At 42.4% G+C, this 128,135-nt stretch overlaps 14 protein-coding genes across 17 annotated transcripts; 7 read left to right on the top strand and 7 right to left on the bottom strand.

Annotated features, from left to right (window-relative positions):
• Window positions 1-1,931: 1,931 nt before the first annotated feature.
• LOC125136311 (histone H2B type 1-M) lies at window positions 1,932-2,398 on the bottom strand. Its single transcript, XM_047797034.1, has one exon. It carries the CDS (start codon window positions 2,363-2,365, stop codon window positions 1,985-1,987), a length of 381 nt encoding a protein of 126 aa, XP_047652990.1. The 5' UTR covers window positions 2,366-2,398; the 3' UTR covers window positions 1,932-1,984.
• A 12,644-nt stretch (window positions 2,399-15,042) lies between these two features.
• LOC125136308 (histone H2B type 1-M) lies at window positions 15,043-23,465 on the bottom strand. 2 transcript variants are annotated; one of them, XM_047797029.1, is made up of 2 exons: window positions 23,009-23,457; window positions 15,043-15,439 (listed from the first exon to the last, which is right to left on the bottom strand). In XM_047797029.1, exon 1 carries the CDS (start codon window positions 23,396-23,398, stop codon window positions 23,018-23,020), a length of 381 nt encoding a protein of 126 aa, XP_047652985.1. In that variant the 5' UTR covers window positions 23,399-23,457; the 3' UTR covers window positions 15,043-15,439; window positions 23,009-23,017. The 2 variants fall into 2 exon arrangements, with proteins under 2 accessions (XP_047652985.1, XP_047652986.1); XM_047797030.1 differs by lacking the exon at window positions 15,043-15,439 and adding an exon at window positions 21,313-22,695 and having other exon boundaries at window positions 23,009-23,465.
• Window positions 23,466-24,171: 706 nt separating this feature from the next.
• On the bottom strand, window positions 24,172-24,956 carry H1-4 (H1.4 linker histone, cluster member). The gene has a single exon (XM_047797022.1). The coding sequence runs from the start codon at window positions 24,894-24,896 to the stop codon at window positions 24,237-24,239; it is 660 nt and encodes a 219-aa protein (XP_047652978.1). The 5' UTR covers window positions 24,897-24,956; the 3' UTR covers window positions 24,172-24,236.
• A 20,114-nt stretch (window positions 24,957-45,070) lies between these two features.
• LOC125136303 (histone H2A type 1-C) lies at window positions 45,071-54,916 on the bottom strand. Its single transcript, XM_047797025.1, has 2 exons — window positions 54,322-54,916; window positions 45,071-45,229 (listed from the first exon to the last, which is right to left on the bottom strand). Exon 1 carries the CDS (start codon window positions 54,846-54,848, stop codon window positions 54,456-54,458), a length of 393 nt encoding a protein of 130 aa, XP_047652981.1. The 5' UTR covers window positions 54,849-54,916; the 3' UTR covers window positions 45,071-45,229; window positions 54,322-54,455.
• A 224-nt stretch (window positions 54,917-55,140) lies between these two features.
• Window positions 55,141-64,066, top strand: LOC125136309 (histone H2B type 1-C/E/F/G/I). Of its 2 annotated transcripts, XR_007137151.1 has the most exons (3): window positions 55,141-55,575; window positions 61,053-61,119; window positions 63,865-64,066. XR_007137151.1 is itself a non-coding variant. In XM_047797032.1 (2 exons), the coding sequence occupies exon 1, from the start codon at window positions 55,186-55,188 to the stop codon at window positions 55,564-55,566; it is 381 nt and encodes a 126-aa protein (XP_047652988.1). In that variant the 5' UTR covers window positions 55,141-55,185; the 3' UTR covers window positions 55,567-55,575; window positions 63,865-64,066. The 2 variants fall into 2 exon arrangements, 1 of the variants encoding a protein (XP_047652988.1); XM_047797032.1 differs by lacking the exon at window positions 61,053-61,119.
• A 3,563-nt stretch (window positions 64,067-67,629) lies between these two features.
• On the top strand, window positions 67,630-69,180 carry H1-6 (H1.6 linker histone, cluster member). Its single transcript, XM_047797024.1, has one exon. The coding sequence runs from the start codon at window positions 68,121-68,123 to the stop codon at window positions 68,757-68,759; it is 639 nt and encodes a 212-aa protein (XP_047652980.1). The 5' UTR covers window positions 67,630-68,120; the 3' UTR covers window positions 68,760-69,180.
• A 1,456-nt stretch (window positions 69,181-70,636) lies between these two features.
• LOC125136316 (uncharacterized) lies at window positions 70,637-123,354 on the bottom strand. The gene is made up of 5 exons (XM_047797039.1): window positions 123,051-123,354; window positions 109,312-109,330; window positions 108,055-108,069; window positions 106,767-107,134; window positions 70,637-71,037 (listed from the first exon to the last, which is right to left on the bottom strand). The coding sequence occupies exons 1-5, from the start codon at window positions 123,334-123,336 to the stop codon at window positions 70,700-70,702; spliced, it is 1,026 nt and encodes a 341-aa protein (XP_047652995.1). The 5' UTR covers window positions 123,337-123,354; the 3' UTR covers window positions 70,637-70,699.
• On the bottom strand, window positions 77,307-85,515 carry HFE (homeostatic iron regulator). 2 transcript variants are annotated; one of them, XM_047797018.1, is made up of 6 exons: window positions 85,273-85,515; window positions 81,245-81,508; window positions 80,775-81,074; window positions 79,437-79,712; window positions 79,202-79,312; window positions 77,307-78,219 (listed from the first exon to the last, which is right to left on the bottom strand). In XM_047797018.1, the coding sequence occupies exons 1-6, from the start codon at window positions 85,346-85,348 to the stop codon at window positions 78,179-78,181; spliced, it is 1,068 nt and encodes a 355-aa protein (XP_047652974.1). In that variant the 5' UTR covers window positions 85,349-85,515; the 3' UTR covers window positions 77,307-78,178. The 2 variants fall into 2 exon arrangements, with proteins under 2 accessions (XP_047652974.1, XP_047652975.1); XM_047797019.1 differs by lacking the exon at window positions 85,273-85,515 and adding an exon at window positions 83,100-85,089.
• Window positions 100,205-101,973, top strand: H1-2 (H1.2 linker histone, cluster member). Its single transcript, XM_047797023.1, has one exon. The coding sequence runs from the start codon at window positions 100,260-100,262 to the stop codon at window positions 100,899-100,901; it is 642 nt and encodes a 213-aa protein (XP_047652979.1). The 5' UTR covers window positions 100,205-100,259; the 3' UTR covers window positions 100,902-101,973.
• On the top strand, window positions 108,657-109,151 carry LOC125136313 (histone H2B type 1-B). The gene has a single exon (XM_047797035.1). It carries the CDS (start codon window positions 108,721-108,723, stop codon window positions 109,099-109,101), a length of 381 nt encoding a protein of 126 aa, XP_047652991.1. The 5' UTR covers window positions 108,657-108,720; the 3' UTR covers window positions 109,102-109,151.
• Window positions 114,334-114,814, top strand: LOC125136307 (histone H2A type 1-B). The gene has a single exon (XM_047797028.1). The coding sequence runs from the start codon at window positions 114,381-114,383 to the stop codon at window positions 114,771-114,773; it is 393 nt and encodes a 130-aa protein (XP_047652984.1). The 5' UTR covers window positions 114,334-114,380; the 3' UTR covers window positions 114,774-114,814.
• On the top strand, window positions 115,667-119,405 carry LOC125136317 (histone H3.1-like). The gene is made up of 3 exons (XM_047797040.1): window positions 115,667-116,027; window positions 116,186-116,191; window positions 119,046-119,405. Exons 1-3 carry the CDS (start codon window positions 115,699-115,701, stop codon window positions 119,365-119,367), a joined length of 657 nt encoding a protein of 218 aa, XP_047652996.1. The 5' UTR covers window positions 115,667-115,698; the 3' UTR covers window positions 119,368-119,405.
• A 680-nt stretch (window positions 123,355-124,034) lies between the features above and the next one.
• On the bottom strand, window positions 124,035-124,520 carry LOC125136283 (histone H3.1). The gene has a single exon (XM_047796992.1). It carries the CDS (start codon window positions 124,494-124,496, stop codon window positions 124,086-124,088), a length of 411 nt encoding a protein of 136 aa, XP_047652948.1. The 5' UTR covers window positions 124,497-124,520; the 3' UTR covers window positions 124,035-124,085.
• Window positions 124,521-126,913: 2,393 nt separating this feature from the next.
• On the top strand, window positions 126,914-127,653 carry H1-1 (H1.1 linker histone, cluster member). The gene has a single exon (XM_047796383.1). The coding sequence runs from the start codon at window positions 126,946-126,948 to the stop codon at window positions 127,600-127,602; it is 657 nt and encodes a 218-aa protein (XP_047652339.1). The 5' UTR covers window positions 126,914-126,945; the 3' UTR covers window positions 127,603-127,653.
• Window positions 127,654-128,135: the final 482 nt, after the last annotated feature.

The raw sequence follows: 128,135 nt of genomic DNA, 5'->3' as shown, positions 1-128,135 counted from the left end.
AAAGTTTTCAGATCTTCCCCCAGTCAATGAAACTGAAACTGGGAGTGGAACAAGTAATCTGTCCTTTGACAAGCTTTCTGGGTGCTTGTGATGCACACTCAAGTTTGCTTTATATCCTCAGTACATAATTTGATCTTGGCACTTAACTGAATGAACCTGATGGACACTCTTGGGTTTACCTGGAAGGCCCTCATATCAGGCAGTGTGGGTGCTTTCCCAAAGCCATTTCATAATGATTAAGCTGAAATCGGAGTTTTTGATCAATAAACTTATTTGTATGCTGGGCATGGATGTATTTCAGGCAGAGGAAAACTCCGAAGACCTGGAGGGTGGAGTAGCTCACAGTTTAAAACTGTTGGGGGAGGAGTTTCCACTGTAGCGCAACATGTTGGCGGCATCTTTAGACCGCTGGGGTGCAGGTTCCATTCTCTGCCAGGCACAGTGTGTTAAGAAACCCTCCTTGTCTCGTTGTGGCTTAGGTCATGTTTGTGGCTCTGATCCGATCCCTGGCCAGAGAACTCCATATGCCGCAGGACGGCCAAAATAAATAAAATAAAAAAAAATAAATAAAACCGTTGGGGAGAGGGACTTCCAAACCAGAAAGGAGAGTTAGGTGAGGGCCAGACCTTGCAGGGCTTGTAGCCACTGCAGATTTTTCTTTCTTTGCAGGGGAGGAGGGTGAGGGGCGGCGGAGGGCTTGGAAGGGAGGGAGGGCCGGGCATGGGGTGATTGAGGGCGGAGCTGAGGTGGAGGTGAGGGGGCGATTGGGGGAGGGTCGGGCATTGTCTTTTTAGTGTCGATGTCTTTTATTGATGTAGTGAGGTCTTTCTTTACGTTTGTCGTGTCTTCTTTTCTTTTCTGTCTTCTTTAATTCCTTATTCCGTCCTTCTTCATTTCCTTCCCCTCCTTCCTCCTTCTTCTCTCTCTCTCTCTCTCTTTCTTTCTTTCTTTCGCTTGCTTCTTAAACCTGTAACCACTGGCATAGTTCCCAGCCTCGGGTCGAATCGCAGCTGCTACAGATGCCGGCCTACACCAGGGCTCACCACAACGCTGGATCCTTAACCCACTGAGCAGGGCCAGGGATCAAACCCAAGTCCTCATGGATACTAATCAAGTTCATAACCCTGATAAGCCACAATATCAAAATCTCCACAAAATCTCCCTATAGCAGATTTCAGATTTTATCAAGTTTGGGGGGGGCGGGGAATCATCCAAAGGCTGTGAAGCACATAAAGAAACAGAACAGGAGAGCTGGAGGAAGAATAAGGCCCTGGTCTAGGAAGGGAGCTTGACAGTGATAGGGGCTAATAGGAGGCTGCAGATTATTTTATGTGACCACAATATTAAAACTGTTTATTCTGAACATAGAATTCTGTGAATTTTGCAGGTCCGCTTTGTAAAACGAGTCAGGGAAGTAGGGAGAAGATTGTATATTTAGAAAAAGTCCAATGATGAGAGCCTGTTAAAAATTTAGTTGACTTGAAAAACCTAGGTAAAAAAGGGCTTAAAAGAGTGAGAAAAGGAATTCCACCCAAAAGAACTTGGGCGCGGTCCTGCAGCATCACAGAGGATGTAGTTTTTAGAGAGCAGGATTTCAAAATCTAACTACGGCTTCTCAAATACTATAGGGAGGTGCTTTACATAAAACGGAAAACCAGACTTCACAAAGCGCCGCTATTTGCAGAGAGCACCTCTACAAATTTTAAAGGTAATCTAGAGTTCCAAAGGTTGGGGTTAAAACTAGGCAGTTATTAGCTCCCATTTGCTAAAGTTCCTAGAGTCCTGTACACAGGACGGTTGTCCATAACCACAACAGGTGTGCCACAAAAAGTTAACTCTCAAAGTGTTTCCTAAAGTACCACCTTTACACGAGTTAAACACAGTTTCTAGGAACTATAAAAAGTCCTAGTGAACAACTCAGATTGTGAAAACGTGAGGTGGCTCTGAAAAGAGCCTTTGGGTTTGACAGTGCCTAGAAATAAATTTACTTGGAGCTGGTGTACTTGGTGACGGCCTTGGTGCCCTCGGACACGGCGTGCTTGGCCAACTCCCCGGGCAGCAGCAGGCGCACGGCCGTCTGGATCTCCCGGGACGTGATGGTCGAGCGCTTGTTGTAATGCGCCAGCCGCGAGGCCTCGCCGGCGATGCGCTCGAAGATGTCGTTGACAAACGAGTTCATGATGCCCATGGCCTTAGACGAGATGCCGGTGTCTGGGTGGACCTGCTTCAGCACCTTGTACACGTACACCGAGTAGCTCTCCTTGCGGCTGCGCTTGCGCTTCTTGCCATCCTTCTTCTGCGCCTTGGTCACGGCTTTCTTGGAGCCCTTCTTCGGGGCTGGGGCGGATTTCGTTGGTTCAGGCATTTTACCTGCCCTTTCTCTGAAGAGAAAAAAAAATGGTGGTCGTGCTGCTGGATCCTGCCTATTTGTAGACAGATTTATGCAAATTAAGACTTGGTTTCCAAACTGCTGATTCGTTCGTTTGTCACAGGCTGCATGCAAACGAGCTACTCTCCCATTGGTCTCCTGAGACAATTTTCCACCAATCAAGCCAGCTTCTTTAATCTTATCACTGTTTTATAACAATTCCGTTTAGTTTGTCAGTTTTAAAAAATATGACTTTCCAGAGTTTTGTCTTGCAAAGGAAGCAAAGCTAGTTGCCCGAGTACCTCTCCGACTTCTAAACCCCCTTTTCAGGTCATGGAAAAGCTCTGTCTTTACATTTGAATCTAATAGGGAAAGGAAAAATAGAGAATAGGCGATCTGCGGTGGTACAGAAAATACCAAAGACAGCGTTTCCCACAGCACACAAAACACACAAATATAGCAAGAAATAAAATTACATAAATAAAATTACATCCCTTGAAGGGAGATAAGAATAGAATTTCATGACCCACATGTCCTTCATAATGGAGGATCAAATCACTCCGTTTAACTGCAAGTGAGGATAAGAAAGTTCTTCATTCTACCTACTGAAAAGAATTAAAAACATAAAAGAATAAAAGTTAGCAGGTTGGCCTTTAACACTTTTACTTTAATTTTATTATCACCACCATCATCTTTGGCTGAAACTGGCTTCTGAGCAGATAATTCTGCCATTACCATTGTTCTCCGGTGGCTGTTGGTGAGAATGTTGAACGCTAACCACCTGATGTAGGTCCTCAGATCTTTGTCCCTTTTGGAGAAAGAATTTGACAAAGAGACTGAAGGTAGTGAGGTAATTATTTAACGAGAGAAGAGAGAGAAGAAGGTGCATAGAAAATACAAAAACAGGCGGGGTGGGGTGGGGAGGGAGAAAGGGAGATATAAAGACACAGACAGAGAAAGAAGCAAGAGAGGAAGAGAGCAACATGTCCTTGCGAGGCCTTTTAAATCATTTAGGGTGGAGGTGGAGGGGATTTTCCGGTCCTGGCTCAGTGGAATCGAATCTGCTCAGCATCCCTGAGGACACAGGTTCCATCCCTCGCCTCAGTGGCTTAAGGATCTGGTGTTACCATGAGCTGAGGCCTTCTACTGGCCAATGATCTTGCTTCCTCTGGCTTTGGCAGGATGGATTTTAGCACAAGGTTCTCGGAGAAGTTGTCAGGAGGTACTGTGGTCTGGTCCCTCCTTTCTCAGACCCCTGAGGAACCTTTCTGCTAGTGTATCTTTGATCTCAAGAATGAGAAATAGTCTCTCTCTTTTATCCTAGCAGGATACATCTTTTATCTTGAAGTTATCTCCACAGGGAACAGATTACATTTGCTCAGCCTGGGATCCATCTATCTCCTGCGCAGCCATTTTTCCTTTCTGCAGAGAAGTGTCCTCCCTGAAGCTGACTTTATCCCTAACCCTTCCCAGGCTTCCCGCGTGTGCCGTAAATCCAGAGCAGGAAGCTGCATGTAGCAGGCAAACAACCAACAAGGGCACACTCCTGTGCTTACTCAATCTTATCTTTCTTTTTCACAAAATAGTTAATTGGTTTCTCTCACTTCCGTATTGAGGAGAATTCAACTTCTTGATTTCTTCCTCATTCCCAATTTAGCCAGTGTAGCAATGTGCTGAATAAAGCTAACATACTTTATATGCATTCATTTAATTAATCATAGACCCCTACCTGATTATTTCTTTTCTTTTTCCATTAAAAAAAAGAAAAGTAAACAAGAGTGTTAGGTTCACCTCAGGAAAAAAAGAAAGACGAAACCTGACTCCAAGCTCTCTCCCCGCTCCTGGAGAAACGTAATTAAGACAGGACTAAATCGTCCCCCAAATCATGTGACTCAATCTTAAAAACTACCTCACCCAGGAGAGTGTCTAAACCTCTGCTCATTGCCCACTAACAAGTCTCCCAAGCTGATTGGTCTGTTCCTCTTTTCACCCTATTTACATAGTTTATTGAAAGTACACAGATTGGTCTCTTCCTTTTCACCCTATTTTAACATAAGAAATGGCCAATCAGCTTCTGCACAGAAACCGCCTTTCTTGGCACTCACGTCTGATCTCCCTCCCCCAACAGGCTGACTGCTGACCTCCCTTTGTGAATCAGCCCGGTAGTATACCCTGCAAATAAAGTCTTTTATGCCTGATCTCGGGTCTCGTCCTTTCGGCCGGCCTTACAAAGAGAACCTGGGACAACGTGTCTTTCCCCAGATCCAATAATATGTAAATCATGGAGCTAAGGTAATGATTTAGGCAGTCTGGCTTGAATCTGAACCCTTCCTAAGAAGACTCCAGCTGCACTGGTGGACTGTTTTAGAGTTAAAAAAAAAAAAGTTTGTTGTGGTTTCTCCCAATTCTGGAAGCATGGGCAATAAAGCATTTCTTTAATAACTGAGATTATTAAAAGTAAAAACAAAGCTTTGATTCTACATATACCTAGCCCATGGAAAGAAAAATAAATAAAATTAAAACTGGATTGATGGAAAAGTGGCAAAGGTAGTAAGAAAAAAGACATGATGGTGGAGTTCCGGTCGTGGTGCAGTGGAAATGAATCCGACTAGGAACCATGAGGTTGTGGGTTCGATCCTTGGCCTCGCTCAGTGGGTTAAGGATCTGGTGTTGCCATGAGCTGTGGTGTAGGTCACAGACGCAGCTCAGATCTGACTTTGCTGTGGCTATGGTGTAGGGCAGCGGCTACAGCTCCAATTCGACCTCGAGCCTGGGAACCTCCATATGCAGTGGGTGCAAACCTAAAAAGACAAAAAAAAAAAAAAGAAAACACATGACAGAAGGAGAGGCAGAGGGGAGAGTAGGGTTAGAAAGAAAAATTTATTTAAAGAGGAAAGGATAGTATTTTGGAGAGACAAAAAGTGTATAAAGAAAGGAAACCATAGAGAGAGGGATCCAGTGATTGCCATTATTTTTTTAAGCTTATATTAGCATTACCATGCCACCTCCTTATTAATTCACTAGTTGAGAGTTTGATATATTTCCATTATAAGTAAAGTTGAAATCTTTATTTTCCTTTTTTTTTTATAAGGACTGCATCCGAGGCCTCTGGAGGTTCTCAGGCTTGGGCTGGAACAGGAGCTATAGATGCCAGCCGATACCACAGCCACAGAAACGCCAGATCTGAGCCACGTCTGTGACTGACGCCTCAGCACACAGCAATGCTGGATCCCGGACCCACTGAACAAAGGTCAGGGGTTGAACCTGCATCCTCATGGATACTAGTTGGATTCGTTTCCTCTGTGCCACGATGAAACTCCTGAAGTTGAAATCTTTAAAGGTAAATCAATATTCAATCATTTTAGATTTAGATGACTTATCTAAATTTACTCATATTTCAGCCTCTCTATGAGATTTCAACCTGAAAAGGATACCTTTTTGTCCAAATGTATGTGTTCATTCTGTGACTAAATCACATTGCCTACAACTACAAAACCTTTGTAGTCTGATATATTTCTAATTCAAGCCAAATACCGAAACCATATACAAACCCCTATGTTTGTGTCCTCTGAACTAAAAGGCTTTTGCTTTAGTCTCTTAGGCCTCCATTGGGTCTTAAAAGGCTGGTGCAAGAGTTAGTGATTAGGAAATGTGAAGATGTGGAAAGAAAGAATAGTTGTTTGGCTGGAAAACTGGTAAAATTTAGAGTATAAATACTCTATAGCAGAATTACAGAACACATCATTCCTTCAAAGATATAGACTAAGGTCCGACACACATTCCTAAGCTGTTTGAACAGGAAGCAGATTAAAAATTAGACCCCAGACCTATTGAAACCAGATGGTTGATGTTGCTTGAAACTTCACCTTGATGCCAAACAGAGAGGTTTACCCCTCACACTGCCTTTCAACCCCCTTCCCTGAAAGCCATCAAGAATTTTTCTCCTTTTATTATTATTTTTTTAATGGCTGCGCTTAGCATGTAAACATTCCTATGCTAGGGGCTGAATGGGAGCTGCAGCTGCCAGCCTATGCCACAGCCACAGCAATGCCAGATCCGACTGGCATCTGTGACCTATCCCATATCTCAAGGCAATGCCAGATCCTTAACCCACTAAGTGAGGCCAGGGATCAAAACCATAGCCTCACAGACACTATGTTGGGTTTTTAACCTGCCTAGCCACGAAGGGAACTCTTGTTTTGGATATTTTGAGCCCGAACTGGCCATTCTCCTTGCTTAGTTCCCTGCAATAATTGTACTTTCCTTCACCACAAACTTGCATCAGTGGATTGGGTCAGTGGGATTGGATTTACTGTGCACAGGGAAACATCCAAGTATGGCTCTGTAAAAATACGAATAATAGGAGCATCAAGTCAATAACATTTGACCATTTGGCCCACAAATGTAAAAAAAATGTAGTTATTGGGTTTATAGGATTTAAACCATGGGCCAAAGGGATCAAGCAACCAATTTAAATGTGTTAATCATGAACAGATGATCCAACATCTATATAGGTGAGATCTATATAATATAAGAGAGTGGTGGGGACTGAGCCAAACTTGAGTGTTCCTTCCATGCCTACGTGAATTTAATAGAAACCTACACGGGGGCGTACAGAGCAAATAGCATAAAAGTTATTTTAAAGGAAGAACAGATCCAGACTTGGTAAGGAGAGTTTTTTTTTTTTTTTCTTTTTTAAAAGGATTATTGATAGAAGGTGAAAGGGACTATTGCAACAGAGGGAGGGGGACTGTGGCATAAAATGTGTAAGCTTCTCAGGATTAAGCAAATGAGATTTTCTTCATGGGGAAGCAGTAAACAAGACTAGAAAGAATTGAGTACTAGAGGAAAGTTAGATAAAAAATTTGGCTTGATTGCATGGTAGTAAAACAGAGAATACCTGCTGTATAGCACAGGAATGAAATCCAATCACTTGTGATAGAACATGATAGAGGATAATATGGGTCATTTTGCTGTACAGCAGAAATTGATACAACATTGTAAATCAACTATAATAAAAAGAAAGAAGAAAAAAAAACCCAATATTTTCTCCCGAGGTCAGCTAACTATCAGAATCGACCCTTAAAAAGGGTTGTAAGGGGGTTCAGGCTGAGACTGGGTGAACGTTGAGAGGCCTGGAGATGGAGCAAATGTAACTAAATGGTGATTGACAAAAATGTTGTTCTGATTGATCAGTGGGGAACAAGCAGTTCAGCTAATCATTTTTGAAACAAAGAATGGGAATTTGGAGTATCTGTGTCTGCCCTTGTCACAGGTAAATAAGGAGCGGCCAATCATACATTTCCCTGTGCTCTACAGTAGGAGCCCGTTGCCCATCCATTCCAGATATGACAGTTTGCATCCCCAACACCCCCAAAATGCCCATCCCTCCCACAGCCTCACCTCCCCCCAATGCCGTCTGCTCTTCTTGGCCATGCTCTGTTTCTATTTTCTGTTTTTTGTTTTTTTTGTTTGTTTGTTTGTTTGTTTTTTTAACATAGGATCATCTGTTCCATATTTTAGATTCCATAAATAAGTGACATTATTTACTCGATAGGCATTCGAGTTCTTAACCCACTGAGCCACACAAGTGTACTAGTTGCATTCTTAATCCACTGAGTCACAATGGGAACTCCTGTCTAGGCAAAGATCTTGAATCGTAATTGCTCTATGCTTCTCTGAGGCTGTGAGCATTTGACAATGAGTTGAAAGATGTCACCTGGACCACAGAATTATAAATTTAAATGCTTTTAATTAATTAGATTTCCCCGTATAAATTCTCAACTGTCCACAAAACAGTGACTTTTTAAAGTTTTACATAAAACATAACTCCAAAATAAAAGTTGTTATTAAACAAAATATATTCTTATTTATTTTCCTGTGTGATTGCCATCACATGGAACTTTTCTAGATTTTCCTTGCCATTCTCTGAAAAGTGTTACCTAGAGTTCTGGAATGTGTAGAGTATTTTATCTCTTATCGTGTTTACTTTTTTAAATAAAATTTACTTTACAGCCACACCCACAGCATATGGAAATCCCTGGGTCAGGGATTGAATCCGAGCCCCACAGCTTCTGCAATGGCAGATCCTTTAACCCACAGTGTCAGGCTGGGGGATCGAACCCACACCTCTGCAGCCACCCAAGCCATGGCAGTCAGATTTTTAACCCATTGTACCATGGTGGGAACTCTGATATTTGCCTTTTATTTAATATATATAAAGCAAAAGAATATGTGTAATAAAAATGTACTTTAGAAAATGCTCCTCTTATTTGTGTTGAAAACAAATCATACATTGATTCAAATAATAACAATAGATGAAAAATAAGAATGAGGGTAATATGTGCCCGGGGAATATTTACAAGGAGAGAGAAATATAGCAGTATTAATATCAGACAAATGTTAAACTAAAAGTATTTGTAGGGATAAAGACGGACACTGTAAGAACTTTTGCTGTCAATACAGAAGACAAGACATTCTGGATGGAAAGCCCTTCTGAAGCAAAACACCTAAGGCCTGGGTAAACTACAGTACTAGGACAACATTCCCCACATAATAAGAAACCAAGAAAATTTCCCAAACTCTCCCCAAATAGCAAAACCTAGAAGCTGAAACTAGAGTGACAAATTCACTAGAATGGGCTCCCTGGGGCAAATATTATCATCAAAATTCTGAACTTCATCAATTAATATCTACTCCTTGGGGAAAAGGATTCTTGGCCCTTACATGGAACTGGAGACAGCATAAAGTCAGGATCTTTTGAAAGAGGGTAGGCTACAGAAAAGGTAACTCAGGGAAGATTCCCAAGAAGAAAACCTGTTTGTCTCTGCCAGGCTGTGTAGAGAAGGGGAGAAGAAACTGCCTCAGTGATTTAAATATTTGCATGGAGTCTGGGGTTTCAGTGAAAGCTTCTTGAAATTAGTGACGCAGGCTTATAGCGCCTCCTAGTGCCTTATGAAGGTAAACGTAAACCCTTTCAGGACGGAAGCATTTTGAACCAGCTTTCTAGATCCATAAAAATTATTTGTGATTTATTTATTCAGCAGTTATTTTTCAAGCACTCATTACATGCCAGTCACTCTACTAAGAACTTGGGGTGTCCAAATATAAGTTTATAATAAATGTTATCAAATGGAAGAGGAAAACAAACACTGTGGAGGATCAGGCTTCCAAATAAGAAAGAATTTCAGATATTGAAATTATCAGAGAATATAAAATAACTATTTACTGAACGTTTAGAGAAATAAAAGAGCCATAATACAATCAAGAAACACGGGACAGTCAAAACCAGACTAATTTAAAAAAATTAAAAAATAGAACTTCTAGGAGTTCTCTTGTGGCACAACTGGTTAAGGACCAAGTGTTGTCACTACTGGGGTCACCGCTATGCCACCAGTTTGATTCTTAGCCTGTGAACTTCCACATGCCATGGGCCCAGGCCAAAAACAAACAAACAAACAAAAAAAACCCCTCAAAAAACAAAAAACCCTGCATATATCAAATTTCTAGAAATAAAAAAAGAGCTATATACCATAATGATAAAGTAAAAATCTGCTTATAAGAGACAGCATTTGGGGTCTTGTATGTGCATGGCCACACAACCACTAACTACCTATTGCCATAATTTGTAGAATTAGGAGAATTTCATGTTTACAACTATAAGACAAGTTTTTGTTGTACTACTCTTAGAAATTCACATAAACAAAGAAAAATGTGTATGGTTATAGAAGGTTTGGACAGAACAATCCACAAAGTTGATCTACCTGTGATTCCTGCACTTAACATAGAATGTCCGATTTTTAAAAGCACACATTTAACAATTTAAAAATTCAACACTGATTTCAGAAAAAGTCACAATGGATACCAAAGAATCAATTTCATATATAAAGCACTCATTTATTGTAATCTAATTAAAAAGCTACAGAAAGACTTTTTTTTTTTAAATAGGTTGTAAAAATAAAACAATTTTCCCATACGCTTGGAAACTAAAAGCACACTTCTAAATACCATGGATTAGAATGAGTATCATAAGGAAAATTATGTAAAAATATAAATAAATATGAATGAGAATAATACATATGAAAAGTTGGATGTGTCTGAAGTAGTACTAAGAGGGAATTATATAACATTAAGTGCATTAATAGGAACAAGAAACACTAGAGATATGCAATCTAGGTATTCAACCAAAAAAAAGCTAGAAAAAGAACAAGGAACTAAAGTAGAACAAATTGGCTTTAGAATTCTTAGAATGGGTTGTACTGTTGTGAATGATGTCTGATTTTTCCATTTCAATTCCAGATAGTCCAGTGCTAATGCATAACATGAATTTTGATGTGGTGCTCATATATCTACAACCCTAATGAACTCTTATTAGATCTCATTATTTGTTTCTTGATTCTCATGGATTTGTACATTGACATGTTGTTCTAAATATGCCAACTTTGAAATTAAAACCAAAAAAAATTAAAGAGAAATAAATGAAGATGCTCCATAAACCACAAGCTAATTCTTTAAAAAGCCTAGTAACAATAGACAAACATCCGGAAAAATTAATTAGGAAAAAAAGTCTGTGTGTGTGAATAAATTGTAGGAATAAAAAAGGGAAAGTAGTTACCCCCAAAAGATATATAAAGAACCTGAAGATGAATTTTTTTCTGGTGCAGCAGGTTGGGGATCCAGTGTTGTCACTGCAGTGGCTAGTGTAGCTGCTGTGGCTTAGTAACTTCAACATGCCTTGGGAAGGCCAAAAACAAAAACAAAAACAACAAACAAACAAAAAAACCACCCCAAAATCAAAAAACAAAACAAAACAAAAAACAACACATAATTTACAACAGTACAACACAGTCTAATGATTCTGGGTGGAAGAAGAAATAGTCCAGATCTGTATGAATAAAACTGTAAAATACTATTGAAGGATACCAAACAAGATGCCTTTAAATTAAGAGGTAGATTGAAAAAAATTGAGGTAGATATACAAAATGCTATGTTAATGTTTTGTGATGACTCAATACGCTAACATGTTAATAAGCTCCAAAATAACCTAAATGTTATGCCACAAAACTCCACTCAATTTTTGGTAAAGTATTGCAAAATTCATGTTAATGAGCACAAATAGATTGAAGATGATTCTTCAAAACAAAATTAAAAAAATAAAAAAACAGAAAAGAAAGAAGAAAGAAAGGTTGGGTCTTGGTTTGGGGCAGGCAGCTTAAGAGGGGCTAAGGGGATCCTAATTCTTGAGTAGTCAGAAACCATAGTAAGTGTTTATTTAAATCTTTAAAGGCTAAGTCAAGAAGAGGTCTCAATGTAGCCTGGCTAGTTTATTCTAAATTTTACCTGCTGTGATTGATTCCAATTGCTTAGAGCTATCACAGATAATGTCTCTAGGTCAGCGGCTTAGAGCAGGGACCCTGGAGGTAAACTGCTGCAGTCAGAACCCCCTTTGTCATTTCCTAATTAGATAACATTGGATAAATCATTTTAAGCTATGGGTGACGATATATCTGGGTAAATTGGGAATAACAAATAACATTCGCAGATATGTAATGAAGATTAAAGAGGTTAAACAATCTGGAAAGCACTTGGAAATGTATCTGGGTGTACGCCAAAAAAAAAAAAAACAAACCCCACAAATTAAAAAAAACAAACACCCAAAACACTTTTTTTTAGGGGGGCCTCATCTGTGGCGTATGTAAGTTCCCAGGCTGGGGGACTAATCGCAGCTGCAGCTACGGGTCTACACCACAGCCACTGCAAGGCCATATCTGAGCCTCATCTGCAACCATTGCTGCAGCCCACGGCAATGCTGGATCCTTAACCCACTGAGCGGGGCCAGGGATCGAACTTGCATCCACATGGATACTTGTTGGTTTTGTTACCAGCTGAGCCACAATGGGAACTCCCAAATTTTTTTTTTTTTTGTAAATAAAATGCCTGAGGGTGGATGTGTACTCCCCGCATCCAAGGCTGCATTGTCTTTTCTGGGCTCTGTGCACTCTTGCCTTCCTGGGCCCTCTCCTACATAAAAATAATAACAGAAATAATAACATTGTTAAAGTGATATAAACATTAAAATGTTAATGTTATATATTCGAATGTCATTTTTATCCTGATTTTAAAAGAAATTAACTATTTTTGTGAGCCTCTAAGAGTACTGTGGGCTCCATGTCTTCTGTAGCCAAATGGACACAGGCCCTTGTGCACTGAAGATGAAATTTAAAGCATAAATAGCCAAGTAGGAAATAACAATAATTCACACACACACACACACACACACACACAGCCTCTAGTCCTCACACAAAGTGCCCTAGAAATGTACTGACAATAAATAGGGGTAGCGCAAGGACGGTGTCCTGGGGATGAGTTATGAGGGAAAGTGCCGGCTCCAAAAAGTCAGGAGAGGAGGAAAAAATGCACAGAGCCTTGTTGCTTTGCTTCTCGGTCTTCACAGGGCTCGGTTCTCCGTTTTTATAACTGTTGGGACTCTCCAGTGTCCAGGGGCAGCTTGAAGACAAAGACTGGAGCAGCGGAGTCTGAGTACCAGCAGGGGGCGGCCACGGGCGGCCACGGCGCAAGCAGTGGGTAGAAGTTTGCGGGGTAGGCTCAGCCTCAGCCGTAACGAACCCGACAAGTATCTCTGAGGATGTGGCCTCGCTCAGTGGGTTAAGAATCTGGTCTTGCCACGAGCTGTGGTGTAGGTCGCAGACGTGGTTCGGATCCAACGTGGCTGTGGCCGTGGCTGCGGCTGTGGTGTAGGCCGGCAGCTGTAGCTCCAATTCGACCCCTAGCCTGGGAAATTTCGTATGCCACAGGTGCGCCCCTAAACAAAACAAAAAGAAAAAAACATTTTTTTTTTTTTTTTTTGCAGTGTATCAGCTACCCCCATGGAGCAGAAGTGGCTTAAAATGGCGCATGCAAAAAGTGGGGTTTTGGAAAAAGAGGCTGACGCGAGGCTGGGGGCCACGACCCAATAAGAGACCCTACGTGAAGGGGCGTGGATGCCGGCAGAGGCGGGCATGGAGGGCCCTGGTTATTCTTTCCGCCCTTTAGTGGCTGAACCAAAAGGAGGTGCCAGGTTTCTGGACTCATCACTTCCGGTTTAAACCTCAATGTTATTTTTCGTTTTCACATTCGTTATTTGCAGCAACTTGGTAGTATCATTTCAGGGAAACTTCAAGTTGTAATTTCAAGCACAGTTCTCCAAGTGTGGTCCCCTGACCAGAAGCATCAGCATTTACTTGATAATTTAGAAATGCAAATGACTGGATCCTATTCCACATCTAGCGAATCAGAAACTGTGAGTTGGGGCCCAGCAATCTGTTTTTAAAACACTTTCAGGTGATTTTAGCATACATTTAACTTTGAGACTGCTTCAAAGTAAGTGCTCCTCTTAATTCAGATATTGAAGATGACCTCTCAGATGTCAGCTTAGCTAAACTGTTTTACCTTCAAGATAGTTACCAAAGCCAAAACAGTTCTTCTGCCTTACCCACCAGAACTTAATGCCAGAAAATAAACTGAAAAATAAAACATGAGTACAACATAAAACAACATATGTACAACATAAAACAAGAGTGTAAGTGCATGCAGAAGAGAAGACATTTAGAAACGAGTTTCCAACAGTCGGATCCATGCTGTACTTCCGAAGCGCAGCCACATGCATTTCTCCTCAGTGGACCAGCTTCACCAGGGACTCCATCAGCAACATCCTCACCATTAAAAAAAGAACAGCCCTTATTCACTCTACAGCAGGTTGGGATGATCTGTGAACGTTTGTTGAAAGAACGTGAAGAGAAAGTTCGGGAAAAGTATGAAATATTGAACACAAAACGTGCAGAACAGTATGATGCGTTTGTGAAGTTTACGCATGATCAAATATTGCAATGCTATGGAGAGCAGCCTGCTAGTTATGTTTCATGAATCACGTTTTCTGCATTTGTGGGCTGCCTTCTTCCTTGTTGAGTTGTTGCAAGAGGTCCCAATTATGACCATGCAGCAATGCCAATACCCCCTGTGAATACAGGTTATTTCAAGCTTTTGTCAGTGGCAACCACTCTTAGGCAGCAACAGGTTTTGGAAATTTCCGCGATGTCAATACCACCTGGATGTGGACATTTGCTACCTGTATTAATGCCAGTGGCCTCATTTGCTGTATCATGGCAATTTGGCTTCTTATATTAATATGTTTGAAAAGGATTAAAGCTGGTATTCTAAGAACAGGCCCTTCACTGGTTGTGTAAATAAAACTGTAGAATAACACTTCAGATGAAGTTAGTGTGATTTTAATTGTGCGCTAAAACCAAGATGTAACCAGTTATTAATAATTTAGAATGTAATCCCAGGACATTATTAAGCAAATAACCTACAGAGCTTCCTGTGAAATAGTGAAGAAGGAGGGCATTTCTGTATTCCAGGACTTTTCTTGGGGTTTCAGAATGGGTTTATATGATTTCCTTTTTTTTTTTTTGGTAGCTTTTATTTATTCTCTCAGTCTTTTAAACAAATGTTTACTGCTGCATTCCCCCCCCCCCCCAGTGTATCATTGTTTCACTACCCTTGTAGTACTGGAATTTAGTTGGAAGAATAAAACATTTACTTCTAAAAAAAAAAAAAAGTATGTCCAGAAAGCAGAAGTCTTAGGAGAAGGATTTGAATCAACACTGAAGGCGGAATTCTAATTATCCAAAGATTTTATTAACTGTACCATTTGATTTACAGATATTTTGCCATTCTCTCATTCAGATTTCTCCCAACAAAGGTAGTCCAGAGTAAATAATGTATTCCCGGTAAATAGACCTGTAACAGAAGTAAATTCTATTTTCATAATTTAAATAAAAATAAAATGAAAAAGTTAAAACACCTGTTTAGGCTCTTCCAGTCAGGTAATGAATGATCTCCTTTTTGATAAATCAATGTGCAGTAAATCATGATAAGTGGGATTTGAGTGTGATAGACACAATGATCAATCATCTCGGGCAGATCAGTTGTCATACTTCATAACTTCTATGACCAAATTCTCATTTTCAGTTACTGTTTGCATTCATTTCTTCTCTGCACTGGCATCTCCCCCTTGATGGAAGAAATGAAAAAGGTTTATATGTTAGGTGCCATTTTGCATTAATATTTGCTATACATAGAAGAAGGTTCTTTTTACATATGCTTGTATAATGTGCTATGAAGCATCTCTGGTCCAGTATTACCTACACTTTAGTCATTATTAGCATTAACAGGAAATGACTCAAATCATGCTTAATCAAGTGATATTCCTCAATAATATGATCTTTGTTCCAAATTCCACAACCACCTTTCTTGGGGTGGGATGCAAATCATCCAAAAGCTTATAATCTCTCTCTTTAGTTTTTGACCTGAAGAGAATTAGCCAGTCTGATTTTCATTTTAATTCAGTAACTAACAAAAATATAATAATGCCTAAGTGCTTACTAAATGTCTATAACTGTTTTAAAACCTTTGCATAAATTATCTTAATCTTCAAAAAACTCTAAGTAGTGTATTATTATTATTCTCCTTATATAGATGAAGAAAGAGAGACCCAGAAAGAATGAATCACTCATTCAGTTGAACCTTTTCAACAACCAGCTCTGGCCTCCATCCCTGTTGTTATAGATGTATTGTATTTTAATTAATTAATTATGTCATGCTGCACATACTTAGAAAGCCTACTCTGCGTCTGGCATAGCCAAAATATTAGGGAGTCAGAAGTAAAAAAGACTAACTCTGCCCCAATGGAGCTTATAGGCTTGAGAAGAGGAAGGGGGGAGAAACAAGCAATAAACACATGTATATCAGATAGTACTAAGTATAGTGAAGAAGAATGAATAAGGAAAGTTAAAAAATGGGATAGAGGAGTTCCCTCGTGGCACATTGGGTTAAGAACCTGTCATTGTCACAGCTGTGGTTCTGGTTAAAACTGTAGTGTGGGTTCAAGCCCTGGTCTGGGAACTTCTGCCTGCTACACCCACAGCCAAAAAAAAAAAAAAAAAAAAAAAAGATAAAGAGATAGCATTTTACAAGTGCTGGTTAGATAATAAAATCTCTCAGATATGATCCCATTTTAATCAATCCACTCAACCAAAACCTTGAGAAATGTGGAGAATGTATCACTTATGTAATGATTACATACATTACACGTCACTTATGTAATGCTATTATAACTAGCTGAAATACCAATTACATGACAAAGTCAATCCATCTCTATCTCCCCCCCCCCCATTCGTGTCATAGTCTAATACAGGCTTGTCTTTAGTCTCTAAGCCCTTTCTCTTCCTTTTGTTTTAGTGTTTGTTATTCCATTCTTTTTTTCCCAGGCTAGGGGTCTAATCTGAGCTGTAGACACCAGCCTACACCAGAGCCACAGCAACACCAGATCCAAGCCACACATGCGAACTGCACCACAGCCCACGGCAACGCCGGATCCTTAATCCACTGAGCAAGGCCAGGGATCGAACCCACAACCTCATGGTTCTTAGTCGGATCCGTTAACCACTGAGCCACAACGGGTACTCCTGTTATTCCATTCTTTTTCTGAGTCCTCCTCAATTTCTCCCACTTTTCTTCTTTTCCCCATGCTCCTCCTCCTTCTTTCCTAGAAAAATAGCCATGCATTGGCTGTCATATTTATGTTTTTTTTTTTTTCCCTTTTTGCTTTTAAGGCCTGCACCTGCAGCATATGGAAGTTCTCGGGCTGGGGGTCGAATCAGAGCTACAGCTGCTGGCCTATGCCACAGCCACAGCCACAGCGACAGCCACAACAGATCCAAGCGTACTCTGTAAACTACACCACAGCTCAAAGTAATTCTGGGTCCCTAACCCACTGAGCGAGGCCGGGGATTGAACCCGAGTCCTCATGGATTCTAGTCAGGTTCATTATTGCTGAGCCACCGCGGAAACTCCCTATATTGTTTTTTATTTATGAAATATAGATTAACATTCACTGTTAAGCTTTTAAACAAAATTCCAACGCATAACTCCTTTACTTTTGTACAATTCCTGTTCCCTGTGCATGGTGGCAAATTTCATGGTTTATGAAAGGAAATACCACTCAAAGTGCCATTGTTCATTCAAAGGAAGGGAGCCTTTTCTTCTATTTAGCATTCAATGCCCAAGGCACAACATGAAGTTCAAGAACTCTAAACTTTTCCCAGAGGTGACCTCTATCTCTCCTAAGTCTTCTTTTCTCACAGTTACGGTTTGGAATGCAGTTGGGACTATAAATCAAGGAGGCCACTACTGCAGTTTTTTATCTGAATAAAATACAAAAAATAAGTCTTCTCTAAGAAATCTCCTTATAATTTCTGTGTTCCCAGGTAATCTAAATATCCAAAACTGTGGGACAGAACAATCATAAAAAGCACATTGTCGTAGAACTCCAGTTATAGTCAATGATAGATATCTAATTCAAAATTGTAAAAAATATAGTTTTTCCTATGACTATGTGCAAAATTAATCTTATCCAAAGAGGTGTGGCCTTTGCCCTTTGCTGGAAGGTGATCTGCAGGCCTGTGGAATGTCCTGCATGATAAGAATATCTTTGTTTACCAGGAGGCCTTGAGCTACAATGGACAGTCTAATAGGATCATTTATGCTGGGGGTTTTGGGCCAGGCCATTATCTGCACTACCTCCAGATGAACTGGATACTAAAGATCAGCTCCTCAGGCAGTCATGCATATGTGATAAAGCCCTAATAAATAAAAGTCTGCACACCAAGGCTTGGGTGAAGTTCCCTAGTTGGCAATACATACTGTGCTGTCACACTGTTGCAGGAAGGTGTTAACACTCCATGACTCCACTCTGAAAGGACTACTGGAAGCTCAGAGTTTGGAACACTCCTAGACTCAGCTCCATGCATCTCTTCCCTTTGCTGATTTGGCTTTGTGTCTTTTTGCTATAATAAACCCTAGCCTTGGCTATAATAGCTTTTAGTGAGTTCTGTGAGTCTTTCAAATAAATGATCTAATCTGAGGGTGGTTTTAGAGAGGCCTCTAGTCCTGCAGTTGGTGTCAGATGTGAATGCAGTCTTATGGACAATTACTTAGCTTTGCACTATGTCACCAAGGTATTAATCTTACTCTATTTTTATTACTCAAAAATTGGGATGAATTTTTTTTCCTTGTATTTTAATGGTTTTGGTAGTTCCCACATGAGTCCAGGTCTATTCACCTGCTTGCAGATTTCCAAAGAGTAATAAATAATAAACACTTGTTTGGGCTTTAGTGAAAGATAAAGGGAAATGAAAGCAGTTAACTGTAAGCGTGTGTGTGTGTGTGTGCGTGTGCGTGCGCGTGTGCGCGCGCGCGCTTTTTAGGACCGCACCCATTGCATGTGGAAGTTCCCAGGCTAGGGGTCAAATCAGAGCTGCAGCTGCTGTCCTATGCCACAGACAGAACCATCCCAGATCTGAGCCATGTCTGCAACCTACAGCTCATGGCAACGCCAGATCCTTAACCCACTGCATGAGGCCGGGATTGAACCCGCTCCTCATGGATGCTAGTCAGATTCATTACCACTGAGCCACAACGGCAACTCCACTGTAAGCTTTCTTGATGGTCTTCCAAAACTGAGGGCTCCTGGAGGTCAAGGACCTTTCTCTTTGTATCCCCAGTGTCTGTGTGAGTGACTAGCCCAGAGATATTCAATGACTATCTCTTAAATAAATTGATTTATAAATAAATACTCTATTAATAAATAAAAGAGTATTTATAATAAATACCAACCCCCCCCCCCCATTGCCATGGTACAATTTATTATGGCATTTGAACACATGTCAAGAATCCTCATAAATCTTAATGATGGAATCTGATGAAGGTAAACTCAAAACAGAAAATCACAAAATGATTTCATGTGTGACTAGTAGAGATTAAAAAAAAAAATCCATGCAAAATATTAAACCTTATCCAGTCATTGTTTAAGATAATAATAAACATGACCAAATAACATTTGGCCTAGGATTGGAAGTACAAATTAACATGTAAGAATTTACATATACTTCATTGTAACAAGTTAAAGGAGAAAAAGATAAGCTTTCATCAGAGGCCCCAAATTGGTAAATCATTCGTAATAAAAACATTTAACATAGAATTAAAAGGAAACGACATCACACAATAAAGACTACGCACACACACAAAGTGTTATTATAAATCATGAACTATCAAAGCTATTTGCACATAAAAGAGGAAAAAGATGGTGACACCTACTATCATGTCTAATACGGAACAGTCTGTGATTTTATCTGACATAATAACATGATAAAAGATGTTAAGAAAAATAGTTATTGCTGAAGATATCAAACTTTTTTATTTGCTAATGATAGTATAATATGCAATGAAAATCATGGCAGCCCATTAAATATTGATTAGCATTAATAGAATTTAGTAATTAGCTAGATACAAAAAACATGTAAATAATCACTCAGTTATCTTCACTCCCCCCCCCCCCCACCCCACTCCCGCCAATTTCATAGTGCTTCAGCCTGATACGATGTGTTCACATAGATTAGAAGTTACAACCACATGAAAAGCAGCATTACCTTTGTTGTAAGGACATATAGGGCTAGGTTCAGTGTTACACAGTAACCCCTTATGTTGTATCATTTTTCACTCATTTATTTCTTTTCTTTTCTGTTTTTTTAGGGCTGCACCTGTGGCATATGGAAGTTCCCAGGCTAGGGGTTGAATCGGAGCTGGAGCTACAGCTGCCGGCCGTACACCACAGCCACAGCAACTTGGGATCCAAGCTGTGTATGTGACCTACACTGCAGCTCACAGCAACACAGGATCCCATTGTGCCAAGTCAGGAATCAAACCCACATCCTTATGGATACTACTCAGATTCATTTCCACTGTACCACAACAGGAACTCCCTCATTTATTTCTAATTATATTTTTCACTCATTTATTTCAAATTATATGAAATAATCCATTAATTCTAAGAAGTTATCAGCCACAATTCTTTAAATCTCACCTCTACATCATTTTCGGTTTGTCCTGTTACTATGACTAGATGCATGCCAGAAAATTTTATTAATTCCAGGTCCTTTTTTTTTTTTGGCACAGGTGGGAGGCATGTGGAAAATCCTGGGCCCGGGAGTGAACCCGCACCACAGCAGTGACTAGAACTGCTGCTGCAATAATGCTGGATCCTTAACCTGCTAGGCCACAAGATTACTCCAATTCCAGATATCTTAAATTCACTTATACATTCTTCTCTCTGAATTTTGGATAAAAAATATTATATGTAATTAATTAATTATAATGGAATCAAAATAAAAAACTTACTGGGTGATTTTAATTAATTACATATATCATGTAATAGAATAATATTTGTCTTCTATATACATATATAGAAAACAAAAATTCTAGAAATAAATGTATTTATATTTCTAGAATTTCTTTTTCAAATCTGTGTGATTATTCTTTGTAGTCTTACATATTTTACAGTTTTTTTAAAGATATTAAATTTAGTCACTTGAAATCTATTATCTGTTAATTCATGCTTTTGTTTGCATTGTCTATTGCTCTTGTTCCTGTTGTCTTGTTTCATGGTATGTTTGGTTAATTTTGGTTGTGTAGCTGCTCATTCATTTTCTTGGATATTTATCTACGGAGATTTATTGGGGCCTAGAAGGAAGTTTATTCTTCCAGGGAGGATTTGTATTTGCTTTTATCAGGTGCTCAAGGGCACCAAAACAGTTTGGAATATCCCTAAAATAAATTCCCACCCTGGTTGTTTTTTTCTTTTTTCTTTTTGCCTTTTCTAGGGCTGCTTCTGCAGCATATGGAGATTCCCAGGCTAGGGGTCTAATCAGAACTGTAGCCATCGGCCTACACCACAGCCACAGCAACAAGGGATCTGAGTCGTGTCTGTGACCTACACCACAGCTCACGGCAAGGCCGGATCCTTAACCCACTGAGCAAGGCCAGGGATTGAATCCGAAACCTCATAGTTCCTAGTTGGATTCTTTAACCACTGCGCCACAGTGGGAACTCTGCACCCCGGGTGTTTTGAATCCTCGCAGTATTAATGATGAAACGAGTAAGAGCGAAGGCTGGCTTATAGTCCAAATTCTCAGCGGTAGCATCTGCTTGCCAGGCAACAAGGCTCAGGGCCAACTTTGCAATCAATGATGAGTTGTATGTGTGCATGTTTATTACTAGTTTATTCTGGTCTGGTGTCTCAGCTTCACTGGAAAAGAGTTCTTATCAGGCTCCCCACCAGGGCCAGTCTTCACATAACACCATAAAAAACACAGTTTAGGTTTGGGTGACGCCAGCTGTGGCGCTTGTGGTTTCAACATGGACCAAACCCCTGGGTCTGAGAGTTCCTTACTTTTGTAGTGGCTTTTTGTTGCTTTTATAAATTTAAAAAATACGTTTCTAAATTTTAATTGTCCATCCAAGTACCCAGATTGCCTTATTATGGAAAATCTATCCCCATGATCCATGAATCTCTCTGTTTGGGAGATGTGAGAACCCTAGAGTTTCTAAATTCATTCTTCTCTCAGCCTACAATACCACTGCCTACCATTGAGATTTTCCATCTCAATCAGCACTTCACTCTCAGTCCAGCCTCATCTACTTTGCAATTTTCTTGGCCACCTCTGATTATCGATTCCTTTCCTTCTCGCCACACACTCCCCCACCCCCACTTCCTTTCAGAGGTTTATCTTCCCCAGCAATGAAAACACTTAAGGCTATCCGACTTAGTAAAGCAAAAGCCAACTGCTGCCAGAAGGGGCTGCCTGCCCTTCCCTTTCTACTTCCTCTCTGCCCTTGATACTCGGGGACATTCGGTAAAGCGGTAAGGGTGCTGAAAAGGGGGCTTCCGCCCTGATTCCTACACATTAACCGACTGAGAGTTTGGGCTTCTCTCTTTTGACCCAGAGGATATTAAAGCTGAATGCTGCCCCTCCCCCAGGACTAAGAATTAATTAGGACTTTCTGGGAAAGAAGATATAGTAGCTGAGAGGATTTCAAGGGATTTCAAAGACGGCTTCCCTTTCCCTTTCCCTTCCGTCGGATCCTTTAGGATAGTTTGGGCTTCTCCTTTACCTCCCCTGCAGCTGCTCAGAACCTCAAGCAGAACTGCACCAATTACAAAGCAAGCAAACCAGTAAAGCCTTTGCAATATATCTGTGAAAACTCACATTGTCTTCAGCCTTTTTTCAGATATGTCTACATGGCTTGAAAAAGAAAAAAGAAAAATAGAATAGAAAAAGTGCAGAATGAAGTTGTCAGAGCATGCTCTTTCCTGCTCTGGGGTAATCTGTCATCCGCAAGTTCTGGAACAACGCCAGGATCAACTTGGAGACCTACACACGGAAAGGAAAGGTGTACCCTTGAAATGGCATTTTGAGTGCAAACTAACATTTAGTTAGGTGACATTAAATAATTCATCGGTACTTGCCCACAATGAACCCGCAACCAATGGCACATAGTTATTGCATAGGTTCTTCATAAGTATTTCCTAAGTAGCTGTTATTGGAGCAGTAAAGGATGGCAAAGAAGCTTTAAATTTGGGGGAACTCAAAAAGTAGCCTTTGGAATTAAATAATTACAACTCATTTGCTGAAAGCATGCGTGGCTCTTAAAAGAGCCTTTGGGGTTAACAGTAAAGATGCTTACTTGGCAAGTTTACTTGGAGCTGGTGTACTTGGTGACGGCCTTAGTGCCCTCGGACACGGCGTGCTTGGCCAGCTCCCCGGGCAGCAGCAGGCGCACGGCCGTCTGGATCTCCCGGGACGTGATGGTCGAGCGCTTGTTGTAATGCGCCAGCCGCGAGGCCTCGCCGGCGATGCGCTCGAAGATGTCGTTGACAAACGAGTTCATGATGCCCATGGCTTTGGACGAGATGCCGGTGTCGGGGTGGACCTGCTTCAGCACCTTGTACACGTACACGGAGTAACTCTCCTTGCGGCTGCGCTTTCGCTTCTTGCCATCCTTCTTCTGCGCCTTAGTCACCGCTTTCTTGGAGCCCTTCTTCGGGGCGGGAGCAGATTTGGTGGGTTCAGGCATTGCAGCCTTAAAAGTTAGAACTGCAAGGCTAACACCTGGGAAAATAGTCAGTCAGGGTGAAGCCACATTTATTTATAGATGCGGTATTCAAATGAGGTCAGTAAGGTTTCGCTCACGATTGGATTAATTTTATTGTGGCGTCACAAACACGAATGTAAATGAAACTTGAAGGCCTACGTTTCCATTGGCTGTTAACTTACTTTGCTTCGACCCAATCAGAGGGCTTGGACTAGGCTACTCACAGCTAGTATAAATAGTTTTTTCAAGTAGTTGCACTCTGTATTTCACCGCTAAGAGAAGGTTGCTTAGCCTAGAACGGGTTAGTTTTAATAACTCGGTGCATTGGGTTTGCACGCAACTAGCAGCCATCTAAGTGTCCTGCTGATGAAGTTGGTGGGCAAACGCCTTATCCTGCGCCTGGGACAGCTAATAATTTGCAGCCACCACATACATCCACTTGAAGGTGAGCTAGGTCACCTTCAAGTTCACGTTCGTTAACCTTAAGTAACATTTGTGCAATGGATACTTAGAAGATAGCGCTCGGGCAACACGAACGAAACCGGTCCTGACTCCCAAACTTGTGCAAGATGTGGGCCAACTTCTACCCAACCAAACTCGGGCCACACAAAGTACCCGGCCCGCTACAGCTCCCACAGGTTTTAAATGAATCGCTATAAAGACCCACCTCCCGTCCCCGGAGACCCGCCCTTTAACGCGCAGCCTTTCAGCCACGCCCCCTTAAGAGTGTGCAACAGCTCTTTTCCGGAGATCTGTGGGTGGCTCTGAAAAGAGCCTTTGGGTTGTGTAGAGCTTCTAAGCCGTTGGCCAAAGGGACTTCCTATTTCTTCTTGGCTGCCGCCTTCTTTGGCTTGGCTGCCTTGGGCTTGGCGGTCTTTGGTTTAGCCGCCTTAGGTTTCACCGCTTTGGCCTTCGCTGGGCTCTTGGGCGCCTTCTTAGGCTTGGCGGCTCTCGCTTTTTTGGGGCTCTTTGCTTTTTTGGCTCCTGCAGCCGCGGCAGGCTTCTTCGCCTTCTTTGGAGTCTTTTTGGCGCTCTTCTTCGGGGTGGCCGTCCCCGTCGCCTTCTTGGGCTTCTTAGCCGCTCCCGCGGGCTTCTTGGGCTTAGCGGCGCCCGTTTTCTTGGCTTTGGGTTTCGCTTCCCCTGTGGCCGCCTTCTTGTTGAGCTTGAAAGAGCCGGAGGCGCCAGTGCCCTTGGTTTGCACCAGGGTGCCCTTGCTCACCAAACTCTTCAGACCCAACTTGATACGGCTGTTGTTCTTCTCCACATCGTAGCCAGCGGCCGCCAGCGCCTTTTTGAGCGCAGCCAAGGATACGCCGCTGCGCTCCTTGGAGGCAGCGACAGCCTTGGTGATGAGCTCGGACACGGGAGGTCCAGACGCCTTGCGCTTCGCGGCACCTGCAGACTTGCGGGCCTTCTTTTTCACTGGCGTCTTCTCCGCAGGAGCCGGAGCAGCCGGCGCGGCAGGCGCAGTCTCGGACATGTTGAAGGCGGGCGTGGGAGAGCAATTCGAGCCGGAAACAGAGGCACTGGCCGGGACTCGGGCCGCGCCGCTGCGCCCGCCCGTTTATATAGGGCGGAGCTGCGCCGTGATTGGTGCGCTGTCCAGCCCGCCTCGCTGGCAGCCGCAGAGTGTCCTCTCGGATCCCGAGTTGTGTTTGTTACACCTCAAAAAATGCCAAAAATATCAAAATTCTCTCGACCGAATTGCCCAATTTTTCTCAGAAAATGATCCCCGAAGCCTCAGGCTTCACGCAAGTCTCAAATTATGAGGAAAGCACAAAACCTTATGCCAAAATCCAGCAATATTTCCCACCGTGCTCGTCAAATTTCAACTCAGAGAAACAAAACTTTCTATTTTCTTCGTAAATTATAAACTGATCTTTAACTGTGGAGTTTTTTGACCTCTCAAGTATGATTCTCCAAGTGGTTAGCTTCTTATATGTCCAAAAACCATGTCACTGGCATTAAGATTTTTATTATAAATCTGCGCTTAAGTGAGGGAAGTAACACAGGCTCCTCGGAGAGTCCTGCCTATTGAGCCGAGGGCATTTGAGTTCATCAAACTGGTTTAGTTTAATGTTAAACAAATTATTGCTCATATGGAGTTAAATTTTGGACCCCTGGGACATCAACCTATGCAGCCATGGTTTTATTTCTAGCTGCTGCATCTGGGTTTTTAAACAATTACTTAGGATAATTCTTTTCCTTTCTGCTCCCAAGGGTTGGGGGCGGGGCTGTTGCTTCTCTTCCTCTGGACAACTGCTCATGTGTTTAGATACCTTGAATTCAGGATATTTGGGAAGAAAAGGGAGTCCAAAACATAGTCAGGGTACACAGGTAGAAAAGGAGTAACTTTCAAATAACACGCAGTTATCCATATAGTCACTGGAAGTGGAGGTGCACTTTGAAGAATTTGTCTGCAGTCTGGCTGAGTTCTTTTGGCGGATGCTTCAGGATCAAGCCATAATATACTTATTAGAATTGATATCCAAGCATAGATCCTAACAGCAACTAAATGGGAAGTGTAGGTTACAACATGTCTATTCCCAATACTGGAGAAACTCAGACCCTGTTGTCACTGAATAGCTAATGAATGACTAGTCCACACAGCAAACATGGCTTCAGTCTCGGAGATTATTGTCCTGTGCTTCCCGGAGTTCAATAAAAAAGGAAAACAAGTTACATATCGGATTGAATGACAAGTTCAGATTTCCATCTTGGAAGCAGAGCTTTTAGGCACCATCCAAGCTAAGTTCTTGTCCTCTGAAGACATCCTTTCAAGATCACTAAAAAAGTGGTTTTCTTTAGGTAGTACTTGTTGGGAATTAACAGAGTGCACGTTCGCAATACAAATCCAGCAAAAGGAATTATTCCTGAAAAATGGTCTGGACGGAATTGTCTTTAAAAATTGTAAGCCAGATAGTTGAAAAGGTTGAAAATTTGGCCAGTTGTTATAAGGTTATAATATATAATTCTGTGGGTGTGCCTGGTTGTAACAGGTCACTGAACATCGTATGAATATTTAGTTCCATTGCCCCCAATTTTCTCCACACACAACGGATTCTACTATTGAAATAGGAGAGAATACAGATTTTTGGCAGAACGCTAATGAAATGTTTCAAAACAATCTTTTTAAATTAATGTTGAATCTGGTATAAAAGACATGTAAATTATCAATATTTTTAAAGCCTTAATGTGTAAACATTTGCAGTGTAATTCGTGCATGCTAGTGAAAAGTAAATATGCCCTTTGTTATATATTAAAATATAAAGGGAGAGGATTAAGTTCTAAAACAGACCTATTGATGGTTACTAGGGAAATAGACTTTATGGGCATTTGAGCCCAGAGCTGTGGAGTTATACTCAATTTCAAGACAAGCAAAACCACTCCCCTAAATAGTTGAAATTTGCATAACACACTGAAGTTTTCATTCAAATGCCGAACTTTATTCTATGTAGCCTTTACCACTTTTGACTTGGAGGTACTTAAAGTTCTTTAAATTCTGTGATTGTTTAACTCACCTATGTTCATCTCTTATAGTGCAGTGTCTTTTCTGTAAATCAAACTGTTTGGTAGACTTAAAGAAAACATTGAGGATCTGCCACTCTTACCTCAAGCATTCATTTGAAATAAAAGTCACATCAAAATGCTCCATTTTCCTATTGTTCTGTCAGTTATATCAGAACTACCTAGGATGTTTATATGAGTGTTTATGTGTGTGTGTTGTACATGTGTTTTAAATATAGCTTCCAAAGTCTTGCCCCAGGTAATTCTGAACTGGTAGCTTCAGCTGGTCTCACGATCTGAATATTTAACCAGTTCCTTAGGTTCCCCTGATGCCCAGCCCAGTCTGAGAGCCACTGCCATTCCTTCTTGGAAGTAACTAAAGTTCAAAAGTGTTTTCTGTCACGTAAGTGTTCCCATGGATTTCTGACTTGCCTATGAGACCTTTGAACAGAGGTCCATGCTGGATATGACCACAGGTTGGGAGCCATCTAATCTTGACTTTCTTGGATTCACACCTGACTGGACACTAGTGTGGGCTGGAGAAGGAGGAAAGAGAATAATTATAAAGGTTCCTCTTTCATCTACGGAGGGTGGATTGGACCTTGGTTGCCTGGGGACACCCGGAATTCCCTAGTACAGCATCCCTATTTCTTGTCCCATTTTTGTCATTCTTAATAAAAATTACCCTTTCCATGTACTGGCTGCTGTACTACATGCATTTTAACTTAGTCAATAAGTAAGACTTAGCTATCTTCTTATCTTGCTGTAGAGAGTATCCCCATATTACATAGGAGGGAATAGGCTTACACTCATTAAGGAATTTTCCTGAGGAGACTGTGATAAGAGGTGCATCCAAGATTCCAGCTCACATTTGCTTGACTTCAAAGCATGTGCTTGTAATAAAGTGTTTTTCAGGCTGCAGGTCTGAACAATCATTAAAAGTTGTGAAGTCAATTTTGTAGCACAAGGTTAAAATGTTTCCTTTTTAATGAACTAGAATAGAATATAAAATATCAGAGCCCAGTGCTTGTAGTTTCAGTTAGGGACACAGCTTTTTGACTATGCTGTGTGCCCTGGAGTAAAATGTACTTTTTTAGAGTAAGCGGAGATGTCTAGAGTGGGAGGAGACGTCTTTGTGCAGTTTTTTGAACTTTTATAACCATGAAATATTCTCAAGTGTATTCATCTCTAGTGAGCTAAAAAGTAACTCATTTTATTGACTTTTTTAAGCCTCTAAGAGACACTGAGTCATAAAAATTGGGGAGCAATCTGAAGCATTTCCATTTTGAACACAATAGCAACACTTCTAAGGAAAATGACGTGGTTTGTAAAAAAGCTACAAGGAAAGAGAGTTTTCTACTTGGTTCCTTTTACTTCAAAATTTTGGTGCTCCACACGTTTGATTCTGGACTTTTCTATTTCAATAAGTTACTATGATTACATTGTTGAAGACAGAGTTTGGGGAAGGGGAGATTTTTGCATTAGCCCCTGCCTTTGAAAGGCACTCTATCTTGGGTATAGAGCATTGCTGGAATTTTTTTTTCGTACAATGGGCTATATGTTATTTTAGAAATTGTTATTCTTTTTATTTAATTCCAGAAATAAAACTGTGGTGTGTATACCTGAAGTTATTCATTGCAGCATTGTTTGGAACTGTAAACTACTGGAAAGGACTTTAATATCCACATATAAAAGGGCTTGAACAATTGAGTAACATGCAGCTACAAAAATGAATAAGGAAGGTCTCTATAGGCTAATAAGGAATGAATTCCGTGATAAATGACAGCGAAAGAGTCATTTCACTGACTCTTGAAATGACAGATGCAAAAGAGTATCTAAAGTATGATACCCTCTGTAAGAGAAAGATCGGGATATAAGAAGGCACTCTTTTTTTTTTTTTTTGCTCATTTGTGCAAAAGATATGCAGAAGGAATAAACCAAAAATGAAGGAGATTTGTTATCAGCGGGGGGTAGGGTAAAAAGGAGTGGAAATAAGGGAAGAATGGGCGTCACTAGAGTCAAAGGAATGAGGAGGGAGTGAGAGATTTCCGAGGATGTGTTTTTGTATAACTCTGACTCTTACATCTATAGTCATTTTCATATACCAGCAAAATAAACACACTATTAAAAGCAATCAGGATAGGGGAAATCAAAATGGAATACAACCAGAAACAAATGAGATGAACTATATTAAATTAATAATATAATAACACAAAGGGAATTGAGGAAGATAAAAGTCAACTTAAGTAACTGTAGAAAACAGTATCTGGATGGGATATTATAAGGTTAAGGACAACAGTAACTATACAAAAATGTTTTAGGCTAATTAAAGTGTTTCTCTAAGGGATATGGGTTAACAATTCTGAAACTAGATATGCGCCTACAAAAATTGAACAAAGAAGTAAACACGGTGTAGAGAATGAGATCCAGTGTTCTCACCAGCGGAAAAAGACGTATTTGGCTAGAACAAGCCTTGCAGTTCTGAGTTAGAATCAGGAGTACTAATATAAACTCATATTTTAAAATATATCTACAGTTTTATAGATAAGGAAACAGATGTGTGCATGGGTTAATCGATATATGCTACTCTAGTAGCAATTAACACACCTGGCACGTGTGTGTGTGTGTGTGTGCGCGTGTGTGTTGTGTGCATGTGTTTCTTCCACACCTGCAGCCTGCAGAGGGAAGATCTTGGTACAGGGATTGAATGCATACCACAGCAATAACAGGAGCCACAGGGGTGATAACACCAGATTCTTAACCTGCTGAGCCATCAGGGAACTCCCACAATTTTTGTTTTTTAAGCATTATCCTCCAATCAAAGGAACAAGCTCCTTGGAGAAGTGATTGACTCTAAGGCTGGAGTATCAGAATTACAGGGTGGTGCTGGAATATCTTGTAGGGTGAGGAAAAAAAGATGCTAGAAACAAAATGAAAATTTGTTGAAAAATCATGCAAGCCTGGCTCAAGAGCTACTATTGGCGAAAGCTGTACCCATTTGAGCAATAAAATAAAAATTGATAATTTGAATTTTATCTCATAAAGTATATATTCATAAATAAATACATACATTCATAAGAAAAAAACTCTTCCCTGTTGCAGATAAAATCCACAGGTGGATATTGAAATTGCTGAATGTAATTTTAAGAAAAATTGGGTTTTGCATAGTCTCAAAGCATCTTCCCCAGGATGTCTCTTTACTACAGAAAGGTAAGACGTTTAGAGTGGAGAAAATTAGCTAAGTGAGCAAAGTAAACCTCACAAATAGTAAGACTCTCAACGTCATGAACTCCTCACATTGAGAAAGACACTTCATCATTTTTGTGATCTCTCCTGGCAAAATGAATAAAGTCACTCCAGTGATGAGAAAGCATCAGACAAATGCAAGTCAAGGAATATTTTTAAAAAATTACTGATCAATGCTCTTCAAAAGGTGAAATCATGAAAGGAAAGGACAGACTAATGAAATACCATAGACTGGAAGAGACTACAGGAAAACGTAAAGTAAATTCAGTGTGGCATCCTGAATTAGATCTGGAAACAGAGAAAGGACTTGGAGAAAACGTTTGTGAAATTTGAATAAAGTCTAAAATTTAGTTAAACATCATACTAGTGTTCACTTCCTCTTCTCCACAGCTGACAGTGGTTATGTAAGACACTGACATTAGGGGAAGCTAGTTGAGGGCTCTAAGGACACTTTTTAAGATTACTTTTGAAACTTTCCTATAAATCAAAAATTAGTTCAAAATAAAAATTTTCATAAAAAAGTTTCTTTATATCTCACTATGTTAACAACAGTTTTCATAGAAGGGGGAAATATACCTAAATGTGACATAGATTTGCCAGAGTGGTAGAAATGTAGATGATTTTTATACCTTTTTTTGACTATAGTTGATTTGATTTTTATTCTCATGCCCAAACATTAAATTTTTTTGTTTTATTTTTTGTTTTTCAAGGCTGCATCTGTGGTGTATGGAGGTTCCCAGGCTAGGGGTCGAATCGATGCTGCAGCTGCCGGGCAATGCCACAGCCACAGCAGTGCCAGATCTGAGCTGTGTCTGTGACTGACACCACGACCTACACAACGCCAGATCATTAACCCACTGAGCAAGGCCAGGGATAGAACCCATATCCTCATGGATCCTAGATGGGTTTGTTAACCCGACCACACATGGAACTCCCAAACATTAATGTTTTTTCAAAGTTTCTGCCATAAGCACTGATTTTTTCATAATTAGCAAACATGTTTCTCTTTAAAATATGATAAAGCTTATTTAAAAAAACAAAAGGGTGCTGAGTTTCTCAGACATCTAGATACAATCTATTCCCTCCTTCTACTCTTTATCTGAACTTGCACTGAAATTATATTCTTGTTTTTGTATTTATAGATTTTTCACTTATATATGAATAAACATTGTGGTTTAGTCTGTTCTATTTTGAAACGTATATATGTGAAATTAGTGTTTTCAATTTTTGTCTTGCTTTTGTCCTCTGAACAAGATCCATTCTTCTGTATTATATTGATTCAGAGAGCTCTAGTTTGTTGATTTATACTGCAGTTTAATATTCCATTTACAAGTATGGCCCAGTGTATCCACTTATATTGTCTACCACTCATAGATAGGCTCATCCATGATATGGAAAATTTAATTTCCCAAAAATGGTCACAACAATGTTCCTGACCCACATTTCCTTCTCCAATATGTCTTGTCATTCCCCATCAAATTGAATTTGGGTCCCACTGACTCTGAGCGACCTTGCGACAGCTTGCACCAATACAGTGTGGAGGCAGAGAAGCTGTGCTTCTTTCAAGGTCAAGTCTTAAAAAGCAATGCAGGTGTTCCAGTTGTGGCTCAGCGGTGGTAACACAACTCATAACCATGAGGATGTGGGTTCGATCCCTGGCCTTGCTCCGTAGATTAAGGATCTGTGTTGCTCTGAGCTGTGATGTAGGTCCTAGACACAGCCTGGATCCTGAGTGGCTGGGGGTGTGGTGTAGGCCAGCAGTTGCAGCTCCAATTAGAAAACAATGCAGCTTTTGCCGTATATGCTAGAACTGAGACTTTGGTCTCTGAACTGTCTATCTCATAGACGTTTCTATCATTCTGAAGCCACCGTGTTGTGAGAAAGCCAAGCTGCCTATAGAGATCGTGTCTGCATATAGCCTTTGAGCAGAAATGTGAGAGAAGGAGTCTCCAGCGGATTCTAGCTTCCAGTAATCAAGTCTTTTCAACTGAAGTCCAAAACATCACGACATAGCGACAAGCCAACTCTGCTCTGCTCTACCTGAAATTCTGATTCGAAGAATCTAAAGGTATCATAAAATGGTTGTTGTTTTAAGCCACTGAGTTTTGGGTGCTTTGGAGCCTAAACAGTAATGGTTTCGTTTTATTGTCAAACTGAAATTAGCTGGTTTATTTATCAGCGGTCAGTTATTTATGCACTTTTGGCCAGGGACTGAATCCGATCCTCAGCTGTGACTTTCTGCCACAGCTATGGCAACACTGGATCCTTTAACCCACTGTGCTGGGTGGGGGATCGAACCCCCACCTCGGCAAGGATCTGAACCTCGACAGCTGAATTCTTAACCCACTGTACCAGGGTGGGAACTCCTGTTTTGTTAAGAACTCTTTTGTTACTATTTCCTACTTTTTTTTTTTTTTTTTTTTTACTTTTGAAGGCCACACCTGAGGCATATGGAGTTTCCCAGGCTAGGGGTCTAATCGCTAGTGGGAACCCACAGCCGTAGCCACATCAGATCCGAGCCATGTCTGTGACCTATACTACACTTCATGGCAATTCCGGACGCTTAACCCACTGAGCGGGGCCAGGGAGCGAACCCGCAACCTCATGGTTACTAGTAGTCGGATTCGTTTCTGCTGCGCCACAAAGGGAACTCCAAAAAGAAGTCCAACCAACATTGTAAATCAGCTATACTTCAATAAAATTTTAAAAATGAAAAAGAGAAAAATATTTTACATTATGCACTCATACCCACATACACTCCTGCATCCCTCAACTGAAACAAAATTTGAGGAACTAATAACCATTTCTTTTAAACACAATTTGCTCTGCTATTTCTTCTTCTCTTCTCTTCCTTTCTCATCTCTTTACTCTCTATTTAATTTCACTAAAGCTGTTCACAACCAAATAAATTGATTTCATAAATGATAGGTCTCAATCAGCACATTGAAGGAACAGTGTCCTGGGCTGTAGTTTACTAGGTAAGCTTAATCTCTTCAGTTTATATTTCATGTAGTATGTATATATTTTTATATCATATATTTTACACTATACATAAACCCACACATATTTTAAGCTTTACACACAGAGTTAGGAGTTAATGTTTTGGATCAGCAGGTTAAGAACCTGACACAGTGTCCGCGAGGATATGGTTTGATCCCTAGTCTGGCTCAGTGGGTTAAGGATCCCGCGTTGCTGTGACCTGTTGGTAGATCACAGATGTGGTTCAATCTGATGTTGCTGTAGCTGTGGCATATTTTACATCATAAATCAGCAGCTGTAGCTCTGATTCAACCCATAGCCTGGGAACGTCCATATACCACAAGTACAGGCATTAACACACACACCCAAAAAAAAAGAAAAAAAAGAGAGAAGAAAATATAAACTCAGAGTTAAATCATTTTACATTGGCCTGAGGCTAAAGAGATCAATAAAACCCAAACCAAAAATGTGAAAAGAGTAAATCTAATAAATGATTCTAAACGTAATTTGGATGTTGAAGCATATAGAGATCCTAAGAAGCCATTAGTGTTTTAAAATGAAAGCCTGAGAGAAGTTAGTGCCTTGTCCTCTGGGCTGCCAGGAAGACAATACTATGAAATCTGGCAGTAAGAAGGGACTTTGCAGAACGTGCAGCTGGAGAGTCGTTTGGATCTGGGGATGAGGTGTGGATTGGATATTCTTTCTTGGCCCAGAAGAGCTTAACAATATAATATATATATTTTTTAGGTCTGCCCCCATGGCATAAGGTGGTTCCCAGGCTGGGGTTGAATCAGAGCTGCAGCTGCTGGCCTGAGTCCACAGCCATAGAAACAGGGGATTTGAGCCGCATTTGCGAACTACTCCACAGCTCGCAGCAATACTGCGTCTTTTCTTTAAAAAATTTATTGTTATTTTTCTTTTTAGGGCTGTACCAATGGCATATGCATATTCCCAGGCCAGGGGTCAAATCAGAGCTAGAGCTGCTGGCCTGAGCCCACAGCCACAGCAATGTTGGATCCAAATTGCTTCTGCTACCTACCTGGCAGCTTGAGGCAAAGCTGGATCCCTTAACCCAGTGAGCAAGGCCAGGGTGGAACATGTATCCTTATGGATCTTAGTCCAGGTCTTAATCCACTGAGTCACAATGGAAACTCTTTTTGTCTCTTTAGGGCTGCACCAGTAGCATATGGAAAGTCCCAGGCTAGGGGTCAAACTTGAGCTGCAGCTGCCAGCCTATGCCACAGCCAGAGCAATGCAGGATCCGAGTCATGTCTGCAAACTGCACCACACCTCATGACAACGCTGGATCCTTAACACACTAAGAGAGGCCAGGGATTGAAACTGCATCCTCGTGGATATTAGTTGGGTTCGTTAACCACTGAGCCACAACAGGAACTCCCTGGAATATACTCTTAAGAGTCAAAACACAGATCCCTTAATCTTGGCTAGAGCTGGAGAAATACTCTCTTCTGTCTAGAAAGTGGGCCCCATGAGAAACAATGACTTTGGTGATGCTGACTACTTTTCCATTAACTTTAATATTGAATTCATAAACATTTTCCTAATCAATCTCTTCATCATCTATTTATTCACGGATATTGCTGGTGTCTTCAGAAGAGACAGTTCAATGAACAAGAACAGATTGCATTTGGGCTTTGTAACCTTTCTCTTTTCTTTACTGTTCTCTCTTTGTCTATCATATTTCTTGTTATTTCTCATCATCTCTTTACACCTCCCTCTCCATTATATGAATTTGTATGTTGGTAGATAAGAGGTCTATTCATTTACATAGTTTTTTTGGGGAGGGGGTTAGGGCCGTACATGCAGCTAGGGGTCTTATCAGAGCTACAGTTGCTGGCCTATGCCACTGCCACAGCAAGCCGGGATCCAAACTGATTCTGTGACCTACACCACAGCTATGACAATGCCAGATCCTTAACCCACTTATCGAGGCAAGGGTTCGAACCTGCATCCTCATGGATACCAGTCGGGTTCATTACTGCTGAGCCATGACAGAACTCTTTATCCCAGAATTTACTGGCTTGAAATAATAAGAAAAATTTATTATCTCACACAGTTGCCGTGGTCAGGCGTAACTTAACTGGGTGATTTTGACTTGAGATCTCTGATAAGATTGGAGTCAAGATATTACTGTGGCTGTAATCATCTGAAAACCTGACTAATAATAGCATATCCAATTCCCAGGTGGCTCCTATGGCTCGCATGGCTGGCAAGTCAGTGTTGGCTATTGGCAGAAGGCCTCGGTTCCCTAGCATGTGTACCTGTCACTACATCACAGCTGGCATCCCCAAGAATAAGTGATCCAAGAGGGAGCAAATGAGAACTCACAATATCTTTTATGATGTTACTTCAGAAGTCGCAGTGCTCTATTAGTTCCGTAGGTCAGTCCTACTTTGTGCATGTGCCCAAGGGCTGGCATATCAGAAGATGACAATTACCAGGGCCATGTTGGAGTCTGGCTATCACAGTTCTGGAGACAAACAAATCCATTTCAGATCCCAATTCTGTCACTTACTAAGCTTGCAACTTTAAGAAATTTACTAGACTCTATTTTCCAAGTTCCTCATGTCTAAAATTTGGATGTGAATAGTATGGTAGATTTTACCTTTACTCCTAATTTTTTCCTGCTCTTGGGGAGGATCATTTATTCCTGCCCATTGATATGGATTTATAATATGCCTTCCTCTGTGAGGAACACACTTCCTCGCCACATCAACATTCGTCATTGCCATGGGAGTACGTTTGGTTGATAAAATGTGAGTAGAAGTGAGGTGTATGCCCTTTCCAGCAGAATCTTTACAAGAAATGAGATCACTTTAGGTCATGTTCCTTTAGTCTTGGTCCCTCCATGGAGAAAATGTGGAGCAAAGCCACAGATGATCTACAAAAAAAATGTATGTGAGCCTGAAATAACCCTTGCTATTTTCATCTACCAAGATTTGGGGCTTGTTATATACTTTTTGCTATGATTATGCAAACCTAAGTTCACATCAACTGAGTTTATAAGCCAGTTATAATTTATAATAATAATAATTTATAATAAGAGATTTATTGAATTAATAGTATCAGGGGAGTTCCATCATGGCTCAGTGGTAACAAACCCGAGTAGGATCCATGACGATGCAGGTTTGATCCCTGGCCTCACTCAGCGGGTTAAGGATCGGTGTTGCCTTGAGCTGTGGTGTAGGTTGCAGACACAGCTCAGATCTTGCGTAGGCCAGCAGTTGTAGCCCTGCTATTACCTCTGGCCTGGGACTTCCATATGCCGAGAGTGGGGCCCTAAAAAGACAAAAAAAAAAAAAAGTATCAGAAGTGAGTGTACTTCCTGGCATACTGTATCTTCTCCTCGTAAGAGTATTCCAGTGACCAATTCTACCATCCTTTATAAATTATTATTTATAATTGCCAAGTACAGTGAAATTTTATTCTCACTGTCTTTTTGCTTTTGGTTTTTTAGGGCTACACCTGAGGCCTATAGAAGTTCCCAGGCTAGGGGCTGAATCAGAGTTGCAGCTGCTGATCTGCACCACAGCTCATGGCAATGCCAGATCCTTAACCCACTGAGCAGGGCCAGGGATTGACCCCGCATCCTCATGGATACTAGTTGGGTTCATTATGGCTGAGCCACATTGGGAACTCCGCATTCTCCCATTTTGAAACTTTATTTCTAAGCATTATGTTTTGATTTGGGGTGGGGTAGAAAGCAAGTGGTGGAGGAGGAAACAGGAAGCAATCTGTTTATGAAGTCATAGCACTGTCCACATTAGTTTCCACCAGTGACCCCCCTCTTCTGTGAGGCAGAAAGCTCAGGGTTAGGGGTTTTTGCTTGTCTTCTTTGCTTCCCTTTCCTACTCATTTTGGTCTCATGTAGAGTGCTTCTACCCACTTCCCAACCAAAATAGTGTGGTTCCTAAATTTTCCCTATGGAGGCATTCTGGAGCCCCTAATATTCAGGGATTTAAGAGGCCACAGATATCACAAAGCCTCTCACTTTATAAAACAGGAAACCTGAGCCTGGAGTGGTGAAGATCCATGCCAAAGAAGCCACCACCCTCTGGACTTCCAGCAGTGTGAGGACTGGGGCAGATATTTAGTATTGCGACACTGCTCTGTACGGGAGTTGCTCAGGAAAGAACAATGTTTATTAGTTGGATTCAGTCCCACTGTTTGTCAGTGTATTAATATAGTCCAGTTAAAAACACGGCTCTGGAGATTTTATATAGAAGGAATTTAACAGAGGTAACTAGATAAACAGATAACGATAGAGTTAAGAAGCAAAAGGAGAGATGAGGAGAAACCAAAGATAAGCAGCAGCAAGAAGCTGCCACTTCTCCAAGGGCTTGAGGGACAAAGGGAAAAAGAGGTGCTACTATCATCTAGAGGTTTGAGGCTGGACACCCCCAGTGAAGCTGGAACAACACAGGCTGATAAGACAGGAGCCGAGTTCCCCAAGAGGTTAGCTAGCTAGTGAGACTGGAGCCAAAAAGTATCCGTGAGGCTGGAGAAACCCAAGGAAGCAAAGGAGGGAGGGGTCTCCCCAAGGTGTTCCACTGGTGCCTCCCATTGGTCAAATCTACTGAAAATTTGAGTGCAAGGGATCCTGGGCAATGTAGTTCCCAGAGACATACAACAGCTTTAGAGAGTAAAGAGGCAAATGACAGAAACACTTTGTCAAATATTTCTGCAAATATGATGCCTGAATATAAGACATTGTAATTGCACTCAGCCAGAGATAAACTTCGATCTTGATCTCTGGATCAAGAAGACAATTCACCTTCTTTTAATCAGGTTGTGCTATATCCAGTGTGGTGGGGACCCTCTGACAGAACCCAAATGATCCCTGTCTCTGAGGGTTCATATCCCTTTTCTTGAGTCTGTGCTGTACTTTATGACTTGCTTCTAAGAAATAGAATATGTCAAAAGCTATGATGTGTCGCTTTTGAGATTAGTTTACAAACAGTTGTGACTTTTGTCTTGGGCTCCCATTTGCACTCTTTCACTTGTTCATTTCCTCAGAAGAAAGCCAGCTGCCATGTAATGAGCTACCCACATGATGAGAAACAACCAGCAGGACTTCAGTCTAACAGCATATGAGGAACTGAGTCTGCCCAACAACAGTGTATGTGCGTTTGGAAGATAATCCCCCCATTGAGCTTTGAGATGACTGGGCCTGGCCACATCTTAAAAGCAGCCTTTCAAGAGGTGCAGAGAACCCAGCTTGAGGAGCTTAGATCCTGAAGTTGCTAGGTTTGGGGATGATTTGTGATACAGCAATAAATATAAAACTACACCCAGAGAGAAACAAAAGACATATATAAGGGAAAAAAAGGGAAGAGAGGCCATGGTTTTCAATATCTATTATGTGCCAAACACATTATCCCTACTTAATCTTCATATCTACCCTCTGAGTTGGTGAACATTGATTCCATTTGTCAGACAAGGAAACAGAGGATGAAAAGTGAAAATAATTTGCTGAAGGTTGAATTGTGTTGGAAATGAGGGTCTGATGGATGGCTAAACCTGTGTTATTTTAATTATCTCACACAGTCCCCAAATTCAAAGCAATCAGTCTTCAAATTTGCTGTCCCTTCATTTGGGTTGGGCACACAAAAAAAGAGTAAATTGTTTAAAATCAAATGCCTTTTTACGTTTTAAAAATTGCATCTCCATTTCTTTCTCTCCCAGGGTATCTTAACCCACCTAAATATTAAAAAAAAAGAAAAAGAAAAAGGAGCAGGGCCTTATACCCAATGTTTCTTAGTTAAAGACCAAAGTACAGAGAACAATATGAAAGTGGAACAGCAAACAACCAAATCAAACCAGACAAAAGCAAAACTCTTCCTGTAGCTTTCATGAAGGGTATTTGCGAAGATGAGACAGTTTTTAGCTCCTTGGGCTACTAGATTGCTGGTTTCATTGTGTGATTACATAGTTATTATTATGATAATAAAAGCAGCCGGAGTTCCCGTCCTGGCACAGTGGTTAACGAATCCGACAATGAACCATGAGGTTGCGGGTTCGGTCCCTGCCCTTGCTCAGTGGGTTAAGGATCTGGCGTTGCCATGAGCTGTGGTATAGGTCACAGACGCGGCTCGGATCCCATGTTGCTGTGGCTCTGGTGTAGCCTGGTGGCTACAGCTCAGATTCGACCCCTAGTCTGGGAACCTCCGTATGCCGCGGGAGCGGCCCAAGAAATGGAAAAAAGACCAAAAAAAAAAAAAAAGCAGCAAACAACAGCTAGTATTTATCAAGGTTTCCCTTTCAATTTGGTGCTCTTCTGAGGTCTTTAAGGATATGACCTCACTTGTCTTCCCAGTAACACTATGAAGCTGATTTCCTGAATCTTATTGTCATCTGCACACCTAGTCCATCCATCCATTGTCATAGGTACATGGCCTGGGCAAGTTAGATGATCTCTCTGTGCCTTGGTCTCCCAATCTACAAATTGGACAATAACAGCACTTACCTCATACACTCATTATGGAGACTAAATAAATTAAGTTGTTGCTTGGCTCAGAGTAAACATTATAATTTAATTAATAAATTGAGGTAGGAGTTCCCATCATGGCTCAGCAGAAGTGAATCCGACTAGTATCCATGAGGATGAGGGTTCCATCCCGGGCCTTGCTTAGTGGGTTAAGGATCCAATGTTGCTGTGAGCTGTGGTGTAGGTCACAGACGAAGCTCGGATCTGGCATAGCTGTGGCTGTGGTATAGGCCAGCAGCTGTAGGTCTGATTCGACCTCTAGCCTGGGAATTTCCATATGCTGTGGGTGCGGCTCTAAAAAAAAAAAAAGGGGGGGGTAGTAATCACATTCCTCCCAATTAATTCTAGTTTGGAGAGCAGTGAATTTGGATGACAAGGAATATTTTTCTGATTCTGAGGCATAGTATCTGAGTCACAGGTGAAATCTGAGCAGTGTGGTTCCTATTGATGGAGCCAGAGGACCATTCTGAGTCTCTGCAATACAGATGGTGGCAGCAGAAACCTGAGCTGAGCCTGTAGGTCTGGCTTGACTGTGTCCCACTGGGGCATCTGCAGGTTGCAGCGGTGGTGGGGTCTCCATGTATTTCAACACTGACCACTCGTGTGAGAACAAGAAAGGTTTTTTTTTTTTGTTTTTTGTTTGTTTGTTTGTTTTGGTCTTTTTGCCTTTTTCTGGAGCTGCACATGAGGCACATGGAGGTTCCCAGGCTAGGGGTCCAATTGGAGCTACAGCTGCCAGCCTATGCCAGTGCCACAGCAATGCGGGATCCGAGCCATGCCTGTGATCTAGACCACAGCTTACGGCAATACTGGATCCTTAACCCACTGAGCAAGGCCAGGGATCGAACCCGCAACCTCAGGGTTCCTAGTCATATTCGTTAACCGCTGAGCCAGGATGGGAACCTAAGAAAGATCTTTTTAAAGTACTCCTTAAAAATCTTGATGCTAAGTAGAGAGGAAAGAGAATGAGGGAAAGAACGGACAAAAGAAAGGGGACAGTCAAAGGGATAAATGAAAATTTTCCAAAAGAACTGCTAGTTTGTAGCCTTCATTAAGAGTATTTGAGAAGATAAGATACAAAGTGAGATGATTAAAACGTTTGATCTCAGCCCTTAAGAATTGGTTGGCAGGCACAGTGTCACTTGCGTCTGCTGGGACTCATGGGCAGAAGTCAGGAGATGTGCAGTGGCTGTTCTCATGCAGCTCTGAGTCACGTGCTAGAGAAGGTGACAGCCTGGTGCACAAAGGGGCTGTGCTCCAGAAGGAAGCCAGTGCCTCTGCTTCTCTGTTCCTCCTCATAGAGAAAGCATGAGAGCTGACTTGAATGAGAAGAAACATTTTCTGCGTGGGTGTCAGCTGGGAGTGCCAGCCTCCCAGCACCTGGGAACATTGGCTGATTCTCCCACAGGGAGAGAAACAGCCATTGTTCCCAATTCATTGCCAGGCAACTCAGAGGAAGTCCCTGGGGTCACTGGTTAAACAGTCCTGCTTGTGTACCAGCTCCTGGCCCTCCTAGCCCTGCTGTCCTGAGAGTCCACACTCCCAGCTTCCCCATCCCTCCCAGCAGGCGTCTCATCCCCTCTGGGAATAGAAGGAAGGTTAGGGAGGGTCTCACTGAGCAGGTGACATTTGAGCAAAACCTGAAGGAAGTGCGGGGTGATGCAGGTGAGGGTCAGTGAGAAGAGCATTCCTGGGTTCCTCATAAAATCTGGAAAGTTGTGGAGTTCCTGTTATGGCTCACCAGGTTAAGAATCTGACTAGTATCCATGAGGTTGTGGGTTTGATCCCTAGCCTGGGTCAGTGGGTTAAGGATCTGGCATTGCCATGATGTGTGTCACAGACACAGCTCAAATCCGGTGTTGCTGTGGCTGTGGCATAGGTCAGCAGCTGCTGCTCTAATTCAACCTCTAACCTGGGAACTTCTATATGCCGCATGTGTGACCCCAGAAAGACAAAAAAAAAAAGAAAAAAAAATTGGGAAGTTGATACGAGAAGACAGCAGATAAGAAATAATGCAGAAATATCCACAGTAGGTGCAGATCATAGGCGTATGGGAATTAAATCAGTCTAGAAACATGGGACTCACTTGGGAGGTGAGTCAAAACCCTTTTAGGTAGGAAATCGGCACAATAGTGTGAGCCAAGGTGTGTGCCTGACAGAGAGACAGAGAGGGCGGCGAGAGATCGGGGAGTACCCCTGTGGAGCAGAAACAAAGGGTGTTTAATGCAGTTGTTTGCGGGTAAATGTTTAACCACTGTTTCTCCAGGAAATCCCCCCAAATCCAGATTTGTTGTGTTTGTTACTTCTCAGCATATAAATATTCCCACCATGGCCAATTCCGGGCTACTGATGCTACACTGGACATAGAATAGAAAGAAAGGAAGAAACATTCAAAATGACATGCAGATTTTCCATTGGAGGCCTGAGAGGCTGAAGATGGCCAGGGAAGAACTATAACTCAGTGTATGGACATGGACAAACCACTGACCTGTTTTGTGACTCTGTCAATACCAACTGATTCAGGGCCCCTCTCTTCATACACAGCCTGAAGGGACTGAGCTAAAGGAAATAGAAGTTTCCTTCTGTAGTTTCCCTTTCGTTTATTCTTTCCTCTGACGGAGCTATTGTGTTTAGGGCCCTTTTCCTTAACGGCATTTCACATTTTTCTTTTCTCTGCCAAAGTAGTTCAGGTACCCAGTAGGGATGATTCTCCATATCTGGGCCACCAAGTTGAGCCAAAAATGGAGTAGGCAGTTTGGAGCATCCCTGTTTGTTTGCAGAATCCCTTTCTCGGGAGTCTGTGCTCTTGGAAAGGGACTCAGCTGAGTCTGAAACACCCACCCAGGACTTCCTGTCATGGCTCAGCTGAAATGAAACTGACCAGTATCCATGAGGAGGTGGGTTCGATCCCTTCCCTAGCTCAGTGGGTTAAGGATCCAGTGTTGCCATGATCTCTGGTGTAGGCACACCCAGTCCACTGGGACTGCTGCTTCTGTACCCGGTGGAGACCTGGTGGCAGGTAAGGGTGTATTGACTGCCAGGCCCTCTCCTCTGGAGGCTTCCTTTGCCTCGGGGGAGATGCTGCCAGAAGCGGACAGTTCTTCTCACAACTGCAGTCATTCCAATCTCTGCGTCTGGAACCCAGCAAATCCCAACATGGAAATCCCAACATCCTCTCCTACTTTCCACATGTGTTGATGGATCAATAGAGAGATAATTTCTATTTCTTTTCCAGAGTTTACTTTTTAAAAATTATTTATTTATTTTTTGCTTTTTTTTAGGTCCCACCCTCAGCATATGGAGGTTCCCCCGCTAGGGGTCAAATTGGAGCTACAGTGGCTGGCCTATACCACAGCCATAGGAACTCGGGATCCAAGTCACATCTTCGACCTACACTACAGCTCAGGATAACACCGGATCCTTAACCCACTGAGCGAGGCCAGGGATTGAACCTGAAACCTCATGGTTACTCATCAGGTTCATTTACTCTGCTCCACAATGGGAACTTCTCTTTCTCTGACTTTATATAATCTTGTACACATTTTATTAGCTTTTATGAGGCGCCAAGTCCTCTCTCAGGTGCTATCTTGTTTGACTGGTTTTTCAAAATTCTGGGATGTGCTATCATCCCATTTTACAAGGGAAAAACCTGATTTTTTCAGGGACGGCGGGTAAATCACCCCAGTCTGACTCTTGGTAAATGGCAGGGCTGGAATACAAACTCAAAGATTTTTGTTCCAGATTCCCATGTCTTTCCAGTATGTCTCACCACATGTCTGTGCCAGGAGTACATGCATATCTATATGTGTGTATGCACACCCACCCAAACCACTTTGTAGAGACTTGTTATTATTGGTATTTATTACAATTAAGTTGATTGTGTCCTTACAACCCAGCCTTATGACTTCATCAGCTATTTCTGGAGTGACTAGTACATACCAGAGAGCTGGCAGTAGTGCGATCAACCGTCCAGGCCTCTAGCCCCCAACACATAGATTTTAGAGTAACTGAGACATTCTTAACTATTTCAGTAAAATAAATTTTAAAACAAGTGACCTTGACAGTGGAGGAGAGAGTAGAAGGGGCAAAAGGGGCAGGCAGATTGGGAAGGCGTGGCTTCTAACTCCCACGTGAGAAAATGGCCATCAACCAAGTAACTAATGAAACGGTCTTCTTCCTTCTCTGTGCCATCATTCATTTCCTCATTCCAGGCTAGAATGTGGGGAGACTGCTGCTATTACAATCTATTTTATATAACTCTCACAAAAGAAATGGAGTTGAAAAGTTGAATAATTTTGTGTTGTTCTTTAGAGTCCCCAATTTTTTTTTCATTCTCATAGTTACTGAAGGTATGTATTACCTCCATTTTACAGATTAAGAAACTGAGGTTCAAAATGATTAATTTGGGGTAGTTCCTATTGTGGCACAGTGGGTTAATGATCCTGCTTTTCTCTTTGGAGGTGCCAGTTAGTCTCAGATTCAATCCGTGGTTCAGGAACTTCCATATGCCATGGGTGATGTTGGAAAAAAAATCCCCAAACCAAAAACTAACCAACCAAACAAAAAAGCCCTATTAAGTTGGCTAAGGCCACAGTTTTTAAGGAGAAAACCCTGAGACCAACCCAAGAATGACTTGAATTTCTATTCATTTTCCACCATCCCAGTAGTGTATTAGAACAATTTCCATTTTGCTATAACTCAGGGTTTGTTGTTTTCTGTGTCTACCAACAGGGGACAGCTATATAAACTGTGATAGCTCCATATGTGAATCCTTCATGTTCACATATGGAAAGCTTTCCAAGATATATCTTTATAGACAACAGCAAGTGTATATGTCTACTATCTTTTAAGAATGAAAGTTAGGGTCCAGGGAGATAAAACATGCATTTATTTATATTTTTTGGGTCTTTTTAGGGTCACACCCATGGCACGTGGAAGTTCCCAGGCTAGAGGTCAAATCAGAGAGTAGCTGCTGGCCTATGCCACAGCCACAGCAATACCAGATCTGCACAGCATCTTCAAACTACACCACAGCTCATAGCAATGCCAGATCCTCAACCCACTTAGCAAGGGCAGGGATCAAACCCTTGTCTGCCTGGATACTAGTGGGGTTCGTTAACTGCTGCTCCACCATGGGAACTCTGCATGCTTTCATTCTTGACTCACATCAGCATGAACTAACAGAGGGCAGCCACACCAGAAAAACTGTGTTATCGAGGTAGCAGTGGAGTAATCCAGCCAAGAAGCTAGATTCTCAGTATATACCTTGTTATTTGGGTTGGATTGAACTCTCTGATGTGTTACTTACTCAAGAAAGTACATTTTGTACTAAAGAGAGCTTCTCCGAAATAGTACTTCCCACCCCTCCCCTTTTACTCTCCTTATCCCCAAAATACACAGTACACACAAAGAAAGAAACCCAGAGAAAGTTTTTAATAGGGAAAATTTTGCAGGTGCAGGATCAGTCAATGACGTCAGAACACCGGTGCCAATGCATTTATTTCTGAGAATTGATGAATTTGACGGGATGCTCTGGATCCACACATCTCTTTGGAGTCAGCAGGTTTTGAAACCTAAGGCACGAGAAGAAACCAACGTAAATGTATTTGGGAGCTTCTTTCTTAGCCATACTCAACACATGCAGAAAAACTGACAAACCTGTTTCCTCATAAAGTGTCTGCTTCTTTCTGGTATCAGCCCCTTTCATTTATTCACATTAAAAACTACTCACGGTAAGAGGACCCTGTCTCTAGGAAAGGTGATCTAATTTCACTCTTTAGATAGGGTTGCAGATTTGGCCAATAAAGATATAAGATGTCTAGTTAAATCTGAATTTCAGATAGAGAACAATTTTTGTTGTAGTATAGTGTGTCTCAAGCAATATATTGGGGGGAAACTTATACTAAAGCAATTATTCATTGCTTACCTGAAATTCAAATTGAATTGAACTTCCTATATTTTCTCTGGCAACTGTATCTTCAGATGCTACCTGGAGCTGGTTTAGTGCACTTGAATATGTTAGCCCAGAGGGAGAAGAAGTGCCTAGCCTGGTGCTGCTGGTGGAACATTCTACACTGAAAGACATGGTCTCTATCTCTGCTGTCCAATGCAGAAGCCACCAGCAACTTGAAATTGGTTAGCATAACGAATGACTTTTTAATTTAATATTATTTAAATTTAAAATGTCACATGTGGCCAGTGGCCTATATTGGACAGAGTGGCTTAAGAACTACTCATGTATCTCCCTCCACATTTAGCAACTGGAATTTGAAACCAAGTGGTGACTAAAAAAGGTCCATCACCCAGGAATAAACTCACAAATCCCTGCAGCTTAGTGCTTATTTCATTTCTGTGCAGATGTAAGTTTTGTTGCCAACACATTAATTCTGCATATTCATTCTGAGTATTTACTGAAGATCTACTATCCGGGGAGGCTGTGACATGCCAGGGTATGGAGACACATGATAGAATTTTTCAACAGAGTCACCCTGTAATGATCATGTTAACTGGGTAATCCCTGCATTAGAATGTAAAAGGGCAGCAAAGTGGCTTTCTGTGCAGAGCATGCATTGTAAGTGGATGAAACAGCATGGATTTGGTCACACGCACCAGCTGTGTGACACTTTTGTTTCCATTATTCTAAGCAAACATTTAGTAACCCCAGACCCAGGAGGGTATTAAAGGGGATTTTTTTAATGCATGTTATCTGCTGGCAGAGAAGAGGCTCTTGAAGGAAATAGGACTTCCTAGGCCACTGAGGATTATCAGGAGACATTAAGTTTGGCGAGGTTGGTCTAGAAAGGTAGAGTGTGGAAAACAAATGGACACATGGTACTTCCAAATTTCACCGCACTCCCGGTAGCTGTGCAGGACAATAGGCAATGTATTAACAATGGTTAGTGGCCAGACACTTTTATACAGATATGTAGATAACCATATGCTTTCTGGACTACAGTAGGCATTTCTTGGTTCATTCACCAGAGAGTTGAGTCCTAGGCCTTCTGTTAGATGCTGAAATGTCACATTGTGTAGACAGAACAGGTCCCACCTCATGGAGTAGAGAGTTTAATAGAGAGAGGCAAACAACAAGGGATCTGATAAATAAAATCTTAGACAGATTTAAAGAATCTAAACAGAATGATTACTACAAAGTAACTTGGAGTGAGAAGTGAGCAAAAGGAGGTTACCTTTCTATTTTAATTTTATACTTTGTTACAAAGTTAACAGTTTTTTTGTTTGTTTGTTTGTTTTTGTTTTTGTTTTTTGGTGGCAAGTGAAATTTCCAGGGCTAGGGGTCGAACCTGTGTCATATCAATGATAATACCAGATCCTTAACTTTCTCTGCCACCAGGGAATTCCTAGGTGCATACCCCCACCCACTCTTTTTTTTTTTTTTCCTTTCTTTTCTTTTTTAAGGCCTCACCTGTGGCATATGGAAGTTCTAGGGCTGGGGTTGAATTGGAGCTGCAGCTGCCATCTACACTGCAACACTGGATCTGAGCCTTATCTGCTGCCTATGTGGCAAATTGCCAGAATGCAGGATCCTTAACCCACTGGGCTAAGCCAGGGATGAACTGCATCCTCCTAGAGACAACATTGAGTCCTTAACCCATTAAGCCACAATGGGAACTCCTAAGTCTTCTTTTAACATTTTACACATAGATGTTTATACAGGTTAACAATCTCTCCTTATATAATCTCATATAATGGAGCTTTTATTTTTAGATGGTAAAGACATTCTCTTCCTTACTTCCTATTTTTTTCTCTTTATTTATTTATTTAATACTACTTTGCTTTGCAAAAGGTCAAGAGTTTATTAATAAATTTTAACATATTTTGCCAGGAAATTTTCTTAAAAGATTGTGCAACTGTGGCAATCCTTCTTCATCCTCAGTATCCTAAGTATTGTTGATTTTAGTAGTTGTCCATCTGTAGGTGAGAAATGCTATTTCTTTTTTCCTGTCATATGCACAAACTAACTTCTAGGAAGGTGAACTATTGTACATGTTTTGTTTGTTCATATGTATTATCTATTTGAATCTAATAAAAGGTATAAAATATCCTCTTTAGTATTTTTCTGTTATTGTTTCCCTCTTCCTAGCAGTCTGTTGGTCTTCCATGTAAATTAAAGCCATTAACCTTTTGTGAATAATGTTTTGCAAATCCTTCATGACAATTCACTCTTTGTTAGATACTCTATGGTAAATTTATTTTTGGCCTATGTGGTTTATGTCCCCCTTCCTATATGGCATTTGTCTTTCCTGTGCTGCTTAATAATGACACTTACACTTCCCCCTCAAGACATACACATAGTGGAGTTCCCACTGTGGCTCAGCGGGTAAAAAAATCCCACAAATATCCATGAGGATTTGGGTTCAATCCCTGGTCTTGCTTAGTAGTGTAAGGACCTAGCATTGCTGTGAGCTGTGGTATAGGTCACAGACACATTTTGGATCCCATTTTGCTGTGGGTGTAGACCAGCAGCTGTTGCTGCAATTTGACCCCTAGCTTGGGAACTTCCATATGCTTCAAACGTGGTCCTAAAAAAGCAAAAAACAAAAAACAAAAAACAAAAAAAAAACCCCCAAAAAACAAAGAAAAACTCCCAAAAAACAAAAAAACACACACACATAGAAGAGTTCCCCTCGTGGTGCAGTGATTAATGAATCCAACTGGGAACCATGATGTTTTAGGTTCGATCCCTGGCCTTGCTCAATGGATTAAGGATCCGGCGTTGCTGTGAGCTGTGGTGTAGGTTGCAGACGCGGCTCGGGTCCTGCGTTGCTGTGGCTCTGGTGTAGGCCAGTGGCTACAGCTCTGATTCGACCCCTAGCCTGGGAACCTCCATATGCCGCAGGAAGCGGCCCTAGAAAGGCAAAAAGACCAAAAAAAAAAAAAAAAGACACACACATAGAAAACTAACGTCATACAAAGTGTTCCTTAAAATTTCATCTAGTATTGTTATTTGATATTTGGATCTTTAATCCATCTGGGTGGGTCTATTTCAGATTGGCCTGACTGAGGAAGAGCTGAGAATGAGCTTATCGGAGGAAAAATAGAGGACAGACACTGCAGAGGATGTACAAATGTCTTGAAGCTGCAAAGGTCCTCACAGATGGGAAAAGAGACCAGTGTAGCTGGACAGAGAGATGGAGATGAAGTGAGGGAACTGGGCAGAGGCCAGAGATGATCATGGGTGACCCCTCAGGTCATGGTAAAGAGCATGGTGAATAAATTAAGATACGTATTAAAGGTATAGGTGACATGACAGATATAGTTTGGATGTGTGGAGATGAAGGAAAGTGAGGTGTGGCTCACTCCTGGAATTTTTGTGTGAAGACATGGATTTACAGTAATGTCATTGACTTAGCTGGGGAGGATTGGTGGGAATAATAACCTTAGGGAGCATCATTTAACTCTTGTATCTTGACTGTATTTAGGTTGAGAGACCTTTTGGGTTCCAAGGTAGAAACTTGTTTGCACACCTTTGTATCTCAGGGATGAGCTCAAGGCCAGAGATGTACAATTAGAAGTTTATTGCATATAGGAATTCCCATTGTGGCACAGTGGTGATGAACCCAACCAGTATCCATGAGGATGCGGATTCCACCCCTGGCCCTGCTCAGTGGCTTAAGGATCTGGTATTGCCATGAGCTATGGCGTAGCTCGAAGATGCAGCTTGGATCTGGTACTGCTGGCTGTTGCAGAGGCTGTCAAATGTAGCCCCCGTTCAACCCCGAGCCTGGCAACTTTCATATGCTGCATCTCTGGCCAAAAAAAAAAAAAAAAATATGGCATGTATATAGCCTTTGAAACCACAGCACTGATAAAATCATCAAAGAGACAGACAGTGAATAGGGGATAATACCAAGCTCCAAGGTTCTAAAATTTTGAGCACATGATGGTCTGGCCTTTTTTTTGTCTTTTTAGAGCCGAACCTGCAGCACATGGAGTTTCCCAGGCTAGGGGTCTAATCAGAGCTACAGCTGCCTGCCTACACCACAGACACAGCAACGCAGGATGTGAGTCGGCATTTGCGACCTACACCACAGCTCAAGGCAATACCTGAACCTTAACCCACTGAGTGAGGCCAGAGATCAAACCTGTGTCCCCATGGATCCTAGTTGGATTCATTTCCACTGAGCCACAACAGGAACTCCTGGTCTGGCCATTTTGGGCAGATTTTTAATACAAGGACAATCTATCATGGTGTAAAGTCAAGCCCTGTACTTTCAGCTCTGGCTCACTGAGTCCAGAAAGAAATGGACATGCTTAGCTGCCACTGCCTGGTGCTCTGAGAGTGAGGAATGTGGTTAAAGTTTAAGCTCCTGCTGGCAGTCAAGTAACAGATAATAGAGACCCTGAGGCATAGTACCCGTGCTTCTTTCAGAAAGAACCTCAACTATAAGAAACATCCGAAGTCCTAAGTCTTAAGTGATGTTGGTTCTATTTCCTTGCCCATCCTACAACTCAAACAACTGTGATGTGATTAAATCCAATGAAGTTCTGATATTTTTAATATGACTACATTAGTATGTCAGAGAATTCATTTTATTTTAAAGTATACATGTCACATTCCAAATTCTTTTGGTGTTATAATGGTTATACTTAGTATTTTCCTAGAGATTTGTCTACTTACTAATGATAGCGTTTTCTGGTGTAAATGTACATTACAGCTGCTTTTTGGTAATTCTCTTGATAATGCTAGTCCTACTTTGGTACAGTATTGAGTTATTTTTTTGTCTTTGTTGTTGTTGTTGTTGCTATTTCTTGGGCCGCTCCCGTGGCATATGGAGGTTCCCAGACTAGGGGTTGAATCGGAGCTATAGCCACCGGCCCACGCCAGAGCCACAGCAACGCGGGATCCGAGCCGCGTCTGCAACCTACACCACAGCTCACGGCAACGCCGGATCGTTAACCCACTGTTTTTTTTTTTTTTTGTCTTTTGTTGTTGTTGTTGTTGTTGTTGTTGTTGTTGTTGCTATTTCTTGGGTGAGTTATTAAAATAAAATAGAGCAAAAGAATTCTGGGTCTACATATGAGCCCTTATTCTTAATTTTAGTATGTATGGAGAATCCTCGATTAAGTTCCTAATGTATTTAATAATCCATGTGCATTATACTTTACAGGAATATTTATATTTATAATTATAATTTAGGATTAACTGATAAGTTCTTTGAAGGTAATCTACTTCTAACCTTAAAGTACATATATTTAAAAAAAAAGATTATAAAACTTATATACTTGTAAAAAAGAGTTCAAATGCTACATTTGAAAAATAGGAAGTGAAGATCCTTTTGGCACAGTGGGTTAAGGATCTGGTGTTGTCACTGCAGCAGCTTGGGTTGTTGCTCTGTCTTGGGTTTGATTCCTGGCCTGGGGAACTTCCGCATACTGTAGGCTTGGCCAAAAAAAAAAAAAAAAAAAGAAAGAAAAGAAAAGTGAATGGATGATAGATGGATGGAGTAAAGGAAAGGATATTGCTGCATAGATTATTTGGATATTTTAAAGGGGATTTTATAATTGGTGATATTGTGTCAAACTGATCTGTATTGTTTAGAATGGTCTATGTACTTGAATAATGAATCTGTCTCAGCCTCACATCTCAATAAATCCCTGAGATAACCTATTTTCCCTGGTGCCCAGGTGTCTTCAGTAATTAGAAGGCCTGGGTTTACCATTCCAATCAACTTGTCCCTCTATAAATAGGCCCCTCCAGGACCTTTGAGGATGGTAGATCAAGACCTACTCAATGGCTGGAAACCAACTAAAAGCTACTGAGAGTTTATTGCCCACTAGAGAATTTTCCCAAATGGTAACTAGAGCTTTTGGATATAAACAGTGACATTTCAAAGTAAGCAGCAAAGAACAATATTGGAGAGGGGAAAGCTAGGCCAGAGCTCCGAGAAATGTTCTCTGCTTGGGGAACAGCCTCTTAAAAGTACCTCTTAGGTAAGAGCTGGTCAAATGGCACCTGCTGTGTTTCTCGGAAGCTCCCCAAATAAGTTGCCAAAGCAAAATGGATTTTCTGACGGGATTTGTTACTGGTAAGAGAAGATGTTATTAGAAGCCTGTTAGTCTGGTATATAATTAATGTCTCCTCTGGAAATAAACTGACCTGCTAGAACAAAGTGCTTCCTGATGGCCCAGCCACTGACTCAGCTCAACATTTACTCAACGTCCAATTACCAAGTGCTTCTTACATGCTAAGGTGTATCCTGACTATCAACACTTTAACAAGATGGAGCCTTGACCTTAAGGAGGTCTTGATAAACAAATTTAACACATTGTATCACACTCTTAAGTAGTCACAGTTTTATTTTTGGAGCCCAGGCAAGAGAATTCAAATTCAAGTCTTAACTCTTTTCTTCACTCAGCACAATAAGTTTATCAAGTCCTATGGCTCCTTACCAAACCATCTCCCCATTTGTCCCGTTTTGCTTGTCACATACTAAATCTAAAGCACATTGGCTAACACATAAATGTGTGACTGATATACTGTCAAGATTTATCTTCCTCTACGTAGATTTCAGAGAGACCACTTCTTAAATTTTTTTGCAGAATTTATGACACAATTACTAATATTCTGGTATGTGGGCAAAGGTAAGCCCATTATGTATTGAATTTTTACTTGTTTCATTATTCTGACAATCTCTTAGGGAGCAGTTGGTTATAGCCAGTGGTTAGAAGTACTGGCTTCCTGACCTTGGGAATTGCACAAGTTGTTTATGCTCTTTTCCTGTTTCCTCATCTTTAAAACTGAGATAGGGGAGTTCCGTTGTGGTGCAGCAGAAACAAATCCGACTAGGAACTGTGAGGTTGCTTGTTCGATCCCTGGCCTCACTCAGTGGGTTAAGAATCCAGCGTTGCCGTGAGCTATGGAGTAGTTTGCAGACTTGGCTTGGATCTGGTGTTGCTTCGGCTGTGGTGTAGGCTGGCAGCTGTAGCTCTGATTAGATCCCTAGCCTGGGAAACTCTATATGCCACGGGCGCTGCCCTAAAAAGAAATATAAAATAAATAAATAAATAAAAATAAGACATTATTTATTTCCAAGACTGGCTAGATTAACATGCTGCACGCATGACATATGTTAGTGCTTGGTAAATGTTGGCCGTTCCTTTTAGCACCCTAGGTTCTTATTTCAGAACCCATGCTGCTGAGCCCACTTTTTCCATCACAAGACAAAGGCAGGCATATGGGAAGAAATGGACACAGGGAGATGTTGAGCACCTAAAGCTAAGGTCACACACCTAGTTGAGTGTTGGAGCTGGGTTCACAGCCAACCTGGCAAGTCAATGAAAACTATTCCAAGGCTTATATAAAGCAATTCCAATGTAAGGATCCAAGTTCTCCAACATACAAGAAATGCTGGGCAGAAAACCTGGTCCTGAGGGCTCCTACCTGAAATGCCGTGATTTTTGGTCCAGCTATCAGTTAAAACCTCTGGAAATTGTAACATATGAACATTAAGGTAATCACTTCTTCTACCATGTTGCCTTCACCCAACACTCACTGTAGTCAGTTCTTTGACAGGTAGTTTCAGGGGGGTGAGGGGAGGGGGGCCGGGGTTTGGTGGTGATGGAGGGGTAACACAGGAGTTGAAAAGAAGGATGGGGGCTACCTCAAGACTATGGGATATCTGTGCTAACATTAGAAAGAGGAAGGCACATCCAGGGGAATCAGCTTGTTTAGATTATCTCTCCTTGCACACTGGAATTTGAATGCTCCAAAGAATGACTCCATGCAAAATGCTTCATTGAAGCTCCAGGAGTATTCGAATGAGTGTGTCTACCTAGGTGGTTCAGGTCCCACTCTTTGGCTGACTTAGCCTCCTTAATCATTCCCCATCCAAGTACCGTCATCCAGAAGAAACACTTGGATACTGAACCCTGGAAAATAGGATCCTAAGGATTTTTGCACAGACCCAGATTGACGCTTTTGGTTTGGGTTGGCTAATTTACCAGATCCCTTCTAGTTAACTGTTTTGGGGAGGCCTGTCACCCTATTCTAATCCCTTTTCCACTGCATTCAGAACCTAGGGTCTTGAGCACGTTATACAAAGTCAATTTTAGTTTGCTGACTGTCAGGCACTGATCTAGGCTAGGGACATTAGGTGGTTTGTCAGGGAAAAAAAAAAAAAAATCAGTGAAAACACCATCACTTTACCCCCAATTTACATACAAGACTGTTACCAGGTTAGAAATTGGCCCCAAATCTCAATTTGCAAATGGAGAAAGCACAATTCTAATCTAGATTCAGTCTGTTCTACCACCTTAACTCCAGGCAATATTCAGATGCCCTTTTAATGCTCTGGTTCCAGATAGTACTTTGAAGGTTAGCACACATCGTGTGAGTTTAACTTCCTTGCAGGATTAGAAGTCTAATTGCTTGCAGTTTAGGATGAGGCGCCAGAGAGCCTGGTCACTTTACTTGGCCTTTGCCCTCACGAACCAGTTTGCTACTCAAGTTTATAGGAACCACCAAATACCTCTGCAGGTAAGCCACACAAGTTACTGATCAAAACATCACGCGACTATCTTAAATACGTAGCAACTTGGCTTATCATTAGATTTCCTGCAAAGGCACACTTTCTATTAACATCTCGAACTTTTTCTAAAAACCTAAAAGTTTTTATTGTCCCAGCTCCGGTAAAAATTAACTTACCTTCGCTTCGCTTTTTCTTTCCCCTTTCATCTATAATGTCACTAGCTCTTTTTTTTTTTGAAATAGTGGGGGGCTCTGAAAAGAGCCTTTGGGTTTGAAAGCACTTCCGGAAACTCTGGTACTGGTCTAATTAATCACTTGCCCTTGGCCTTGTGGTGGCTCTCGGTCTTCTTGGGCAGCAGCACGGCCTGGATGTTGGGCAGGACGCCGCCCTGAGCGATGGTCACGCGGCCCAGTAGCTTATTGAGCTCTTCGTCGTTGCGGATGGCCAGCTGCAGGTGGCGCGGGATAATGCGGGTCTTCTTGTTATCGCGAGCCGCGTTGCCAGCCAACTCCAGGATCTCAGCTGTCAGATACTCCAACACCGCCGCCAGATACACCGGAGCGCCAGCGCCCACCCGCTCGGCGTAGTTGCCTTTGCGAAGCAGGCGGTGCACTCTGCCCACCGGGAACTGGAGTCCGGCGCGCGAGGAACGAGACTTGGCCTTGGCCCGAGCCTTTCCTCCTTGTTTGCCACGTCCTGACATCGCAAAGAAATAAAAAGAAAATAATCAAGACAAGACCAGTCGTTATGCAAGACCAAGTCTACAACTAGGTAAGAAACAGCCGCTTTTATAGGCATTTCCTGGGGAGTAAATTCTGTTGCCTGATTGGCTATTAACCAGACACAGTCAAGTAGCCAATAGAAAAGCTTTATTTCCATCCCTCATTTGCATAGTTCTGCCCATAGATGACAGCCTTGCTGTTTTTCTTCCAATTAACTAAGACACGCTCTGTATCCCTCATTAGCATAAAGGCCCTATAAGTACCAGAAATCCGCTTCCTGCTTTCATTTTGATCTTGGGTTTTTTTTCAGGTTTTAAAATGCCTGAGCCAGCGAAGTCCGCTCCCGCTCCGAAGAAGGGCTCCAAGAAGGCGGTCACCAAAGCCCAGAAAAAGGACGGTAAGAAGCGAAAGCGCAGCCGCAAGGAGAGCTATTCGGTGTACGTGTACAAGGTGCTGAAGCAGGTCCACCCGGACACCGGCATCTCGTCCAAAGCCATGGGCATCATGAACTCGTTTGTCAACGACATTTTCGAGCGCATCGCCGGCGAGGCCTCGCGGCTGGCGCATTACAACAAGCGCTCGACCATCACGTCCCGGGAGATCCAGACGGCCGTGCGCTTATTGCTTCCAGGGGAGCTGGCCAAGCACGCCGTGTCTGAGGGCACCAAGGCTGTCACCAAGTATACCAGCTCCAAATAAACTTGCCAAGTAAGCATCTTTACACTTACCCCCAAAGGCTCTTTTCAGAGCCACCCACATGTCCACAAAGAGAGCTGCAATTTCTAACACTTGGTTTTGTGTGATTGCGTGAGTGGTAGAATTATTTGTAATTTTGTTATTGGGTGTAAGGTGTTACACAACTAAAACCGCTGCTGTGTTGTTGACACGGTCGTGCCAAAGTGTTAACCACTGTTTTCTGCGTTAGGGCTTAGCCCCCAAGTGTAATGTCCACTCTATTTTGTGGGTTGCAGTGATCAGTGTGCTGCAGTTGGTCTGGGGTGATTGGAACATGAAAAACCTGCTTAGGTTTCTGGTGCCTTGTGTAACCAGTGCAGTCAGAATTGAATGCTTTAGGGACGCTTGCAATTTGACAAAAGCTTCCTGTAAGTTCGGGAAACTAGGCGGGAAGAGAGCAGGGGCGCTGTGGAACTTGGCAATACAAAGTGTCTAATAGAGAAACTTCCCTTACCTGGCAGTCCTGGGCGGGGGGAGATGGTTCCTGAGAAATTCCGCATTCCCTTAAGCACTTGGTCATTTTTGCTCTAAGGGAAGATTTTAAGGTGAGTGGAACACATTTTCCATTTTATTTTGTAAGTCTAGAACACATTTTCAGAACCTAGGAGTAAAATTTGCTTTTTTTTTTGTAAAAAAGTGGGACAATACAGGAGGTAAAATTGGCTACAAAGAGAACAAGGCTTTTTCATTTGTTTTGGTGTTTTTTTCCTAGGATTTGGGGTAAGATAGCATATCATTTAGATTGCTTAACATAAAGACCCGGTGATCTTAAATGTGCTGTTTTCTTTTGACATCTTGGAAAAATACTGAGGCCTGTCTGGTGCTAGACAGACAATTTGAGCAGGGCTTCACCATCATTGGCTGTCTAACCTGGAAGTTACCTGAGAAATGAGGGGCAGCCCTGGCCCAATTAAGGCAGAAGTGCAAATATATAGGACAATGACAGATGCTTGTCACAGGAGATCAGCCACATTTTAAGATTCCCCAAGTCCTTAAACAACTAAAACAGATTTTTCTTCTCTGCCCCTAGTTAGCCTGCCCAAGGACTTAATTGTCCCAAGTCAGACAAATGTCTCCTCACTGCCAATCTGTTTACACCATAAATGTCCAAACAGATTCACTATTCCCAGAACGACTGCAAGTTGATTGGTTTGTTTTCTCCTCTTCCCTTTTTTCCTTATAAATAAATTCTGGTTTGTCTCTATTAGATGAAGCAGTTCTGTTGCTTGATTTCTCTTCAGTACAAGAGCAGGCTGGCTAATCATTAATTCCTTGACCATTTATTTTTTGAAGATTCCACCAAGACATTGTTTACCTGACTCCTACCACAGTAATCAAAAGAAGTTCAGGAACTTGGCCAGCCCTGGCTACTGAGTTTTCTGTTCATCTTCCCTTGACTCTTGCAAACTAAAATTTATTTTTTGCCTAAGTTTGTTTCTTATGTTGGTTCTTAGACTGTACTCAGTTGATTGGATACACATTAATGGTTTTAGGTCAGATCATTAAGTGATTAGTTGATGTTAGAGGACAGGGTATTTGGAACTTGGTTTCTTGCTAATTTTTTGGGTTGTTTGTATTTGTCTAAGAATTCTGATATGCTCTGGCATTTGAGAACACAGGGTCAGGAATTTGGTGTTTTTCCTTCTGGCCTTTGAGGGAATCTACTCTGGCTTTTTGTGTCTATGTACTGTGGGTTCATTTAACTAAAAATCAAAGTTTATTTCCTCCTTTCAAAACTCTGTTTTGGGGATTACTCTATATGAATCCAAATAATTGTCAGTATCTGTAAAAATAACAGTCCTGCTCCAAAGATAATGAGAAATTAAAGTAACTGCCAAAACTTTTTAAATGTTAGACTTAACTGGAGACAAGAAAGAAAACAAGGAAATGGAAACTCCAGCATGCAATTGGCTGAAGCATTTAAAGTTTATGCTTCAATAATTCCAAAAAACTACTGTCCCTTCAGGCTCTTTGGGTTGGAAAGAAGAAACATGTCATTATAAATAGAACTATTGAACAAGGAAAAAAAAAAGAGGGCTACTAATACCTTTATAAATAAACATTTAATAGTTTATAAACCCTAATGAGTTATTCGTGAGGTTATGGCACTGAAAATTAGAATTTCCTACCAAACTTAAAAGGGTATCAGAGAATTTACTCATATTTGCAGTAATGATGTTCCCTGAGGGATCTCTGGTCTTAATCCCTTTTGTTTCTTTAACTGATCATCACTTAAATCTCTGGCTTTGTTTTTAAATTAAATACCTTTAAATGCTGTTCCAGTTTCACAATAAGCCCCTCCAATTTATACGATGATTGAGAATATTTTCTGCTTTATGAATACAAGTAATTTTGAGCAAATGATCTACCTCGGCGGGAAATTAAAATATTATCATGTAAACTTAGAATTTTAAATAGCTTACCTAAGATGAAAAATCACATCAATTTAAAATAAGAGCAAAATCAAATTTCTCCTGATCCTTTAAATGTGCTACTTCTTTAAGTTGTAACTAAGACAAAAAAAGAAAGTTTAACTGAATTTATATAGTGGTCTTAGGTAACAGCTTACAAGATAAGAAACAAGACTACTCCATGTTTTAACAGCTTAAACATTTTAATACATGGTTAAATATTAATAAATTTAATACATTCGTTGGAAAAAAAATCACACATTTTTGAGTTCCCTTTGTGGCTCAGTGGAAACCAACCTGACTAGTATCTGTGAAGATGCAGGTTCTATCCCTGGCCTTGTTCAGTGGGTTAAAGGATCCAGCATTGTTTGAGCTGAAGTATGGGTTGCACATGCAGCTGGGATCAGGCATTGCTGTGGCTGTGACTTAGGCCAGTGGCTGTAGGTCTGATTCTACTCCTAGTCCGGGAACTTCCAGATGCTGCTGTGGCCCTAAAAAAAAAAAAAAATCACATATTTCTAATTAAGATAATTTTTGGATGAATTTGATAACTTAACAATTTTGCTTTACAAAATGGCTCTACTCCTTTTATTTTTTTTTTGTCTTTTGTCTTTTTAGGGCTGCACCCACAGCACAAGGAGGTTCCCAGGCTAGGGGTCTAATCGGAGCTGTTGCTGCTGGCCTACGCCACAGCCACAGCAATGCCAGATCAGAGCCCTGTCTGCGACCTACACCACAGCTCACAGCAAGGCCGGATCCTTAACCCACTGAGGGATGCCAGGGATCAAACCCGAAAACTCATGGTTCCTAGTCGGATTTGTTTCCACTGCACCACAACGGGAACTCCACACTCCATTTTCTTTATTACTGTCATAATATTGTTATAAAAATAATGTTTGTAAAATATTCTAGTTTACTCAAATACAGGGGTTATTTTCTCTTAAACAAAAAGCCTAATTTAAATTTACTTAATTTCTTCAACTCAATATACCGATTAGATCAGTTAACCACTTTACTTAAAATTTTACATTACACAAATTACACATTGTACTAAATTATTACAAGATGGTGATAATGTAAATAACATAATTTTAAAAAAGGAATTTTGTTCGTTTTTTTTGTTTGTTTTAGGGCTGCACCCGCGGCAAATGGAGGTTCCCAGGCTAGGGGTCTAATCGGAGCTGTTGCTGCTGGCCTACGCCACAGCCACAGCAACGCCAGATCAGAGTCCCATCTGCGACCTACACCACAGCTCACTGCAAGGCCGGATCCTTAACCCACTGAGCAAGGCTAGGGATCAAACCCACAACCTCGTGGTTCCTGGTCAGATTCGTTTCTGCTGCGCCAAGTAGGGACTCTGGGATTCTTTTTTTATTTTATTTTAAAATTTTATTTATTTGTTTTTGGCCTTACTTTTGGAAGTTCTTGGGCCAGGAACTGAACCCAGGCCACAGCAGTAACCAGTGCCACAGCAGTGACAATGCCAAATCCTTAACCCAATGAGTCATCAGGGAACTCATAAAATGGAATTAATTTTTATAATGTTACAAATCACAAGGGCTCAATGTGTCAGTTTAAATACCGAATTCAAAGTCTATGGATAACTTAAAGAAATTAGGTGAATAATTGAGTAAATAAATGCCTAATCTTTGCATACCTGATCACTTTCTAAATTGAAGGGTACAAAATACATACCAGTAACAATCATTAGATCTATGCAAGTCTTTTATTTTGTACACAGTTAAGAATGACCATAGAGTAACAGGTTAGAAAATACGTAGATGCCTGGGGAAAATGGAAATAGATATGCTTGTTTTTGATTAAATTCGTAAAAGGGAAATGTCAATTGTACATGTGGTCCCAGAGGACCAGTCAGGTTTTGCATGGCCTCCCAGTTTCCTTATGCCTGTGAGGGAACTCAATCGCCTGCTTTTTTTAAGGGCTGTTGTTTACACAAACAGCTCTTACTCTACCGAGTATGATAGCTACAGAGAAAACCAAATATGTACACAAATAATGGTTGTTTGGTCTGTTTATTTATTTATTTACTTATTTATTTTATCTTTTCTAGGGCTGCACCTGCTGCATATGGAGGTTCCCAGGCTAGGGGTCAAATCGGAGTTGTAGCCACTGGCCTACACCACAGACACAGCGACACTGGATCCTTTACCCACTGAGCGAGGCCAGGAATTGAACCCGAAACCTCATGGTTCCTAGTTGGATTTGTTAACCCCTGAGCCACGATGGGAGCTCCTGGTCTGTTTATTAATTAGGAAGTTAATACTGTTCATTAATGTAGTAAATTCAATTAAATATGTATTGTCTTATGTATACTGATGAGGTAAATATATTATAGAGCTGCGGTTAAAGGCTTTGAATTTACCATGGTAATAATTTATCATATAAATATCTGATTTTCTTTGCATATATCTAAACAGATGCACGTAACGTTTACTAGGTTTGGTTTGAAAACAAAGAAACAAAAAACACTCCAAGGAAGAGAAAAATTAAGGATTCAAATGGGATTTTTAATTAATTGTTGTGCCTTGTCAAGATTTCATTCATTGACATGTGGCACCTCAAAGTGCTGGCTACTATCACTCTATGTTGTGTTTTAAATATCACTCTAAAAAAGGAGATCTAGAATGCGCAGCTTTCTCCTTCCTGTTTTGCTACTCTCTTTTGTCCTTTTCTCCATTATCAGTCTTTCCAATGGTTAGATTTCAGATTTGGTCTTCCCAAGTATTAGGGAAAAAAAAAATCCTCAAAGCCTAGTTGTTTCTGTTTTGACTAAAATTTCCTGAACGAAAGAATATGTGCTATACAGTTTATTTCTGAATATGGCTCCCACTAAAATTAAAACTCTAATTATGAAGAAAACATTTATTTAACTTAAATCCATCAAGATGATCTTTGAGACCTGATCTTATTAAGACATGTCCAATTAAGTCCTTGGAGGTAATACAGATTTCAAATATCTCGTTATTGTATTTGTGATTGCCCTCATAACTTTTTTGTCCTTCTCTGTCTAATGCACAGATGACTAAATGTTATAAAGAAGAGACTAAAAGCCATTATGCCTTTATAAGAGTCTTGACTGAAGTGGGTAAGTTGAGAGATTCTGATGCTAGAAGTGAAATATGACCTACCTAAGATGGAAATGCTGATTGAGGGTCAGTGGACTATATTTCACAGAGGTGACCTGTCATACATGATTCATGGCCAAGCTTGAGTTTCTAGAGGATCACCAATTGTTTTCTTTCAAAGTCCTCATTGTTCTATGTAAGAACGGAATGTTCACCTTGAATTCTATTCTACACAAAATAATGAACAAACATGATATCCTATTCCTAGGTAGTCTCCTGGCATTTGTTTCCCTCCTTTTGTTACATAAGTTTTTTGACTTTGCTGGATGAAATAAATCTATTGCTTGGCATACCTTACACACAAGTAAACAATGTGCTGCGAATAATTAACTAAGCGTCTTTGAGTTGCCATTTGACAGACCTACCTCTCTGAACCTGTGGGATGGTAATAATTACCTACTCATGAAGATGGGGTGAGGACTAAGTGAAGTAGCAAATTTAAAATACTTGTCCTAGAAATGTTCTCATGCCATTAAAATGGCTGCCTAGCATTGCTCCTTGATGAAAAAAGTGTAGCCTCTGGAGATAAATCCCAAGTTTGACTCCCAGCTTGCCAACTATTGTAAGACTGAGCCAAGTCATTCATCTTTCTGTGCCTCTGCTATATCTTGAAGATGATGGTAATAGCACCAATCTTCCAGATATTTGGGAATATCAATGATCTTTAAGGCATAGAACACACTTTGAAGAGTGCCTGGCACATAGAAGGTGCTCAGTTTTTGTGTGATGTTTGACATGTTTCATTTATAATCTTCTTTATACCTTAAAGGGACCTAAGGCAGCTTATGACTGAAAACCTTGGTAGGAGCTGGTCTTTCCTAAATGGTAGGAATTTCACAAGTGATATGGAAAGATTGCCAACAGATTTGCATTGCAATTATCTTGACCCAACAGGTTGAAAGAAAATCCATTTTTTTCCCCTACTCATCCTTAGTGCTCTAGGCATATACCTAAGGACATAGAGAATGATAGCTATCATTTGTCTTGAATCTTCCAGATTTGAAAGGATGTGTAGGTTCAGCTTTGCCAGGGAGTCCCAGCACTACTAAATTAAGAAGGTATTAAAGATTAATTAGCTCTTCTGGACTTTTACCCTGTGCAATCCTGGATGACTAAGCATAAAAATAAATTAGGCCAGATACACAGCTGCCTGTGACCTTTGCCTGCAAGACATTCTAGGCTCTGACTAAATTCTTTGGACTCTTAAAATCAGCTTGACCTATTTTCAGGTATGATGGGTTAATTATAAATTAGGAAAAAGAGTAAATTTGGAGGCTCAGCTACATTCTTACTGTCCCTCCTCAGTTCTGAGGGAGAAAAGTGAGCTTTTGTTTGACCCATTTAAAGACTTACATAGCAGGAGTTCCTATTGTGGCTCAGCGGTTAACAAACCCTACTAGCATCCATGAGGATGTGGGTTCAATCCCTGGCCTTGTTCAGTGGGTTTAGGATCCAGCATTCCAGTGAGCTGACACAGATGAGGCTCGGATCTGGTATTACTGTGGCTGTGATGTATGCCAGCAGCTATAGCCCCGATTGGACCCCTAGCTTGTTCATGTCTTGGGTGGGCCCTAAAAAAAGACAAAAAAAAGGGGGTTACATAGCTTATCATCCAATGAGAAATTTGTCTAGTACTTAATAGAAAAAGCTATCCTTGGTATTAGATCTCCCAGCTTCAGGCTCAGAGGGATGCAGGAACAGAAATGATGGTGCTTGTCTCTTTCCATGAGGAGACCAATGCACTTAGTAGAGGCATTACTGGGGTAAAACCTTGACCCCTTCACTGCCTTCTGACCAAATCAAGTTCTCCGACAGTTTAAAAAACAAACCAAACAACAACAACAAAAAGCCTTCAAAAGCAATAAGAACAAACCTTTTTTTCCTCTTCTCCTCCTCTTCTCCCTTCTTTCATTTTCCTTTACTTTTTTCCCCACTTCCCTCCCCCCACTATAATCGGCCCAAAGTCAGCTGTAGGACAGAATATAAAACTATTGAAGACTAAAATGTGCCCATTTTGGTGTTCCCATTGGTTCACTGGGTTAAGAATCTGACTGCAGCAGCTTGGGTTGCTGCAGAAGCCAAGATTTGAACCCACACAGTACACAGGGTTAAAAGATCTGGTGCAGGTTGCAGCTGTGGCTCAGATTCAATCCTTGGCTTGGTGTGGCCATTAAATATATGTATCCTCATCCTTCACAGGCAGTTCCACAAGGCTCACCCCTAATCACCTTGCCTCCGTCACTGTATCTCCTTTGTGAAATATATCGTGAAATGCCTAATACTTTTTCCTCACCTGGAAAATTCTTACTCACCCTATAAGATTTAACTCAAATAAAAGTTACAGGACACTGACTAGATCATACTCATCTTTTATTTTGGGGTGCACAAGTAAACTCAAATGCTATAGGGCAGGGGTATACTATAAGGAATCGCCATCCAATAACTGTGCAACCTGGGAAACTCAATCTCTGAGCCTGAATTTCCTCATCTATAAAGCTGGTGGGACCATCATAGGTCCCTCAGAAGGTTGTTACAAGATTAAATGCATTGGTATCTATAATGTGCTTAGGGCACTGCCTGGCACAGAGCAAACATCCAATGAACATTAGCCATCACCGTTGTTATTATTGTCCTCAGAGTCAAGTACAATATCATATTTGATGACTTATAGAAGAGAATTAATCAATCAATTTCTCTTTTTACAGGAGGACCAAATGGACTTCAGAAATCTATTTTCCCACCTCCATTTACTGCTGGACACTGTTGCATCTCACAAATAAGTCAGTAAAAAGGACTGGTCCTAGAAGAGGATAAAATATTTTTAACAGTCATGGAAGGATCAATAAGAACTTGGCTAACACATTTATTTTAAGTATAAAAAAATGTTCATTGTAGAAATTTGTAAAAAGAGAAATATATAAAACAGAATAATAAAATGATTCTTAGTATCTTTTCTATATGTATATAAGATACATATATATGATTATGAACATATATATGAAATACACCAACAATAAATATATATCACATATAAAATGAATTTAGGTATCATGCTGTATATATATATACATGTAAATAACTTTCTAGGTAACATGCCTAGAAAATACATTTTTTTAATGAAAATATTATTTATGTAATTAGTCATCTGTTACTGGCTATTTAGGGTTTCATTTTCATGCATTGTAAATCATACAGATCACACTTATGTTTACATAAATCTTTGTTTAAACATTTTTAAATGTTATTTCCTTAGGATAGACTTCTAGAAGTAGCAATAGTAAGTCACAAGGTAAAAACAGTTTTCGAGACTCTTAATATGTACATCGTCCAATTGCCATGCAGAACGACCGCGCTGATTTATAATTCCACCATAATATGAAAACTCCTGTTTTACAATAGTCACTCTGAGAATATTTTTAAAGCATTGTTAACCTGATAAATTAAAAAAAAGTAATTTCTTTTGCTATGAGTGAAGATAGTTTTTTACTGTTTTTATTAACCATGACCCCATAAGAAATAAACTGCTGCAAAATGATGGACATGATTGCAACCATTCCAGGGAAAGCACTTTGTAAAGAATAAGTAGTATCCTAGGTTAAGACAGAAAAACAAATATTATCAGGGGTCTCCTCTGCCCAGGACTGTGCTGGAGTAATGAACTGTGTTTAGTTATGTGTAACTAAAACTACTTTTACCTACATTGTCTCTTATAAGCCTCCTAACCACTCCATGAGCAAAGTATCTGCTCTGGATTGATTTATGCCCCTCTTACCCCCAATTTATATGCTGTAGCCCTAACCCCCAGTGTGACCATATTTGGAGACAGGGCTTTTAGGAGGTAATTTAGGTTAAAGAGGTCGTAAAGGTGGGGTCCTTATCCTAATCCAATAGGATTCATGGCCTTATAAGAAGAGGAAGAAAACCATCACTCTCCTGGCTTGTAGGCACTGAGGAAAGGTCACACAAGGACATAGCAAAAAGGCAGCCATCTGTAGGCAAAGAAAAAAGGTCTCATGAGAACCTGATGATTCTGGTACCCTAACCTCCCATGTCCAGAGCTGTGAGGAAATAAATTTCTATTATTACAGCTGCTCAGACTAGAGTATTTTGTTTGAGTAGCCTGAGCAGACTCAGAATGAGATGGAAGAAGCTGAGCCTTTTTAAATTGTTTTGGTCTTTTTAGGGCTGCTCTCCTGGCATATGGAAGTTCCCAGGCTAGGGGTCGAATCAGAGCTTCAGCTGCCCATCTTCACCACAGCAACCCCAGATCCAAGCAGAACATTTTGAAGCCAGACTTCTGGACATCAAATCCCAGCCTTCTGTTGCCTAGCTCTAAGACCTTGGGCAAGTTTTGTGACTTTTCTGTGACTCAATTTCCTCATTTATAAAATGAATTCCTACATTTTTTTTTAATTTTTTAAAGGGAGCACACTTGGGATAATGACTGGCACATATATACTGTATACATAGATGTGTCCTTGTTTTTGCAGTATCTTAGATTTATAATGCAAAATATGAATCGTGGTTTTTTCCCCTCTGGACTTATTATGCAATCTGAGAATTTTTAAAAATTATCCAATTCTCTGTTAGGTTTATAGCCATGAATAAACAGGTGGATATGCCCTGTCCAGCTGTAAGTATAAGGCTCAGTCGACTCTATAATATGATCCTTAAGCCCCTGATATTTAATGGCACAACCTCTCAGGGATCACTGAGGATTAGAGAAACCAAGTACATATTTCTCCAAGGAGAAAGATTTTTTAAACCGAAGGTCTCAATTCATTAGTGGGCTGTGAAATCAATCTCACGATGCACAACCAGAATTTTAAAAAAATGAATAAATAAACTAGGAGTTCTCATTGGGTGCAGCAGAAACAAATTTGACTGGTATCCACGAGGATGTGAGTTCAGTCCCTGGCCTCGCTCAGTGGGTCAGGGATCCAGCATTGCCATGAGCTGTGGTATAGTTTGGCGGCTGTAGGTCTGATTTGACTCTTAGTCTGGGAACTTCCATATGCCTTGGGTGCAGCCCTTAAAAAAAAAAAAAAAAAGGCAAACAAACCAAAACAAAACAAAACACCCAAAAACTAGATTAAAATGCATCAGAATGCACTTAAATGAGTATTGTTTTCAGAATTTTTTGTTTCTGATATGTATGTGCATGTGTGAATGTGTGTGTGTGTGTGTGTGTGTTGTGTATGAGACTGAGAGAATGAAAAGAGACTTTTCCACCTCACTTTGCATCAGAAGTTTGAAAGTCTCACTTATCTGATTTCCACGTCAGAAGTGTTTCAAATATAGGCTTGCTCTTTTCCCTATCTCCTCAGGCGAAGCCCTTGTTTTCTTCTGAGACTATTATAACAGACTACCAACCTCTGACATTAGGCTCTTCTCAATAATTGTTTGCTCGAAAAACCTAAAGTCAAGGCAACTACAACAACAAGACAACAAGACAACTACAACAAAAATACAGAAACTCTCCTTAAAAGCCTCCAGTGTCTCCACAGCCTGTGGAACCCTACCAAAATTCTCACATAGGCATTTGGGGATCTTCACAAGAAAGTCCTTGTGGGATTTTCCTCTGCTAAACCCTGGGCTCTTGTTACACTACACTGTCCCCTCAGGATCCTCCTGGAAGGTCCAGCTTTGAAACTCATATACCTGTCAGACAAGTGAGGCCTAGATCAAGCTCAGAGAAGCATCCTAGACATTGTTCTAATATACTTTTTCCTATAGCTTTGCAGACAAGCTTGCCAGCCAGGTCCTATTAGAAGTCTGGGTCTGTGGTTTCCACTGAGCTCTTCAGACCAGGCTTCCTACCTCACATTTTATGATTAACTAAGGGCAGGGATTGCGTCTCTTTCCTTGTGTATGTTTTTGAGGGTGGAGGGCGAAGGGGTGAGGCGGGCATAGGGATGAAGTTTAACAAAACCAGAAGCAAAACTCAGTTGAGGACGCCAGCCACAAGGGGGACCTGGTTTTGACTAGCAGATATCATGTGTGAGACCTGTGCTACTTACTCCATGCTTGAGAGTCTTCTATTAAGCTGTATGGATTGAGAAGTAGCTATGCTTTTTTTTTTTTAGTTCCGCACCTGTGTGCGGCGTATGTAAGTTCCCAGGCTAGGGGTCGAATTGGAGCTACAGCTGCTGGCCTACACCACAGCCACAACAATGCGGAAACCCAGCCGTGTCTGTGACCTATACCACAGCTCAAGGCAACACCGGATCCCAAACCCACTGAGCGAGGCTAGGGGTCAAATCCGCATAGTCATGGCTACTAGTCGGATTGGTTTCCGCTGTGCCACAACAGGAACGCTGAGAGAAGTACTTTTAATCATAAGAAACCCACATGTCTGTAGCTCATTGTTTATTAGATTGTTTGCTCCAATAAGTTCATGCTGTAAAGTTTTTAGGCAATTCTAAAAGCATCTTCTAAGTCTTCAGTGAGACATCTAAGATATGTGTTACTTCCCTCATATACCTAAATAATTTTCAATAAAAATCAGAGCGTGAATACTTTCTTTTCTCCACTGATTGGAAGCCAACCATTTGGAAAAGCACTCAAGACAGATAAGATAAATCTCTGGTTAAAAATTACTTTTATATTTACGAGGAAAATGAGAAGTTTTGTTCTTCTCTATGAATTTTGCTGAAGTTTGAGAGCTTTATTGAAAAGTATTGGCATGCAGAGTCATTTTCCATTAAAAGATGAAAGGGTATCTGAAATCTGTATCTCTACGGTTTAATCTGCAGTGAAACCAGGGCGATTCCAAGCAGAAGATTTTTGCTGGATTCAATTTTTGGGTATGAAACAAACACAGACGCTCCTCCCCCAAGGGGCGGGGGCGGTGCCTCAGTGATGCACCAATCACAGCGCGCCCTGCCCTATATAAGGCCCTGAAGCCCCGCAGCGTTTTACGCTTCTTGTTGGGTGGTACCACCTACTTTCCTCTGTGATAATGGCCGAGACAGCTCCTGCTGCTCCAGCCGATTCAGTTCCTGCTTCCGTGGAGAAACCTCCAGCTAAGAAACGGGGCAAGAAGCCGGTTGGCTTGACCGGTACAAATCGGAAGGCTCCTAGCGCTTCAGTGTCCAAGTTGATAACCGAGGCCCTTTCGGTTTCTCAGGAGAGAGCTGGCATGTCCCTGGCAGCGTTGAAGAAGGCCTTGGCAGCCGCTGGCTACGATGTGGAGAAGAACAATAGCCGTATAAAGCTGGGTCTCAAGAGTCTGGTGGGCAAGGGGATCCTGGTGCAGACCAGGGGCACCGGTGCATCAGGCTCTTTCAAACTCAGCAAGAAAGCCGCTCCTGAGCCCAGAAAGGGCAAGGTCAAAAAGCCAGCTTCTGCGAAGACCAAGAAGCTGGTCTTATCCAGAGACTCCAAGTCTCCAAAGAGCGCCAAGGCTAATAAGAGAGCCAAGAAGTCGAGAACAACCGCCGCTCAGAAAGCTGCTAGGAGCGGCCGGAAGACCAAAGACGCCAAGGTGAAACAACAACGGAAAAGCCCAGCGAAGGCCAGAGTAGCGAAGCCCAAGGCTGGGAATCCTAAATTAACCCAGCAGAAAACTAATCCTAGGAAAGCAACAAACAGGAAGTAAAATTTCTGAGGCCAATTTTCGTAGAACCCAAAGGCTCTTTTAAGAGCCACACAAATGATCTTAAGAGGGTGTAACACTGGAAGTTTCCGTCAGTCTGCAAGAAAGTCTGGTCAGCCAAGTCACTTGCTAGGCGAATTCGTTGATGTGAGATAATCTCTTGTTAGACACAGTTTCTGAAGAGCTTTAAATTCTTTGCTATGCAGATAGCCCACATCCAGGAAGGTTGTACATCTTAAAATAGGGCAGGCTTCTTGTGAGTTCCTAAATACTTCGAAAGAAAATGCTGTACTAGATTTTAAATCTAGAAAGACGTGGAGGTCAGCTCTGTGCCTAACTAGTTTTTTTTTCTCTTCAAATTGTGCTACTCGTGTATGTACCTGAATGGGTCATTCTAGATAAAAGTAAAATTTCCGAATTCCCTGTGCACAGACTTCACAGGGACATGGAAATCGAAGTGTCTGAATTTGGATTAATGGTAAAAATTTCACTTGCTGGATCTTAAGATTTATGAATGATTGTGCAAGTGTTAGATATTTTACTGAAATACCGTTCATTACTTTGAAAGTAGTTACCAGATTATATACGTGTGTATATATGGTACATGCATTGTTACCTTAAAAATCGGGTTGTTTTAATAAGATTAGTCTAATATTCTAAAGTTATGAAGACAACTAATGGGAAAAATAAAAATCATTAATTTATGAAGACAGTGATAAGTTTAAGATTGTGCTACACAGGCTGAAAAATGTTAACCATAAATATGGAGACGTTGGAGGCAAGTGATGTGATGGTGTGAGGTGTGATGTGATGGTGTGATGGAAGTGACACCAAATCCGCTTGTACTAGGGTCCAAGTTAAAGCATCTTTTCCCACTTTAAACAGTATTAACTTATTTTCACTTAGTGACTTAGCATTCTTAAATATCCTAAATTTATAATCTTATTTTGGGCCTCGGTATTTGGGGTGACTTCGAACAAAGCCCAATACAAAACTAAGTAATGCAGTCTCAAACAGAAACATGTTCTAACTGTAGCACTTTCATTGTCTGAATTCATTTGTATACTTACGTCGCTAAAGAAAAATTGCATTATACTTGGAAAATGACTAAATAAAATGGCTTTATATAGAATCAGCCACAGCCGTACTTTGGATAAGGTGGCCAATTTTTCCCTTTCAAGGATTGGGTTGGGATAGTGCAGGAAAACTCTTCAGTTGCCAGGCAAGGCAGTGAGCTCCTTCTCTATGCACAGCAGTGGAATGACGCCAGTCATCACAAAGGGATGATGGCTTCACCCCGCCCAGACGACTGATGGTCTCCTCTAACACCCTAACGTGTGTAGAACCGGTTTGTTCACTGTACGCCTTTGCCCCTCGCGCCCTGCAGCGTCTGACATACAAGGGTTAGAAAATTAACCAATCAAGGTTTACCCTTAAGTTCCGGGTAACCACTATGAAAAACCTCGTTTTGGCCAATGGGAAAATAGCCCTAGAACACCACACTCCACAATTTAACAGAGGTTTCTTCACCACCCGAAAATCGTCCAATGAGAGCTTGTTCCCCGGGAGTCCTTCATTTACATAGCTGTGTATTTTGCGGACCAATAATAGCGAATCTTTGTGCCATGGATACCTCCAGCCCTTTAAAGGCTGAAGGAGCATTCTTTGAATGTTTAAAAAATAGATTAAAATACCTTTCTTCGTCTCATTGCTTTCACAACTATTTCCTTAAACTTCCAATGTAGTACTTTGAAGCCGAATTTTTCCAAGGCTTGGGACTAAACGTTAATGCCGAAAAGATGATAAAGCTGCACTGCTGAAACGACGCAGTTACCGCGTCTATTATGTAAAGTGCGTACAACAGCTCTTTAACGAATTTGTGGGGCGGCCCTAAAAAGGGCCTTTATTAAAAGTGACGCAGAGATAAGACAGATGACGTGCTCTCAGCCACCAAAACCATAGAGTGTGCGTCCCTGGCGCTTGAGCGCATAGACCACATCCATGGCGGTGACGGTCTTGCGCTTGGCATGCTCGGTGTAAGTGACGGCGTCTCGAATTACATTCTCCAGGAACACCTTCAGCACCCCGCGGGTCTCTTCGTAGATGAGGCCGGAGATGCGCTTGACGCCGCCGCGCCGGGCCAGGCGCCGGATGGCAGGCTTGGTGATGCCCTGGATGTTGTCGCGAAGAACCTTGCGGTGGCGCTTGGCGCCCCCTTTGCCCAGGCCTTTACCGCCCTTGCCACGACCAGACATGGTTGCTGTGGTTATAACGTCCAAAGCTTTGACTTTGCCGGTTAAATAGCATTTGTGCGGACCTGATTGAAAACGCGATGCTCTGGTGGGGGTGGGACAAGGAGGTGGGATTATCAACATTTTAGTGTTTTGATTGGTCGGGAAATCTCGCTCTTCGTTGGGCGAGCCGGAAAGGGGAGGTGGCCTTCAATCCGCTGGAAATCTTTTCGTCTCCAGCCTGGCGCTATTTTTTTCTGTGCCTATTTGCAAATTCTGAGTATTCTTAGCTGAAGGACAGCTTGAGCAAAGTCTTCTGCTCCGTATTTCTTTTTGGTTACTTGGTAACGAACAAATTAGATAATGGTTCTTTGGGGAATGTAAAAATGTGTAAAGGAAGATAGGTTTACAGATCAAGGGACTTTCTCTTTTCGGTCCTTTAAATTTTAAAGGACACAGTTTGTTGGACTAAAGCATGCCTGGCCATGAAGGGGCTCTGGTCCTCAAAATCCTGTGTTTGGAAAGACAAAAAGGTGGATAAACGATTGGATATTAAAATTTCTTTCTTTTCTTCTGTTTCTCCAAACACTTAATGGGTGACTCCTTTTTCTGAAAAGTCTGAGATTAGGTAACACAAAGCTAGGTTTGGATAATCAGTTGCCCCTGGACCTCTTCCTGGCTGGCTGCGCCTGATTGGTCTGCAAGTCCTAAAAGCTCCCTTCCCTCTTTTATTAATCTTCATCTTTCTCCAGTTTTAGAGACCAAAACATAAGTTTTGTAGAGTCTGGGATTAATCATAGGGTAGGGCTAATACTCGATTAAGGTCATTACAAAGCCTTCAGGGCCTCCCTGGGGAGGTCTTTGATGAGATTATGGGTGTTTTTGAACAGGCTAATCCGTTTTTGTTTTCTTTTCTTTTCTTTTTTTTTTTTTTTTTAAAGCAGAATGAACAGAGCTGAATATGGTTGGAAGAGAAGGATTTCTCAAATCAGAAAGTTTCTCCTTAACTTCCTGTTGCAGCTTTTGAAAATTTTCAAGGTGAGAGTCACTCTAGTTTAAAAACCAAAAGCAACGAAAAAGCTGCAGCTTCTCCCTCATCCTGGTTAATAAATAAATGCCTATTGTGGAGACTTAGAATGAGATTACATCCTGAAAGAGACCACATATTATAACCTGAGATTTAGCTAAAAAGGGAGAAGAGACACAAAGGATGGAGAGAAAAGAGCCAGGAGTGGGCAGGAAAGCCCTGGATACCATATGGTTTTAATCACATATGAAATAAATGGTTACTTTCTTCTGCCCCAAATTGAGTTTCTAGGCTCCTGACTTTCACTACCCTCTCCTGCCACAAATGCACACCTTATACGAGGATTTTTAGCTGGGAAGAAATGTCAGACATTACAGAGGAAATGTGCAAGGTCTCAGGTCATAGACAAAACTGAAATCTCATCATGCTTTTTAATCCATGAAAATAAATTAAAAATAGTGCATACACTGTGCTTCCTTTTTTCTTATTCTCTTCTTCTAAATTCTTTTCTAAATTTTTCTCAATGACTAGTGACTCAAAAATCTCAAATGTCAGAACAGAAATACTTAAAAGGTGTGCACATAGAGATTTGCATAAAAAATGGATCCTTCTACTCTGGGAAGAGTTCAGGTATTACTCAGTCTTGGGCCTTGGGAAAGGGTGAGTCACTCTGGAACTCCCATCCTCAGAGTGAGCCTGACTTCACAGACCCCATTCATTCAACATGTGCGCAAGTCCTTGAAATAAAAACCGTGCAAACAAGCTGTGGCTAACTGGACACGTGAAATATCCAAACAAATAAATCTGTGATGTTATTCAAAAGCCTTATAAAAAATATAAAATGTGCAGAACCACCCTCCACAGATTAACTCAGTCAGAATATCAGAGATGAGGTGTATATATATATATATTATATATATATATATATATATATACATTTATGACATCCCATGGAAAATATGTATTTATCAAACAATTTTCATACTTGACCAGGGTTGAGAACTACCAGCATATTCCAACAATTTTCAGGATATCATTGTACTTTAGTGAGAAGAAATCTCAAGGTAGAAATATTTTGGAACTACATTATAGTTGAGGAAATGCATAAGTACAGTGTCACCCAATTTAGCTTGCCAGGGATTTATAATGTTACAATGGTTATGTCCAGGCACTTGGGGACACCACTCCTGGTCTAGGTCAGACAGCTCCTCTAGTAGCTGGCTGCTTTATGTCCCTTCCATCTAAGTCTTCAATGCATTTCTCTTTTCTAGCCACCTAATCTTTACTTTGGTATGATTCATTTTCTTATTCATTTTTCCTGAATTAAACTGTCATTCCCATTGGCATGTTTTTGGCTGTATAACATATACTATCACTCTCTCTATGTTCCTCACTTCCTTTCCTTTCTTGTCTGGGAAAATGTGCCAGCTGGTTCTCTTCAGTTCACACTCTTACTAGAAGTTTTTTGGTCACTTGCACTTTCTAGGACGGCTTTGCTTGTGCGGGCTTTCTCCCCTAAGTATTCTTAATACATTGAGATCTACTAAAGAAGACATTATTTGGACAAGACAATTTCTAACATTATTCTTTCTTAAACATTTTTTTCAGTTTTTATAAGAATGGTTATGAATTTGACCCTGAGCAAGGATAGCTACAAAAACAAAACAAAACAAAACAAAAACACATTTTCTATCTGTATAACCTTCAGCAAGTTAACTAACGTCTCTCTGTGCCTTGGTTTCCATACAGCAAAATAAGGATAACAGAATAAAAAAGGTTTCTACCACACAGGATTCTTCAGAGGAATTCAATGAATATTAAATATTAAATTAGTATTTCAAAAAGGACCTGGCATCTAATTAAGTATGTGATAATTATTAGCCGAAAAAAAATCGTTTTAGAAAATATTCATGCCACAGAAGACTTTACTGAGGATGCAGCCAAGAATTGGAAGCTATAGAAGCATCTTCTTAAAACACACTGTTATGTATCTCTCATACACATGAGTAAATACCTTAGAGAATTACTCAGAATATGTGAGATGCCAGCATGCATGCCAGGAGAAGTAAAAAATGCATTCAGAATGTCAAGGCAACCCAGGCTTTTTAATAAAATTGTTACACAAAATAATTTAACATTGTATTAATATTCTGCATGTTAATCACTGATTCAAAAAGAGAGAAGAAAAAAAATGATGACTCAAAGTCTACAGAGGAAATCAAAATTACAAATACCTGTCTACACGTGAAAAATTTTAATGGCTAAAGTTATGCATTTTTCCATTCTAGTCCTTATTAGAGTATGTAGCTTGTAAGAAGTGTCCAGCATTTTAGAGATCTTTTGTTTTTAAGCCTGTGTGGGTACATGAAGAATGCATTAGGAGTTCCCGGTGTGGCTCAGCGGTAGCAAAGCAGACTAGGATCTGTGAGCACCTGGGTTCCATCCCTGGCCCTGCTCAGTAGGTTAAGGATCCAGCGTTGCTGAGCTGCCTTGTGGTTTGCAGTCACAGCTCAGATTCTTCATTGCTGTGGCTGTGATGTAGGCCAGCAGCTGCAGCTCCAATTCGACTCCTAGCCTGCTAGCCTGGGAACTTCCATACGCCATGGGTGTGGTCCTAAAAAGAAAAAAAGAAAAGAAAAGAAAAAAAAAAAAGAATGCGTTAAGAACACTCTAAGACTATATCGTTATAACAGAGCAAGAATTTTTGCCTGTACCTCCCATCAGGCCTTAACCAACAGCGGCAGGTTGCCTCAAAAGATCACCGTTTGTTTGTTTTCCTATTTTCTTCCCAGTTCAGGTAGCTCAACAGGGCCCAGCGATTCAAATAGCTGGTGAATAGTTTCTTCACGGATCCCTCAAATTTTCAGGGGGTTTTCTCCAAAATTGACCCCCAGTGGCCGGCCCCTTGTCTAGTCCATTCCCCCTTAGGACCTTCACCCGACTCCCTCCCCTCTCCCTCCTCCTCCCCCCTCCCTCCTTCTCCCCCTGCCCCCACTCCTCCCCGCCTCTGTATAGTTACACAACCACTGTGACAATTCTAGTCTTGACCACCAGATGGCGGCCTTTTTCTTACTCCCACGCTTTGTAAGCCGTTTTGCCAGAGGCAAAATAAGACCCAGAATTTTAAATATAGCTATCTTGATTTTTCAAATGTAGTGGGCGTTAAGAATTGATGAACAAGATCATAAAAATTACGAAACACTGGAAGAAAATGGAGATTTATAACGACGGTTTAAAAAATTAATAGGCCACCGCTGCTGATGGTTAGTAGTTGTGTTCCCTGGGGGAGAGTGGAGTGTTTCTTGAAATTGCAGCCTGTAAGAAATAAAACTAATGTAAAACTATTGCCCAGCTGTAACATATCTTTCATGAGGTAAGAAGCTCATTATGATTAAGGAAACTTTTTGTCTGCTTTTGTGGCTGAAACGACACCTCTGTCCACAGGTGCCAAAGAGAAACAAGGAGACAGAGTTTTGGGTAAAAGGAAAAAAGAAAAGTTTTATTGCTTTGCCAGGCAAAGGAGGCCATAGCAAGCTAATGCCGTAAAGACTGTGCCCTGCTTTGGGGAAGAATTGCAGGGAATTTTATAGTCCAAAAGGAGAAAAAGAGGGTTTCAGACAAGAATCAGGATTGGGGCAAACATACATTCTTCTTTCTTTGGGGAAACCTTTTTTTTTTTTGGCTATTTCTTGGGCCGCTCCCGTGGCATATGGAGGTTCTCAAGCTAGGAGTTTAATCGGAGCTGTAGCCACCGGCCTCCGCCAGAGCCACAGCAATGCAGGATCCGAGCCGCGTCTGCGACCTACACCACAGCTAACGGCAACGTCGGATCCTTAACCCACTGAGCAAGGGCAGGGACCGAACCCGCAACCTCATGGTTCTTAGTCGAATTCGTTAACCACTGCGCCACGACGGGAACTCCTCTTTGGGGAAATCTTAGTCTATCCTGGCATGATCCTCGTGGAGGTCATCTGCGTTATTGCTTAGAATAACTATTTGCGAAAAGGGTATGTTAATCAGAGATTAGAACAAACTAGGAAACTTTCTGAAAAAATCATGTGCTAATAATCTTTAGCCCATAGGCAATTGTGCTCAGGGTGCCTGATCTTCAGCTTACAGGGGTTTGTGTTTAGGGTGCAATCCAATGAGGGAGAAGCACAAGGAAGGGCTCCAAACTGTTCATTTTAAAGTACCCATTTCTAAAAGAAGCATAAGGAATATAAGTTTTAGGTGTATAAGATGCCTACAGCATTAAGTGCATTCCTTGAGAGGGAACCAGGACTCTGCACCAAGGCTGTGCTATTGTTGCTTGACAGTTCCTCCCTGGTCTCAGCATTCCCTTCCCTCCCTGATCAGCAGCTATTGGAACTGCCCGCTTGGAACTCAGGGAAGGCCAAGGAGACCAAATGAGGCTCATTTCCTAAAAACAAGAAATGGAGGACACAGAAAAGCGTTTTTGCCCAGGAGCCCCACAGGGCCCTGCTTAGTCACACTTCGAGTATGGGATATTTATTTATTTATTTATTTATTTTGCTTTTTAGGGCCGCACCCGAGGCATATGGAGGTTCCCAGGCTAGGGGTCCATTTGGAGCTACAGCTGCTGGGCTGCACCACAGCCAGGGCAATGCAGGATCCGAGCTGTGTCTGCAACCAACACCACAGCTCATAGCAATGCCGGATACTTAACCCATGGAGCAAGGCCAGGGATTGAACCCAGAACATCAGGGTTCCTAGTTGGATTCGTTTTCACTGTGCCACAATGGGAACTCCTAGGGTGATATTTAAAGAGTAAGACTTTATCAGTGAGTTTCCACCATGATTTGGAGGTAAAATGATCAATGTGTTACCTAGATGATAATGTCTCTAGAGTGAAGAAAAATAATTCAGCTACCCTGGTTTAATGAAAATATTTCATAAAGCAAAATATTGAAGGAGTTCCTGTTGTGGCTCAGTGGGTTATGAACCCCACTAAGTATCCATGAAGATGCAGATTTGATCCCTGGCCTCACTTAGTGGGTCAAGCTCACGTTAACAGCAATGAGCTAATAATAGCCATGAGCTGTGGTATAGGTCACAGACACAACTCAGATCCTGTGGCTATGGCATAGGTGGGCAGCTGTAGCTCCAATTCAACACCTAGCCTGGGAACTTCTACATGCTGTACTTGTGGCCCTAAAAAAAAAAAAAAAAAAAAGAGTTATTTTAAGAACTACATGAGACAATGCCTGGAAGTATGCTCTCAGAACTAAGTTTAGCACCAAGTAAGGACTTTTAAAACAAGTGTCGGCCACCTTATCATCATCATAATCATCTTTATTATCATTTTCATTAACTGAACAAGGAGAGGGTGTCAGCAGAGACCAAGTCCAGTGCTACTTCAAGTCTGGCATTTAGGAGCGAGAGCCATTGCAAATGCAAGTATCCTTGACCTAAGGAAACCTATATGGCATCTTTGTGCAAACTAGAAAACGACATCATTTCTCAAGCATTTCCCTCCCGTTTTCTGGAAAACTCTCATATTACACTCAAACATTCATGATGCCTCTTCTGGAAAATGTGCCTCTCGGGTTGTGCAGTGCACAGCCTTCAGAGCTGTACTACTGCCCAGATCTCTCTCTGATGGAAGAAACCACAGAGCTTGGTGACAGGTGAGTTCTTGAATAAGAGAGACAGAATTAAAAGGAAATTTGAGTGGGTCCAGGAAATGTCTGGATGTGTGTGTCAAATGCTGGTAGGTGTATTAGAGTGTATGTCCTGAGGTGAAGGTTCAAAGCTTTTCTCAGATGTTTAAAGCAATCATGAATCCCCCAAATTTCAGACGCCTCCTCCCACGGTTAGGAGATGAGATGACGTAGGTATATGGAGTCTGAGGTGACGCAGGAAATGAATGAAGACTGGCTCTAGAAGCAGCTTCGGATTCAGGAGAGCAGATTCTGGGGGAGAGGTCACAGCTTGGGGCCCCTCGGCAGGCAGGAACTCAAGAACCTAAATGGGGAAGCTCTTTGAGAGGGAACTGGAGAGGCTAAGAGCAGAGAGTTCCTGAGACAGTTCTTATTTTTTAGGTCCAGCTGTCTTTTGACATGAAGAAGGCCACAAGAGCTCCTTCTCTTTGAGTCTCAAAGAGTTAGGTCTCCTCCCCACCAGATCTGCAGGCGGCATGCACTTCATTCACATTCGGCTAAGACATAGTCCCCCGAGGCTGCTCCTGTAAAGATAAGACCCAGGGAAGAGGTATCACAGACTGGGGAATGTCTCTCGTCTCCTCCCCATCTCGCTCCTCGGCATCCACTCATCTCAACTCTGACCACTCCCTGCCCAAGGGGACTCCTGGATTTCGGAGACCTTCAACTCTCATCTGGAAGCGCTGGGTAGCTTTCTAACTGGTCTCCTTGCCTCCAGTCTCACTTCCTAACAACTCACTCTCCAGATCAGAGAGATTGGGTCCCTCCTTGCTTATTTAAGTCCCTGCTTTTTCCAGCCCCCTCAAGTGCTCACAACATCATCGGACACCCCAAAGTCCCCCAGGGCTCTAAGGGAGCTGGTTTCTGTCTGCCCCTTTCCCAGGCAACATGGATGCTTAGGGAGGAGAAATGCAGATTGGCAAGTATGCAAAGTCAAGGGTGAGGTATGATAATAGCTTCTCACCCCCCCCCCACCCCCAGCATGCCTCACATTCTCCCATTTGCATGTTTGCTTCATCTGCATGGGTCTCCCCTCCTCAACTTCATCTGAAAATATTCTACTTCTTCAAGATCCAGAAGCCTTTCTTGATTCCCAGACAATGAATATGATCACCCCTTCCCTTGACACCCCAAAGCCTTTGCCTCCTATCTGCCTTAGGACCTTCGGGACTCTTCTTAAACTGCATTAACCTGTGTTATGGATTTCATTCCCTACTAGACTTGGCTTCTGAGAATAGCGGCAGTGACTCAGCCTCAAAACACCTGCACTACAGAAGCGTGCAAAATAATAGGCACTCATGAGATATTGGTTGAATTAGGAGCTTTCATTCTGAAGAAACCTATTAATTCCTGCTCCCAGAGAGGTGCCAAGGCTCCCAGAGAAAAAGAGAAGGCTTCTCTCAGATGCCAAATCCCTTTGCCCTCCCTTTGCCCCACCTCCTGGAGGAGAATTAGTGCATCCTGGGAGCCAAGGTACCAGGAAGCTTCCTCTGTTTTCCTACTTACTTGAAGCCTGCCTTCTCCTTAAGATTCTGAACAAAATTCCAATAAAGATGATGACACAAACAGCAATCCCACTGATGATTCCAATGACCAGGGTGCCAGACAGCGAGGGCTCTAAAACAGCAAAAGCGAGTGAGAGCCCGTGACCGCTGCCCCAGCCCAGAGCAGACCCTTGCTTTGGTGACCACTCCCACCCCATCCACACCAGGTTTTCCCAGCCCCTGGCTCTCATCCATACCCCAGCAGGCAGTGAGGGGCTGATCCAGGCCTGGGTGCTCCACCTGGCAGCTGTATCTCTGCTCCTCCCCGGGGAGCACCACCAAAGCCACCCAGCTCTGGTAGGTCCCATCCCCGTTGGGCAGCACATCCCTGGGCTCAATGTCCTTGGCATCCAGTGGCTGCCTGTCCTTCAGCCACCTCATGGTGATGTTCTGGGGGTAGAAGTTCAGAGCCTGACAGCGTAGAGTGGTCACCGCAGAGGCCACATGATGAGTCACCTTCACCAAAGGAGGCGCTGGAGAGGAAGAAGGAAGGATCTGGAGGGGGAATCTTCCTACCCTGGCTGGGAAGACTAGAACTTTCACTTCCCTTTCTCTACAGGATGGAGGAAGGCGTTACCCTGTGCAGACAAAGCAAGTGTAGGAGAGACACACCATTTTGTGTCCTAAAACGTGTTCCCGGATTCGGTTCCAATGTGGTGTCACATGGAGAGCAGTCAAGGTCATATCAACTTGTTCTCTGATCCCACATGTAAATAGGCACAGTTGTTGCCCATATCCCATGTGCTTTGTTAATATATTAAGTTGAATCAGATAAAATTGCTCCTTATGAGGATCAAAAAAGATTGAGTATGTACTACTGGTAATCTCAATGTTCAACCCAATAAGTATTCTTATAAGAAGGGGCCTTGGGAGTTCCCGTCTTGGTGCAGTGGTTAACGAAACCGACTAAGAACCATGAGGTTGAGGGTTCGATCCCTGGCCTTGCTCAGTGGGCTAAGGATCCGGCGTTGCTGTGGCTCTGGTGTAGGCCAGTGGCTATGGCTCCGATTAGACCCCTAGCCTGGGAACCTCCATATGCCGCGGAAGCTGCCCAAGAAAAAAAAAAGGGGGGGCCTTGTTCGGTAGCCAGCCTTCAGCGACCACCTTACAAGGTGTGACAAGTGACTACAGCCATATTCAGTGGGAATAACCTTTAACCGTCAGGATTCTGCTACTGTGATGGGTTGCCTCACTCGTTCATTTCTTGCCTTGGCATTCATGTGAGCATGGGCATTTCTGAATTCCTGAAGGTTATAAATTCACATAGGGTTCTTGGTTAAATCAAGAGAGAAAAAAAAAATCACAGTTCTTCTTTAGCTACGTGCATGGATTAAAAAAATTAAAACCACAGCACATGATAGGCTTTTATCCCCGTTGGAAGCTGGAAAGCTCGGGGGGGAGGGGGGACCTCAGACCTCGGCTCCTTGCCAGAGTGTCACACAACCTTGGGCATGTCTGAAACCCCACCCAGGATCCCGTGCCCTGCATCCCCCTTCCCTCTGTCACAAGAGGAGCAGAGGGTGCTCCTGCCTTACCTTGCTGGTCCAGAGCCCCTCTCCCCAGCTCCAGCAAGTGCCGCAGCTGCTCCGGGCAGTCCCGCTCCAGGTAGGCTCTGTTCTGCTTGGCCCGGATCTTGCTGACTTCCCACTCCAGCTTGGTGGCCCAGGCCCTGGGCTCTGCCGCCCTCCAGTCCAGCGTCTCAGGGTGGAACTCCAGGTGGTCCTGCCCATCGTACCCATACTTCCAGAACCCTCTGGTGCTGTTGTCCGCTTGCACTTCACAGCCCAGGATCACCTGCAGGGTGTGGGACTCTGGCAACACTCCCAGCTTCGTTACTGAAACCAAAGGAGCAGGTCCCTGTTTCCACTGTGATGGGACTGAATGACCTCAGGAAGCAAAGTCCAGCCCTCTTCCCTGCACCCCCCACCCCAAAGCTCTCAAGCTCCTGGCCCTCTGATGCCTCCCCCCAGAACAAGGAGACAAGGCGAGGCCCCACTCCACGTACTCTTGCTGTAGTTGTGGTTGTCCATGATGGTCCAGAAGTCCACGGTGAACATGTGATCCCACCCTTTCAGGCTCTGGCTCAGCTGCAGCCACAGCTGGCTGGTGGCCTTACCCGAGAGCCAGGGGGCACGAGGCTCTGCACGGCGACTCTCGTGATTGTAGGACACAAACAGCTGGTCGTCCACGTAGCCCAAGGCCTCAAACAGGGGCAGCCCGAGATCTGGCTCCGAGGCGCCCATGAAGAGGAAGAGCAAGGAGTGTGGCCCTGGGGAGAGGGTGATAGGCCTTCTGTGGGTCAAGAGGGGGCTGAGAGGCAGAGCCTCCACATGTCTTCTTCCTTTTTTTTTTGCTTTTTAAGGCTGCACCTGCCACGTATGGAAGTTCCCAGGCTAGGGTAATTGGGGCTGTAGCCACTGGCCTATGCCAGAGCCACTCTGGAACTGAGCCACATCTGTGACCTACACTACAGCTCACAGCAACGTCAGATCCTTAACCCACTGAGCATGGCGAGGGATGGAACCTGCATCTTATGGGTGCTAGTCCAGTTCATAACCTGCTGAGCCATGATGGGAACTCTGTCCCCACATCTTCTGAATCAAATCCTGCCAGCTGTGTCTCGTCCCACCCTGTGAAAGTGAGCGGTGGTGCCTGCCTCCCCTCCCCAGGGCTGGCCATCTGCTCTCTTCTCCGTTCATCCTGTGTGGCTGCCCCCCACCCTGCTCCCGCGCCCACTGCCCACCTCATCCCTGCAGCCCCCAGCCTCAGTCCCAGTGCTCACGCAATCTCCACTGGAGGCAACGGATTCTAGAAAATCCCATCATGTGTCTCTCTAGGGCAGTTGAGCTCAGGAGTTGGTGCTCAGAGCTACTTAGATCCAGGTCCAAAGGAATTACTGTTGGTTTTTTTCCCACTATTTTCATCTCTAAACCTTTTCCTTTATATAGGCAGACCTCATTTTATTGCACTTTGCAGATCATGTATATTTCACAAATTGAAGGTTTGTGGCAACCCTACCTCAAGCAAGTCTATTGCTATCATCTTTCCAACAGCCTTTGCTCACTTTGTGTCTCTGTGTCAGAGTTTGGTAATTCTTGCAAGATTTACAACTTTTCATTATTATTTTTTTGGCCACTCTCATGGCATGCAGATGTTCCTGGGCTAGGGATTGAACCTGAGCCATAGCAGTGAAAACACCAAATCCTTAACTACCAGGCCACCAGGGAACTCCTACCCAACTTTTTCATTATTATTAAATTTGTTATGGTGGTCTCTGATCACTGATCTCTGATGTTTCTATTATAAAAAGATTACAATTCTCTGAATGCTCAGATGGTGGTTAGCAATTTTTAGCAATAAAGTATCTTTTACTTAAGGTATGTCCATTGTTTTTGGAGTTCTCCTGTGGAGCAGTGGGTTAAAGATCCCACATTGTCACTGCAGTAGCTCTGGTCACCGCTATGACATATGTTCACAAGTTCAGTCCCTGGCCTGGAAACTTCCACATACAAAGCCAAAAAAAAGGTTATGTACTCTGTTTTCATCCACAACGCTACCTAAACTGTCTGGCATGTAGTAGGTGCTTAATATCTACTTGTTAGATGAATAAATGTTGACTTTTAGATTTTTGTCTCTGGCCCTGAATTCTAGATTCACACACTCCAGCTGCTTAACTGCCTATGTGATACCACCAGTTGGATAATCTCAAACTTACCAGGTTCAAACCCAGACTCTTGATTTCCCTCAGACTGCTTTTTATTCTGCCTTCACCATCTCAGCAATAGCATCATCTATCACCCCATTGCTTGGGCCGATAAAAATAAATACAGTAAAATAAAGTAATTAAATAATAGAATCACCTTCGACGTCTCTCCTTCTATCACGCGATCCTTTTAGATCCTTCAGCAACTTCTTTCAAAACGTATCCAGAATACAAGCATTTCTCACCACCACCTCTGCTTCCATCTGGCCCAGTCCATCATTTCCGGCCTGTCTGCTCACCCTGTTTTTATTGCTGCTCCCTTCACTCTACTTTCCCCAAAGCAGCCAGAGCAATCTTTTCAACAGCCATGCCAGCGATGACACTCCCTGGTCAGAATGGCACTGCCGCCTGTGGGACCCCTGGGGACTTGCCTGAGGCTCCTGTGCTGAGCCCATCACCTGTTCTTGGCCTCCGCACCTCCACCCCTAACTCCGCTGCACCTGTGCTCTTGCTCTTCTTCGTCTGGTGATTCTTAACCCGGATAGCTCATCTCCTGGGGGACATTTGACAATGTCTGGAGACATTTTTGGTTGTCATAACTGAAGAGTATACTCACATCCAGTGAGTAAAGGACAGGGACACTGCTCAAGGTCCTACAATGCACATGACAGTCCTCACAACAAAAAAATATCAGTGGTGCTGAAGTTACACATCCTTGCCAGGTGCTCCTGTCCTGTCCTGGAAGCGCTGCTCCCAATCAGCATCACCCGTATTTCCTCCAGATCCCTGCTCCGAAGCCAGCCAGGGAGAGTGGCCTGCCCCACCTGCCTGCTTCACAGGTCTTCAGGGCACCCACTGCTACCTGATGCTCTATATCCTTTTGTTCCTTTGTGTATTGTCATCCCCCTCCTTGCAAGCAAAACATCAGAGGACTCAGCTTCCTGCTCATTCCCCTGGATCCAGAAGATCACAGCGCATGGGTGATGCTTCTTCTCTGCTGGTGACTAGTGAATATTTCTGTTCATCAAATTGTACAATTCAACCTCTAAGGTAGTGTGTCTTTTAAGAGTCACAGTTATGAAGTGGCCTCAAAGGCCAGAGTGACATTGAACAAAGTTACCGGTAAGCAGGTCTTATCTCATCCTAGTCATCTATAAAGTGTGGACACACATACTGCCTACCCCTCCAAATGTGGTGCTGAGGCTACACGACAGTGTGTAAAGCATCCGGAGCCATGCCAGACAACAGAGCAAACTCTGCCAGCTAAGGTTACAACCAGTGCTAATACTTCACTTAACATCGGAAAAAGAGCCTGCTTACAGAATTCTTTGTTACCTGGGCAAAGGATTTAACTTGAGGTCATTAGTGGTAAAATCAACACGTTAATAGCGCCAGTCTCCTAAATGCAAAGTCAAGTCAGACAAGATCACTGACATGAAGGTGATTTAAAACTGAGGCCATTCTCTACATGTTAATTGCCATCACTTTAGCATCTTTTAGTAAAGGCTGCCTAATTATCCAATACTGTTAACAGTGCAACTCAACAACCCCTTGGCTGAAAAGGGGAACTGTTAGATTCAGTTCAAAAAGTTCAAAAATAACCGAGATGTCATTTTTCCAGGCAAACGAACGATCAATCGCCAAGATTAAGGCTCTGGGAAATCTCCCTTCATAGCCTCCTACCTACCCCGCGGTGGCCTCCGCCCCTGGTCTCAGCAGAAGGGGTGGGGTCGGGGTAGGATTCAGATCCCCCCACAAGCCGCCACACACCCCCACTTGCCAGCACCAGTGTTTCTGAAGTGGAAAACCGGCTGTTTCTGCCGTGCGTCCTATCAGCCCAAAGTCTCCAGCCCTTTGAGCCCGCCCGGGTGTGGAAACACCAAGGGGCGCTCGGGCCAAGGTCGCCCTGGGTGAGAAGAACTTCCTGTTTGGGGATGATCAGAAGGGAAACGACACAACCAACTACAGATACAAGAAAACCGAGACCCGACTCCAAGGACCCCTAATCTTAGCTCGGCCTCCAGCAGAAAAGATTTACATCTAAAAGCGTCAAGGTCGGGGGAGGGAGTGGGTGGTTCCGAGTGTCACTTCTTAGAGCAGGGACAGCGGGCGGGCCGAGGGTGTGGGGGGAGGCGAGATGCGGGGGGCGAGGGGACGGCCGGGAACCGCATCTGCACCCCAGTGGCCGCTGTCCCCTCCGGGGAAAGTTGGGGGAGGGGCCCGCGCACCCGCCTGAGCAGTCGTTCCGAATTCAGCAAATTCCAAAGCCCCAAGAAAAGCTACTTTCGATTTTTCCTCGCCCCTCTCTGGCCCGCAGCCCCCGGACTCACGCGGCGCTCGCTCCTGCGTGGCCACGGTCCGCAGGAGGATCAGGAGCAGAAGCGCCGGCCGGGCTTGTGGGCCCATTTCCCGGCTCGGACCGCGCTTCCAGGTGCTTTTCGGCCTCTTGGCTGGGGCGGGGAAACCGAGGTGGCTCAAGAAGTCACCCTGGAGCCATTGCCAAGGCTGCGGGGATCCCAGATGAAACTTCCTGGGCAGTGAGATCCTTTTCCGGGGCCAATGGGGAAAAGAAACGGATCGCCTGTACTTGAACTCTCTCTCCTGCAGCTCAGAGTACCTGCTTAGGAAACACTTGTGACCCAACTGTCCCTTTGGTTTTTATTTTTTTAGGCTGCGCCCGCGGCATATAGGAATTCCCAGGACAGGGCTCGAACCTACTGCAGGTCAGTATCCAAGCCACTCCACTGCAGTGACAACTGTGGATCCTTAACCCACTGTGCACAAGAGAACTCTCCCTCTACTTTTTATTTTTTATTTATTTATTTTTGTCTTTTCTACGGCCGCTCCGGCGGCACACGGAGGTTCCCAGGCTAGGGGTCCAATCGGGGCCACAGCTGCCGGCCTGCGCCAGCCCAAAGCAAAGCGGTATCCGAGCCCTGTCTGCGACCCACACCACAGCTTAAGGCAATGCGGGATCCCCAACCCACTGAGCAAGGCCAGGGATCAAACCTGCAACCCCATGGTTCCTAGTCGGACTCGTTAACCACTGAGCCACGACGGGAACTCCTTTAAATGCAGAGATGTTGCTGATTGGGGGAGGTATATTTAATGATTTCCTGATTTAAATATTTAATATCTAAATATTGAATAACTTGAAAATTCACTATGCATTTTCAAAAAGTCTAGGTTCACCTTGCCAATCTTGTTATTCAATTTAGATATATCTATGCATATGCGTATGTCTATATCTATATGTGTGTCTATATCTACACAAAGCCTTTCTCTTCCCTGGAAGAGCTCTTTCCTTTAAACTCTTCCTAAGCAGTGAGCATAGTGACCTTGCTCTTTCATGTTGAACACTATTGCCTGGTATAAATACTCACTCAATAAATTTGTGTGGATAGAATAAATGAGTGACTGAAAGTGTTCGAGATTAGATTGTGAAGCAACCCACTTAGAAAGACTTCCTGGCTCTCTATGTTACCAGGAAACCTGGTACACACTTTTTAGGCACTACCTTCAGCAACAAAAGGGAAATAAAAGACATTCTCAGAAATAAAAGGGAAATAAAAATAAATGTAGATAGAGAAGGAAAACAACAAGAATTTTTTTCGCTAGCAGACTAAAGAAAGTTCTTGAAACAGAAAAGAAAGGAAGAATGAACAATGAAATGACCAGAAATTTGGATAAACACCATAGATTATCTTTCTCATGAGTTCTCTAAATTGTATTTGATGATTGAAATAAAAATTATAACATCATTTGATGTTCAAGACAAAATAGGGGAGATAAAGTGTTCTAGATGGAAATGGACTATTCATGATTCACTCAAGGGGATAAAACCTAGATCTTAGTAGACTATGACAAGTCAAATACATTGTAAGACCCAGGGTAACCACTGACAAAATCATACAAAGCAATTTACTCAAAGGTAGTATACATAAATCAAGATGGAATTATCGAAAAAAAAAGTTCAGGTAATTCATAGAAAGGCAAGAAAATAAAACAGAGAAACAAAGTAAAACAAAAGAGAAAACAAAAAACAAATACTTAAATGGTAGAAAAAGCCTAACATGTCAAAAATGTAAATGATCTCAATAGCTAAATTAAAAGCAGAGACTGGAAGAGTGGATTAAAAATCCTAGAATCTTTTTTTTTGTCTTTTTTTTTTGTTGTTGTTGTTATTGTTGTTGTTGTTGCTATTTCTTGGGCCGCTCCTGCGGCATATGGAGGTTCTCAGGCTAGGGGTTGAATCGGAGCTGCAGCCACCGGCCTACGCCAGGGCCACAGCAACTCGGGATTCGAGCCGCGTCTGCAACCTACACCACAGCTCACAGCAACGCCGGATCGCCAACCCACTGAGCAAGGGCAGGGACCGAACCCGCAACCTCATGGTTCCTAGTCGGATTCATTAACCACTGCGCCACGACGGGAACTCCAAAATCCTAGAATCTTAATTTTTTTTCTATCTTCTAACCAAATCTGCATTTGCAATCTTAGGAAATGTATCTGCCATTTGCTTCAGGGCTGAAGCCAAAATATCTTAAGGTACTGTTGGTATCTCTTCTACAAGAATGTAAGTTCTGTGCAAGATTTTGTCAGATTCATAGGTATAATTATTGCTATGGATTGAATTGTGCCCTCTTAAAAAAAAATGCATTGGAGTATAATCCCTAGTACCTCTGAACGTGATCTTATTTGGAGATAGGTTTTTTATAGAGGTCATCAAGTTAAAATGATGCCAATGGGGTGGACTCCAAACCAATGTGACTGTTGTCCACATAAAAGAGGGAAGTGTAGATAGAGATAGACAGGCATAGAGGGAAAATGTGAAGAGTGATGGGAAAAGATGGGCGTCCACAAGTTAGGAAATGTCCGAAGCTACAAGAGAGAGATCTGGAAGAACTCTCTTCCTTTTCTCTTTCCTTTAAACTCCTTCTGGAGTTCTCTTGTGGCTCAGTGGATTAAGGATCCAGTGTTGTCATTGCAGTGGCTTGGGTCTTGGCTGTGGTGCAGGTTCAATCCCTGGTCCAGGAACTTTCACATTCCAGGGGCGCGGACAAAAGAAAGACAGAACCAGAAACAATACATTCCTCCTAAACAATGAGCATAGTGACATTGTACTGTTTTTTGGAGCACTCTTGCTGGGTATAGGTACCCATTCAGATCCTTGCCTCACAAAGAACCAAACGTGTCAACACCTTGACTTTAGACTTCCAGCCTCCAAAACTATGAGACAAGACATTTCTGTTGGTTAAGCCACACAATTTGTGGTACTTGGTTACAGCAGCCCTTGGAAACTAATACATTTATAGTACTTGGCTCAGTGTATTATATACAGTAGACAATAAAAAATTGTTGAAATAAGAAATGATGGGAATTAGAAGCCAGGGTGTTGGTATTCTGGGAGACAAATGGGGAAAGGGACTGGGAGAATTTAATTTTAAGGACATGGATTTTCTTTTAAAGTCCTATTTTCAGTTTTGTACTGTATTCTCATCATCAGCTATGCCTGAGACCCCTGAATCCAGGGTCCCTCTGATTCAGTGTGGCCAAATGAAACTCATCAGTCTTCTGCTCATTTTGGCTCCAGCAGTCACCTGGCTGTTTAGTGCAGGGAGGTGATCTGAGCACCAAAATGCTCCTTCCATAGATTTCTAACAAATCTGCCTGTTTTCATTCCTGCCCATAACCTTGACCTCAGAGGTACCTGGTGTCTCAAAGAGCTAAGTCTTTCTAGTATTTTTTTTGGCGGGCAGGGAGCTTATTTGTTTCTTATTGGTTTTTTTCCCCCAGAAAGTGGTGGATATAGATTTCTCTAGTCTGATGAGGCATTTAGCATTCTTCCATCTGCTGTACAACTTCCAAAATTCTGTTTCCAGGGGTTATTGTTCCTTCTCTCATTCTCTTCATCTTTTCATACCTTTGTAAAATTCTGTACTGTCACTGAATGAGGTTTGGAGAAGAAGAGACTGGCATATGTTCATTCAGCATGCTTGATTGCAGGTTGGTTTCGTTAAAAAAAAGCAATGAGGAATTCCTGTCGTGGCTCAGCGGAAACAAATCTGACTAGCATCCATAAGGATGCAGGTTTGATCCCTGGCCTCACTCAGTGGGTTAAGGATTTGGCATTGCCATGAACTTTGGTGTAGGTTGCAGATGCGACCCAGATCTGGTGTTGCTGTGGCTGGCTGTGGCGTAGGCCAGTGGCTAGAGCTCTGATTCGACCCCTAGCCTGGGAACCTCCATATGCTGTGGGTGCAGCACCAAAAAGACAATAATAATAATAATAATAGTAATAATAATAATAATAATAATAATAGTAATTATGAGATATATTAGTGGCAGGAGTAAACTGTATTTGCTAGGAACCATGATAAACCTTATGTATATGCTATCTCATTTCATTTTCAAAAATACCTTGCCGTCAAGGAGCTTACATTCAAGTTGAGGAGATATGCCCGAGTAAAAAGCCACGAATGGTGCTGTGGAATTTTCTTGTATCTGTAACTAGTAGGAGTAATAGAAGAAGGTGAGGAGTTTCATAGCTTGTGATTCTCTTGACAGTTCCATTTTCTGGCCCACACCTACAGCATGCAGAACTTCCTGGGCCAGGGATCGAACCCATGCCACAGCAGAAACCAGGGCCAAAGTGGTGACAACACCAAATCCCTAGCCTGCTGAGCCACCAGGGAACCCCTTTGACAATTCCATTTCACAGAGCAAATGTTATCCCTCTAATTATGAGTCTGAAGACTTGGTTCCTTGTTCCAAACATTTAACTGTGCTTCTAGCCTCTATGAACCTCAATCTGCAAATCTTTGAAATGGGGGTAATAGTTTCTGATCACTAAATGAATTCTTCCAACTATTAACATATATAGACACTCCTGGAAGGTAATAATAACAGACCTGGCAGTTTAAGAATAAACTCTATAAAGTACATTTTGGTTTATATAGCCATCTAGGGACTTCCTCTGTGGCTTATAACATAACTACTTGGCCTTGCTTCTTCAGTGGCTTTGGCTCGACCCCTGGCTCAGGCTCAACCCCTGGCTCAGGAACTTCATATGCCGCAGGAACGGCGAAAAAAAAAAAAGAAAGAAAGAAAAAAAATAAATTGTCATCCAGAACTAATGACATACCATGCTATAAATGCCCTTTCATTTGGGAAGAGTTTGAGGCCAATGCAAGACTACTTTTATCAATTGTTCAGCTCTCTTAGGAGATTTAGAAACTTTAAGGAAGGAAATGTCCTCAGTATTTAATATTGTCCAGTGGAAACTGTCCCTATATATATTTGTCATTACTGATGAGGAAAACAACAGAGTCTACTCTTGCTTACTTTAGTATAACCTGAGTTTTTGTAAACTGCCCTGTCATGTCTCATTTCTGATGAGTATACATATGTGTTCTTTAAAGACACACAGATTATAATCAATCTGCAAGGCAAAGTTATTGCAAAGCCACTTAAATAAACTTTTTTTCTACTTGCTCATTGAAAAGTGGAAATAACAGCTATTTCCTAAAATAATATTTAGAATTAAAAGAAAAAGAATAAAAAATTGATAAGTGAAGCTCTCAGCACAGTGCCTGGCATGGAATCCAAGCCAAACCATGTTTATGATTATTACTTACTAATATTAGCAATGACTTTTTTTTAATCTGAGGATGCTGCTCCCAACCAGGTGACAGGTCAGCATCCTCTCACACATTGCCTATATTACGGTTATCTTTTTTTAAAATGATAGTCACTTAAAAAGATAAAATGTGGAGTTCCCGTCGTGGCTCAGTGGTTAACGAATCCGACTAGGAACCATGAGGTTGTGGGTTCGGTCCCTGCCCTTGCTCAGTGGGTTAACGATCCGGTGTTGCTGTGAGCTGTGGTGTGGGTCGCAGACGCAGCTCGGATCCCGAGTTGCTGTGGCTCTGGCGTAGGCCGGTGGCTACAGCTCCGATTTGATCCCTAGCCTGGGAACCTCCATATGCCACGGGAGCGGCCCAAGAAATAGCAAAAAGACAAAAAAAAAAAAAATGTATCCACTCTCTCTAGGTCTCTGGGTTTCTTTTACCTAATTTGCTCTTACCTTTAAGACACAATTGAAGTACCTTCTCCATTAGACTGTTTCAACTCCCATGATTTGGTAAAATTGGCCATCTCCTCATTTGGTCTCTACTGTACCCAATACTGACAGATGTAAAACATTTCTGTCCATTCTCTTCCCATGTCTTTTCCTCTTTATTCTAAATTGTAAGCACCATGAGGGTAGTTATCTGTGTTTCTCCTGCTTATTGTTTGGAGAAGTGAATGAATGAACCACGAGTTTCCTGTCCATTTGACAGGTTTTTTTTTTTCTTTTTTGGGGCCACACCCGCAGCATATGGAGGTTCCCTGGCTAGGGCTCAAATTGGAGCTACAGCTGCCAGCCTACACCACAGCCAAAGCAATGCCAGATCTGAGCCACATCTGTGACCTACACCATAGCTCATGCCAACACTGGATCCTTAACCCACTGAGCAAGGCTAGGGATCAAACCCACAACCTCATGGTTCCTAGTTGGATTCATTTCCGATGTGCCAGGACAGGAACTCCTTTGTTTTGTTTGTTTGTTTGTTTTGTTCTGTTTTTGTTTTCTTTAGTTTTAGTTTTTGTTTTTTTGACAGTTTATAAAGAGTATTGACTCCAAAGGTCCTAGTAGCCAGTCTTGTATGTGACTGCTCTAGGCCTTTACACTAGTCTCACAGCTTCTCAATACTGTCACTGTTAATTGTAGGTAATAATCACTTCTGTTCATCAAAATACTGCAAGTGAATGAGTTTTGAAATCTTCTGAGTGACATGTCAACCCAAAGTAAATGATTACTTACCCAGGCAACCAGGAGCACCAGCAATGCCCCCAAGGGCAGTTATTTGGAGCGTTTTCCAGTACCTGTTGGGTGAAAACAACATCCTCCATTGTAAATGCCTCTGGGCAGGGAAGGGTTGAGGCCAAGGTAAATCCATTTATTACATTGTTAATTGGACTTTTATACAATCTATACTTCAGTGCTGTCCACTTCTTGGGGCCCAGTTTGGGGCATGTGTGTTACAAAGGAGGTGCTAGGCTGATCTTAAGCACATTGCAAAGTCATAAGCACTTTAAATCATGTTATCCCTATTTGCACATAGTATTTAATAAATGTGTTATAATTATTAGTATCATCATTGCCATATAGTCATATAGCCTAACCAGGATAGTCCCAGCGTTACTTACTATCTTTGCACAATCCTCTGGCATCCTCCTTTTCACTGTGGTCATTTTTACTTTAAAAATGGAAAGAAAAGTAGTTTAGTATTTTATTTATTTATTTATTTATTTTGCTTTTTAGGGTTGCACCCAAAGCATTACGAAGCATTACAAAGTTCCCAGGCTAGGGGTCAAATTAGAGCCTCACCTGCTGGCCTACACCACAGCCACAGCAACGTGGGATCCCAGCGGTGTCTGCGACCTATACCACAGCTCACGGCAATGCCAGATCCTTAACCCACTGAGCGAGGCCAGGTATCAAACCCGTATCCTCATGGATCCTAGTCAGGTTTGTTAATTGCTGAGCCATGAAGGGAATTCCTAATTTATTATTTTAAAAGTTGCTTTTGGGAGAGTTCCCACTGTGGTTCAGCGGTAATGAACCTGACTAGTAACCATGAGGATGTGGATTTGATCCCTGACCTTGCTCAGTGGGTTAAGTATCCTGCATCTCAGGAGTTGCAGTGAGCTGTGGTGTAGGTCGCAGATAAAACTCATATCCTACTGTTGCTGTAGCTATGGTGTAGGCCAGTAGCTGCAGCTCTGATTTAACCCTCTAGCTTGGGAACTTCCATATGCCACACATGTGGCCCTAAAAAAGCCAAAAAAAAAAAAAGTTTGCTTTGGGAGTTCCCCCTGTGGCACAGAGGGTTGAGAATCCAAGTGCAATGGCTGGTCACTGCAGAAGTGAGGTTTTCATTCCCAGATGGATGGATGCAGTGGGTTAAAGGATCCAGAGTTGCCACAGCTGTGGTGCAGGTCACAGATGTGGCTGGGATTCAGTCTGCCTCGGGAACTTCCACATGCTGAGGCCGCGACTATTAAAAAAAAAGGTTGCTTTTGTAAGACTCCATGTCTAACCTCCACCCCTGGGGGAAACATCAACTGTTTCTTCCTTTCCATGTCCATTCATACCTTTTTACACTGCCAATTCTTTTCCTAGGTTCCCTTTCTCCTAATCCCACTATAAGGATGGAGCCTGTCTCATTTACTTTCTTCTTCCTCAAACCCAGCTGGGCTTAATTAATTTTTTTGTGAAATGAACGAATTATCCAGCCTGCTTCTTCTGGATTATTTAGACAAGAGTCCCTCCCTTGTTCTTGCCTGCCTATAGATGTGCTGAAGTCTCAGGGCTTCCCAGTGGCCTCAGGATCATCATCTTTGAAAGGAGAATATAAATTTCTGTTCACCAAAAAAGATTGGAAAACTATTAAATTATAACTAGAAGTTAATAATTTCATAAGGGCCTGGAGAAAGTGTTACATACCAGTCCCCAAAATGAGCTTGTTGGTTCAGCTTGTTGGTTCAGCACGCCATCTAGTGCCTGTCAGAACAGCAAGGTGTATAGTAAACATTTTTGATTTTTCCCCAGAGGTATGAAGTTCACGCAGAAAGTATCATTTGCAAGAGTGAAAACTCTTTCTATCTAAAATTCATAAAACATACTAGTAAATAATTAATCTTTGGTGGCATATTTGAATTGTATTCACTGTATAGGAACACAAAACTCTTTTCTTTGATTTTAGTTCAATTGATATTTTCATGTGTGTGTGTGTGTCTATGTGTGTTCAGGGCACATATATTATAATCAGTCTATAGGCTGTCCTAGGAAAAGTCTCAATTCGCAATCTCCATTTCTTTATTGGTGAAGTAATAATGATTGTAATTGTAGTCATAGGATGGTGGTGAAATGGAGTGAAAATGGTTCTTATAATGCCAGGTGCATAGAAAGTATCTTTATTAGTATTATTGACGCTCAAACAGTTGCAAAATTGTGCCATGCTGTGGTTAAAAAATATATGTATAACTTTTAAAATTATATATATAATTTTTGAATTTACAACACAGCAGTTACTTTTCTAAGAACCATATTAGTATCATTAATTCTCATCGCAACCTATAAAGCAGGTACTATTATTGCCACTATATTTATCTTTTTGCTTTTTTTTTTTAAGGGCCACACCTGCGTCATATGGAGATTCCCAGGCTAGGGGTCCAATTATAGCTGCCGACCTGTACCACAGCCACAGCCACACAAGATCCAAGCTGCATCTGTGACCTACACCACAGCTCAGGGCAACGCTGACTCTTTAACCCACTTTGCAAGGCCAGGAATCAAACCTGCAACCTCATGGTTACTAGTCAGATTCGTTTCCACTGCGCTGCCACAGAAACTCCTATTGCCACTTTATAGATGAGAAAATTGAAAGACATAGAGAAGGTAATAAACTTATCTAACAACAAAGTTGAATTTGAACTCAGGCATTCTAAGCCAGTCTTTCTGATAAATATACTATGCCTCCTCTGTATTTTTTCCTGGACTATTTTATAAAATTCAGGGGCAAATATGTTAACTACCATTAACATACGAAAATATGTTAACTACCATTAACTATGAATGTTAACTACCATTAGCTAAGACATCTATATATGACCTGAAGCATAGCTACAAATCCTTAGGCAGGCTAATATTGTAAGAATTTGATCCAAACCAAATTTTTTTCGACCTAAGAAGGTTTAGGTGAGTTTAAGTAGCAAAAAATGGTCCACCTTAAATATTGACAACTCACAGGTCTCTCTGACAGCTATTTCAGCCTGCTATTGAAAGTATGCATACACTTAGTATGCAGAATGCAGGGAGGGATAGTATGCAGATGTGGTGAGTGTCCTCATAACCTTTTCCTTTTGAGTTTTGAGCAAGGAGTGAACTCCAAGAACAGCAATATAGGGCGTAGATTTTGACTGACAGTGTTGATCAACCACCACTCCCCAACATATATACACATGCGCGTGTGTGCACACACACATCTCCCTTCTCTGACGGTCAAGCTTCTTTTCTTCTTGTTAGAATCTCTTCTCGAGGTCTTCCTTGAGTTAGGTTCTACGTCCTATGACGGTTCCGAAGCTGCTCCAGAAGCATACGTAACTGGAAAGAGTGAGCCAGCTTGGTGGACTGGGTCTATCTATTCTCATTCATCCCTCCAAATTAAGAAGAGTATCTGCTCCTTAGGGTCACCCCCAAACAGGAGGCTCCCATGGTGCAAGGATGTAATGGAAATAAACCTCGAATAAGAGGTTACTGTGTGCTCAGCATCCGCCACCGCCCCCCGAAGGAACTATACACATCATACCTAATTTAATTCTCACTATATTCCTGGCTCGGGGAGTCGGTGGGGAGCATTACAGAGGAGAAACTAAAGGCTGGGAAAGCCTAAGAACTTTACAGTCACCCAGACAGTGTACGGGGGCGGGGCGGAGGTGGGGTATATTTGTTTTGAAAACAAATGTCCTGGCTCCAAAGTTGCAGTCTTTCCTGCCACTCTTTTTTTTTTTTTTCTTTTAAAGGCCATTCCTGCGGTATCCTTCCATTCTTTTGCGCTAACAGCTCAGTTGTGTGCTCCACTTTCAAGTAGCCTTACAAATCTCGGATTAGCCAGGGAATGCTAGGATCTTGAATGTGACAGGGAAAGAGAAAATTTTTTGAGTTGACCTTTTAACACATAATATTATACACACACACACACACACACACATATATATATAGTAATACATATCATAGATTTTATATACAAACCTATAGATAGTATATATAGGACATATGTACATATAAACTATACACACTATATAAAACATGTAGTAGTATAAATATATAGTATTAAATATACTACTACATATTTTACATATGAATCTACATAGTATGCACAGTATTATATATTTTATATGCATTTTATAGTATATAGTGTAAATAAACACACGGTATTTGTTAATTATATAAACAACTATAATTAATTGTATGTTTAATAAACATCGGCAATGTGACTTATTAAATTTAATATTCAGTTTTAATTTCTAAGGTAGTAAATAGCCACATAAATATGTAACTTATATTAACAAAACTTTTGGGGGGGTCCTACTAATTTTTAGGAATGTGAAGCAGTCTTGAAATCTAAATATTTGAGAAGCACTAATCTCAATTATTCTCTGATACTTGAATTTCCCAAGTGGATTGGTAAGTACTTGAAGGCAAATGTCTAACACAAATATTAACATTTTTGGTTTTTTATTCCTTCATTCTCTCACTCGTCTGTCTTTCCTATCAGCTTTATCACACTGTATGATAACCATGTTTTTCTATTTCAGCCTCACCATATAGAATTCCCTAAGGAGAGAGAGTTTACTTGGCTGATCTTTGTTTTTATTCTCTCTCCTGGTGTCTTTTGCTAAATGAGTGCTCAGTAAGTGTGTGAAAACTCACACATAGCATAGTAATAAGCCAGGAAACAAAAAAATATATATGTCCTAAAAAATCTATCAAAATTCATATGTCATTTTTCCCTCCCAGTCATTGTATAAAGCCATATATTTCTTCTGATTAAGGCGATTGCCTAACCTATGTTTGTATCTTGTGCTTTATAAATGCCTTCATTAGAAGCCTGAGAAGGTATAAAAAACAAAAATCTTCTCATTATTGACAAATCCTTTTCTTTTGTGGGTGGGTTTGACTTTTGAAATAATTTAAAATTGTTTGAAAAGAAGCTTGAAGGTGGTTACAAAAACCCTGTTCCTTGTGTCTCTTATGTGGTTCTAAGAGCAATTCCAAAATGTCAGGTAAAAGTGTTTTGCAATGCATCGTTTCTTTTGTAATACTCTCTATGTATTTATTGAGCCCCTACTCTGTGCATTAAGACTAAGTTCTCTGTTTCCCCTGTAATTTGACAGTATGTCAGGGACTAAGATACCGAAACTTTGGTCTCAGCCCTTGAGGTATCCGGACACTGGTGGGGCAAACCATGTGGCTCAGGTCTGTTGCTTCCTTGTTGGCCATATGCCTGCAGAGATTGGGAAAAAAAAGATAAAAGTTCCTCTGGATTATTAGTAAGAATGGTTTGTGAGGCTGAAACCAAGAGACAGACTGGAGGGTTTACAATCCTATTTAGGCTGCAGATCTCAAAGTTCTTTTCTTTGGCATATATATATATATATATATATATATATATATATTTTTTTTTTTTTTTTCCCAGCTATCCTACACTTTGCACTCTCTGAGCAGGCACGCTAGTGGAGTGCCTGCTTTTATTAGCCCCATCCCTTGGTGACTCAGGAAAAAGCAGGTTTTAATCAATTTTATTTGGGGCCTATAACAAGCAGACAGAATCCTATTTGGGTTCTGGAAGTGAAAGAAAAATCAGCTGTCTGCCCTGATCCACACACCTGTCCCAACAACTCTTCTCACACTCCTTTGAGTGTGTCTTGATATTCGAATCGTTCTCTTTCGAGCTCCATTTGAACTTAACATTCTACTCTGCATCTTTAACGCTGACCTCAATTTATTGCTATCTTGTGTCATCAATTTTTTTTTTTTTTCTTTTTAGGGCCTCTTCTGTGGCATACAGAAATTCCCAGGCTAGGGGTTGACTTGGAGCTGCAGCTTCCTATATACACCGCAGCCACAGCAACAAAGGATCTGAGCCACTGAGCTAGGCCAGGGCTTGAACTCCCATCCTCATGGCTACTACTCAAGTTGGTAACCCACTGAACCATAACAAGGAACTCCAAGACCATCAATTTTGAATGGGAAGACCACACCTTTAATCTGAATTTTCCCTGGAGCTAGTTTTAGATCTTTTGTCGCTAACAGGCTCATCAATCTTGTTTCAAAGCCTAAGACTCCATGGGACATCTATAGGCTCTAAGGTCACTTTGAAGGTGGTGGTGAGGTCCCTCGTGGCATAGTGGGTTAAGGATCCTGCATTGTCGCTGCAGCAGCTGTGGCACGATTTGGATCCCTAGCCCAGAATCTTACACATGCTGTTGGCATGGGCAAAAATAAATACAGTAATTAAAATAAAATAAATAAAATAATATGTGTGACTCACACTGTTTCATTGTATAGCATGGCCTTAGAGCATTTGATGACCCACAAGTGGACTTAGAGAATCTCTAATACAGCTTGAAAAGATATGAATAAATATCTTTGCTTTTTTTTTTTTTAACTTTTCTCGACATGACTTACAGGGATCAGGAGAAAGGCTACTGGTTTTTCTGCCTTCTGGCCTCTACTATGTGGCCAGGAGGTTGAGATCAAGAATTCGAGTGGCTGGTGTCCTAATAACTAGATCTCTGGATTTTGATTTGCAGATAGATAGACTTGATTGATTTAACCTCAGTGATCATACCAGAACACTGATTCACATTAATCAATCTTACACGCTGCTGCTTTGCAAAAAGGGACACCAATTTGCAGTGAAGGGAACTTCAGTAACCTGGTAATCAAGACTCCACACAGCTATTTTCCTGGTAGTTATGCACACTTAGCTGAGTTTCAATGAAGAAGGTGCTCATTGCACACAGAAATCAGAACAAAGCGGCATGCTCTTTATTTTTTTTTTTTTTGCCAAAATACATTAGTATGATGAAGGTACTTTAGTTGTTTGTACACTTTCAGTGATTTCTTACAATTCCTATGCCCAAAGTCACACTGATGGATGGCAGGTCTAAAGTGATTTTCTATGGTTGCTAATTCATCCATAGCTAATCTTATTAGGCTGTTAATTCCCAGAGGACATGAGCAGTAGTGGACAGTTTCCAAATGTTGAATGAATGTTATTCAGGGAAACCATGGGGTTATCCTTAGTCTCAAAGAAGTTGTCTCCTTTTTCATTCACCACTGAACTTAATTTGTATAACCCCTTTTGACTACCACATCTAACAGACATCTTTATTACATATTTTCATCTAGATGTAGTAGTAAAGTGAACTTGAGAATAGAACACACCTGGCCCAACTTAGAGACGATGAGAAGAGGTGAGCTTATCAGCAAAAAGTCGTATCATAATTTTTTTGTTCTAGTCTTTGTCCTCTATTTCTCTTTAAAAATGTGCCATTTTCAGCTGTTTCAAATCTGTGGTTCATCCTAAAAGTCAAAAATGTATCTTGTTGCTTTAAATTCCATCTAGACCTTTGAGTTCCCAGTTAGAGAATGTCCTTCTATACCAGGACATGTGTTAGACATTGTTTGTTATTGGAAGTAACCTAGAATTTTCATGCGCTGAAATGCATCTCTTTATTGAAGCATACAAAAATAAATAAATATATACACACTTATTTGAAAACAGATCATCTCAACTTCCCTGGACTGCCAAGTCTACTGGGGTTTATTTGCAGGCTTGTGTGTGTGTGTGGGGGGGTCTCTCTTTTTCTCTTATTATCCCTATTCTTGAGGGCCCGACCCCCTACCTGGCACGACCCAGAGGGGAAACCTGAGAGCTTTTAAAAAACAGCCCAATTTCTTGCCTTTGGAGAAGTGAAGAGTGCCCCGCCCCCATCTATGAAAAGAGGCATTTGATAGTTTCAATGTATTCAAATCAAAGATTTAGGTCTCTAACCCCCCACCACCCAGGACCCCCCAAGGCCTACGAACCCCCTCCCATCCCGCCCTAACTGCTTTGGACTGGCCCCAGAATCCTTGTCCCAGTCCACAGTTCCTGTGGGTCTGTACGCAGAAATCACAGAGGACCTGTGTTACTTCCCTTGCGAAGAAACAGAATTCTGGTGAAAATTTAGGTGGAAATCATTTTGTGTTTGGCCCCCAAAGAAGGGAAGCATGTGCCCAACCACCCCTGAGAAAAAGAACTTTCAGGGGCAAAGGAGCGAACAGGTAATTTAGAAGAAAAACAGAAAGTGGTCTCCGACTGCCCAGGATTTCCCTAGGAGTTGGGGGAGTTGGGGACGCCTGGACGCGTAGTCTTGGTGGTTGCGGAAAAAATAAAGATAGATCACGAAGCCTGAGGCTTCTCGGATCCTTTTCCGAGCAAATCCGAGTGATTTGGTGCGAGGTATTTTAATATTTTCCCCTTTTTGTGCAGTGGAACAAACACAACTTGGGCGCACCGCGGCGGCTCAGAGCCTGCCAGCCAGGCGGGCGACCGGAGCACCAATCAGCGCGCGCCTGCGCTCTATATATACGGCGGCCCGACCCAGGCGCGGCTCCATCGGCGCTTTGCCACTTGTACCCGAGTTCTCGATCTTCATCATGTCGGAGACTGCTCCTGCCGCTCCCGCCGCCGCGCCTCCTGCGGAGAAGACCCCGGTCAAGAAGAAGGCCGCCAAGAAGCCTGCTGGGGCGCGCCGTAAGGCGTCCGGACCCCCGGTGTCCGAGCTCATCACCAAGGCTGTCGCTGCCTCCAAGGAGCGCAGCGGCGTGTCCCTGGCTGCGCTCAAGAAGGCACTGGCGGCTGCTGGCTACGATGTGGAGAAGAACAACAGCCGCATCAAGCTGGGTCTCAAGAGCCTGGTGAGCAAGGGCACCTTGGTACAGACCAAGGGCACTGGGGCTTCTGGCTCCTTTAAGCTCAACAAGAAGGCGGCCACCGGTGAGGCCAAGCCCAAGGCCAAGAAGTCGGGCGCGGCCAAGCCCAAAAAAAGTGCTGGGGCAGCCAAGAAGCCCAAGAAGGCCACGGGCTCGGCCGCCCCGAAAAAAGCCGCTAAGAAGACCCCGAAGAAGGCGAAGAAGCCGGCCGCAGCTGCTGTGACCAAGAAAGTGGCCAAGAGCCCAAAGAAAGCTAAGGCTGCCAAACCTAAGAAGGCTGCCAAGAGCGCGGCTAAGGCAGTGAAGCCCAAGGCCGCCAAGCCCAAGGTTGCAAAGCCGAAGAAGGCTGCACCCAAAAAGAAGTAGGTTGCTGAACGTCTGCTTCTAAAACCCAAAAAGGCTCTTTTCAGAGCCACCACGGATCTCAAAAAAAGAGCTGTGTACTTCAACTTTGGTCCTACTTGTCTTGTCGCTCTACACTTAAACCTTTCTAATTTTTAATCCTAAGGCGGGTTTGGGCGCGAGCTGAGGCGGACACTACCTTGGAAGGGCGGAGAGGCCGGCGGAGCAGTGCAGTGGGCGAGTAGACAGACCCTCGGCCCATCCCTGTGGGGTAGCAGCACCTTGCTGGGTCTGCCTCCCCGTCAGCAGTTTGCAAGGGCTTTCCGGCGCCTGGCGCACTTGGGACATCCGCCAGCCCCACCCCTCTCCTGTGAACAGCAAAAACAACCACAAATACATTCAGCCAGTTTTCAGGCCGAAGGGATATTCCGATTGGGCTAAAAACCCATTCAAAAGTCCCGCCCAGCTACCGGGTTGGCTCCCTGCTCCAGCCCATGATTTTCACGCTGTGTTTCATTGGATGGTGGCCGGCCTCCATCCATGTTCTATGTTCTCGGATGTTTGTTTTCTTACTGTTGCATAAACCCTTTTACTTGATAGAGCCAAGTGGTGTTTTTCAGCGGTTTTCCATGTATCCGAAAGTCAAGTTGGTGTCTACTGAGGGCGTTGGTAGCGTCCAACCCTGGGAGGAGAGTGCGTGCTGGCGCCCTTGCCCCACCTCCTTCCCCGCGTTGCGTTCTTTTAATTCCTGTTTACCGTGGCAGTAAAAGAACAGGTGAAAAACTGCTACGCCGGCGGCAACGGCTCCTCCGCCCAGGGCAAGGCTAGGCTAGGGATTTTTTTCTGTTCCTCGCATAGTTTAACTTTGGATAAATGTGTGACGGTTTGGGGCACATTAAAAACAACTTTTAGTCGGCCATTTTGTCCTGGCGGGCCGGTCCCAAGTCATTTTAGGTAACTTTAACATCTAAAAATCGGAGATGTTTTAAATGTATTTTTGTGCAATCCAAATGTTTCTACACGAAAGAGAAAAATATTGGTAAGGTATTGGAAATGGGGCGTGATTTCTCTAATAAAGGGCTTTAATTTTCATTAACAGTGTTATCTGTGGGGTTCTTTCATATGCACGGTGTTTCTCCTGGGTAGAGAAAGTCCAGCGCCCTGCTTTTATTCTGGGGGGGACGCGGGCGGGGGGCGCAAAGAATTTCTCAATTCCATTTCCTGGGACAGGGGCATGCCTGCAGCTCAGTACTTCAACCATTGCCACAAGGCCAAATCTTCTTGAGTTAATTGCTGGTTGTCGTGGTAGTGGCCCCAGAGTTCATTCCTCATCTTAGACACTATAGGAGAAACCAAGAAATCTAGTGGATAAAAAGAGCAGATTGGATCCAAGTGCAGAGAAAAGCAGCGAGAGACCTGTAGCGAGTGCTGCAATGTCTGGATCTCTGTCCCCTTCTGAGTTCCTGGTGCTTTGAGCCTTCTGACCTCCTGCCACTGGGGCCTCTCCAGTTGGCTCGGGTTGGGTCAAGTTGCAACAAGCAGGAGACCGAATAAAGACACTCCAAATACAATATAGTTTGTGCTTATAGCACCATGTACTTAACGTATGTGTCCCCTTACTCCTTCAAATAATTTCAAGTCCACCATTTGCTTGATTTTCACATCAACTAAGAAGTAGGGGAGGAATCACTAAGCAGAGAGTTAGTTTTCTTCATACCTCTTGTGAATGCCCTTTGGGGTGTAAACTTACTGGGTTTCTATATAGCCGATCCTAACATTGAATGTTTCCTGCAAGCGTATTTGCATAGATGAAAATTGTCCTTTACTTTGAAACAAAACATGGCTCAAAACCGAATATGAACATTTTTCAGTAAGGATAGAGGAAGGGTTCATTCACAGAGAGCTAAGTTATAGTAAAAGTCTCTAATTTTACCTGGACTTGAGACACGGTCTTAAACAATGTTTTCTCAGTTTTGCGCATGTTCTTTCATTTTGTTCCATTCCCTCAACTGTTTGTATAGTCACTGACTTGGGTCTAATATAGCCATTCATTTGAATACAAAAACTGGCTAGTTTAACAAAAAGATCCTTTTCTTGATTTTGTTTAGTTTATAAAACCTGCATCTTATTTTTAATTTAACTGTATGTGCTATTTTATTTTATTTATTATTTTATTTGACTGCGCCTGGGGCATATGGAAATTCCTGGGCCAGGGATTGAACTCCTGCCACAACAGTGACCGAAAACACTGCAGTAACAAGGTAGGATCCTTAACCCACTGTGTTAAAAGTGAACTCCAATAAAACATATTTTATTTTGACATTATTAGTATCATTTTCAGCATTCACTTTCCATCATAAAATAATGTTGACAACAGCAGTAATATATTCAAATAATTGTCCAAACATGGGTAATTAACCAAAAATGGCAGGGAATATTGCATGAACTAAACTGACTGATAATTCAACAATGAAAATTCATGCATGTTCATGAGTGATAGAAATGTAACCCAGACATTAAGGGTTACTTGCAGTGTATTTTATTCTAAACTTTTTTTTTTTTTTTCCCCCTATACAGTGCTCTCATGGCTGAAAAGTTAAGTATCTTATTACGTCCCCTAGGCGATGCTCTGGGCATCATTTCTTCTATGCCTGAGGGGAATGTAAAAGGTAACTTTAGTTGAAATCCATGCCAGAGAGGAGAAGGTCCAGTACAACTTGTGATAACGTCATTAGAGAATTTCAGAAGGGAGCAGGGATTTAGGGCACAATGGTAACAGCAATAATGTTGAAATCTATCATTTCTTGAGAATTAACTTACAGCATGCCAAGCACTGTTGCTGACCACTCCAAATTTATTTTCCAACACATTCTTGTCACAGCACTTTGAAATGTTACTGAAGCTTGGTCACATTAAGTTTCTGCTCAGCGAGCCAATATATTTATCCTTTGTGTAATAGTGCTGTTCCTCAGAAATGGAATAAAAGTCACATATGTAATTAAAATTTTGGGGTTTTGTTGCTGCTGCTTTTGTGCGTGTGTGTGTTTAAGGCCTCACCTGTGGCATATGGAAGTTCCCAGGCCAGAGGTCGAATCAGAGCTGCAGGTTCTGGCCTATGCCACAGTCACACCACAGTGGTGCCAGATCTGAGCCACGTCTGAGACCTGTGCCTCGGCTTGTGGCAATGCCAGACCCTTTACCCACTGGCAAGGCCAGGGATCAAACCCATATCCTCATGGCTATTAGTCAGGTTCTTAATCCGTTGAACCAAAAAGAGAACTCCCTATAATGAAAATTTTTCTAATAGCCGTATTTTTAGAAAGTAAAATCTATTTTAATAATATTTTAACCCCCTATAATCAAATTATTTCAACAAGTAATCTAAGGCAAAAATATTAAGGAATTTTTTATTCTATTTTTCATACTAACTCTGAAATTTAAGCGCATCTCAACTTGGACAGGTCACATTTCAAGTGCTTAACAGCCCCTTATTGCTGGTAGCTACTATCTTGGACACTATAGCTCTATAGCAAATACTGTTAGGACGACACAAGAGAATACTTGCTCTGGCGTAGAATCAAGGTGTTTACAAGGCAAGATTTAAACTGACCTGGTTCTGAAGTCTGTAACTAAAGACCATAAAGTGCACATGGTCATCCTATCTACCTCATCTCATACCAGGCCTTTGAACAGAAGAATCTGATCACAGAATTTAGCCTACTTCAGGACACTGCAGCCACTTCCCCTTTCATCCCAAGGCCATCTGGCTCCAAGACAGAGTTTTATCCTTGAGGAAGAAACTAGATCTGATCATCCATTTGGGGGGAATCTTATTGAATCAAAAAATATCTAGTGTTGATTTGGTATGAAACTCTGTGGCAATGATATTTACTAATAGTATGAATTTGGCCAATTCACTAAAATCTCTAGGTTAAAGTTCCTCTTCTGTTATAGAGAGAGTGTGAGAGAACTTGCTTTCAGTGTTGTAGCAAAAGTGATATATGTATAATTCAAACAAATCAGTTCATGTGGTCCTCGATCCATGGAAAACTGTCACTATTAGCTATTAGACTTCTCCTTCCAATGAATCGGTGCCTTTTATTTTCTTCCTTCCATAGGGGCCTCTCTAAAGGAAGATTATTTTCAATACAGAATGGGTCAATGTCAATAACATCTGTGAAGTTGTCCCAGCAAACTCATCTGCACACTGGAATTGTTCCTATTGTTCAGAGTTGACTTTATATCCTCCCAGTGAACTTTCTCCTGGTAGCTCTCTTTGAGAATGGTACCTTCATCTAAAGCAACAGGAAAAGTAGTGCTCTGAGTCCGAGAGTCATCCAGGATCAGTGATTCTCAACTCAGAGCACTCTGCTGAGGTATAGTAGAACTTTAAGGGGATAGGGAAGGCCGTGGATATTTTGGAAAAGCATAACCGGTGCTGAGGGGTAGATTTACACTGAAGCTAATGAAACTCTAGTGCCACATCCTGTACTTCCAAGGCCCTGAAAGGGGCCCATGGGAGTAGGTTGATTTGCTCTTATTTATTTATTTATTTATTTATTTATTTATTTATTGTTTTTTAGGGCCACACCCACGGCATATGGAAGTTCCCAGGCTTGGGGTCGAATTGGAGTTGTGGCTGCTGGCTGGCCTACTCCACAGCCACAGCAACTCCAGATCCTAGCAGCATCTGTGATATACACTACAGCGCAAGGCAATGCTGGATCCTTAACCCCCTGAGAGAGGTGAGGGATTAAACCCTCATCCTCAAGTATACTAATTGGGTTCTGAACTCACTGAGCCACAACAGGAATTCCTGTGAAGAATTCTAAATTTTACAAATCACACATGAAAGGAGCATGACAGAAGATTTTCTAAATTTGAAAACAATCCTAAAAACATACATTACTAATAGTGCTTTGAAGCTGAAATTTTGTTGTCAAGAAAGTAAAGTATTCACCCTAAAGGGAATACTGAATTCTCATACCACTGTCTATACTGTTTAGAAAATATTACAAAATAATTGTCCTTTAAAAATGGAATTGGAGTATGTAGTCAAAAAATATGGAAAAAATAAAGCATTATAGTCTTGTATTTAATAAAATGTGCTATTTTCTGAATTTCATGACTATGGTTTTGTCTGTTTTGTAAAAGTAGAACTTGCTGATATTATAAATTGTCATTATCTAGTTTGCAATTCTGTTTGTAGTTTTGAGTCACCAAGTTGTGTAAGCTTTAGACCTCAAAAAAACCCTTCATTACTGTTACTTCTACTTGTGGAAAATTTAAACACATTTAAATGGGTGTTTTTGTTTGTTTTAACGGGGGACTTGGGTAGAAAAGAGGAGAGCTCTAGAGATGCTGCCTTTCAGTATCTCAAATTCCCTTGACTTAAAGATGCATAGGCACATATCTTTGTTATATAAATTTAGTGGATCTCTGGTGGTGTGCTTTAGTTTTTATTGCCTGAATCCCATTTGAGGCAAACCAGTTGCAGATGTCGTTGTCAGATGTAGATGTTTATGGATACTGAGATGAAATCAGGAGGGCTAAAAATATTGGCAGCACAGCCAAGGGTCTCTATGTAGAGGCAGTGATTAAAACACTGCTGACATTACTGAGCTTGAGAATTTAAGCAAACTACCACATAGTCCCTTGGGTAACGCAAGCCCAAAGATTAGGTTTCTTGTACTAAAACTTCTCGCCATTTAACTCTTAAGAGTTCAGCTATCTTATTACAGCTGCTTTTAAATGAAATTGTGGGTGGCTCTGAAAAGAGCCTTTTTTCTACTATAAAGAAAAAGCTTTCTTATGCTCTCTCCCCACGGATACGGCGGGCAAGCTGGATATCCTTGGGCATGATAGTGACACGCTTAGCGTGAATGGCACACAGGTTGGTGTCCTCGAAGAGCCCCACCAGGTAGGCCTCGCACGCCTCCTGCAGCGCCATCACGGCCGAGCTCTGGAAGCGCAGGTCCGTCTTGAAGTCCTGCGCGATCTCGCGCACCAGCCGCTGGAACGGCAGCTTGCGGATCAGCAGCTCCGTGGACTTCTGGTAGCGCCGGATCTCGCGCAGAGCCACTGTACCGGGTCGGTAACGGTGGGGCTTTTTAACGCCGCCGGTGGCGGGCGCGCTCTTGCGGGCCGCCTTGGTGGCCAGCTGCTTGCGCGGCGCTTTGCCGCCAGTGGACTTACGCGCGGTCTGCTTAGTACGAGCCATCACAAGTGCAGAAACACAAATTGTGTCTGAAACGCGCCTAGGTTGTTCTCTTTAAATATAGTCAGAAGCATTCTGATTGGTCTTTTTAATTTTTCAAATGTACCGCGCGATAAAACCATTGGCTGAGAGGTGAAGGCGGGACCAGTTTATTATCGGAGAGTCTGATTGGATGAATTACGAATTTTCAAATAAATGTTGCATTTCATCCTATTCCAACTACTCCGGGCAAAACGAACCGTTTCAGGACCGTGTTTACTTTTACCGTGTTCAGTAAATGTGAGTGGGACTTGATTCTCTATTCTTGAAATGCTCGAAGGTCGTGAATCTTGCCGGTCCGCAGGCGAAACTGAGTACAATTGTTGTCAGTCTTTCTCCTAGACAGTTGGGTTAGTTTTTAAATAAGTCTCAGCCTGGACTACCCCTTTCCAACTCTGGTTAACTCCCCTAATCCCGAGATTCTCTTGTGAAACTACACAGAAGCGTTCTTAGGTGTACTATTTGACAAATTACATTTGATATTGAACTGTTTGCTTACAATGTTGTAATAATTTCACTTAAATTCAAAATTTTGAAAAACCGAGCAAGTTTACTGGTCAAAGGCAAATTTCCTTGCTTCTCGCTACTTCAAGGCCGCGTGATTCTCCTTCCTCCTTTTTGTAGTTTTGTGGGTTACAGAATTTCCACCTGGTATACACTAAAATACTTGTTGTGAGACATCCTGCTTCCCTGGAACTGTTCTAACCTCACTGTGTTACAAGACAGACAACCACTAACACAGCATAACCTGGCTACCGGATTTTTGTGTGTGAAAACGTGCATAGCTCTGAAAAGAGCCTTTATATTACTTGTAAAATGGCTACGTGTTTTGTCTTGACTTTACTTGCCCTTGGCCTTGTGGTGGCTCTCAATCTTCTTGGGTTGCAGCACTGCCTGGATGTGGGACAGACAGGACGCCACCCTGAGCGATGGTGACTTTCCTCAAAAGCTTGTTGAGCTTCTCGTCGTTGCGGATGGCAAGATGCAAATGGCGAGGTTTAATACGCGTTTTATTGTTTGTTTTCGCGGGGAGCGTGACCTGCCAGCTCCAGGATCTCGGCAGTCAGGCGCTCAGTAGCGTCACTAAGTACACGGGGGTGCCCGCGCCAACCCACTTGGAATAATTGCCCTTGCGGAGCAGGCGATGCACTCCTCCCACCGGCAACTGCAAACCAGCTCGACAAGACAGAGTTTTGGCCTTAGCTGGAGCTTTGCTTGCTTGTTTACCGCGTCCAGACATAATAAAACCGTGAAATTAAAAAGAAAACACTGTGCTTGTAACGAGAAAACGCCCTTCTAGGAAGAAAATTTTTTATGGACAGGTCAGAGATGCGGCAGTAAGCTATCCGATTGGTTGAAATATGTGCCTTCTTTAATCCAATAGAAAACGAGAGTGTATATCCCTTATTTGCATAAACCACTCTCCTCCCCATAATGACAATGTACCATGTGTATCCAATCAGAAGTGAGAATTCAAGAACCCTCATTTGCATTGAGCGACTATAAATAAATGGACTCGACTCTTCACACCACTAATCTTTACTGTGGAGACTGTGGTGATCGTTTCTGCAGCTGTGGAGACACACCATGCCTGAGCCATCCAAGTCTGCTCCAGCTCCTAAGAAGGGCTCTAAGAAGGCCATCACCAAGGCGCAAAAGAAAGATGGGAAAAAGCGAAAGCGCAGCCGTAAGGAGAGCTATTCCATTTATGTGTACAAGGTACTGAAGCAGGTCCACCCGGACACTGGTATTTCCTCCAAGGCTATGGGCATCATGAATTCGTTCGTCAACGACATTTTCGAGCGGATCGCCGGTGAGGCTTCGCGCCTTGCCCATTACAACAAACGCTCGACCATCACTTCCAGGGAGATCCAGACGGCTGTGCGCCTGCTGCTGCCGGGGGAGCTGGCTAAGCACGCTGTGTCCGAGGGAACCAAGGCGGTTACCAAGTACACTAGCTCCAAATAAGTGCTTTCATAAGCACTTCGTATTTCAAAGGCTCTTTTCAGAGCCACCCACTTTCTCAGAGAAGAGCTGTAACTGTTTGTCTTGGTTTAAATTAAATGCAACACTACTTGCGTTTAAAAATCTACTCTTGTGGTTGTTGATAGTTGAAACAATTTTGATTCACAGCAGAGATTTGGCTTGGTTAAGCCTTTTAGCTTTTAGAGACCTAACACTGCTGTTGGATTACTCCCTTTTATTTCCCAAAGACTGAGCATCCAAGTGCTTATTAAACTGTTGGGATGCTCGCTCTTTTCCACAAAGGTAGAATTTTCTGATGTGGATATTGGAATTTCCCTGCTGGGTGCTGAGGAATTTAGAGGATTTCAGAGGATAGAGGATACCCTCAGGGCATGATAATCCAGCCTGCCCTTTGAAAGGGGGATAAGGGAGGGTTTGGTCAAGGCAGCAAAAAGGGCTGGTAGTGGCGTTTTCTTTTGGAGCCTGAACTCTGGCATTTGGGAACAAAGCCAAGTCGCCTGTGGTTCCTTTAACAAGCTGTGGGCACTTCCATGGGGTGTTATCTCAAGCTATTTGGACTCGGTTGAAATGAGATTTTCTCGTTTCGCATTAGAATTGTTTACTGATGGCAACAGCCAGTCTAAAGCCTTTTCAATTTTACTCCCATCCCTGAAATACTGGCTCCCGTTTCCTGGATCATTTATCTTTCGGGGGTGCCACTAGAAGCGCCTGAGAGGGAGGCATTATCGCTCTAGGAGGGACAAAGTGTTTGAATTTGCCGGCTTTTCCCGTCTGGCGCCACCTCATCGGTGACCTAGCGGGGCCCCAGTTGGAGAGGAAGATGTGCTGGTTTTCCTCCGTAAACCTTTTTCAAAGAACCCGCGATTCCCAAAATAATCCTGATGGGAAGGTCTTTGGTTGAGGAAGAGGAGTCAGTGAGTGGGGTTGGCCCAGGTCTGGGTTTGAGTGGGAAGAAGAGCTGAGAAAATGGTCTGCAGATGGCTGCCTATTAGAAGGTGTAGGGGGCGGGAAGGCGTATTTTCCTCCAGTTTATGAGCACCACATGGAGGTGACATAAAACAGTGTATTTGGATGAAGAAACAAAACTTAAGTGTCTCCAAAAAAGACCAAAGAAAATTTAATTGTAAATGATCTTGTACCAGATCATACACCAGTCATCTGACTCCTATATGAGAAGCATTTTCTATCTCAGCATGCACAAAAAAACATAGTGGTGAAAGCTAGTCCTAGGAATTAAAATAATAATAATAATTATAAACCCCACACCCACATGAAAAAATAAATTATTCAACTCAAGACGAAGTTTAAGAATCACTGATCGTTAGGCTCTCCTCCTGGATGTCTGGGTAGTAGTATTATCTCAGCCTCTTCAAAATGATCTTCTGAGGTAGGGATTATTTTTTTCCCCCTTCTTGTCCTTCATAATGTCTGCCTGTATGCTTTCTTCTGTCTTCCTTTTCTCTCTCTCTTTTTTTTTTAATAGTTGATATTTTACCTAAAACTGTGTGCTTAAATAAGATGAAGCCAAAACCTGAGCCTCCTACACTAAAAGCTAGGCCCTTTTGAGATCTGTACTGATACCTGGCTGATTCTTAACAAGCAAACTTGGAAATTTAAAAAAAAAAAAAAAATTCAGATGACTTGGACTCACAGTTAGTACCCCAAAACTATAGGAGAGTAGTGAGAAGCCAGAGATAAAAATTCACACATCTCCCCAGTTGGATTCAGAAGAAACACCAATTTTTCTCATTTAAGTATTTTTATAATGGCTGGACTAGAACCCTATTTGGATAACTCTAATATCTGTGTTATCTTGGTCTTTATATACATTGATTATCTTTCCTCACTCAAATGAAAAATTTACTTATTAGTATGAGAGATTTTATAAAAAAATAAATTTAACCTGGGCACTTTGCATGTGACTCTGGGTCTTATTTAAATTTTTTTTTTTTGTCTTTTTTGTCTTTTTAGGGCCGCACCCGTGGCATATAAAGGTTCCCAGGCTAGGGGTCTAATCTGAGCGGTTGCGCTGTCCTATGCCACAGCCACAGCAACACCAGATCCTTAATTCACTGAGTGAGGCCAGGGATCGAACCCACAACCTCGTGGTTCCTAGTCGGATTTGTTTCTGCTGTGCCAGCCACGATGGAAGCTCCTTAAATTTTTTTGTTTTAAAGGAGCTCCCCCCCTTCTCCCTGTCTGGGATAGAAGGAGGGGCACTACCTCATTATCAGCAGGTGAAAGTGGCAGTCTAAATTTCTTACTCAGTCTCTTTGACACTAATAGAGAAGTTCCTCATTATTCCTGGGTAGAGGTGGAAGTCCAGAATTGCCATGTGGCCTCTGTAGGGATCAATTTTCCTTCTTCCCTTCTAGTTTCTTTGGTTGGTCTAATAAATAAATTGATATGACATCAGGGCAGGCCTTCCCAAGATGTGCCACTTTAGCATGCAGATCATCTGGAGCTGAAAGCAATCAAGGCTGAAAAGATGCAGGAAGAACTTCCCCTTAAATGCCTAAAAGAGTTTAGAGGATCAGTTCCAGGAAAGCAGCTCTCACCACAAATAACTACAGTGTAATTTGAACTTGGTGTGGTAGACAGCGAAGACTAGCAAAGACCGTTTACTAAAATTCCTCTGTGTGTGGTTTCTGTTTGGCCCTGCAAACATTCATTTACAAAACATTTGCTTTTCTTCATCTTCCTACGAATTACCTTCCTACCTTTCAAAATCCCAAACCCCTAATCCCTTCTTCTCTCAGGCCCCAATTGTCTAACTTGTCCTTTTTTCTTATGGCCACAAACCCAGAAATTAAATTTGATTTTTTTCCTGTTAATGTCTCATATCAATTTAATTTTAGACAAGCCAGAAGAACCTAGAAAAGCAGAGGAAAAAAAATGTCCTCCCCAACAACCACAACTTCTTTCCTCTCCACATGATCTTGTCACCTAGAACACTCTCTGGCACTTAACATGTGCTCAGCAAATGTATTTTGAACCAATGCTGAATGTACTTCTTTCTTGAGTTCTCTTGACTTTCTAATTCACAATGATTACTCCTCTTCTCCATGTGTTCCTTTTAACATAAATTGCTTAAAACCTCCAGTTTGGGTGCAGAATATGGTTTATTATTTAAATTTCAGGTATATGCACCCCTCCCTGCCCTTTTCAAAAGAGAGGATAAAATCTTTGAGACCGCATCTGAGACTCAGAACCTGTGTATCGAAGATATCTTTTTACATCTCCACCATCTTTGAAACATTTCAAAGGCACTGAGACAGTGATTACTGATGTTTATTGCTATTGTTGATGGTGAAGATAATGATAAAAACTAAAAAGGAAGTTGAATGTTGTTAAAAACCATAGAAGTCAGAAGACGAGAGAAGGTAAAAAAGAAACAGAAAATGAACATCTTTACTCTCCTGTCTGGTTGCCTGGATGAAAACATGGGCCTCTTACAGAATTGGCTTAGTAGTAATTTTTCTCACATACAGGTTCTTGTTCCTTTTACTATCCTGTTTGACATCAGCAGACTTTGAGGCTTCCACCCTTAAAAATTCCTGAAATAGGAAGTTCCTGTTGTGGCTCAGCGGTAATGAGCCCAGCTAGTATCCATGAAGAAACAGGTTCCATCCCTGGCCTGGCTCAGTGGATTAAGGATCCAGCGTTGCCCTGAGCTGTGGGGTAGGTCACAGAAGTGGCTTGGATCTAGCATTGCTGTGCCTGTGGCATAGGCTGGCAGCTGCAGCTCCAATTCAACCCATAGCCTGGGAACTTCCATATGCCGTGGGTGTGGCCCTAAAAAAAAAAAAAAAAAGTCATGAAATAATAATTCGCCTCCATCTGGACCCCACTTATGAGACTGACGCGCTGCCTATTGTGGTAAGAAGTCACTGACAGGACCCCATTTATTTCTATCTCATGTATCATTAAGAGGAAAAAAGAAGAGTTTTGTTAATAACCTCTCTTGATTTTATGATACTTTAAGACCAGACAGACTCTGCAGTAATATTAGTATAATGTTTAATAATACATATGTTAATCTCTCTCTCTCTCTTTTTTTTTTTTTAGTGCTACATGTGCAGCATATGGAAGTTTCCAGGCTACCGGTCGAATTAGAGCTACAGCTGCCCACCTGCACCACAGCCACAGCAACTTGGGATCAAGCTGGGTCTGCGACCAACACTGAAGCTCAGGGCCTGACCCATTGAGAGAGGCAAGGGTTGGATTCCACATCCTCATGGTCGGATTTGTTTCCGCTGCTTCACAATGGGAACTCCATCGTAATCTCATTTTGAGTATTTCTGTGCTATGTGTTTGTTCCCTTATTTCCTAAAAGTCCCAAGACTTCATGTACTTATGTGCTGCAAAGTTCTCAGCCTTCTAAGAGCAAGAGGTCCAGTGTAGGAAGATGAAGGAGTTTTCTGAAGTACTTACAATACGGTATTTGGCATGCAAGTGAGAAAATGAGGGTTAAGAGGGTTGGCAGTGGCACTGCGGAATGACGACAACAACTTTCTCAGTTCAGAGTCCTTGGTCACATTAACTCAGGTTTACTTTGGACAAAGTGAACAAACTGAATCTTTCTGTTTCAAAATCTCTAAGACGAGGATAGTGTTTACTGTGCGTACCTTCCAGGATCATATATCGTCCTAAAGGCGGTAGATGAATAAAACGGAAGATTTGCTGAATTATCCAATTCTTGCCTTCAGTTTCCATTGCTCAAATAGTTTAAGAAGACTTGGACCAGGACAAAGAATTGCTTGTTTCCTGTCTACCTCTTTTTTTTTTTTTTTTTTTTTTGCAGGAGTTAAAGAGCTGGAACAGTTAAAGCAATGCCTGGCATAGAAGTACCTATCCCTTAAATGTTACCTATTTATAAATCGTTATGTGTGTATACCTTTCCAAAAATCATGAGTCACAATCCCAGTAGCCAAGTGTAAGAACTATGAGAATAATCATTCCTGCATCTGACTGCGTTTAAGGATAGCACTTTGAGAAAACTAAATAGATTCAGTTGTTACTATTACAAAGACTCATCAGACAAGATAATACACGAGCAAACAGAACTCACACTAGATGGGAATGCTGCATGCAAATGAAGGATTCTGGTTCTGATCTCCCATTGGTTCTTTAATAATAGCCAATGGGAGAATTGCACGCAGTCTCCCTCCAGTTAGTATAAATACTTCTTTTGCCCTCATCTTCGCTCTACTTCGCTTTCTCTTTTGTTTAGAAAGGCCTTGCTGTTTTTCTTAGCAGTTATGTCTGGCCGTGGCAAGCAGGGTGGTAAGGCTCGCGCTAAGGCTAAGACTCGGTCCTCTCGGGCTGGTCTTCAGTTCCCCGTGGGTCGAGTGCACCGCTTGCTCCGCAAAGGCAACTATTCCGAGCGGGTTGGTGCTGGGGCTCCGGTGTACCTGGCGGCAGTGCTGGAGTACCTTACCGCTGAGATCCTGGAGTTGGCGGGCAATGCAGCTCGCGACAATAAGAAGACTCGTATCATTCCGCGCCACTTGCAGCTGGCCATCCGCAACGACGAAGAACTTAACAAGTTGTTGGGTCGGGTGACCATCGCGCAGGGCGGAGTGTTACCAAATATCCAGGCAGTGTTGCTCCCTAAAAAGACTGAGAGCCACCACAAAGCCAAGGGCAAGTAAAGTATTACTTGTTTGGCAAGGTATTTTGCTTCCTATCAAGAGAAAAAAAAAAAAAAAGGCTCTTTTCAGAGCCACCCATCTTTTCTACTTAAAGAGCTGTTAGGCTTTTAATTACCCTCCCCGTATGTGAAGGTTTCGGTATCGGGGTAGAAGTCAAAGCTAGCAAGTGAATTACCCGAGGGAAATCTTTAGCCCCAGTAATTGTTCGTGAGGACTTTACCTGTGACATAACCATTTTACTCTAAATTGCCATCCCTGTCCCAGAGGTGAGAGCTTTGGGATTTTTCCTTCTGAGAGAAGGTTATTAGTGATAGGCACAGATTTCTTTAAGGTTAACTTTCGTCAAAAATGCAACACCAAAAATAAATATGCATCTCGATTCAGGAGTTTATAAAAGCATTACACATTTTATCGAGCAGATGAGAGTAAATTATAGATCCTTGACACTCCCCTTTACTTTCAAAATCGTCTCCCTGATTGTCCACAATATTCGTGCCACACCCAAGAAAACCTTAATATTTTAGATGCTACCCAAATGTAAATTTCCCTAAGCATTTCTAAAATATCTTTGGTTTTTGAACTCAACAAAACCCATTGACGAAGTTCTTGTTGTTTTGTGCGATTATCTTGTAAATTTTAAGAATTCTAAGGCTTTTGAATGCAAGATTATTGTCCACAATAGATACAGAGGAGAAAGGGTAAATAAGATGACGTCAGGGCGTCAGAGTCTTTTTGGTGAACTCATTCACCAATCTGAAAGCCGCTCTTGAGCCCCCCACAGGCTCAGAAGTAGACCAATCAGGGGAGGACGCGGGAACGTTTGAATGTTCTCGGGCCCAATAGTCGGAGGTCTAGCTGTATAAAAGAAGGGTGGCTGACTCCTTCTCACTAGTTGCTGTGAAGACAAACTCCTTGCTCGTTAGTTATGGCTCGTACCAAGCAGACCGCTCGCAAGTCCACTGGCGGCAAAGCGCCACGCAAGCAGCTGGCCACCAAGGCGGCCCGCAAGAGCGCGCCCGCCACCGGCGGCGTGAAGAAGCCGCACCGCTACCGGCCCGGCACGGTGGCCCTGCGCGAGATCCGGCGCTACCAGAAGTCCACGGAGCTGCTGATCCGCAAGCTGCCGTTCCAGCGGCTGGTGCGCGAGATCGCGCAGGACTTCAAGACGGACCTGCGCTTCCAGAGCTCGGCCGTGATGGCGCTGCAGGAGGCGTGCGAGGCCTACCTGGTGGGGCTCTTCGAGGACACCAACCTGTGCGCCATCCACGCCAAGCGCGTCACCATCATGCCCAAGGACATCCAGCTGGCTCGCCGTATCCGCGGGGAGAGGGCGTAAAATGGCTCTTCTCGACTAAATGCCAACCTTAAACCCAAAGGCTCTTTTCAGAGCCAACTATAATTTCACTTTTGAGAGCTGTGTCACAAGGCACTAGAATATACTCGGTGTACATTGGTTATTCTACTCTCCTCGACTTGAGGTTTAACACAACAGGAGGCAGAACAAAGGAGTTTTGTAGGCTTTTCCCTGAACGGATTTTACACTAAAATGTGAGACTTAATATACTTACCGTGACAGCCACCAATTCCAAAGATTTTGCCTCCGTTTCTATTTCCACCCATTACTTATATCAAATAACCTTTTCTCCTGACATCTGAGGCAGAAGTTACTAGGGCCTGGTAAAATAATGTGGATCCCTCTCCTACAAGAAAAACCCACAGAAAACACAAGATAAAATGAATTTCGTAGTTTACTTGTATTTATTTGCTTGCTGGGGTTTTAAAAGGCTTTTGGGTTACATAATATTTGCATTAGAAAAAGTAAATCTGGTCATCTGTGTGTCTTTTATGTTTATTTGTAACATCTCATTTTGCCAGACTACTACAATCCTCTGCCTGGCACAGATCTTTATTCCACATAAGGGATCTGTCAGAAGCACCATTGCCCTTAGCTTAAACCAAGTTGACGGCCCTGCCCCAACTCTTGTCATTGCTGCTGTCCAAGAATCTTGGTTTTTGCTCTTACAGCTGTGCTAGCTCTTGTGTTCACTCTTTTGATTCCCCCCCACACCAATATTGCATGTATCTGTAGGATTAAAAAGGTGTTTTAGGTTACAGGGCTTCTTAGCTTGTAAAAAGTAAATGTGCCCACTGCTGCTGATGCACAGAGGACAATGGCTGGGTCAAACTGCTCCTTTCTCCCTCTCCGCAGCTAAGGGACATGGATTTGGCTTTTTAAGTCTTCATTTAGTGCATTTGTCCAGTGCCTAGGAAGAAAAAAGTAGCACCATCTTAGAATCCACATCCTTTTTAATCTTTCTAGAGTATTCTGGAAGGTGGAAGCATTTGGATGCTGGCTAGCTAGCCAGGGATCAAATCCCAGCTTTACTGTTTAATATGTCATCTTAAAAAAACAATTTGAACATTATCAGAAAAATGGGGATAACACTACCCACCTCATAGGTTTGTTATTGGATAAATGTATGTACTGATTTGGGGGCACATAGCATTATATACACTGAACATTTTCAACCTTTGAAATAAAAACGAACTCTACCTTTTAAATTTCCTTTTTATTTGGCATTCCTTAGTTGCATAGATTCTGCTCAGTTCCAAAATAAAACTTGAGCAGATATTTTTATAACCAAAGCATGGAAGAAATTCACATTCGTGAAAGAAAGTTATTGAACACTTTGGACTGGGGTGTGGTGTCAGCATTTTAATATCACTGCCTTAGGCCTCTATTATATTAGGGGTGTGAGAAAGGTGGGGCTGAAGGCAAAAGAATTTATTGTACAGATTGTATTTTAAATGGCTGTGGCAAAGTCCTCAGTCGAACAGGTTTTCATTTTGGTTTTGTTTTTGTTTTCCTCCAGGCTCATAGAGTGATGTTACACCACAAGGTGTAGTTTACAGCTAATGCCACTGGAGTTTTTGTTATAAAGACTTTCAAAGGAGAGGGGAAGTCAAGGTTTAGGTGCATTTTTCAGACTTGAACTTTTAGTAGTGGCTTTTCCAGTTGTCCCAGTAAAAGTAAGTTATTGCTCAATGAGTATTTTACACACCACACAACAGTGTGATTTAACACAACAGTGGGCAGTCGATATAAAGATTTGAACTGCACCACAGGGTTGGTTGCAGGAAAGCCAGAAGCCTGAGATTGTCAGTGCACCTTGGGAACTGGCACATAAAAATACATTTGGACAACCATGTTTAACATGTGACGTAGGAAAAGCAAAACAATCTGTTGATGCCATGTACTTTATTACATACTGTGTTTTTTTGTTTGTTAGTTTTTTTAAATCCTGTCCCTCTCCTTCTCTCTTCTTGGAAAGAGATTTATGACAATTGAGTTTCTTTTGGAGGCTCTGTCTTTAGGCAGATAATGAGAGTTTAGCGAACTCCTCTCTGCATTTTCTGTGTTCTGCAAATGCTCAAAATAACCTATAGGGAAGGGAAAATAATTTTCCCTCTACCCAAGTTCTTGGCTAATATCTACAGTGTAAAAGGTAGATTAACAAGAGAAAAATAAACATAAGTTTAATAGCATGTATGGCGCACACACGCAAGGGAAATACTAAGAAAAATGAACAAAACTCCCCAAGTTGGGCCAAACCACCATCTTAAATACCATCTTCAGCTAAAGACACAAAAAAGTGAGAGGTACCAGTTATGAGATGTTGCCAGGAAAAGGAACAAGGTTAAGTTTGTTTTTCAGAATTAAGTGCAGTGCCTTCTCATGAGATTATGTCGTGATTTAGTCATTCTCTTCCTAGTAGAGAGGCAAACAATTTAAATTTCTTCTATAAATGTAAATGTCCCTTACAAGAGTATTCTCCTCTGCTTTCAGAAACTTTTCTTTTTTTTTTAAAGTATCAGCTCAAAAATAGTCCCATGCCAAAGAAGCATATGAGGGAAGGGATATCATATTCAGCTACCCTTCACAACAATCTTCCTGACTGAGAAAGTACAATATTTGCCATAAAATATAAGCCTAAAGTAAAATTCTCAGCCGAAGATATAAATGGCCCCAGATTCAAAGAGCAAAGGGAGCAAAAACAATCCAGAGATTAAAAATCAACCTATATACTATTTTATTTCTTCCACATTTTCATTGGATCGCCGCCTGCCCAGAGGTGGGCGGGACCCAGAGGGAGGCAGCTATGCCCCCCCCCCCGCCGGCCCTGCGTTTTCAGTTCTCAACGAGGTCCGGTTACGGCTTATAATTACTCTGGAGCAAAGAGCGGCTCACTACTTCTTCCATATCGCTAGAAGATTAGGTAACATGTCTGGACGCGGCAAGGGCGGCAAGGGCCTGGGAAAAGGCGGCGCCAAGCGCCACCGCAAGGTGCTGCGGGACAACATCCAGGGCATCACCAAGCCCGCCATCCGGCGCCTGGCCCGGCGCGGCGGCGTCAAGCGCATCTCCGGCCTCATCTACGAGGAGACCCGCGGGGTGCTGAAGGTGTTCCTGGAGAACGTGATCCGGGACGCCGTCACCTACACCGAGCACGCCAAGCGCAAGACCGTCACCGCCATGGACGTGGTCTACGCGCTCAAGCGCCAGGGCCGCACTCTCTACGGCTTTGGCGGCTAAAAACTTAGCTCTTTATTTCCTGCATAGAAAAAGGCCCTTTTTAGGGCCGCCCACTTTTTCATAGAGGGGGCTGTACCTAACTTGCGTTTTAGAGTGTTATTTATAAATATTAATGATAACATAGTGGTAATAATTAGGCCCAGCGGTTGCTCGTTCACCAGGTTTAGCCAATCGCCAGCTATACACTAAGAGTAGAGGGTATTCTCAGTGGACAAATTATATCAGGGCCTGAGTGGGTGCTGCTGGCCCCTCACGAAGGAAAAAAAGAAAAGACTGCCAGTAAGGCGCTGAGTGAGTTAATATCAGCACTCTCGGACCTTGGCCGCTTCTTCCAACGCTGCCGCCACTGCCAGGTTGCGAAAGGTATCCCTGGATTTTGGATTGGGCATCATGGTGGCCCTTCCCCACCCCTCCAAGCCGGTGCTTTAGAGTTTTAAAAGTGCTTTGGCGTTGCTGATTTTCATCCTCAGGCTTGATTGAGGCCCTCTTTAATCCTCGGGCTAAGCAGAGTTTGTAAATTCCCATTTACTAAGCTAAAGAAGTCTTTTGAACCCTAGGTCTTTGACGTTAATGGAGAAGCCCCCTCCTTTACTGTGGCACTCAAGAAGCTCTCTTGCATCTTCCTCTCTCCCGTATTTCCACTGTCTTGTGAATTGTAAAAAGTTTTTTTTAAAAAAGTTTCAAAAATGACAATATGGTTATAAAAAATTTTTTGAAGTATGTCCTAAAATTGATTAACCAACCAACTGAATAATCAAGATCTTTAATGTTTGAGAAGTGAATTGATGGTTGTTCCAGAAAACATTTTACTGCCTGGTTATTCTGCTAATATATCTCTCTGATACTGGAGGAGGAGGTATTGACTTGGTAGTTGGGAAAGGAAAGTGAGATTATTAATTTCAGGTGAAGGTTACCTTTTGGGCATCATCTGCGTATAAATGGTGATGAGACTGGACGAGATCATTAAGAATTTAAACGATTTATTACAGCGCATTTTAATAGTAAATGAGTGGAAACTAAATTGTCATCAGATGGGACTAGGCAAGTAAAGTGTTATTTATATGCATAAAATTGTGTTTTATAGTTCAGGCTGCTATAACAAAAATACCATACATTGTGTGTCTTGTACAGTAAGCATCTTTCACAGTTCTGCAGGCTGAAGTTCAAGATCAGGGTGCTGAACAGATTCAGATGTGGTATCTGATGAGGATCCAGTCTCATAGACTGCTGCCTTCTGGCTGTGTCCTCAGTGGTAGCGTTGAATGAATGTATACCTGAGTTTTCTACACAAGTGCCCTCTTCTGCCCCCAGGCCCACCAGAGTGCTGCCATGATTATTGCCCATCTACAATTCCGGATTTTTTCACTGATTGAATTAATCAGCATATTAGGTTTTCTCTAGGTCTAAGATGCAAGAGTGGCAGATCAGGCAGCATTATCTATGTTCTGAACAAGGATTTCATGAGTGTTAGGACTGAGGAATGCTCACACATTTTCACCCAGGGCAGTGGTAGGTATGACTAAAATCAGTCTGAAACTATCTACAAAGGCTATGAACTAAAAAAGACAGGCCAACCATAACAGAAGCTGGTCTATGGAGCAACCACACCTCCCTCCAGTATAGGAAATCTATATTCGCCCCGTCATTACATAGGCTTTGAATGGAGGACAGGAAATTCTTTCTAAATTGCTTAGTGATGTGTATCCCAATGCCTATAACAGTATCTGGCACATTACACAAAATCAATAAATATCTTCTGAAGGACACCAGGACACCAGCTAAGGAAAATATAAAGTAACCACTCTCTCAACCAGGCCCATTTTTGCTCCTTTGGTCATCCAGGATGCAACTCTGAATGCTCCCTATTGTCAGTTTAAATTAAGACAGTCTAGGTAATTATCATTCCCCAAGAAATCTTGGAGGACAGCTAATAGGGGGGAAATGGTATGCAAAAACTAGGAGGAACACTGACTGAAACTAACATACTGAGCCTGAAATCAGCCCTCCATCCATAAAAATTATTAAAAAAAAAAAAAAAAAAAAGGAGTTCCCGTCGTGGCGCAGTGGTTAACGAATCTGACTAGGAACCATGAGGTTGCGGGTTCGATCCCTGCCCTTGCTCAGTGGGTTAACAATACGGCGTTGCCGTGAGCTGTGGTGTAGATCGCAGATGCGGCTCGGATCCTGCGTTGCTGTGGCTCTGGCATAGGCCGGAGGCTACAGCTCCGATTGGACCTCTAGCCTGGGAACCTCCATATGCCGCGGGAGCGGCCCTAGAAATGACAAAAAGACAAAAAATAAATAAATAAATAAAATAAATAAATAAACCAAAAAACTAGAGAGTTCAGTTGTAGCTCAGTGGGTTAAGGATCCAGGGTTGTCACTGCTGTGGTTCTGGTTACAGCTATGGCACAGTATCAATCCCTGGACTGACAACTTCCGCATGTCTCAGGTGTGGCCAAAAAAAAAATTTTTTTTTAATGATAAAAATTTACAAAAAAACCCCAAACCCCACAATGTTAGAGGCATTTGTGAATATCTTTTTAGAGGGGAATAAACTGTTTCCCTATTAGCCAACTTCAAGTTAATTCAGGTCACTTTTCCAGCTGAGTTCTAAAGTCTGGTATACTTCTGGAACATGATTGGACTAGAGCCATTCTTCCTTCATAACCTTTTGTGGCTACAATTGACTAGATCATATTTCCAGGTTTAGCAAGAGAACCTCTTCACAGATCAACAGTGCCTACTCTAAAAATTTCCTTTTCTGCCACCCTGCCTGACGGTGTGTATGTGTGTGTATATATATGTGCATCTCATAAAATTCACCCACTTTAAGTGTCCAACTCAGTGAACTTTAGTATATTAACTTGTACAACCATCACTACAATCTGATTTTAGATACTCAAATTCTATCAAATTTCTATTCCTCTGTGAAGGAAGGTAAAAAAGTACCAGTAACTGTTGAGGGCTGTGTTGACACCAAGATGGAAGCTCGTTTTCTTCATAAATTAATTTTAATTTCGCTTGAATTCAATGCCCTGGATTTTCTGGAGCTGAATCTCGTTTCTTCTACCCACCATTTCAGATTACTTTTTTAATCAAGACAAACCACCGTTGGTGGCGGTAATTTCAGCACCGTTCTCAGGACACGACTGAGAACCGTTCAGATGTCTGTTTCATAATACGTAAAAACACAGATTAAAAGCAAAAATTCACTAACAGGGCTTTGGAGTTTCTCTCCCGCTTTCACACGCCCCCAATATTGGTCGCACCAGGAAAATCACATGAGACCATCAGTTCTGATTGGCTAACACCCATGAATGGGGCTTGCCGATTGGGCAGTGCTGCTCTTTGTGCCTGGAAACCAATTTAAGTTTCTAGCTTTCAAGGTTGTATTCCACCTTTAATGAGTTTAGACTCTCAACCCCCAAACTCACCAGTATACAGTGAATGAGGGAAGACTGGGAGTTACTTTGGTGTAGTGAATGTAAAGATCTCGGACTTACCTTTGCTGTTAGCTCCTGCAGTCTTCTGAATGAGAAACTTCTCATCGTTCATTTTTACTACTGCATAGTTACAGCCTTTTGTTGAGTATTTGGGTGGCCCTGAAAAGGGCCTTTGGTTTAGAAAAGCAAAGTTTTGATGGGGAAGCAGTGCTTAACCACCAAAGCCGTAGAGGGTGCGGCCCTGGCGCTTGAGCGCGTAGACCACGTCCATGGCGGTGACGGTCTTGCGCTTGGCGTGCTCGGTGTAGGTGACGGCGTCCCGGATCACGTTCTCCAGGAACACCTTCAGCACCCCGCGGGTCTCCTCGTAGATGAGGCCGGAGATGCGCTTGACGCCGCCGCGCCGGGCCAGGCGCCGGATGGCGGGCTTGGTGATGCCCTGGATGTTGTCCCGCAGCACCTTGCGGTGGCGCTTGGCGCCGCCTTTTCCCAGGCCCTTGCCGCCCTTGCCGCGTCCAGACATGCTTACAGGAGAAGCGAACCAACAGCAAATAACAAAGAGCCCCAGAGTCCACCCTTATATACATACTCCCCTCCCCCGCCCCCCACCGAGAGAATGGGAAGCGCGCAGGCGGGAAATGTGACGCCAATAATCCCCTCCCTTAACCCCTCCTCCAAACCGGCGGAAGGGCGGGGACGGCAGGGCGGGTAGGGCAGTCAGGCAGAGCCCAGTTTGACCAATAGTCTGCTTCTTTAGCTGGGCTTTGTTCTAACTGCAGTACCGGAGCTAGGCTTAAAGGGAACATGATTCCAAAAATTCTAAGTAGAAAAAAAATCGAAGGTAAAAATTTCACAATAAAATTTGTTAGTCTTATAAATATCGAGATCAAAGAGAATTATAAATTTAGTTAACTAGCTTTTTCTGAAATGTTTTACTTTTTACCCATTTTTGATAACGCTTTGTTTTGCAACTGATGCTTACAAGGCCTTATTTTTTTCAGTTCTCTGCAGTGCCTATTCTTTCGAATGCCTCTAAACATTTTACTAGAGCATGAGAGCAGTACAACTTATCAAAGGGGCCAGTCTGTTCGCATACGCAGGGGATTTTTACACAGAGGGCACACCGGTGAAAGCTGTTTGCTTTCCTTTTCCAGCAGATGGCAAGCTATATTAAGCCAATTCGAGTTGAAAATTAGTTTACAGCCACTTCATTTGAAAACATGGGTGGCTCTGAAAAGAGCCTTTGGCTTAACTTTCAAGGGAAATCGGCAATTATGCCCGTTCTCCGCGAATGCGGCGAGCTAGCTGGATGTCCTTGGGCATGATGGTGACACGCTTGGCGTGGATGGCGCACAGGTTGGTGTCCTCGAAGAGCCCCACCAGGTAGGCTTCGCAGGCCTCCTGCAGCGCCATCACGGCCGAGCTCTGAAAGCGAAGGTCGGTCTTGAAGTCCTGCGCGATCTCGCGCACCAGCCGCTGGAACGGCAGCTTGCGGATCAGCAGCTCCGTGGACTTTTGGTAGCGGCGAATCTCACGCAGGGCCACGGTGCCCGGCCTATAGCGATGGGGTTTTTTCACGCCACCAGTGGCCGGTGCGCTCTTCCGAGCAGCCTTTGTAGCCAGCTGCTTGCGCGGCGCCTTGCCGCCAGTGGATTTACGAGCGGTTTGCTTAGTACGGGCCATACCTACACCTAAAAAAGCGTAAAGAGTACTTGCACAAATAAGTTGGCGAGACACGTAGCTAGTATATATAGTACCTAGAGTACACTGATTGGACGAGAAAGATGTTTACGTCTCAGGCTCTGACTGGTCTCCTTTTAAACTTTCCAACAACCATGCAGTTTCATTGGCTACTACGTTCTATCCTAGACGCTTCCCACATTTACTTTTGTTCTTTTTCCACTGATTGATTTCGTGTCAAAGCAATACTTTGAAAGTTACATTTTTGAAAAACTAAACATTAATTTCATTGATGCTGTAGTACTATTTGCTTATTTACTGGGTGCGGGGAGTGGGGGTGAGGGAATAATCCTCCAAAATTGAGTGAAAAATCCCAAAAATGTACTCTAAATCACCGGCTTGATAACCAGATATCAGGTTAGAAATTTCCAAAACCATTTTACAAGGGCTCCCTTTGTAATGCTTAAACTGAATAAAGAACTTCTTTTAAACCATCAAGACATAATCTCTAGTAAAACCACACTAGCAGCTTCGGAAATATTTCCTGCAGTAAATCACCTTCCTAAATATTTATGCTCAGACTTTTACACCTGGAGCTTTCCGAAAGATGATATCTAAAGCTTGGCATACATACTTTTCGCTAGCCACAATGGCTCAGTGAAGTTGCTCTATGGGGGGCAGCGATGGACTTGCTCAATAAATGAATTCCGGACCATAAAGAAGAGAACTTATAATTGCTAAAGACCTTACAATCATTTAATTTCAACGTTAATAACGCCGAACATCACCTCTTTAAAGTTAAGAACCGGTAGCCCAGAGTCTATCTTTTGATTGGTTGAGCCCATTATACCGACTAGCCATTAAGGAAGCAGAACTAGCATCCTTCATTTGCATGAAGCCTTTCCATTTCTTTTGATGCCTGTTAAACCCAATAGATACAGTAGGTACAAATCATTTAGAGAAATTCGTGACTACAGTATTTCCTTTTTAAAAGCTATGTTTGATTAAATGCCACGTTCCTCTAAGAAATGCTTGTTCCTTTCCAGAAGTACTTATGTAACCTTCCTCTTGGAGAAAGATTGTATGTCTGTTATAACTGTCCTTTAAACTAAGAATCATAGCTCCAATTGTTCTCTTCCAAATTCTTAGAAATTGCACAATACATTTTGTAAACACAGACTCTCAAGAGAATGAAAAAAATATTAGAGAAAACACATCAAAGGCTTATGGAAGCATTAACGTAGAGCTCTTTTGTTGAGGAAAACCTGGGAGGCTCAAGTTACTCAGGCTAGTGCGGACTTGTTTGAAAACCGCAGTCGCGCGCGCGCGCGAATTACACGTCACTACTTCATTTGCCCTGGTCCTAGGCGACTGCCCAGGGCCAAATTGTGAGAGAGGCATTTTATTCTCTCAGTTTGATTAGTAATATGAAATCATTTTAGCATCAATAACAATTTTACAGCCACAAACAAATTAAAGGGAGACGGCCTTAACATTTTACCTTGGGGCCGACCCTCTTGCTTTCAAACTAAGGCAACTTATCCCCATCTCCCCTCCCCCAACACCTCCCCACGAGCAATGCCTGAGAACAGTTTAGTTCACCCACAGCTTGTTTGCGCCCATCATGCGTTAGGTTTTGAGGTTGGGCTATGTTGTGAGTATGAAAAGGCATTGAAAGTTCGCTAAGCCCATTGGGCTGCAGGAACAAACTGCAATGAACAGAAACTGTTTGCATGCTATGTTTTACATAGGCGCAACTTTAATGTTAATTGCGGTGTTAGCCAGTTCCTCTGTTTTTCAAATTCTCTTTTGCCCCAAATACATAATGCATCCTGGTGCGGACCAAGAGCGCCAGCGCCTCGGGTCTTTACCACACATCACTGTTCAGAGCTGCCAGAAAAGGCAGTGGCATCGATGAGAACTTGTCTCGAACCTGCAGATCAGGCCTCCAACCCCTCGATTTCCTCTCCCTCCCAACCTTTTGCATTTATTGCAGTTAGGAACCAATGTCCCTGACCTTGCTTCCTAGAGGTGAAGTCTCAGGTGAAACTCCTTGATTCTTACGTGATTGCCTTACAGCGCCCCGACCTGAAAATAAACCCTGCATTTTTTAAAAGGGAAACAGCACCCTCTGATGGTAATGGGCAGCAAAGCCGTACTCTCCCTTGCCTAGTATTTGTCTCCACGAGGCAACCGGCGAGGGGGGTGGAGGGCTTGTTGTTGGGCGCCTCAGTGCTAGCGCCAGGGAAGCGGGACCACAGGGTTCAGGTGCCGGCGACTGCCTTCTGAGACCCTGGGGGGAACGCAGGGGGCGCTAGGGTGCCGGGGGAGGGCGCCGGCGCGCACCAATCACAGCGCGGCCCCGCCCTATAAATACCGCGCGTCCGGGCTCGTGCTGTCTTACTGCTTTGTCGGGTCCTAGCTGTTTTCCATTTCTTGTTCTGCTCTCACCATGTCCGAGACCGCGCCGCCCGCCCCGGCTGCTTCCACTCCTCCGGAGAAGCCTTCAGCTGGCAAAAAGACGAAGAAGCCTGCGAAAGCTGAAGCAGCTGCGAAGAAAAAGCCTGCGGGTCCTTCAGTTTCGGAGCTGATCGTGCAGGCCGTTTCCTCCTCTAAGGAGCGCAGCGGCGTGTCCCTGGCTGCGCTCAAGAAGGCACTGGCTGCTGCTGGCTATGATGTGGAGAAGAACAACAGCCGCATCAAGCTGGGTCTCAAGAGCCTGGTGAGCAAAGGCACCCTAGTGCAGACCAAGGGTACCGGCGCCTCCGGTTCTTTCAAACTCAACAAGAAAGTGGCCTCTGTGGAAGCCAAGCCCAGCGCCACAAAAGTGGCAGCGAAAGCTAAGGCAACCAGTGCTTCTAAGAAGCCCAAGAAGGCCACCGCGGCGGCTGCTGCTAAGAAAGCTGTCAAGACTCCGAAAAAGGCTAAAAAGCCAGCGGTGGCAAAGAAGCCTTCCAAGAGTCCCAAGAAGCCCAAGGCTGTGAAGCCTAAAAAAGTGGCTAAGAGCCCTGCTAAAGCCAAGGCTGTGAAACCCAAAGCTGCCAAGGCAAAGGTGACCAAGCCAAAGACTGCCACGAAGCCCAAGAAGGCAGCACCCAAGAAGAAGTAAAGCTCCGGTTGGAATCTCCAGTAACCCAACGGCTCTTTTAAGAGCCACCAACTTATTTCAAAGAAAGAGCTTTAGTACAAAGAAGCCTTATAAACTGCAGTCCTTGCAAATGCAGCGTTTCTAAGGCTATGTTTGTCCCACAATGTAGAGGCTCAGGGTAAACTTTGCGGTGGGGTCCTAAGTTAATTACTGAAGAAACTAGCGTTTCTGGTCTCCCAGCAGAGGCTCAGGAGCTCTTTTACTTGAATCTTGGGCATCTCTACATGAATACCTGGGGGAATGTTGGGGGCCTGTCCAGGTCTCCTCAAATCGGTTTTCAGTGGTAATTACCTGTAGCTGTGTTTGAACCTGTGGCTCGGGTTGGGTCCTTATACTATATGCCGGTTTGTCCATACATTTCCTGAGTGTTCTCTTGAGATTTCTGGGGGCATTACATTCTAGGGTGATATTGCTAAATCGGCATTTTACAAAATGGGGTGGCCCTGAGAAAAATTGTAATCAGTGAAACTTAAGGCTTAACACTACAGGGTGTG

The sequence above is a fragment of the Phacochoerus africanus genome, chromosome 9, assembly GCF_016906955.1.
Source record: "Phacochoerus africanus isolate WHEZ1 chromosome 9, ROS_Pafr_v1, whole genome shotgun sequence".
NCBI classification, from domain to species: domain Eukaryota; kingdom Metazoa; phylum Chordata; class Mammalia; order Artiodactyla; family Suidae; genus Phacochoerus; species Phacochoerus africanus.
This window is presented reverse-complemented; position numbering and strand designations above follow the sequence as displayed.

What these genes read in the sequence shown, in the direction of transcription:
- LOC125136311 (XM_047797034.1), bottom strand. Translation starts at nt 2,365, where the DNA reads ATGCCTGAACCAACGAAATCCGCCCCAGCCCCGAAGAAGGGCTCCAAG.
- LOC125136308 (XM_047797030.1), bottom strand. Translation starts at nt 23,398, where the DNA reads ATGCCTGAACCCACCAAATCTGCTCCCGCCCCGAAGAAGGGCTCCAAG.
- H1-4 (XM_047797022.1), bottom strand. Translation starts at nt 24,896, where the DNA reads ATGTCCGAGACTGCGCCTGCCGCGCCGGCTGCTCCGGCTCCTGCGGAG.
- LOC125136303 (XM_047797025.1), bottom strand. Translation starts at nt 54,848, where the DNA reads ATGTCAGGACGTGGCAAACAAGGAGGAAAGGCTCGGGCCAAGGCCAAG.
- LOC125136309 (XM_047797032.1), top strand. Translation starts at nt 55,186, where the DNA reads ATGCCTGAGCCAGCGAAGTCCGCTCCCGCTCCGAAGAAGGGCTCCAAG.
- H1-6 (XM_047797024.1), top strand. Translation starts at nt 68,121, where the DNA reads ATGGCCGAGACAGCTCCTGCTGCTCCAGCCGATTCAGTTCCTGCTTCC.
- HFE (XM_047797018.1), bottom strand. Translation starts at nt 85,348, where the DNA reads ATGGGCCCACAAGCCCGGCCGGCGCTTCTGCTCCTGATCCTCCTGCGG. An exon ending in CACGCAGGAGCGAGCGCCGC is followed by an intron (nt 81,509 to 85,272) that starts GTGAGTCCGGGG and finishes CCCTCTCCCCAG; the next exon opens with GGCCACACTCCTTGCTCTTC. An exon ending in AGGGGCTCTGGACCAGCAAG is followed by an intron (nt 79,713 to 80,774) that starts GTAAGGCAGGAG and finishes CTTCCTCTCCAG; the next exon opens with CGCCTCCTTTGGTGAAGGTG.
- H1-2 (XM_047797023.1), top strand. Translation starts at nt 100,260, where the DNA reads ATGTCGGAGACTGCTCCTGCCGCTCCCGCCGCCGCGCCTCCTGCGGAG.
- LOC125136313 (XM_047797035.1), top strand. Translation starts at nt 108,721, where the DNA reads ATGCCTGAGCCATCCAAGTCTGCTCCAGCTCCTAAGAAGGGCTCTAAG.
- LOC125136307 (XM_047797028.1), top strand. Translation starts at nt 114,381, where the DNA reads ATGTCTGGCCGTGGCAAGCAGGGTGGTAAGGCTCGCGCTAAGGCTAAG.
- LOC125136317 (XM_047797040.1), top strand. Translation starts at nt 115,699, where the DNA reads ATGGCTCGTACCAAGCAGACCGCTCGCAAGTCCACTGGCGGCAAAGCG.
- LOC125136316 (XM_047797039.1), bottom strand. Translation starts at nt 123,336, where the DNA reads ATGTCTGGACGCGGCAAGGGCGGCAAGGGCCTGGGAAAAGGCGGCGCC. An exon ending in CTTCGAGGACACCAACCTGT is followed by an intron (nt 71,038 to 106,766) that starts GTGCCATTCACG and finishes GCAAAGTCAAAG; the next exon opens with CTTTGGACGTTATAACCACA.
- LOC125136283 (XM_047796992.1), bottom strand. Translation starts at nt 124,496, where the DNA reads ATGGCCCGTACTAAGCAAACCGCTCGTAAATCCACTGGCGGCAAGGCG.
- H1-1 (XM_047796383.1), top strand. Translation starts at nt 126,946, where the DNA reads ATGTCCGAGACCGCGCCGCCCGCCCCGGCTGCTTCCACTCCTCCGGAG.